This window comes from Melopsittacus undulatus, assembly GCF_012275295.1.
Source record: "Melopsittacus undulatus isolate bMelUnd1 chromosome W unlocalized genomic scaffold, bMelUnd1.mat.Z SUPER_W_unloc_3, whole genome shotgun sequence".
NCBI lineage: Eukaryota > Metazoa > Chordata > Aves > Psittaciformes > Psittaculidae > Melopsittacus > Melopsittacus undulatus.
The window spans coordinates 1072045-1216223 of record NW_022993945.1 but is presented as its reverse complement, the minus strand read 5'-3'; the positions used below and the strand labels follow the sequence as shown (position 1 = coordinate 1216223).

The 144179-nt window shown below is 42.6% G+C and overlaps 1 protein-coding gene and 1 long non-coding RNA gene across 4 annotated transcripts; one reads left to right on the top strand and one right to left on the bottom strand.

The window, feature by feature from the left end:
- Positions 1 to 45170: 45170 nt before the first annotated feature.
- On the top strand, positions 45171 to 49277 carry LOC117438251 (uncharacterized). 3 transcript variants are annotated; one of them, XR_004550677.1, is made up of 4 exons: positions 45171 to 45286; positions 46350 to 47389; positions 47947 to 49113; positions 49205 to 49277. It is a non-coding gene; the product is annotated as an uncharacterized lncRNA (long non-coding RNA). The 3 variants fall into 3 exon arrangements; XR_004550676.1 differs by having other exon boundaries at positions 46350 to 48013; positions 48983 to 49113; XR_004550675.1 differs by having other exon boundaries at positions 46350 to 49113.
- Positions 49278 to 91957: 42680 nt separating this feature from the next.
- Positions 91958 to 143952, bottom strand: LOC117438249 (ubiquitin carboxyl-terminal hydrolase 10-like). The gene is made up of 14 exons (XM_034073768.1): positions 143831 to 143952; positions 134441 to 134509; positions 132859 to 132904; positions 116114 to 117121; positions 109273 to 109364; positions 107588 to 107697; positions 107087 to 107142; positions 105622 to 105725; positions 104762 to 104861; positions 103274 to 103454; positions 99597 to 99762; positions 96396 to 96540; positions 95308 to 95373; positions 91958 to 93037 (listed from the first exon to the last, which is right to left on the bottom strand). The coding sequence occupies exons 1-14, from the start codon at positions 143849 to 143851 to the stop codon at positions 92850 to 92852; spliced, it is 2352 nt and encodes a 783-aa protein (XP_033929659.1). The 5' UTR covers positions 143852 to 143952; the 3' UTR covers positions 91958 to 92849.
- Positions 143953 to 144179: the final 227 nt, after the last annotated feature.

Genomic DNA, 144179 nt, shown 5'->3' with positions numbered 1-144179 from the left:
GAGAGTTAGGAAGGAGAATCCAAAGAATGTAGCCCCCCACGGATTGAGATAAGAACGGTTTAATTGCTAAGGCATAACACAAAACCCCTACTGCTGTTTACTACTACAAATAATAATGATACAGCAAACAGCAAGTGAAAAGAATACAACACCCCACCAGCCACCGACCCATAACTCACTCCACCCTGCCTGGCCGAGCACCATGTGCTCTGAAACAAGGGGAACAGAAAATCACAAAATGGAATTTATAAACCTTTAGAATTAGTTTTAAGCAATGTTAAGTTCAATGGCTTTGTAACAGTAGCAGTGGGAAATTACTGAGGTGCATAATACATAGAAAAAATAGAGTACAGCTAGAGAACATACTGGCACAAGATAAATCGTTATAGTTGATGTGGTCTTAAGAAAAACAGTCTAGAAAAACAGGACACAGGGATAAGGAGTATCTGGGAATAGCAGGTGTCCAGGATAGGCTGTGGGTAAACTAACTGATAAGTAGGAGGATAGGGGGATTATTATGTCTCTGGTGCTAGTGAACCAATTAAACTGGTATGAGCATCTACTGCGCGTGCTTCAAAGGCTGCCAGAAGTGATGAAGATTGTTGGAAGAAGTAAACGACCCTCAGAGACCACCACCACAGTTCTGTACGCATGCGGGGAGCTTTCTGGAAAATGATGTAATCCATACGTAGCCTCATGAATATGTATGTATGCCCAGGGACTATATAAGGATGGCTTGTGTAGTAATAGAGAGACACACGTTAGGAGGAGTTATCCCCCGTGTCTCCCGGCGCCGCAATAAAGAATACCTGCTTGTCAGCTTGAAAACTTTGTTGGCAAGTTTGTTCCTGGAGTTTTCTCCGAATCAATTTGGCACCCCAGATGGGACCCTCTCTGCTCGGCTGCAGGACCCGCTGAGGACAGGGCTCCCTAGGGCCCTCGGGAGTCTTTCCCAGAGGGACCCCTCGACTCATTCGGATCACTGCGGGAGCAGACAAGGACCATCTTCGTAAAAGGTATTCTTTTCTTTTCTATAGTCTGTAAGGTGCAGGGGGCATCTTGCATAAAGACTGCATTGGTAATTGGGTTGGTTTGGTATGCGTACGCAAGGTTTGGAAGCCTTCCGTAAATCGAGATAAGAAATCTCGTAGGTAAAGGCGTATACCCGGCTGCTAGCGTCCGTTTGGTATACACCCACAAGAAGCAGGGGGCTTCTTGTGGTTTGGGTTGTACAAGACGCAGTGGGAGTCTTGTAGAAAAGGTTTTGGATTTTACTGGCATACACCCTCAAGAAGCAGGGGGCTTCTTGTGGTTTGGGTCCTGCAAGATGCAGGGGGTGTCTCGTGGAAATGGTTTTGGATCTTGTTGTGGCTTGTGACATTAAGGATTTTGGTCTTGTGATTTTGGTATTGGTGACAGGATATTATAACTGTGTTATTAACTGTGGTTTGTTTGATAGAATTTTAGTCTCTGTCTGTTTCAAGTGTTGTAACTGTGTGGAGTGTGTCTGTGGGATCCCGTGTGTGTGTGAGTGAGAGATTAATAATGGAAAATCAGCAGAGTGAAGAGATCATGCAAAAGAGTCCTTTAGGGTGCATTTGGCACACTGGAAAGAACTGGGAGGGTCTCCTGGGGGCTCAGTAAATAAGAAAATGTTGTCCAGCTGTTTTGAAAAATTTTGTAACCGATGGTGGCTTTTGTATACTTTGGAAGATCAGGAAAAATGGTCTAAAAATGGAGCCTGAACTATAATACATTGTTACAATTAATGTTGTTTTGAGGCTGCAAGGAAAATGGCATGAAGTAATGTATGCCGATATGTTCTTCACTTTAAGAGACCACGTGGAGTGACAGACGCAATGCAAAATTAATATGGCTCCACCAGATCCCTTAATTTTGGTTTTGGAAAAGGACAGGGAAAAACTGAAAGTTAAGATGGAGAGATGTTGTTCAGCCTGTGATACTGGGGAAAGATGTTTAAAGTTAAAAAACAGTAATCAGGAAGATAGGCTGTAAAATTATCTATCACAGGTACCTCCGAGAGGAGCACCCTCTGCATCTCTCCTCTCTGATATTCATAAGGAGCGAGAGATCACTGTCACTGGCACCAAGCAGCAGATGCACTTTCCGAGTTCAGAAAGGGTTAAACCATCAGTGCTGTTGCAGAGGCATCTGCAGCCCCTGCAGAGCAGGGTGAGCAACTGTAAGGAAAAAAAAAAGGAAAACCAAGGGCAAAAGGAGGGGAGCTCGCGCAGCTCCTGTGTTTGAGCGTGGGATGCTGGGTGCTGGGGTAGGCAAACAAGTGGGAACAGATATGTGCACGGACGGGACTGAGGGGTTGTTGAATAAATGTGGACAGGAGGAAGCATGGAGAGTGTATAGGAATTGGGAACGAGTAGAAAAGAAAAAGCTGGGTCGTGCTATAGCCACGGCTGCGGTGGTTGATTTGAAACTGCGGGGGGAGAGTTCGGACGCTGGAAGCGAGACTGCCCTTGGGGGGGGTAGTGCCATGGTGTGGCTCCAGTGACTGAATTGGAACCAGACTGACAGGGACCTGGGGAATCTACCCTAGCAGATCCACTGGTTAAATTAAAAGTAGAAACTAAAGGAAATAAAGTGGAATTTTAGTGGATAGAGGAGCAACTTATTTGGTGTTAAATCTGAGAGAAAGGAATTTGTTACAGATGTGGGAGCTACTGGCCACCAAGAAAAACAGAGGAAAAAAAACAACTCACAAACAACCCGAGGCATTCTTTCTGAAACCCTTAAAGTACAAATTGGGAAAAAATAGGAATGCATAAATTTTTATGCATGCCAAATTCTCTAAAATATTTCTTAGGGTGAGAAGCAACATTTAAAGAAGGCAGAATGGAATTTAGAGTTAAAATCAAACAGTTAATTGCAGTTTTGAGTTTATCTTTAATTCAACAGAAAAGCAAACACGAGAACCTCCCTGAAATAGAAGAAATCCTTAATCAGGTATATCTGGGAGTATGGGCATCTGAAATTCCAGGTAAGGTGAAAAATGCTTTGCCTGTTAAAGTGGAAATAAAAAGGGGGGCCTGCCCAATTAGAATAAAACAATATCCCTGAAAATTAGAAGATCAAAGGGAATTAAAAAAAAAGTCATTGATAAATTTTAAAATATACATTATTAATTGAATGTGAATTGGAATATAATATTCTGGACAGTAAAGAAATAGGATGATAAAAGTTGTAGATTGATTCAAGATCTCAAAGCAGTCAACAAAACTGCAGAGGATGTTTGTCCAGTAGTAGCTAATTTGTATTAATTATTGACTAAATTGAATAATAATCAGGAATGTTTTGCCATCTTGGATTTAAAGGATGCTTTCTTTTGCTTACCATTGGCCAAAGAAAGCCAAAATTTATTTGCTTTTAAATGGGAAAATACTGACACAGGAAGGGAAACTCAGTTAACTTAGACAGTATTACCTAAAGGATTTAAAACAGTCCAGCAATTTCTGGAAATCAGCACGAGAACTAGGATCATGGAAGCCACCTGCTCAGATGGGGACTCTGTTACAATATGTGGATGACCTATTAATTGCTACAGAAATAAAGGAAGAATGTATCCAGTGGACAGTGGAATTATTAACTTTTCTGGGACTGAATGGTTATTGGGTATCCAGGCAAAAGGCCCAACTAATCCAAACCCTAGTTTCCTACCTAGGATATGAAATAACAGGAGGACAGAGAGAACTTGAAGCTTCTAGAAAAGAAGCCATCTGTCAGACTCCACAACCATCAACTGGCAAGGAGCTCCGGACATTACTGGGAATGACTGGATGGTGCAGACTTTGGATCCATGATTACGGTGTTCTGGTAAGACCACCATATGAACTGTTGAAGGGAAATCCTCCCTCTTTAGAATGAACTAATTCAGCAGAGGGGGATTTTAGAAATTTAAAAACAGAGCTAATGAGAGCTGCAGCTCTGTGACTTCTGGATGTAACTAAATCCTTTTGGCTATATTCCTATGAAGAACAGGGAATAGCTTTGGGGGTCCTTGCTCGAAATTTAGGACCCTACAGAAGGGCAGTGACGTTTTTCAAAACAGCTGGATGAAGCAAGCAAAGGATGGCCCAGGTGCCTAAGGGCTGTGGCAGCAGTTGTCATGAATATTGAAGAAGCTCGCAAATTCACCTTGGGACAAAAATTACTGTGCTAATGTCCCGTGTTGTATCAGCAGTCCTGGAACAGAAAGTAGCCCACTGGTTATCTCCTTCATGTTTTTTTTAAATACCAGGCCACCCTTGTGGAACAAGATGATATAGAAAGTGTGGTCACTAACGTTGTCAATCCAGCATCCTTTTGCAGGAACAATCGACAGAACCACTAACACAAGACTGCTTGGCCACCATAGAGACTGTATATTTGAGCCGACCAGACTTGAAAGAAAAACCTCTGGAAGATGCTGATTCTTGGTTTACTGATGGTAGTAGCTTCATGAAGAATGGTAAACGAAAGGCAGGATATGCCATTACCACCACTTCACAGGTAACAGGGGCTAAACCTTTACCCTCGAACACTTCTGCCCAGAAGGCAGAAAAAAAATAGCATTAATGAGAGCCCTGGAATTGGCTAAAGACAAAAGGATAAATATTTGGACTGATTATGTACATGGTGCTATCTGAAAAGAATGAGGACTTTTGAACAAACATGCTGCAGAAATTCTACAATTACTGGAGGCTGTTCAGCTACCTGAAGAAGTAGCTATTATGTACTGTAAAGGACATCAACAAGGTGACTCTGATCAGGAAATTGGAAATAATTTGGCCAATTCTGAAGCCAAACGAGCAGTTGAACAATCACAAATCATGTCCTTAATCCGTGATGGCAAACTAATAATTGAAAAATCTAAACCTAGGTATTCAAAAGGGGATAAAAATTGATTGAGGATCTAAAAGGACAGGAAAATAAAGAGGATTGGGTTCAGATACCTGATGGGCGAATTGTAATTTCCTATAACCAACTCTGGAAGTTAGTTCAGGGAGAACATAATAAAACTCATTGGGGTAGCAACTCTTTATATAAATATTTAGACAAACAAATTGTAGGAAGAAATCTATACAACACAGTTCAATCAGTGACAAAAGAATGTCAGCTATGTCTTAAGAATAAGCATAAAACTGAAAATAGAAATCAAATTGGGACAATTGTAAGAGGAAGTTTCCTGGGACAGCAGCGGCAAATAGATTTTTCTGAATTATCAAGAAAAGGGGGTTATCAATATTTGTTGGAGTTAACAGATACTTTTTCTGGCTGGCCAGAAGCATTCCCTTGTAGGATAAATGATGCAAGACAACTCATTAAAACATTATTTAATGAGATAATACCTTGCTTTGGAGTACCAGCAGCAATTTCTTCCAACCGAGGTTTGCAGTTTAGTGCAAAATTGTTATGAGAAATTAGCAAAAATTGGAAATTGATTGACAAGTACATGCTCCATACAGGCCTCAGGCCAGTGGGCATGTAGAAAAGATAAACTATCTGATCAAACAACAAATTAGGAAAATATGTCAGGAAATGAAATTATATTGGCACCAAGGTTTACCACTGGCTCTATTAAGATTTCGAACTAAACCTCGGTGGAAAGAAGAGGTTAGCCCGTTTGTAATTTTATATGGAAGACCATAACAGTCCCAAGTTAAAGGAGAAAGTCTGCAGGAAGTGGGGGAAGGTTATCTCTGACAGTTTTTGGTCAATCTGGGAAAAGAATTGGAGGAGATAAATAAGAGAGTAGCAGGGACAAGAGCAAGAGGTTTGGATTATCTGATTCACCCTTTCAGATCTAGAGACTGGGTTTATGTTAAGAATTTTTCAGGAGATCCTCTACAGGACAACTTGAGTGGACTGTACCAGATATTACTGACCACCTTTACAGCAGTGAAGATAAAGGAACAACCTGCTTGGATACATTATTCAAGAATAAAGAAAGCACCAGAACCAGAGAAGACGTGGCAGATGGAACCTTCAGTACTCTTACGTATGAAATTGCGTCGGTGATAATTTGGACTCATATGATAACTGGTGCATAAGCTTGAGACCAGAATTTATACCTGAAATTAATGCAAAATGTTACTGAAGTTTTAATCGTAGTGACTGTCGGGTGTGTGCACAGTTGCCTAAATCAAGAGAAAGCCTGGAACTGCCATTAATTGGAGTTCCAATTCCTAACACTGTTTCATGGACAAATCTGTGGGTGAACACTAGCAATTTGTATTCAAATGAAAGGTTCAAATTTGGAATAGTTAATCCTAATCCAGGCAATAAATATTACACCTGTGCACAAAGATGTATTACACCAGGAACCAGGGTAGGAGACTATACTTTCTTAAATGCCACAGATGTAGGTCACCATTCAAATTGCAATTACACTATTAATATAGATGGTATCGTAGTTCAGTGGTGGCCCGTTCCTAAAGGGAAAGGATGGTATTGGTTATGTGGAGAAAATGCTTATAAAACTTTACCCCAACTGGAAGGGGGCATGCACCTTAGGTGCTATAATACCCAATTTTACTATTATCAACAGGTATCCTTCCGGAACCTGGATTAGAAGTTTTGTTAAACGGATTAAGCAAAGGTTTAACCCTATTATTGAACGGCACACTGCATTTCATAGTTTTGTGAGAGGGCTAATTCCATCTTTGGGAGTAAGTGAATTAGAGAAAGCAATTGTAAATATCTCAGCAACCATAGAGGAAATGGAAAGTAAAGGTATTGATATAATGCAGGCAGAACAACAAAACATAACGAGCCTATCTAAAGTGGTATAAAACCGAATGGCTCCAGACATGTTATTGGCATCAGAAGGAGGAGTTTGTTCCATAATCAATGAAAGCTGTTGTTCCTACATAGACCAAAGTGGCAGAATTGAAACATATCTAGAGGAAATTTGGAAACAAACTAAGATATTTCATGGGACGGCCATGGATGACACCTCCTATGGTTTCGAAGAAATATGGAAAAACTACATGGTTACCTAATCTCTCCTGGTTGAGGCAACTGATTGCAAGAATATGGATGTTAATTATTTTAATATTGTTTACTTGTGGTATGATACAATGTTCCCTCTGGTGTTGTAAACTATCTATGATAAATTATGAAGATTGGAAAAGGAAATCAGGCACCAAGTAGAAATGGGAAATTATTTCAAAGGACTTTGGATGGTAATGGTAATATATAAGATGTTGCAAAAGAATTTGCAAAAGGACAGAAAAAGGGGGGAATTGAAACAAGGGGAACAGAAAATCACAAAATGGAATTTATAAACCTTTAGAATTAGTTTTAAGCAATGTTAAGTTCAATGGCTTTGTAACAGTAGCAGTGGGAAATTACTGAGGTGCATAATACATAGAAAAAATAGAGTACAGCTAGAGAACATACTGGCACAAGATAAATCGTTATAGTTGATGTGGTCTTAAGAAAAACAGTCTAGAAAAACAGGACACAGGGATAAGGAGTATCTGGGAATAGCAGGTGTCCAGGATAGGCTGTGGGTAAACTAACTGATAAGTAGGAGGATAGGGGGATTATTATGTCTCTGGTGCTAGTGAACCAATTAAACTGGTATGAGCATCTACTGCGCGTGCTTCAAAGGCTGCCAGAAGTGATGAAGATTGTTGGAAGAAGTAAACGACCCTCAGAGACCACCACCACAGTTCTGTACGCATGCGGGGAGCTTTCTGGAAAATGATGTAATCCATACGTAGCCTCATGAATATGTATGTATGCCCAGGGACTATATAAGGATGGCTTGTGTAGTAATAGAGAGACACACGTTAGGAGGAGTTATCCCCCGTGTCTCCCGGCGCCGCAATAAAGAATACCTGCTTGTCAGCTTGAAAACTTTGTTGGCAAGTTTGTTCCTGGAGTTTTCTCCGAATCAGCTCCCTCCTCCATTTTCCTCCCCAGCTCCAGCCTCTACCCCTCCAGCCTTCTCTTTCCCAGTATGCATCCTGGGCATCACGTGCTATGGTATGGAATACCTCATTGACTAGCCTGGGTCAGGTGCCCTGTCTCTCCTTCCTCCCGGCCTCCCCTCCTCCACCTGGCTGGAAAAAAACCTTGAACAAAAAACACCCTCAAAACATGCTCAAACCATGACAAGGCCCAAGGAAGCTTAAGCAAGCAAGATAAGAAGAAGCCGTAATTCACTGAGTTATGAGAACTGTGGACTGTTGGCAAGCGTTCGAGGTCAAGTTCTCACACCTGTGCTTAACCAATTATATGTTAGTCACTAAGGGTCTTCTAGACAAGTATCCAATCATGATATGCCAAATTGCTGTAGGTGTGTGTAAGCAATAGTATATAAGGAGTTAATGCTTTGCAATAAATGGCTTTTTGTCTGATCACATTGATCTCTGACTGAGTCCATTCCGCGGCATTAAGCAATATTCTAAAGTTTACAAAAAGTGTTCTAAATTTTTACAATATAATTCTCTCAAATTGTAAGACTAGTTTGATTGAACAGACTCCATTTATCACAGTTTGACATGCCTTTCAAGTGCTGCTGACCTGAAATGTCCTCCTCACTCTTCCTCACAACTACAAAAAACTTCTAGTTTAGTAGAAAGTTGTATTTTGAAAGAAAACAGAAGTAAAGGTTTGCCAAACACACACTATACCACAATTTGTAGGTTCAGATTTAATAAGAATATATCCCACAAGGAGTCTACTTAGCCTAACTAGTTAGAAACCTAACCTCAGATACCTGAATTGTAGTGATTAGGTTACTTGCTTGTTTTTCGCCCCACCTTAGACTTTTTGCAATACTAGCAATTTACTTTTAAAAGTGGCATGAAAGTCAGGACTAACATGTACTGGCAGAAGCTTGGATATTCTTTGCTAACCCACACAGAAATACTATACTATCCTGACAAGGAAAGTCACCACCCTACACATTAGAGGAAGGATGCATACCTTATACATGAAAACAAATTGTTTTCCTTCCAGCAATCTGTAACTTTGTTTTATCCAGATATCTTAGAGGCCTCCGCAAGAGGAAAGATTTTTGCCTTTCATCACTGCTGAAAGCCATCTGACTAAGCCACCTTAAAAGGTCAAGATGTCTTAGGAACTATTATGTCCTTTTTACTCCAGGTTCATTAACAAGGAGTTTGCTTTGGTCTTGGCACTGATCCACTGCCAGCACTGCTGTTATAAAGTCCAGCACACAGTGAAGTGGTGATCATAAAGCTGTTAGAGGGGTTAAAGTAATTCTGTATTTGACCAACTTCATCAGCAAGATACTCACTCATTTTCCATTAATACTGAATACCTGTACTAGCTTTCAATTAATTATACAAACCCAGCAGCAAAAATGTTTCTGTCTTCATTTTTTCACTCTGCTTTACTGGCGATGCATCCAGGGCTGCAACAGATGTTAGTTTATGATTAATGGAACCAGTCCTGAAACTATGCAGCAGATAGACTCAACCCATTAGTGACTCTTTCCAACCAAAACCAATCAAATGATCTAAAGCATCATTCACTCTTGAATGAAACTGCTTTGATCTCCAGATAAGTCATGGGAATCACTGTGTTATCGCTTTCTTATTAACAGTCTCAGCCAACTAAAGCTCATCCTTTATGTCAGATATGGAGCTGAGTGAAAGGACTTTCGCAAGGCAGTGTTTGAAGTTTGATGGGAAGAACAAGTTGTACCTACTTATCCACACATTAGCTAGGCCATGGCAGTTAAACCTCAGGTGTAAAGGATGGGGCCAGTTCTGCCCAAGCTGCGCCTCATCTAAAAAATCCACTGCGCAGGCTGGAAGGGCTTACTCTCACTTGGCAGTATGGACAGGTGAGGGTTGAATCGGTAGATGACAAGGTGCATGGGAAGCTGCAGATCCAACCTTGCATGCGGGTGGACCAGTGGATGGGTAGCTCGAGATTACTCAGGAGATGACAGTCCTGGTCGGACACTCCCTGATTGCCTAAGCACCCTTTTCAAACCAGTTTTGCATGTCCCACTCGCCCTTGGTCATCGTGCTTGTAGTAAGCATGGTTAAAGCCCTTCCCAAAATCTTCGCTTGCAAAGCCAAGACATCAGTACTGTACGTGCCGACACCAAAGGAAAAGATAAATTCATCTATGGTACTAAAGACAGACCAGCCTCTTAAACAAGTCCAAATGAGAAATGTCCTATGCAGAACAAAGGATTAAAGTGAAATTCACATTCAGAAAACACGCAGCATTTCCAAGTAATATTGGGTAAATGCAAATACATGAAAGATTGATTAAAGCCTTTCCAAGTAGCAACATCTCATATTCCGCTTCTTTCTTCACAGCATATAAGGCCCTTTCATTTACCCTCAATTACCCATAAAAAGAACACTAGAAAAGCACACTGAGCAAAGGTAAATATGAAAGTGCAACCATGCTGCAAGCATAAACAGCAGTTGGACAGTCCACAACAGCAGCCCTCTCTGATCCTCAAAGCCAACCCAAACACATTTGGCTTTCTCATGCTTTGTGTTTATTTTCTGGAAATTAATCAAGTCATATCCTCTCTGGCAGTACCTTGCCTGCAGGTTAACATGAGAGAACTCTGGGAAAGAGAAACAAAGCACTAACTAGTTCCTCCAAAGGCATGTGATTTCTGACAAGAGTGAAATGGAAGACCAGCGGCGTGAATGCTCTTGGAGACCAACTGATGGACAGCTGTCCTTCTTTACCATCCTCTGCCCTCCCTTCTCTTTTCCTTTTCCCTATAGTCACAAAAGGCATGATTTTCCATTTTCAGCACTCATTCCAGCACAGTTGGCAAATTATTTTATTACATTTAGTATACTTTTACCCTTTTAAAACATGGCCTTAACAAATCATTAATCATTTAATCTGTCAGCAGGAGAGCACAGTTGAAGTCAGACTAGTTTTGGTCATAACTATGTTTGCACATTGGGAAAAGGTACACAAAATAATTTTATTTGCCTACAGGATTTTCTGGCCCTGCAATATTTTGACAGCATGTCAAAAATAGTTCAAAGTAGGGTCCCTGGCATCAGGTGGAAAAAAAAAAACCCAACAAAAACTATTCATCTGAATTATTGATGGTAAATACATATTTCATACTCATACTTTTAAATTCTCCCACTGAAGTGGGAGAATACACTGAGCAAAACTTTTTGTTTTGGTTTCCTGAACTACATAAAGCCAATAGCACTGACCCATCCACCCATAAAGTCTTTCCAGTTATCTCTAGTGACTGACATTCTCTGTAGATGGAGCCACATTCCTCAAGCCCTGTTTCTCTAAGGTCCTGAGCAGATTCCCAGCAGTAGCATGGATGTTTGGATCACACTGATAACCTCTGGTGATCAGTGTATGACAAAAGGGCAGATACTGCCTCCAGTGTTGGGTGGTAGCTAATGGCAACCCAAAGACCATCAGAAGTTTCTCTGAGCAGATTGTGGTGCCCTGAAAAACCAGTCACAATGGCTTGAAAGCTTTCATAGGGAGAATGTGGGTTAAACACCAGAGAAAAATTGATGCTTTTATGACATTAAAGTAATGGAAGAACCTGATGAGGCAGGCTGTGGAATTGCCATTACTGGAGATGCATCCAGGGCTGGGACAGTTGCTAGTTTATGAATAATGGAACCAGTCCTGAAACTATGCAGCAGATGGACTCAACCCATTAGTGGCCCTTTCCAACCAAAATCAATCCAGTGATCTAAAGCATCATTCACTCTGGAATGAAACTGCTTCAGGAAACCTCTTGAGAAAAACTTACTTTAGAGGAAATTAGACACAACTCTTGCAAGGAAAATTAAAATAAAGCTTAAAAAAATGTTATTATAAAGTTAGGTATCAGGAGCTGGACTCACCATGTATTCTATATTAGAGACCACTGGGTACACCTGACCTTTCAGATTATTGTGGAGCTCTCTTAGATCTCAAGTAAATTTCCCTAATCTGATATTTATTCAGAATGCTCTCAAGGTGACTTGAGTTTGGTAAGATAAAGCATTCAGCTGCCTTTGTCAGGAGAAGTATGCATCCCAGAGGAAGGATCCAAAGCAGGGCAGGATTCATGCCTCCCCCTCTACAGCTAGCAGTAGCAGAAATGAAGATGATGGTAGGTTTTCTTGCAGGGACTCCTGTGGTTCAGCACAGGTCTGGATTTTGGGGAGAAACAAGCAATCAGAGCAGTGCCAGAGAAACTTTTGGTGAATATGACCCCCAGTGATGAACCCACACAACCCATATTTTTGCTTGGAAAAGAGTGGTGCTTACAGTCTAAGCAATTATTGTTCACCCCAGTGACAGGAAGACCTGAATGACACTATAAGTAATGGGAACTCAGTTTATTACATCAGGGGACTCCACTGATGTTGTGTTGGGAGCAAGCATTACACAGGAATGTCGGCAGATGCCTTCTCCACCAAAAACACCAGGAGTGCAGGTGTCAGCCAGCAGTGCCAACAGCTCTGAACAATCCCACCTCCATCCCTTCACAGGTGGGAAGGGGAGGCTTTTGAACCTATTTGCCCAAATAGCTGTTAAAGTGGAGAATTGATATGAACAAAAGGGAAAGTAAAATTCCCAGCAAGCTGGATCACAGGGGTCAGACATCAGCAAGAGATATTTCAGAAGCTCCGTTCTGCCAATAGACTCCAGCAGAGCAGCTGCCAGACTGTGAAAGCGGACATTTATGTGAAATGTCACCATAAGGCTGAACCACCAAAATCCCTGCTGACGCACTAGGGTGTTCTTGCTGATGCATCACTTCATGGCAGGCAGGAGCATGGACAATGAGATGAATTATGGCAGATTAGGAGAGGAGCCAGAGAAGCCATCCAACCCCAGCCAGAAGATCCCATGCACACTCTGTAGCTGTCAGCACCAGAGATGGTCTTGCTTTGGTCATTGCCAGATTTGAACAGCTTCATTTAATCCCCTTCCCTTGCTCCATAGTTCTCCTGCTCCACCTGCCATTTCCAAATGCCTCTTCCTCTCTCCTCACCCTGACTTCTCCATCTAATGAGCCTTGTGTGTCTTGGCTGATTTTATTTAGATCATGAGCTATTTAGGGAAGGAAATGTGCTGCTACATTCCTCTGCAGCACCTAATGCTCTTCAGGTGGGATCTAAGAGCCACTAAAAGAGAATCAGTCAGGACAATAAGTATCCGTACAGAAGGTACAAGCACATCATCTCTCTTCCTAGAGAGAGAAGTTTTGGAAGAAAGCTTCCCCATCCCTGTCTTCAACACTGGGTGAGGATCTGGTTTTGACACCACTGTTACAAAACACACGAAAAACATTCCTACACAAAGACACAAACTCCAGATTAGCAAGAACTATTTGAGAAGTTTCAGCCCAGTGACATGGGATTAGGACACACTGAGACCGGACAAGTCGGAAACCATACAAGGCAGGTAAGAGCCTTCCAGCTCCCAGCTGGAAAAGCTACACTTGAGCATGAAGTCCCAAACCCCTGTTCCCCAGACCCAGCACAACAGCATCTGCAGAGGACACAGTGTCAAACACAAGGTGCTTTACACAGGTGGGGGCACCCAAAAAAACTTCTTGGCTGCTTACATGAAGGAGATAAGTCCCTGTTTGAGGCTTCTTACTGTATTAAGGCAGATGAAAACAAGCTGTCCTCAGTCTCACTCCAGGCAGAGCATTAAGCATTTGTCTGGGTAGAACAATGCAGGAATGTAATTTGCTCAGATTAGGTAACAGCTTCTCATTATTTCCTGCTCTGCAGAGCAAGTCAGACACACATGCTCCAGGCACACTTGAAAGACAGGACATTCAGTGACATCAGGACAAATATTGCTTTAACTTCATGTCGTGGTTTAAACTAAATCTGCACAGTTCCCCTTTGTTTCCCCTCCCCCCCTCACCTTCCCACTCCCGGAGGGATGGGAAGGAGAGCCAGAGGAATACAACTCCCACGGATTGAGGTAAAATCAGTCCAGCAATCAAGGTATAATAGAAACCCTTATTCCATACCATTCACGTCATGCTCAGATCCCACATTTTCAATATACCATCATATAGATATATATATATATACATACACCCAGACAGATAGAAAGAAATCATTTCTTAATACATGGACCAATCCCTATAATGCAATTGAGTCCATTTGGTCCATGATGTTAAGTTTGTAATAGTCTTTTGTAGCAGGAAAGTCTGTGTGCAGTGCTGGATTGTTGCCTGCCGATGTTGATCATCCCTTTACTGCAGAACTCATCTGGTTCTATCAAAGTTCATTCTCTGTTGGGACGATGGTTAGAGGGAAGTCAGGGCCAGTCGCTGGTGACCTGAAGACATCTAGTTGATGGAGTATAAAAATATTACACAGCAAGCAACAACGTATAATTAAGTTCATTGGCTGTTTTCCCCTAAAATCAAATCCCCTTGAGATATACATCGGACTTCCCCATCTTCCTGCATTACCCACCAAGTATATCCGGGTCCTTGAGCAAAAGCAATCCCACGAGTGGGTTTCCCTTGGCCTGAAACAGGAGTAACCCAGACTGTCTTCCCTAGCAAATTTCTCATGTGCACTACAGGAACCTTGTCCCCCTCTACAATATGTAAAAGTTCTGACTGGGCTGGGCCAGCCCTGTTAGCAGATCCTCTGGTGTTGACCAACCAGGTGGCCTTTGGTAAATGTGTATCCCAATGCTTGAAAGTTCCCCCACCCATTGCTCTCAGTGTAGTTTTTAACAGCCCATTGTACCGTTCAATTTTCCCAGAGGCTGGTGCATGGTAGGGGATGTGATATACCCACTCAATGCCATGTTCTTTGGCCCAAGTGCCTATAAGGTTGTTCCGGAAATGAGTCCCATTGTCTGACTCAATTCTCTCTGGGGTGCCATGTCGCCACAAAATCTGTTTCTCAAGGCCCAGGATAGTGTTCCGGGCAGTGGCGTGGGGCACAGCATATGTTTCCACCATGGTAAGCACATAGCGCTTGCCTTGGCGGGTTGGGGGGAGTGTGATATAGTCAATTTGCCAGGCCTCCCCATACTTATACTTCAGCCATCGTCCTCCATACCAAAGAGGTTTTAACCGTTTAGCTTGTTTAATTGCAGCACATGTCTCACACTCATGAATAACCTGGGCGATAGTGTCCATTGTTAAGTCCACCCCTCAATCACAAGCCCATTTGTACGTTGCGTCTCTGCCCTGATGGCCTGAAGTGTCATGGGCCCACCGGGCCAAAAATAATTCGCCTTTATGTTGCCAATCTAAGTCCATCTGAGCTACTTCAATCTTAGCAGCTTTATCCACTTGTTGGTTATTGTGGTGTTCCTCAGTGGCCCGACTCTTAGGTATGTGGGCATCTACATGGCGTACCCTCACCACCAGCTTCTGCACCCGGGCAGCGATATCTTGCCATAATGCAGCAGCCCAGATGGGTTTACCTCTGCGCTGCCAGTTGCTCTGCTTCCATTGCTGCAACCACCCCCACAGGGCATTTGCCACCATCCATGAGTCAGTATAGAGATAGAGTACTGTCCACCTTTCTCGCTCAGCAACGTCCAGGGCCAGCTGGATGGCTTTCACCTCGGCAAACTGACTCGATTCACCCTCTCCTTCAGCAGTTTCAGCAACTTGTCGCTGAGGACTCCATACAGCTGCCTTCCATTTCCGATGCTTTCCCACAATACGGCAGGACCCATCAGTGAACAAGGCATACTGCTTTTCACTTTCTGACAATTTATTATATGGTGGTGCCTCTTCGGCACGCATCACCTCCTTCTCTGGTGACATTCCAAAATCTTTGCCCTCTGGCCAGTCCATGATGACTTCCAGAATGCCTGGACGACTGGGATTTCCTATCCGAGCTCGTTGTGTAATTAGTGCAGCCCATTTATTCCAAGTAGCATCAGTTGCATGATGTGTAGAGGAGACCCTGCCTTTGAACATCCAGCCCAGCACTGGCAAGGGGGGTGCCAAAAGGAGCTGTGCATCAGTGCCAATCACCTCCGAAGCAGCTCGAACCCCTTCATAAGCTGCCAATATCTCTTTCTCCGTTGGGGTATAGCTGGCCTCCAAGCCTTTGTATCCCCGACTCCAAAAACCAAGGGGTCGACCTCGAGTCTCCCCTGGAGTTTTCTGCCAGAGACTCCAGGTAGGACCATTCTCCCCAGTACATTTTTCACATCTGGACCGGTCCGAACTGGTCCAAGGGCCACTGCCTGAACTATCTCGCGTTTAATTTGCTCGAAGGCTTGTTGTTGCTCAGGACCCCATTTGAAATCATTCTTTTTCCGGGTCACATGATAGAGAGGGCTTACGATTGAACTGTAATTTGAAATGTGCATTCTCCAGAACCCCACAGCACCCAAGAAAGCTTGTGTTTCTTTCTTATCAGTTGGTGGAGACATTGCTGTTATCTTATTGATTACTTCTGTAGGGATATGTCTACGTCCATCTTGCCATTTTATTCCCAAAAATTGAATTTCCCGTGCAGGTCCCTTGACTTTATTCCGTTTTATGGCAAAACCGGCTTTCAGCAGGATTTGGATTATTTCCCTCCCTTTCTCAAAAACTTCTTCAGCTGTATCACCCCACACAATAATGTCATCGATGTATTGCAAGTGTTCTGGAGCTTGCCCCTGTTCCAGTGCAGTCTGGATCAGTCCGTGGCAGATGGTGGGGCTGTGTTTCCACCCCTGGGGCAGTCGGTTCCAAGTGAACTGGACACCCCTCCAAGTAAAAGCGAACTGTGGCCTGCACTCTGCCGACAAAGGAATTGAGAAAAATGCATTGGCAATATCAATCGTGGCATACCACTTGGCTGCCTTTGACTCTAATTCATACTGCAGCTCTAACATATCCGGCACGGCAGCACTCAATGGTGGTGTGACTTCATTCAGGCCACGATAGTCTACTGTTAGTCTCCACTCTCCGTTAGACTTTCGCACTGGCCATATGGGGCTATTAAAAGGTGAGTGGGTCCTGCTGATCACTCCCTGCCTTTCCAGTCTACGGATCAGATTATGGATGGGAATCAGGGAGTCTCGATTGGTGCGATATTGCCGCCGGTGCACTGTTGTGGTCGCAATTGGCACTTGTTGTTCTTCGACTTTCAGCAACCCCACAACAGAAGGATCCTCTGAGAGACCAGGCAAGGTGGACAGCTGCTCAATTTCCTCAGTCTCCAAAGCAGCAATACCAAAAGCCCACCGGTACCCTTTTGGGTCTTTGAAGTACCCTCTCCTGAGGTAGTCCATGACGAGGATGCATGGAGCCTCTGGACCAGTCACAATGGGGTGCTTTTGCCATTTCCTCCCAGTCAGGCTAATTTCAGCCTCTAGTACAGTCAACTCTTGGGACCCTCCTGTCACTCCAGAAATATAGATGGGTTCCACCCCTTGACAGTTCGATGGCATCAGGGTACACTGTGCACCGGTGTCAACTAGAGCCTTATACTTCTGTGGGGCTGATGTGCCAGGCCATTTGATCCACACAGTCCAGTAAATACGATTGTCCCCTACCTCCACCTGGCTGGAGGCAGGGCCCCTCTAATAGTCATCGTCGTCACAATCTTGGACACCTAAGTCGTGTTGAAAGGGGTTATTCTTCTTTATCACAGGAGCTGGAGTAAAATCAGCTCTTCCGCTCCATCTGGGAACCTGTTCACCAGAGACTGAAGCTGCAGCTCTCATGGGGCGATCAGTCATGGCCCTTGCTCCTCTCTTCAATTCACTCACACGTTCCTCCAAGGCTGAAGTAGGTTGTCCGTCCCACTTCGTCATGTCTTCTCTGTGATCCCGCAGGTAAAACCATAGGGTGGCCCGTGGTGTGTATCTTATATATTTCCTCTCTCGAGCAATAGGACGCCTTTTGTTAATAGCTGAAACGCGTGTTGGCACACGTGAGGAGCTAGATAAATCAGACAGATCGTCCCTCAACTGTTTGAGATCATGAGACAGTTTTTCCACAGCTGAGATGATGGAAGGGGTAAGATTGTCTTAGAATTCTCGGAGCTTATGAACCATTTCATCCACTGTTAGTGGTGCTATGTCATTCCAGGTTACCGTTGCCAATGGATGGGCATATGACAACGGTGCGTTTCATGTAAGCTTTCGCCACATGGGTCGCGTGCATTCGACTTCATCTGGGTCTATGGGTACATTCCCATTATTCGGCTTGGTGTGGTAGATCATCTCTACGATAGCTGATTCCCTCAGGGACTGGATGCCTTTGTCTATAGTAGTCCACTTGGCCGAACGACTCATAACATCATCCTTGTATGGGAACCTTTCTTTCACAGCTGCCAAAAGCCGCCTCCAAAGACTGAGGGACTTTTTCTCTCTTGCAATTGCTTTGTCAATTCCCCCTTCTCTAGCAAGTGATCCCAGCTGCTTGGCTTCTGTACCTGCTAGTTCGTGACCATCGGCCCCATTATCCCAACATCGGAGCAGCCTAATGTGCTCCCCTGGTTGACGGGTGAAATCTTTTCGCCTATTCCGCAGCTCAGTTGAGGTCCGAGATCGAGAAGTCACCTCTTCTTCGTCGTGTGATGATGACCCCTGATCAGATACTAGACCAGGTAGTGGATGCATAGTTTCTTCATCCTGCCTCTTCCTTCTTGCCTCCTTTCTGGTTTTTCTCTTGTGTACAGGAGCGACCGATATTGGTACGAATTGGTCCTCTAGTTCAGATGCAGTGATTATCACTGTAGTTTGAGTAGCAACTGTACTTGTTGCTGGGGTAGCTGCACTGTCTGTTGCAGTCGAGGGTTGAATAGCCGCTATACTCGTTACTGGGGTAGCTGCACTGTCTGTCACAGCTGAAATTTGGGTAGCAACTGTACTTGCCGCTGGGGATGGTGTAGCTGCTGTACTTGGAGTTGGAACAGCTATGCTAACTTCTGTGTTGCTCTCAGATCCAGGGACATTTTTTTCCTTTTGAAGGTGTTGGATAGTGTCGATCAAGGCCCTATAAGCATAGGCCAAGCCCCAGCACGTTGCCGTAATTTGTCCATCTCTGGTATGGCCAGGACGACAACACACCTCATTTAGTTGTTTTACTAATTCTTCCAGATTCTTCACTTGTTCGGAAGTAAAATTCCAAAGTACTGGAGGGGCCCACTGACCTAGATGCTTGCCCATACTATCCCACACACCCTGCCACTCATGGCTGTCCAGCCTCTGGGAAGATCTCCTGGTCCTCCTATTTCGTCGTTTAACCCCAATACAGGACCAGACCTGACTCCGCTTAACTCTTGAAATCAGATGAAATAACTGTGAGCAAAACACACTCTGTATGCGTGCTACTATGGTGATCCCCATCACAATCAGCATACAAGTCTCAACAGTATTAAAAGGCCATTCAAAAACTTCAAAACCCTCAAATGATGTTGTAGACCATCTGGAGAGAACACTGGGAGGATAGAAGAATGTCTCCTTCACAGGTTGACCACCCGAGAAGGAGAAAAAAAATGTGAAATTCCTAAGCACTTCTATTATATACCTCCCAAAATATAAAGTTGGTGACCATACCGGGAGCATAAACCAGATCAGTTTCATGATCAATGCTTCTATTGTATTACAAGTCATTAACATAAAGTACAATGAGACCAGAACCTTAGCCCAAACCCCATACTTGATAAACACTAACACAGCTAATATATATGAAAAGTAATTGGTAAAATCCTGAAACCGTGAGATCAAGAGAAAAAACTGTGAGAGCCAATAAAACAGCATTGTGACAAATGACTATAAATCCTGTCAGATTTGTTGTTATTTCGTGGGTTTGTGCCCCACGCTGGGCGCCAAAAACTGTCGTGGTTTAAACTAAATCTGCACAGTTCCCCCTTTGTTTCCCCTCCCCCCCTCACCTTCCCACTCCCGGAAGGATGGGAAGGAGAGCCAGAGGAATCCAACTCCCACGGATTGAGGTAAAATCAGTCCAGCAATCAAGGTATAATAGAATCGCTAACGGTACCAATAACAAATCAATGTTAGAGGAGACAAACAGGGAGAGAGAATACGATACCACCCGCCGCCACGAGGCCAGCCCGGAAGAGAGAGAGAGCTCCCCCCTCCCCTCCTGGCCAGCTTCCAGTTGCCTCCCCGAGCCCAGCCCGGAGTGTTAACCCCTTCCCTTCCGGCCAGCTTCCAGTCCCCTCCCCGAGCAGGATGTGCTGTGGTATGGAATACCTCCCCGACTAGCCCAGACCAGGCGCCCTATCTCTCCCTCCTCCCTGGCAGAGCATGAGCTACTGCTGAACCCATGACACTTCATCCTCAGCCCTGTTTGTTCTCATTTGCTTTACCTCACAAGCAGCTTTCTAACCTGGCTACAGGGGATAGGAGAGGCAGGGTGGAGTGAGTTATGGGTCGGTGGCTGGTGGGGTGTTGTATTCTTTTCACTTGCTGTTTGCTGTATCATTATTATTTGTAGTAGTAAATGGCAGTAGGGGTTTTGTGTTATGCCTTAGCAATTAAACCGTTCTTATCTCAATCCGTGGGGGCTACATTCTTTGGATTCTCCTTCCTAACTCTCCGGGAGTTGGGGGACTTGGTTTAAACCACGACAAGGCTGAGGAACAACAAGTGCCAGTGGAGACCACAACAGTGCACCAGTGGCAATATCGCACCAAGACTCCCTGATTCCCATCCATAAGCTGATCTGTTGAGAGAGAGAGAGCCAAGGAGTGATCAGCAGGACCCGCTCACCCTTTAATAGCCCCATGTGGCCAGTGCGAAAGTCTAACAGATAGTGGAGACTAACAGTAGAGGCCTAAATGAAGTCAAACCACTATTAAGTGCTGCCGTACCAGACATGCTAGGACTTCAGTATGAACTGGAGTCAAAGGCAGCCAAGTTGTATGCCACGATTGATATTGCCAGTGCATTTTTCTCAATTCCTTTGGCAGCAGACTGGAGGCCACAGTTTGCTTTTACTTGGAGGGGTGCCCAGTAAACTTGAAATCGACTGCCCCAGGGGTGGAAAACAAGCCCTACCATCTGCCATGGACTGATCCAGACTGCACTGGAACAGGGGCAAGCTCCAGAACACCTGCAATACATTGATGACATTATCATGTGGGGCGATACAGCAGAAGAAGTCTTTGAGAAAGGGAGGAAAATAATCCAAATCCTGCTGAAAGCTGGTTTTCCATAAAATGGAGTAAGGTCAAGGGACCTGCACAGGAGATTCAATTTGGCAAAATGGATGTCGCTATATCCCCACAGAAGTGATCAACAAGATAACAGCAATGTCTCTAACAACAAATAAGAAAAACAAGCTTTCTTAGGTGTTGTGGGGTTCTGGAGAATGCACATCCCAAATTACAGTCTGATTGTAAGCCCTCTCTATCACATGACCCAGAAGAAGAATGGTTTCAAAAGGGGCCCTGAGTAACAACAAGCCTTTGAACAAATTAAATGAGAGGTAGCTCATGCAGTAGCCCTTGGACTAGTCCAGACCAGGCCAGATGTGAAAAATGCACTTTCCACCACAGCCGGGGAGAATGGTCCTACCTGGAGCCTCTGGCAGAAAGTTCCAGGGGAAACTCAAGGTCGACCAATCATATTTTGGAGTTGGGGATACAAAGGATCTGAGGCCAGCTGAAAAAGATTGATTATTATTATATTCCATACCACAGCACGTCATGCTCGGGGAGGTAACTGGAAGTTGGCCGGAAGTGGGGGGAGTTAGCTCTCTTCCGGGTTGGGCTCGTTTCGGCGGGTGGTATAGTATTCTCTCTCCTTGTTTATTTCCTCTATCATTGTTTTTATTAGTGGTAGCAGTAGTGATTTGTGTTATACCTTAATTGCTGGATTGGTTTTTATCTCAACCCGTGGGAGTTATATTCCTTCGGTTCTCCTCCCCATCCCTCCGGGAGTGGGGAGGTGGGGGGGGAAAGGGGTGTGTGGTACTGTGGGAGACTGAGGTGGGGTTTTAAACCACGACAATAACTTTTTTTTTTATTTTGTCCCCTGTAGTACTTGCATTGGATCTTCATCTTTCTTCACTGCATGAGTTGCTCTTTGTGGCTCTCGGGTTTTTTTCCCCTTTTTAATAGAGGCAACTGATATTGGCATGGATTGGTCCTTTGGTTTAACTGCATCGTCTATCACTGTGGTTGTAGTGGCTCCAGTGTATTTCATTGTGGTTGGAGTTGCTGCCGTATCTGTCACTGTGTTTGGTGGGGTATACCTGCAGCATGTATTACCTGTCTGTTCCTGCCTGCTGTACCTACAGGGCAGGCTGCATTTCTAACTTCTTTTGCTAAATGGCCATATTGTAAACTGCTGTGGCAGAGCATCTGTTTTTAAACTCTCAAATAAGTGCCTCAAACTAGGAATTGTTCCCTGAATTTTGTTTAGACAGTCTACAAAAGCAACTGCTCATTTTGCCTCTCCTATCCCCTGTAGCCAGGTTAGAAAGCTGCTTGTGAGGTAAAGCAAATGAGAACAAACAGGGCTGAGGATGAAGTGTCATGGGTTCAGCAGTAGCTCATGCTCTGCCAGGGAGGAGGGAGAGATAGGGCGCCTGGTCTGGGCTAGTCGGGGAGGTATTCCATACCACAGCACATCCTGCTCGGGGAGGGGACTGGAAGCTGGCCGGAAGGGAAGGGGTTAACACTCCGGGCTGGGCTCGGGGAGGCAACTGGAAGCTGGCCAGGAGGGGAGGGGGGAGCTCTCTCTCTCTTCCGGGCTGGCCTCGTGGCGGCGGGTGGTATCGTATTCTCTCTCCCTGTTTGTCTCCTCTAACATTGATTTGTTATTGGTACCGTTAGCGATTCTATTATACCTTGATTGCTGGACTGATTTTACCTCAATCCGTGGGAGTTGGATTCCTCTGGCTCTCCTTCCCATCCTTCCGGGAGTGGGAAGGTGAGGGGGGGAGGGGAAACAAAGGGGGAACTGTGCAGATTTAGTTTAAACCACGACAGTTTTTGGCGCCCAGCGTGGGGCACAAACCCACGAAATAACAACAAATCTGACAGGATTTATAGTCATTTGTCACAATGCTGTTTTATTGGCTCTCACAGTTTTTTCTCTTGATCTCACGGTTTCAGGATTTTACCAATTACTTTTCATATATATTAGCTGTGTTAGTGTTTATCAAGTATGGGGTTTGGGCTAAGGTTCTGGTCTCATTGTACTTTATGTTAATGACTTGTAATACAATAGAAGCATTGATCATGAAACTGATCTGGTTTATGCTCCCGGTATGGTCACCAACTTTATATTTTGGGAGGTATATAATAGAAGTGCTTAGGAATTTCACATTTTTTTTCTCCTTCTCGGGTGGTCAACCTGTGAAGGAGACATTCTTCTATCCTCCCAGTGTTCTCTCCAGATGGTCTACAACATCATTTGAGGGTTTTGAAGTTTTTGAATGGCCTTTTAATACTGTTGAGACTTGTATGCTGATTGTGATGGGGATCACCATAGTAGCACGCATACAGAGTGTGTTTTGCTCACAGTTATTTCATCTGATTTCAAGAGTTAAGCGGAGTCAGGTCTGGTCCTGTATTGGGGTTAAACGACGAAATAGGAGGACCAGGAGATCTTCCCAGAGGCTGGACAGCCATGAGTGGCAGGGTGTGTGGGATAGTATGGGCAAGCATCTAGGTCAGTGGGCCCCTCCAGTACTTTGGAATTTTACTTCCGAACAAGTGAAGAATCTGGAAGAATTAGTAAAACAACTAAATGAGGTGTGTTGTCGTCCTGGCCATACCAGAGATGGACAAATTACGGCAACGTGCTGGGGCTTGGCCTATGCTTATAGGGCCTTGATCGACACTATCCAACACCTTCAAAAGGAAAAAAATGTCCCTGGATCTGAGAGCAACACAGAAGTTAGCATAGCTGTTCCAACTCCAAGTACAGCAGCTACACCATCCCCAGCGGCAAGTACAGTTGCTACCCAAATTTCAGCTGTGACAGACAGTGCAGCTACCCCAGTAACGAGTATAGCGGCTATTCAACCCTCGACTGCAACAGACAGTGCAGCTACCCCAGCAACAAGTACAGTTGCTACTCAAACTACAGTGATAATCACTGCATCTGAACTAGAGGACCAATTCGTACCAATATCGGTCGCTCCTGTACACAAGAGAAAAACCAGAAAGGAGGCAAGAAGGAAGAGGCAGGATGAAGAAACTATGCATCCACTACCTGGTCTAGTATCTGATCAGGGGTCATCATCACACGACGAAGAAGAGGTGACTTCTCGATCTCGGACCTCAACTGAGCTGCGGAATAGGCGAAAAGATTTCACCCGTCAACCAGGGGAGCACATTAGGCTGCTCCGATGTTGGGATAATGGGGCCGATGGTCACGAACTAGCAGGTACAGAAGCCAAGCAGCTGGGATCACTTGCTAGAGAAGGGGGAATTGACAAAGCAATTGCAAGAGAGAAAAAGTCCCTCAGTCTTTGGAGGCGGCTTTTGGCAGCTGTGAAAGAAAGGTTCCCATACAAGGATGATGTTATGAGTCGTTCGGCCAAGTGGACTACTATAGACAAAGGCATCCAGTCCCTGAGGGAATCAGCTATCGTAGAGATGATCTACCACACCAAGCCGAATAATGGGAATGTACCCATAGACCCAGATGAAGTCGAATGCACGCGACCCATGTGGCGAAAGCTTACATGAAACGCACCGTTGTCATATGCCCATCCATTGGCAACGGTAACCTGGAATGACATAGCACCACTAACAGTGGATGAAATGGTTCATAAGCTCCGAGAATTCTAAGACAATCTTACCCCTTCCATCATCTCAGCTGTGGAAAAACTGTCTCATGATCTCAAACAGTTGAGGGACGATCTGTCTGATTTATCTAGCTCCTCACGTGTGCCAACACGCGTTTCAGCTATTAACAAAAGGCGTCCTATTGCTCGAGAGAGGAAATATATAAGATACACACCACGGGCCACCCTATGGTTTTACCTGCGGGATCACAGAGAAGACATGACGAAGTGGGACGGACAACCTACTTCAGCCTTGGAGGAACGTGTGAGTGAATTGAAGAGAGGAGCAAGGGCCATGACTGATCGCCCCATGAGAGCTGCAGCTTCAGTCTCTGGTGAACAGGTTCCCAGATGGAGCGGAAGAGCTGATTTTACTCCAGCTCCTGTGATAAAGAAGAATAACCCCTTTCAACACGACTTAGGTGTCCAAGATTGTGACGACGATGACTATTAGAGGGGCCCTGCCTCCAGCCAGGTGGAGGTAGGGGACAATCGTATTTACTGGACTGTGTGGATCAAATGGCCTGGCACATCAGCCCCACAGAAGTATAAGGCTCTAGTTGACACCGGTGCACAGTGTACCCTGATGCCATCGAACTGTCAAGGGGTGGAACCCATCTATATTTCTGGAGTGACAGGAGGGTCCCAAGAGTTGACTGTACTAGAGGCTGAAATTAGCCTGACTGGGAGGAAATGGCAAAAGCACCCCATTGTGACTGGTCCAGAGGCTCCATGCATCCTCGTCATGGACTACCTCAGGAGAGGGTACTTCAAAGACCCAAAAGGGTACCGGTGGGCTTTTGGTATTGCTGCTTTGGAGACTGAGGAAATTGAGCAGCTGTCCACCTTGCCTGGTCTCTCAGAGGATCCTTCTGTTGTGGGGTTGCTGAAAGTCGAAGAACAACAAGTGCCAATTGCGACCACAACAGTGCACCGGCGGCAATATCGCACCAATCGAGACTCCCTGATTCCCATCCATAATCTGATCCGTAGACTGGAAAGGCAGGGAGTGATCAGCAGGACCCACTCACCTTTTAATAGCCCCATATGGCCAGTGCGAAAGTCTAACGGAGAGTGGAGACTAACAGTAGACTATCGTGGCCTGAATGAAGTCACACCACCATTGAGTGCTGCCGTGCCGGATATGTTAGAGCTGCAGTATGAATTAGAGTCAAAGGCAGCCAAGTGGTATGCCACGATTGATATTGCCAATGCATTTTTCTCAATTCCTTTGTCGGCAGAGTGCAGGCCACAGTTCGCTTTTACTTGGAGGGGTGTCCAGTTCACTTGGAACCGACTGCCCCAGGGGTGGAAACACAGCCCCACCATCTGCCACGGACTGATCCAGACTGCACTGGAACAGGGGCAAGCTCCAGAACACTTGCAATACATCGATGACATTATTGTGTGGGGTGATACAGCTGAAGAAGTTTTTGAGAAAGGGAGGGAAATAATCCAAATCCTGCTGAAAGCCGGTTTTGCCATAAAACGGAATAAAGTCAAGGGACCTGCACGGGAAATTCAATTTTTGGGAATAAAATGGCAAGATGGACGTAGACATATCCCTACAGAAGTAATCAATAAGATAACAGCAATGTCTCCACCAACTGATAAGAAAGAAACACAAGCTTTCTTGGGTGCTGTGGGGTTCTGGAGAATGCACATTTCAAATTACAGTTCAATCGTAAGCCCTCTCTATCATGTGACCCGGAAAAAGAATGATTTCAAATGGGGTCCTGAGCAACAACAAGCCTTCGAGCAAATTAAACGCGAGATAGTTCAGGCAGTGGCCCTTGGACCAGTTCGGACCGGTCCAGATGTGAAAAATGTACTGGGGAGAATGGTCCTACCTGGAGTCTCTGGCAGAAAACTCCAGGGGAGACTCGAGGTCGACCCCTTGGTTTTTGGAGTCGGGGATACAAAGGCTTGGAGGCCAGCTATACCCCAACGGAGAAAGAGATATTGGCAGCTTATGAAGGGGTTCGAGCTGCTTCGGAGGTGATTGGCACTGATGCACAGCTCCTTTTGGCACCCCCCTTGCCAGTGCTGGGCTGGATGTTCAAAGGCAGGGTCTCCTCTACACATCATGCAACTGATGCTACTTGGAATAAATGGGCTGCACTAATTACACAACGAGCTCGGATAGGAAATCCCAGTCGTCCAGGCATTCTGGAAGTCATCATGGACTGGCCAGAGGGCAAAGATTTTGGAATGTCACCAGAGAAGGAGGTGATGCGTGCCGAAGAGGCACCACCATATAATAAATTGTCAGAAAGTGAAAAGCAGTATGCCTTGTTCACTGATGGGTCCTGCCGTATTGTGGGAAAGCATCGGAAATGGAAGGCAGCTGTATGGAGTCCTCAGCGACAAGTTGCTGAAACTGCTGAAGGAGAGGGTGAATCGAGTCAGTTTGCCGAGGTGAAAGCCATCCAGCTGGCCCTGGACGTTGCTGAGCGAGAAAGGTGGACAGTACTCTATCTCTATACTGACTCATGGATGGTGGCAAATGCCCTGTGGGGGTGGTTGCAGCAATGGAAGCAGAGCAACTGGCAGCGCAGAGGTAAACCCATCTGGGCTGCTGCATTATGGCAAGATATCGCTGCCCGGGTGCAGAAGCTGGTGGTGAGGGTACGCCATGTAGATGCCCACATACCTAAGAGTCGGGCCACTGAGGAACACCACAATAACCAACAAGTGGATAAAGCTGCTAAGATTGAAGTAGCTCAGATGGACTTAGATTGGCAACATAAAGGCGAATTATTTTTGGCCCGGTGGGCCCATGACACTTCAGGCCATCAGGGCAGAGACGCAACGTACAAATGGGCTTGTGATTGAGGGGTGGACTTAACAATGGACACTATCGCCCAGGTTATTCATGAGTGTGAGACATGTGCTGCAATTAAACAAGCTAAACGGTTAAAACCTCTTTGGTATGGAGGACGATGGCTGAAGTATAAGTATGGGGAGGCCTGGCAAATTGACTATATCACACTCCCCCCAACCCGCCAAGGCAAGCGCTATGTGCTTACCATGGTGGAAACATATGCTGTGCCCCACGCCACTGCCCGGAACACTATCCTGGGCCTTGAGAAACAGATTTTGTGGCGACATGGCACCCCAGAGAGAATTGAGTCAGACAATGGGACTCATTTCCGGAACAACCTTATAGGCACTTGGGCCAAAGAACATGGCATTGAGTGGGTATATCACATCCCCTACCATGCACCAGCCTCTGGGAAAATTGAACGGTACAATGGGCTGTTAAAAACTACACTGAGAGCAATGGGTGGGGGAACTTTCAAGCATTGGGATACACATTTACCAAAGGCCACCTGGTTGGTCAACACCAGAGGATCTGCTAACAGGGCTGGCCCAGCCCAGTCAGAACTTTTACATATTGTAGAGGGGGACAAGGTTCCTGTAGTGCACATGAGAAATTTGCTAGGGAAGACAGTCTGGGTTACTCCTGTTTCAGGCCAAGGGAAACCCACTCGTGGGATTGCTTTTGCTCAAGGACCCGGATATACTTGGTGGGTAATGCAGGAAGATGGGGAAGTCCGATGTATATCTCAAGGGGATTTGATTTTAGGGGAAAACAGCCAATGAACTTAATTATACGTTGTTGCTTGCTGTGTAATATTTTTATACTCCATCAACTAGATGTCTTCAGGTCACCAGCGACTGGCCCTGACTTCCCTCTAACCATCGTCCCAACAGAGAATGAACTTTGATAGAACCAGATGAGTTCTGCAGTAAAGGGATGATCAACATCGGCAGGCAACAATCCAGCACTGCACACAGACTTTCCTGCTACAAAAGACTATTACAAACTTAACATCATGGACCAAATGGACTCAATTGCATTATAGGGATTGGTCCATGTATTAAGAAATGATTTCTTTCTATCTGTCTGGGTGTATGTATATATATATATATCTATATGATGGTATATTGAAAATGTGGGATCTGAGCATGACGTGAATGGTATGGAATAAGGGTTTCTATTATACCTTGATTGCTGGACTGATTTTACCTCAATCCGTGGGAGTTGTATTCCTCTGGCTCTCCTTCCCATCCCTCCGGGAGTGGGAAGGTGAGGGGGGGAGGGGAAACAAAGGGGGAACTGTGCAGATTTAGTTTAAACCACGACATGAAGTTAAAGCAATATTTGTCCTGATGTCACTGAATGTCCTGTCTTTCAAGTGTGCCTGGAGCATGTGTGTCTGACTTGCTCTGCAGAGCAGGAAATAATGAGAAGCTGTTACCTAATCTGAGCAAATTACATTCCTGCATTGTTCTACCCAGACAAATGCTTAATGCTCTGCCTGGAGTGAGACTGAGGACAGCTTGTTTTCATCTGCCTTAATACAGTAAGAAGCCTCAAACAGGGACTTATCTCCTTCATGTAAGCAGCCAAGAAGTTTTTTTGGGTGCCCCCACCTGTGTAAAGCACCTTGTGTTTGACACTGTGTCCTCTGCAGATGCTGTTGTGCTGGGTCTGGGGAACAGGGGTTTGGGACTTCATGCTCAAGTGTAGCTTTTCCAGCTGGGAGCTGGAAGGCTCTTACCTGCCTTGTATGGTTTCCGACTTGTCCGGTCTCAGTGTGTCCTAATCCCATGTCACTGGGCTGAAACTTCTCAAATAGTTCTTGCTAATCTGGAGTTTGTGTCTTTGTGTAGGAATGTTTTTCGTGTGTTTTGTAACAGTGGTGTCAAAACCAGATCCTCACCCAGTGTTGAAGACAGGGATGGGGAAGCTTTCTTCCAAAACTTCTCTCTCTAGGAAGAGAGATGATGTGCTTGTACCTTCTGTACGGATACTTATTGTCCTGACTGATTCTCTTTTAGTGGCTCTTAGATCCCACCTGAAGAGCATTAGGTGCTGCAGAGGAATGTAGCAGCACATTTCCTTCCCTAAATAGCTCATGATCTAAATAAAATCAGCCAAGACACACAAGGCTCATTAGATGGAGAAGTCAGGGTGAGGAGAGAGGAAGAGGCATTTGGAAATGGCAGGTGGAGCAGGAGAACTATGGAGCAAGGGAAGGGGATTAAATGAAGCTGTTCAAATCTGGCAATGACCAAAGCAAGACCATCTCTGGTGCTGACAGCTACAGAGTGTGCATGGGATCTTCTGGCTGGGGTTGGATGGCTTCTCTGGCTCCTCTCCTAATCTGCCATAATTCATCTCATTGTCCATGCTCCTGCCTGCCATGAAGTGATGCATCAGCAAGAACACCCTAGTGCGTCAGCAGGGATTTTGGTGGTTCAGCCTTATGGTGACATTTCACATAAATGTCCGCTTTCACAGTCTGGCAGCTGCTCTGCTGGAGTCTATTGGCAGAACGGAGCTTCTGAAATATCTCTTGCTGATGTCTGACCCCTGTGATCCAGCTTGCTGGGAATTTTACTTTCCCTTTTGTTCATATCAATTCTCCACTTTAACAGCTATTTGGGCAAATAGGTTCAAAAGCCTCCCCTTCCCACCTGTGAAGGGATGGAGGTGGGATTGTTCAGAGCTGTTGGCACTGCTGGCTGACACCTGCACTCCTGGTGTTTTTGGTGGAGAAGGCATCTGCCGACATTCCTGTGTAATGCTTGCTCCCAACACAACATCAGTGGAGTCCCCTGATGTAATAAACTGAGTTCCCATTACTTATAGTGTCATTCAGGTCTTCCTGTCACTGGGGTGAACAATAATTGCTTAGACTGTAAGCACCACTCTTTTCCAAGCAAAAATATGGGTTGTGTGGGTTCATCACTGGGGGTCATATTCACCAAAAGTTTCTCTGGCACTGCTCTGATTGCTTGTTTCTCCCCAAAATCCAGACCTGTGCTGAACCACAGGAGTCCCTGCAAGAAAACCTACCATCATCTTCATTTCTGCTACTGCTAGCTGTAGAGGGGGAGGCATGAATCCTGCCCTGCTTTGGATCCTTCCTCTGGGATGCATACTTCTCCTGACAAAGGCAGCTGAATGCTTTATCTTACCAAACTCAAGTCACCTTGAGAGCATTCTGAATAAATATCAGATTAGGGAAATTTACTTGAGATCTAAGAGAGCTCCACAATAATCTGAAAGGTCAGGTGTACCCAGTGGTCTCTAATATAGAATACATGGTGAGTCCAGCTCCTGATACCTAACTTTATAATAACATTTTTTAAGCTTTATTTTAATTTTCCTTGCAAGAGTTGTGTCTAATTTCCTCTAAAGTAAGTTTTTCTCAAGAGGTTTCCTGAAGCAGTTTCATTCCAGAGTGAATGATGCTTTAGATCACTGGATTGATTTTGGTTGGAAAGGGCCACTAATGGGTTGAGTCCATCTGCTGCATAGTTTCAGGACTGGTTCCATTATTCATAAACTAGCAACTGTCCCAGCCCTGGATGCATCTCCAGTAATGGCAATTCCACAGCCTGCCTCATCAGGTTCTTCCATTACTTTAATGTCATAAAAGCATCAATTTTTCTCTGGTGTTTAACCCACATTCTCCCTATGAAAGCTTTCAAGCCATTGTGACTGGTTTTTCAGGGCACCACAATCTGCTCAGAGAAACTTCTGATGGTCTTTGGGTTGCCATTAGCTACCACCCAACACTGGAGGCAGTATCTGCCCTTTTGTCATACACTGATCACCAGAGGTTATCAGTGTGATCCAAACATCCATGCTACTGCTGGGAATCTGCTCAGGACCTTAGAGAAACAGGGCTTGAGGAATGTGGCTCCATCTACAGAGAATGTCAGTCACTAGAGATAACTGGAAAGACTTTATGGGTGGATGGGTCAGTGCTATTGGCTTTATGTAGTTCAGGAAACCAAAACAAAAAGTTTTGCTCAGTGTATTCTCCCACTTCAGTGGGAGAATTTAAAAGTATGAGTATGAAATATGTATTTACCATCAATAATTCAGATGAATAGTTTTTGTTGGGTTTTTTTTTTTCCACCTGATGCCAGGGACCCTACTTTGAACTATTTTTGACATGCTGTCAAAATATTGCAGGGCCAGAAAATCCTGTAGGCAAATAAAATTATTTTGTGTACCTTTTCCCAATGTGCAAACATAGTTATGACCAAAACTAGTCTGACTTCAACTGTGCTCTCCTGCTGACAGATTAAATGATTAATGATTTGTTAAGGCCATGTTTAAAAGGGTAAAAGTATACTAAATGTAATAAAATAATTTGCCAACTGTGCTGGAATGAGTGCTGAAAATGGAAAATCATGCCTTTTGTGACTATAGGGAAAAGGAAAAGAGAAGGGAGGGCAGAGGATGGTAAAGAAGGACAGCTGTCCATCAGTTGGTCTCCAAGAGCATTCACGCCGCTGGTCTTCCATTTCACTCTTGTCAGAAATCACATGCCTTTGGAGGAACTAGTTAGTGCTTTGTTTCTCTTTCCCAGAGTTCTCTCATGTTAACCTGCAGGCAAGGTACTGCCAGAGAGGATATGACTTGATTAATTTCCAGAAAATAAACACAAAGCATGAGAAAGCCAAATGTGTTTGGGTTGGCTTTGAGGATCAGAGAGGGCTGCTGTTGTGGACTGTCCAACTGCTGTTTATGCTTGCAGCATGGTTGCACTTTCATATTTACCTTTGCTCAGTGTGCTTTTCTAGTGTTCTTTTTATGGGTAATTGAGGGTAAATGAAAGGGCCTTATATGCTGTGAAGAAAGAAGCGGAATATGAGATGTTGCTACTTGGAAAGGCTTTAATCAATCTTTCATGTATTTGCATTTACCCAATATTACTTGGAAATGCTGCGTGTTTTCTGAATGTGAATTTCACTTTAATCCTTTGTTCTGCATAGGACATTTCTCATTTGGACTTGTTTAAGAGGCTGGTCTGTCTTTAGTACCATAGATGAATTTATCTTTTCCTTTGGTGTCGGCACGTACAGTACTGATGTCTTGGCTTTGCAAGCGAAGATTTTGGGAAGGGCTTTAACCATGCTTACTACAAGCACGATGACCAAGGGCGAGTGGGACATGCAAAACTGGTTTGAAAAGGGTGCTTAGGCAATCAGGGAGTGTCCGACCAGGACTGTCATCTCCTGAGTAATCTCGAGCTACCCATCCACTGGTCCACCCGCATGCAAGGTTGGATCTGCAGCTTCCCATGCACCTTGTCATCTACCGATTCAACCCTCACCTGTCCATACTGCCAAGTGAGAGTAAGCCCTTCCAGCCTGCGCAGTGGATTTTTTAGATGAGGCGCAGCTTGGGCAGAACTGGCCCCATCCTTTACACCTGAGGTTTAACTGCCATGGCCTAGCTAATGTGTGGATAAGTAGGTACAACTTGTTCTTCCCATCAAACTTCAAACACTGCCTTGCGAAAGTCCTTTCACTCAGCTCCATATCTGACATAAAGGATGAGCTTTAGTTGGCTGAGACTGTTAATAAGAAAGCGATAACACAGTGATTCCCATGACTTATCTGGAGATCAAAGCAGTTTCATTCAAGAGTGAATGATGCTTTAGATCATTTGATTGGTTTTGGTTGGAAAGAGTCACTAATGGGTTGAGTCTATCTGCTGCATAGTTTCAGGACTGGTTCCATTAATCATAAACTAACATCTGTTGCAGCCCTGGATGCATCGCCAGTAAAGCAGAGTGAAAAAATGAAGACAGAAACATTTTTGCTGCTGGGTTTGTATAATTAATTGAAAGCTAGTACAGGTATTCAGTATTAATGGAAAATGAGTGAGTATCTTGCTGATGAAGTTGGTCAAATACAGAATTACTTTAACCCCTCTAACAGCTTTATGATCACCACTTCACTGTGTGCTGGACTTTATAACAGCAGTGCTGGCAGTGGATCAGTGCCAAGACCAAAGCAAACTCCTTGTTAATGAACCTGGAGTAAAAAGGACATAATAGTTCCTAAGACATCTTGACCTTTTAAGGTGGCTTAGTCAGATGGCTTTCAGCAGTGATGAAAGGCAAAAATCTTTCCTCTTGCGGAGGCCTCTAAGATATCTGGATAAAACAAAGTTACAGATTGCTGGAAGGAAAACAATTTGTTTTCATGTATAAGGTATGCATCCTTCCTCTAATGTGTAGGGTGGTGACTTTCCTTGTCAGGATAGTATAGTATTTCTGTGTGGGTTAGCAAAGAATATCCAAGCTTCTGCCAGTACATGTTAGTCCTGACTTTCATGCCACTTTTAAAAGTAAATTGCTAGTATTGCAAAAAGTCTAAGGTGGGGCGAAAAACAAGCAAGTAACCTAATCACTACAATTCAGGTATCTGAGGTTAGGTTTCTAACTAGTTAGGCTAAGTAGACTCCTTGTGGGATATATTCTTATTAAATCTGAACCTACAAATTGTGGTATAGTGTGTGTTTGGCAAACCTTTACTTCTGTTTTCTTTCAAAATACAACTTTCTACTAAACTAGAAGTTTTTTGTAGTTGTGAGGAAGAGTGAGGAGGACATTTCAGGTCAGCAGCACTTGAAAGGCATGTCAAACTGTGATAAATGGAGTCTGTTCAATCAAACTAGTCTTACAATTTGAGAGAATTATATTGTAAAAATTTAGAACACTTTTTGTAAACTTTAGAATATTGCTTAATGCCGCGGAATGGACTCAGTCAGAGATCAATGTGATCAGACAAAAAGCCATTTATTGCAAAGCATTAACTCCTTATATACTATTGCTTACACACACCTACAGCAATTTGGCATATCATGATTGGATACTTGTCTAGAAGACCCTTAGTGACTAACATATAATTGGTTAAGCACAGGTGTGAGAACTTGACCTCGAACGCTTGCCAACAGTCCACAGTTCTCATAACTCAGTGAATTACGGCTTCTTCTTATCTTGCTTGCTTAAGCTTCCTTGGGCCTTGTCATGGTTTGAGCATGTTTTGAGGGTGTTTTTTGTTCAAGGTTTTTTTCCAGCCAGGTGGAGGAGGGGAGGCCGGGAGGAAGGAGAGACAGGGCACCTGACCCAGGCTAGTCAATGAGGTATTCCATACCATAGCACGTGATGCCCAGGATGCATACTGGGAAAGAGAAGGCTGGAGGGGTAGAGGCTGGAGCTGGGGAGGAAAATGGAGGAGGGAGCTGATTCGGAGAAAACTCCAGGAACAAACTTGCCAACAAAGTTTTCAAGCTGACAAGCAGGTATTCTTTATTGCGGCGCCGGGAGACACGGGGGATAACTCCTCCTAACGTGTGTCTCTCTATTACTACACAAGCCATCCTTATATAGTCCCTGGGCATACATACATATTCATGAGGCTACGTATGGATTACATCATTTTCCAGAAAGCTCCCCGCATGCGTACAGAACTGTGGTGGTGGTCCTCTGAGGGTCGTTTACTTCTTCCAACAATCTTCATCACTTCTGGCAGCCTTTGAAGCACGCGCAGTAGATGCTCATACCAGTTTAATTGGTTCACTAGCACCAGAGACATAATAATCCCCCTATCCTCCTACTTATCAGTTAGTTTACCCACAGCCTATCCTGGACACCTGCTATTCCCAGATACTCCTTATCCCTGTGTCCTGTTTTTCTAGACTGTTTTTCTTAAGACCACATCAACTATAACGATTTATCTTGTGCCAGTATGTTCTCTAGCTGTACTCTATTTTTTCTATGTATTATGCACCTCAGTAATTTCCCACTGCTACTGTTACAAAGCCATTGAACTTAACATTGCTTAAAACTAATTCTAAAGGTTTATAAATTCCATTTTGTGATTTTCTGTTCCCCTTGTTTCAATTCCCCCCTTTTTCTGTCCTTTTGCAAATTCTTTTGCAACATCTTATATATTACCATTACCATCCAAAGTCCTTTGAAATAATTTCCCATTTCTACTTGGTGCCTGATTTCCTTTTCCAATCTTCATAATTTATCATAGATAGTTTACAACACCAGAGGGAACATTGTATCATACCACAAGTAAACAATATTAAAATAATTAACATCCATATTCTTGCAATCAGTTGCCTCAACCAGGAGAGATTAGGTAACCATGTAGTTTTTCCATATTTCTTCGAAACCATAGGAGGTGTCATCCATGGCCGTCCCATGAAATATCTTAGTTTGTTTCCAAATTTCCTCTAGATATGTTTCAATTCTGCCACTTTGGTCTATGTAGGAACAACAGCTTTCATTGATTATGGAACAAACTCCTCCTTCTGATGCCAATAACATGTCTGGAGCCATTCGGTTTTATACCACTTTAGATAGGCTCGTTATGTTTTGTTGTTCTGCCTGCATTATATCAATACCTTTACTTTCCATTTCCTCTATGGTTGCTGAGATATTTACAATTGCTTTCTCTAATTCACTTACTCCCAAAGATGGAATTAGCCCTCTCACAAAACTATGAAATGCAGTGTGCCGTTCAATAATAGGGTTAAACCTTTGCTTAATCCGTTTAACAAAACTTCTAATCCAGGTTCCGGAAGGATACCTGTTGATAATAGTAAAATTGGGTATTATAGCACCTAAGGTGCATGCCCCCTTCCAGTTGGGGTAAAGTTTTATAAGCATTTTCTCCACATAACCAATACCATCCTTTCCCTTTAGGAACGGGCCACCACTGAACTACGATACCATCTATATTAATAGTGTAATTGCAATTTGAATGGTGACCTACATCTGTGGCATTTAAGAAAGTATAGTCTCCTACCCTGGTTCCTGGTGTAATACATCTTTGTGCACAGGTGTAATATTTATTGCCTGGATTAGGATTAACTATTCCAAATTTGAACCTTTCATTTGAATACAAATTGCTAGTGTTCACCCACAGATTTGTCCATGAAACAGTGTTAGGAATTGGAACTCCAATTAATGGCAGTTCCAGGCTTTCTCTTGATTTAGGCAACTGTGCACACACCCGACAGTCACTACGATTAAAACTTCAGTAACATTTTGCATTAATTTCAGGTATAAATTCTGGTCTCAAGCTTATGCACCAGTTATCATATGAGTCCAAATTATCACCGACGCAATTTCATACGTAAGAGTACTGAAGGTTCCATCTGCCACGTCTTCTCTGGTTCTGGTGCTTTCTTTATTCTTGAATAATGTATCCAAGCAGGTTGTTCCTTTATCTTCACTGCTGTAAAGGTGGTCAGTAATATCTGGTACAGTCCACTCAAGTTGTCCTGTAGAGGATCTCCTGAAAAATTCTTAACATAAACCCAGTCTCTAGATCTGAAAGGGTGAATCAGATAATCCAAACCTCTTGCTCTTGTCCCTGCTACTCTCTTATTTATCTCCTCCAATTCTTTTCCCAGATTGACCAAAAACTGTCAGAGATAACCTTCCCCCACTTCCTGCAGACTTTCTCCTTTAACTTGGGACTGTTATGGTCTTCCATATAAAATTACAAACGGGCTAACCTCTTCTTTCCACCGAGGTTTAGTTCGAAATCTTAATAGAGCCAGTGGTAAACCTTGGTGCCAATATAATTTCATTTCCTGACATATTTTCCTAATTTGTTGTTTGATCAGATAGTTTATCTTTTCTACATGCCCACTGGCCTGAGGCCTGTATGGAGCATGTACTTGTCAATCAATTTCCAATTTTTGCTAATTTCTCATAACAATTTTGCACTAAACTGCAAACCTCGGTTGGAAGAAATTGCTGCTGGTACTCCAAAGCAAGGTATTATCTCATTAAATAATGTTTTAATGAGTTGTCTTGCATCATTTATCCTACAAGGGAATGCTTCTGGCCAGCCAGAAAAAGTATCTGTTAACTCCAACAAATATTGATAACCCCCTTTTCTTGATAATTCAGAAAAATCTATTTGCCGCTGCTGTCCCAGGAAACTTCCTCTTACAATTGTCCCAATTTGATTTCTATTTTCAGTTTTATGCTTATTCTTAAGACATAGCTGACATTGTTTTGTCACTGATTGAACTGTGTTGTATAGATTTCTTCCTACAATTTGTTTGTCTAAATATTTATATAAAGAGTTGCTACCCCAATGAGTTTTATTATGTTCTCCCTGAACTAACTTCCAGAGTTGGTTATAGGAAATTACAATTCGCCCATCAGGTATCTGAACCCAATCCTCTTTATTTTCCTGTCCTTTTAGATCCTCAATCAATTTTTATCCCCTTTTGAATACCTAGGTTTAGATTTTTCAATTATTAGTTTGCCATCACGGATTAAGGACATGATTTGTGATTGTTCAACTGCTCGTTTGGCTTCAGAATTGGCCAAATTATTTCCAATTTCCTGATCAGAGTCACCTTGTTGATGTCCTTTACAGTACATAATAGCTACTTCTTCAGGTAGCTGAACAGCCTCCAGTAATTGTAGAATTTCTGCAGCATGTTTGTTCAAAAGTCCTCATTCTTTTCAGATAGCACCATGTACATAATCAGTCCAAATATTTATCCTTTTGTCTTTAGCCAATTCCAGGGCTCTCATTAATGCTATTTTTTTTCTGCCTTCTGGGCAGAAGTGTTCGAGGGTAAAGGTTTAGCCCCTGTTACCTGTGAAGTGGTGGTAATGGCATATCCTGCCTTTCGTTTACCATTCTTCATGAAGCTACTACCATCAGTAAACCAAGAATCAGCATCTTCCAGAGGTTTTTCTTTCAAGTCTGGTCGGCTCAAATATACAGTCTCTATGGTGGCCAAGCAGTCTTGTGTTAGTGGTTCTGTCGATTGTTCCTGCAAAAGGATGCTGGATTGACAACGTTAGTGACCACACTTTCTATATCATCTTGTTCCACAAGGGTGGCCTGGTATTTAAAAAAAACATGAAGGAGATAACCAGTGGGCTACTTTCTGTTCCAGGACTGCTGATACAACACGGGACATTAGCACAGTAATTTTTGTCCCAAGGTGAATTTGCGAGCTTCTTCAATATTCATGACAACTGCTGCCACAGCCCTTAGGCACCTGGGCCATCCTTTGCTTGCTTCATCCAGCTGTTTTGAAAAACGTCACTGCCCTTCTGTAGGGTCCTAAATTTCGAGCAAGGACCCCCAAAGCTATTCCCTGTTCTTCATAGGAATATAGCCAAAAGGATTTAGTTACATCCAGAAGTCACAGAGCTGCAGCTCTCATTAGCTCTGTTTTTAAATTTCTAAAATCCCCCTCTGCTGAATTAGTTCATTCTAAAGAGGGAGGATTTCCCTTCAACAGTTCATATGGTGGTCTTACCAGAACACCGTAATCATGGATCCAAAGTCTGCACCATCCAGTCATTCCCAGTAATGTCCGGAGCTCCTTGCCAGTTGATGGTTGTGGAGTCTGACAGATGGCTTCTTTTCTAGAAGCTTCAAGTTCTCTCTGTCCTCCTGTTATTTCATATCCTAGGTAGGAAACTAGGGTTTGGATTAGTTGGGCCTTTTGCCTGGATACCCAATAACCATTCAGTCCCAGAAAAGTTAATAATTCCACTGTCCACTGGATACATTCTTCCTTTATTTCTGTAGCAATTAATAGGTCATCCACATATTGTAACAGAGTCCCCATCTGAGCAGGTGGCTTCCATGATCCTAGTTCTCGTGCTGATTTCCAGAAATTGCTGGACTGTTTTAAATCCTTTAGGTAATACTGTCTAAGTTAACTGAGTTTCCCTTCCTGTGTCAGTATTTTCCCATTTAAAAGCAAATAAATTTTGGCTTTCTTTGGCCAATGGTAAGCAAAAGAAAGCATCCTTTAAATCCAAGATGGCAAAACATTCCTGATTATTATTCAATTTAGTCAATAATTAATACAAATTAGCTACTACTGGACAAACATCCTCTGCAGTTTTGTTGACTGCTTTGAGATCTTGAATCAATCTACAACTTTTATCATCCTATTTCTTTACTGTCCAGAATATTATATTCCAATTCACATTCAATTAATAATGTATATTTTAAAATTTATCAATGACTTTTTTTTTAATTCCCTTTGATCTTCTAATTTTCAGGGATATTGTTTTATTCTAATTGGGCAGGCCCCCCTTTTTATTTCCACTTTAACAGGCAAAGCATTTTTCACCTTACCTGGAATTTCAGATGCCCATACTCCCAGATATACCTGATTAAGGATTTCTTCTATTTCAGGGAGGTTCTCGTGTTTGCTTTTCTGTTGAATTAAAGATAAACTCAAAACTGCAATTAACTGTTTGATTTTAACTCTAAATTCCATTCTGCCTTCTTTAAATGTTGCTTCTCACCCTAAGAAATATTTTAGAGAATTTGGCATGCATAAAAATTTATGCATTCCTATTTTTTCCCAATTTGTACTTTAAGGGTTTCAGAAAGAATGCCTCGGGTTGTTTGTGAGTTGTTTTTTTTCCTCTGTTTTTCTTGGTGGCCAGTAGCTCCCACATCTGTAACAAATTCCTTTCTCTCAGATTTAACACCAAATAAGTTGCTCCTCTATCCACTAAAATTCCACTTTATTTCCTTTAGTTTCTACTTTTAATTTAACCAGTGGATCTGCTAGGGTAGATTCCCCAGGTCCCTGTCAGTCTGGTTCCAATTCAGTCACTGGAGCCACACCATGGCACTACCCCCCCCAAGGGCAGTCTCGCTTCCAGCGTCCGAACTCTCCCCCCGCAGTTTCAAATCAACCACCGCAGCCGTGGCTATAGCACGACCCAGCTTTTTCTTTTCTACTCGTTCCCAATTCCTATACACTCTCCATGCTTCCTCCTGTCCACATTTATTCAACAACCCCTCAGTCCCGTCCGTGCACATATCTGTTCCCACTTGTTTGCCTACCCCAGCACCCAGCATCCCACGCTCAAACACAGGAGCTGCGCGAGCTCCCCTCCTTTTGCCCTTGGTTTTCCTTTTTTTTTTCCTTACAGTTGCTCACCCTGCTCTGCAGGGGCTGCAGATGCCTCTGCAACAGCACTGATGGTTTAACCCTTTCTGAACTCGGAAAGTGCATCTGCTGCTTGGTGCCAGTGACAGTGATCTCTCGCTCCTTATGAATATCAGAGAGGAGAGATGCAGAGGGTGCTCCTCTCGGAGGTACCTGTGATAGATAATTTTACAGCCTATCTTCCTGATTACTGTTTTTTAACTTTAAACATCTTTCCCCAGTATCACAGGCTGAACAACATCTCTCCATCTTAACTTTCAGTTTTTCCCTGTCCTTTTCCAAAACCAAAATTAAGGGATCTGGTGGAGCCATATTAATTTTGCATTGCGTCTGTCACTCCACGTGGTCTCTTAAAGTGAAGAACATATCGGCATACATTACTTCATGCCATTTTCCTTGCAGCCTCAAAACAACATTAATTGTAACAATGTATTATAGTTCAGGCTCCATTTTTAGACCATTTTTCCTGATCTTCCAAAGTATACAAAAGCCACCATCGGTTACAAAATTTTTCAAAACAGCTGGACAACATTTTCTTATTTACTGAGCCCCCAGGAGACCCTCCCAGTTCTTTCCAGTGTGCCAAAATGCACCCTAAAGGACTCTTTTGCATGATCTCTTCACTCTGCTGATTTTCCATTATTAATCTCTCACTCACACACACACGGGATCCCACAGACACACTCCACACAGTTACAACACTTGAAACAGACAGAGACTAAAATTCTATCAAACAAACCACAGTTAATAACACAGTTATAATATCCTGTCACCAATACCAAAATCACAAGACCAAAATCCTTAATGTCACAAGCCACAACAAGATCCAAAACCATTTCCACGAGACACCCCCTGCATCTTGCAGGACCCAAACCACAAGAAGCCCCCTGCTTCTTGAGGGTGTATGCCAGTAAAATCCAAAACCTTTTCTACAAGACTCCCACTGCGTCTTGTACAACCCAAACCACAAGAAGCCCCCTGCTTCTTGTGGGTGTATACCAAACGGACGCTAGCAGCCGGGTATACGCCTTTACCTACGAGATTTCTTATCTCGATTTACGGAAGGCTTCCAAACCTTGCGTACGCATACCAAACCAACCCAATTACCAATGCAGTCTTTATGCAAGATGCCCCCTGCACCTTACAGACTATAGAAAAGAAAAGAATACCTTTTACGAAGATGGTCCTTGTCTGCTCCCGCAGTGATCCGAATGAGTCGAGGGGTCCCTCTGGGAAAGACTCCCGAGGGCCCTAGGGAGCCCTGTCCTCAGCGGGTCCTGCAGCCGAGCAGAGAGGGTCCCATCTGGGGTGCCAAATTGATTCGGAGAAAACTCCAGGAACAAACTTGCCAACAAAGTTTTCAAGCTGACAAGCAGGTATTCTTTATTGCGGCGCCGGGAGACACGGGGGATAACTCCTCCTAACGTGTGTCTCTCTATTACTACACAAGCCATCCTTATATAGTCCCTGGGCATACATACATATTCATGAGGCTACGTATGGATTACATCATTTTCCAGAAAGCTCCCCGCATGCGTACAGAACTGTGGTGGTGGTCTCTGAGGGTCGTTTACTTCTTCCAACAATCTTCATCACTTCTGGCAGCCTTTGAAGCACGCGCAGTAGATGCTCATACCAGTTTAATTGGTTCACTAGCACCAGAGACATAATAATCCCCCTATCCTCCTACTTATCAGTTAGTTTACCCACAGCCTATCCTGGACACCTGCTATTCCCAGATACTCCTTATCCCTGTGTCCTGTTTTTCTAGACTGTTTTTCTTAAGACCACATCAACTATAACGATTTATCTTGTGCCAGTATGTTCTCTAGCTGTACTCTATTTTTTCTATGTATTATGCACCTCAGTAATTTCCCACTGCTACTGTTACAAAGCCATTGAACTTAACATTGCTTAAAACTAATTCTAAAGGTTTATAAATTCCATTTTGTGATTTTCTGTTCCCCTTGTTTCAGAGCACATGGTGCTCGGCCAGGCAGGGTGGAGTGAGTTATGGGTCGGTGGCTGGTGGGGTGTTGTATTCTTTTCACTTGCTGTTTGCTGTATCATTATTATTTGTAGTAGTAAACGGCAGTAGGGGTTTTGTGTTATGCCTTAGCAATTAAACCGTTCTTATCTCAATCCGTGGGGGCTACATTCTTTGGATTCTCCTTCCTAACTCTCCGGGAGTTGGGGGACTTGGTTTAAACCACGACAGGCCTCCCACGGCCTTGCTGTATCCCGCAGAGTTATTCAGAGCTCATGTACCAAATATCCATTCTCCTGTGAGAACACTATCTCCACAGCTTAAAGAAAACCAACTGAAACAAGATTGTAACCGTAGGCATCTGGTGTTTAAACAAGATATCCCAAAGCCAGGATGTCGACCTTAAACAGATAAGGAATAGGCCTTGTATTAGCACAGACATCTGGTAATGTAAACAAACCATATGTTGGCCTTGGATAGATAAGGAATAGGCCTTGTATTAGCCACAGACATCCATTAATGTAAAGAATACTTGTGCAAGCTCTGTATTTTTGCAAGACATGATGAATTACCATTTGTTAAGCGAAGGTCACAAGACAATTACAAGAGAAAGACTTGGGGCCTTCATCCCAGCGACCACCGGAAGGCAGAAAAAAAACCCTACCAACAGACTGGCACAGATGCAGAGTACACCACGGAAGGACACGTATATCGGAATTAAAGGACTATAAGAACCACAACCTCAAGGAAGGGGAGCACGCGCCGTTGGCGGAGCGGAGACTCCCCGGCCGCCCAGCGCTGTTTTGCTTACTATTGCTTGCTTAATAAATTGATTCATTTCAAATAGCCAGTCTCTGCCCCTTATTGAGACTCACTTATAACAAATTTGGTGCCGTGACTCGGATCAAGGCAATTCTGAGGAAGGCTCCTTTCAGGGGTGGCGCCCCACTAATTAGTAGCCCTTGTTTGGAAACCTGCCCTCCGGAACCTTGACCGACGAATTCGAGATTCACTAGTAAGCAAAAGAAAGCTGGCAACCCTGTAATCTTTGTGCACAAAGATCCGAACGAAGATGCGTGGGATGCGTAAGTATAGGCTGGTATTCTGTTCGGTTGGGGTTGGGTTCCCCGGAGTGTGATTGTGTGAGACGTCCTTCTGGACGAAGTGAGTGCAGACCCCTTAGTAGTGCGCTTCCCGTCTCCCGCGAGGGACTGGGCCACGAACAGGGGGCAAAAGACTGTGTGTGAGAAGGCACTCCGGAAGATGGGACAGAAGAAAAGCAAGCCTTCTGATTCCATGGGGGGGTCGAAGATACCCCAAATACCATCCGATAGTCCATTGGGATTGATGATTAAATGTTGGGATGATTACCCCTTCTAGGCGGGGTAAGGACAAAAGTAAAAATGATACATTATTCTATGGAAGTTTGGGGAGGTAAGCAAATTAGAGGTGATCGTTTATATTGGCCTGTATTTGGATCCTTTGAGGACTGGATCTGCCAGGCTTTAAATATTTATGTTAATTAAAAGGAACCATTTAGTGTGGAAAAAAGTGAGTATGCACGTTTATAGATAGGATCAGGGACTAAGGTCAATCTATACCCCTTAAAAGAAAAAGGGGGATGGAAAAAGACTAGGACAGAGGAGGAGGCTCCTATGTCGCCCCCACTGTGTATACCTCCTCCTCCTTGCAAGCAAAGGACTCTTTGACCGATAGAGCAGCTGCTAGCAATCCTGGGAGCGGATCGGGTGAGTCCGGGCTTTTGCTGCATCCCAGGTTTTGGGAGCCAGGACGGAACTGCTAAGGGAAGCAGGAGGAGGGTAAGCGGAACCATAGTGTGAGTGTGTGGGATCCCACGTGTAAGTTTGTGTTTCTGTGTAACTGAGACGTAGCAGAGCCACGAAGCGAGTGTGGAGTCCCAATCCACGGTTCCGTATGTGAAATACGAATCCACTTCTCTAAACAAGATAACAAGGTTTTATTAAGGGACAAAGTCAATAAAGCAAAAGCAAACAGTGCTGGGCGTGTGACCGTAGCCAGAGGCGCAAATGATTAGTATTTGTTACAGGTTTATATACTTTCACAATTCCATTAGTCACATACTCCACAAGCTCCATTACCGCCTCTTCATCTTTGGATAGCGAGTGCCCCATCTCCTCCCCGGCCGCTCACCTGATCAGGGCGAGATCCCAACTTTGCAGCTAGCTGACTTCCGCAGCGCCGGGGCAGCGCTGATTTCGGCCGGCTCCTACACCCTCGTTCCTGATTGGACTTCAAACCATCTGCGAAGGTTACCGATCTGAGGGTCCCTGTTCGGGCGCCACTTGTCGACACAGGAGTCCCGGACAACGCAGAGAAGATCAATGTGATCAAGCGATTGCCAAACTTTATTAGATACAGTGCTCTTCTTATACCCCTACTCCCCTATGCAACAGCCTTGGATACTGAGCTCTAATTGGTTAGTCTAGAGGTTACTATTGTTTACAAAGCTAATGTTTATAACTTGTTATAATTGTGATTAAATACTTTACTCTAAAAATACAATGGGAAACTACAGCCTTGGCAGAGATCATTCTCTGCACGTTTTCAGTGGAAAATTAGAGGCCTAACAAGACAATTGACCTTGCTTATGCCTGCCAAGAATCTTCTTACTTTACAGTAACAAGGCTCAGGGTATCGGGATCGCTCACTATGTGGCCTTGACTCTTTAAGAATTCCCACACCTGCTCCAAGTACCCGCCGAGCTATGGAGGAGGCTGCCACAACAACCTCTGCTACAAAGGTATGTGCTGTGGGCTTGGGGCACCTCCTGACTGGGGGAAAAGGTTGGAGCAAACTTAGGTCTGGAAACTTCTAATTAGAAGCCATCACAGGTTTGTGCACCTTTTAATTAGCCATCTTTAATATTTTGATATCACAACACATGGTAAACTGGTGGCTGCTGCTGAAACCAAAAAGCCCTGAACTGCTTAAAATTTGGACCTCAGATTCAGTGTGCTTTCCCTGTGAAAATGAGAGCAAGTGCTTGGATGGGGGAAAGCTGCTCTGAGTTTACATGGGTTTGGCTCAGGAGTTCTGGTGGGATTTTGAGCACTGGCAGGCTATGGGTAGGACTGTGTCCTTGCAGGGTTTGTTTGGGAAGGGGATGTTCTCCAGTGCTTACCAGAGGCAACTTGGGTGGGCAGAGCTTGGATGCCTCCCTTGCTCCTTTCTGGGGCCTCCCTCTCTCCCCACCTTTGTTTTCATGCTGTAAAATGAATACAGCAATTTCTGTCTCTTGGAGGAGAGGAGGGGATCGTGATCTGTTTTTCCTGACCTGTGGAGTTTTCTCAAAATAGAGGTCAATAGAGTGAAAAATATTATTAACTCTGAAATCTCTAGTGAAGCAGTGCTATCCCCTCAGCATGCAGAATTTTCTGGGGTCATGCACTGAGGGCAATATTCTTCTCCCATGTGTTTTGCTTCAAAAACAACTGGTCTCTTGGAAACAGGCAGGATCCCTTGAGACTTGCCCAAATCAGAGGCTTATTTTTCTGCAATGTTAATTTATTATTTTTAGCCTGTGGGGTTTGGAGAGAGAATCCCAGGGTCCAGGAGGGCTGCAGTGGGGAAAGGGGAGGGGGTGCCCTGGTGGTACAGCAAGAGGGAGAAAGCCCTCTTGGAGCCTCCATCCATGATCCTTTCATTTGCTATGGTCCTCTCTATCGCCGAGAATGGGGCAGGGTTTTGAGTAGGACTGGCCGAGCAGAATGAATTTTGCTGGCACTGTTTCCCACTTCCTCCCTCAAAATAGGAACCTGTCAGACTTCCCCATCAATGCTAATACACTGTAATTTTTATTTTAGTCCCCTCTTCTCACCAGATTACCATTACGAAGATCCCATCATCACTAAAACGGATGAGATGAATGAAGTGGAGATTTCACAGGTTGCAGAGCAGAAGCTGGTGTGGTTCTACCCTCTGGAAAGCAAGGCCAGCAAACCCATCAAGCCCAAGAAAGTCGTCCCAGAGTCCTACATGAGCAAGACAGCCTCTTTTTTCCTTAACTCCTATAAATTTCTATGGGAAGAGGTGTAGAAAGTGATGAGGAGGCTCAGGGAAAAAGTAACAGGGAGGATGTTTGAGTGGAGGGGGAGGAAATCTGTGTGAAAATTCATTGTTCATTAGAGCAGAAGCCTACCAGAAGTGGAAAGAAAAGCTTTCAAAAGCCACTCGTGCCTTCTGCATATAATCTGCTATAGTTATTTGTTCTTTTAAGCCATCTCAAGGAGGTATCAATGAACCAAAGGTCCTCTGATCAGTAATCAATTTAAGATATATTGGTTTTATTTTCCATTCACAATGCTTCACACTCAGCAGTTTACCCTTGGCAGGTTTTCTGGGTTTTTTAGTTTGCTTCTTTCTTATTTCTTGCTTGGGGAAGATTTTTGAAGATATTTGTGGAGCTGGTAGTACTTCCTCAGTTGTTTTCTGCCTGTTGTTAATTAAAAGAGACTTATTGTGAAAACAAGGTGAGGGAAGCCAATGCATCCTTTTCAAGTTTATCTTCCAGCATCTCAAGAGTCTGTAATTAAATAGAGTATGAGAGCTCCGGCTTGCAGACATCAGGCTGTACATCAAAGCCTTCAACTGTCAGATGTTTCTTCCTTGCTAATATTTCCGAAGACACCTGTCTCAGGTGAAGGACTAAAGAAGCACAAACTGCTCCAGGCTAAGATTTTATCATGCTGCACCAAAGACCTCCAGGAAAGATGCATGGTGGCTGCTCATTTTCATATCTCAAGAGCAATCTCTTTCCTTTTTAAAATACTTCTTTATTTTTTCTCCTCAGCACAAGTCATAACATGTGAAACCAAGATAAATGCAGAAGCTCAACATGCAACAGGTAGGGTTTGATTGATACTTCTTGGAGCGCTGCAGGAAAAAGCGGCTTAAAAATATCTAGTTTTTGAAAATATATGACATGGAGCTTTTTTGATTTTTTTTTGTGATTATCTAGGTAGATCTCTTTAAAAATATAGCCTTCAGCCAAGTCTAGCAGTAAGGTGACTCAGTTTATTCAGCCATGAGGACCCACAGTTTCAGGTGTCCAAAATAATTTAAAAAATTTTGGCAGTGTCCCTTTTTGAGCCTTTTTCATGCATTCCACCACTGTCCAAGCCAGACATGGTTTGTCCCCTCCCAGTCAGTCAAGAATTTCTGGTTAAGGTTTCTGCAAAGAACAGGACAGTTTATCACTTGGAGAAAACCCAAATCCACAGAATCTAAGTATTGGTTGGGGTTTTAAGGAAGGTAGAGAAACTGTTTTAAAAAGTAGCTATTTTGCAATCTTGTTTTAAAATGGAAGAGTTACATGAAATGAATGGAATGACTACTAAGAGTCAAAGTCTGTTTTTCTTAAATTGTTTTTTTGCTACCCTCAAAGATATATATCTTTACTAGGTATTTGTGCCCAGCTGGCTACTTGTACAGTAAGGGAAAGATCTTTGGAACATTTTATTATGAAAGTGTGAGTACATTGTCATAGCTCATAGATGTAATTTGTGGGGAGTTAGTGGTAATAACAGAAATGGGAAATGCCAACAAGTCCAGTGTAATTTGGCTTTTTGTATTCTCCAGTTGTGGTGCTGTAAAAAGGTGCTAATAAAGATTATCTGTATTTTTCTCATCTTGACAATGGAAAAAAGAGGCAGTCTGGAAAGCCAAAGTGATTCCAGACTTGATTTTATGCCCTTAATTTGCTATGAAACTCATGGAAAATGAGGGATGGGGATCAATAGACAGCTCTTACAAAGATCTCTTCTTTAGTGTGGGCAACTGTCATGCTGAAAAGAAACTTTATATGAAAAACACCACTAAATGTTGCAACTAAATAATATTTGGGGAAGATTTGTTGGATCTTGAATTAGCAGGATAATTTATAAATAATTCATGGCATTCTTTTCCCATCAGAACTACTTTTGGGGTGAAGGAAGGTTGAAGATAAAAGGGGGTTTGTCTAAAAAGCATGTTTGCTTTCCCCATTCTCACTGTTGGTGCATGACTGCATCACCCATGATACATCTTTGCCCTGCAACTTATGTGATTGCAGACAGCCACCTCATCCAAGTGGTTTCAGCAGAAGTATTTTGGATTTGGATGTTTTCTTGAGAGCTGGAAATATTTCATGCTGGTCACTTATTTCCGATGCTGCTTTTCTGCTAAATTGTATCTAAATGTCAGGGGTTTTTTATAAAAAAAAAAAAAAAAAGCTTGCCATTCAACCAGGCAGCACTTAAAATACTAACAGCAATAATAAAGCTATTTTGGGAGAGTAAGATTTAACAACCAAATTCCAAAGGAATGTACTCAGATTATTTTCCATTTGGCACTTTGGTGGTGGTTTCATTTTTTCTTAATTTTTTTCACAGAGGTTGGTCAGTATTGCTGTGTGAATGAGATTTATTTTGCATACTATTTGTATTTGTGCTCTTGTCAGTCATCAAGCATATGCTGTGCTGCAATTCATTATGGCATCCTAGATAATAAAGGAGGACTGGTTGATATCACGAGGAAGGGAAGGATACTGGCTTTTGTGAAGTCTACCTGGAATGGTGTGGAGTCTTTTAGGTACTACCTTAATGAAAAAAATTTTGTATTAGCTTTAAATATAAGCAGATGCTCAGCTGTCCTTGTTACTCATATGTAGATTTATATTTAGATATGACTTGCTGAGGGGGTTGGCTTGAGAAAGGACGCCTGTGGCACCGGAGCGGAGCCGGGGGAGATCAGTGTCCAGAAGCCTCACCACAGAGTGACAAGAGCCACTGAGGAGGGAGCCTCAAGTCCTCAACAGGACTTGCAAAGAGCTCAGCTACTGCGAGGAGGTGACTCACGGGGGGCAGAGACAGAAGGAGGGGCACCAACTGTGAGTGGTTAAAAATCTACCCAGGGAGCACGGCGACCAGGAGCGCGGCGAACAGAGCGGGCAAACAGAGCGGGTCGAGGCAGTTTGCGCGGCAATTTGCGTGGGCAGGTGAGCGGGATGGTGAGCACTCGCCGTACGACCAGGGTCCGGTCTGGGAGCTCTGCCCCGGCCGCCCCGGTGGTGGCCAGCGTAGGCACCCAGACAGAGCTGGTAAGTGGGGAGGTTGCGGTGCAGAGCTTGGAGTGTAGAGAGTGCCTGCACTGTTCTTGTGAGGGAAAGGTGCAAAATGGGCAAGGTTGCGCTCGCTGCTCCCTGATGGAGGTCCTCCTCCAGCAGGTGGCTGAGCTGCGGGATGCTGTCAGTAAGGTGCAAGATGTCAGAGAAGCTGAGAGGAAGCAGGACTGCTTGCTCCAGGCCCAAACAGCACAGGGGCCTCAAGCTTCCCCTCTAACTCATGGAGGAAAGAAGGGGGCTGTTGATCGGGGAAGCTGGGAGTTAGTAACAAAAAAAAACAACAAAAGGAGGAAGAGAGCAATTAAAAGCAAGGAGCTTCCTCCTAAATCTGCTGTACCCACCCAGAACCGCTTTGCTGTCCTGCAGGGGGCCAATGAGGAAATGCACTTGCATCGGAAACAGTCGGTTGGTGCACTGGTACAGAAGATCTCTACTGGTGCCGCCAGGAAAAAGCGGCGGGTTGTAGTAGTAGGGGACTCTGCCTTGAAAGGGACAGAAGCGCTCATCTGTCGTCCTGACCCGGTCGCAAGGGAGGTGTGTTGCCTACCTGGGGCACGGATCAGGGATGTTGCGGAGAGGCTGCCTGCTCTAGTAAGTCGCATGGACTATTACGTGCTTCTAGGATACATGTGGGTGCTAGGGATATAGATAGTAGTAGCCTGAGGAGTATAAAGAAGGACTACAGAGCTCTGGGAGAGGTGGTCAGGGGTTCTGGAGCTCAGATAGTTTCTTCGACAATTCTCCAAGACGCAGGGGAGGACCTTCCAAAGGCAAGGAGGATTGGACAGGTTAATAGATGGTTAAAAGGGTGGTGTCATAGTCAAGGGTTTGGGTGTCTTGGACATGGGGCCCACATTTGTAGGCTAGGCCTACTGGGGACTTGTGGAGCTGCTCTGATAAAGAAGGGGAAGAGTGGCTTTGGTAGGAGGCTTGCCAGACTTGTCAAGGGTGCTTTAAACTAGATGTATTGGGGGAGGGGAGCATCATTCCATCCCAACACACCCAGTCAGTTGCCAGCACCTATAATAAATGCTCGGAGCAATGTAGTGATATTCCAGCCGCTCCAGGCAATGAGCCAGCTTCATTTGGAGCTCGGCTCAGATGCCTCTATACAAATGCCCATAGCATGGGGAACAAACAAGAGGAATTAGAGATGTGGGCACATCTACGTGGCTATGATATAATAGGCATCACAGAAACATGGTGGGAAGGCTCCTTTGACTCCGGTGTTGGAATGGAAGGTTACAGGCTTTTTAGAAAAGACAGGCGAGGTAGGAGGGGAGGGGGAGGTGCCCTTTATGTTAGGGATAGGCTGGAGAGTATGGAACTCTGTCTGGGGACAGGTGATCAGTTAACAGAAAGTTTGTGGGTCAGGGTTAAGGGGAAATCGGTGATGGGACACATTACTGTGGGGATATGTTACAGACCGCCTGATCAAGAGGAACCTGTGGATGAAGAACTCTACAGACAGATAGGAAAAGCCTCATGTTCGCAGGCCCTTGTTCTCATGGGGGACTTCAACCACCCTGATATCTGTTGAGGTGACGGTATGGCCCAGCACAAGCAATCCAGGAGGTTTCTCTATTGTGTGGAAGAGAACTTCCTTCTGCAAGCAATGGAGGAGCTGACAAGGAGAGGTGCCGTGCTTGACCTCGTGCTCACCAACAGGGAAGGGCTCGTTGTAAGTGTGACTCTCCAGGGAAGTCTTGGATGCAGTGATCACGAGATGGTCAAATTTGAGGTCCTCAAGACAGTGAGATGAGCGTGCAGGAAGCTCACTGCCCCGGACTTCAAGAGAGCAGACTTTGGGCTCTTCAGGAACCTGCTTAGCAGGGTTCCATGGGATATAGCCCTAGAGGGCAAGGGGGCCCAAGACTCTTGGTTAATATTCAAGGATCACCTGCTACAAGCTCAGGAGTGTTGCATCCCGACTAGAAGGAAGTGCAGCAGGAGGGCCAGGAGACCTCCTTGGATGGATAAGGAGCTGCTGAGAAAAATTCACAGGAAAAAAGAGGTTTATAAAATGTGGAAGCAAGGACAGGTGGCCTGGGATGAATACAGGGATGTTGTTTGGGAAGCTAGGGACCAGGTTAGGAAAGCTAAGGCCCAATTGGAGCTAAACTTGGCAAGGGATGTTAAAGATAACAGGAAGGGATTTTATAGGTATGTAGCAGCTAAAAAACAGACTAGGGACAATTTAGGCCCCCTCTGGAAGCTATCGGGAGAACTGGCTACACAGGATTTGGAGAAGGCTGAGGTTCTCAATGGCTTCTTTGCCACGGTCTTCACTAGCAAAGGTTCTGACCGTACCACCCAAGTCTTGGAAGGCGGACGCAGGGACTGTGAAAACCTAGACCTTGGGCCCACTGTATGAGAAGATCTGGTTTGAGACCATCTTAAGAACCTGAATGTACACAAGTCCACGGGCCCTGATGAAATCCATCCGCAGGTCCTGAAGTAGCTCACGAATGAAGTTGCAAAGCCACTGGCCATCACGTTAGCATAAGAATGCACACATAACCACCGGAATGGTTATATGAGGTGCTTTATTGCAGCGCTGGGAAACCAGGGGCACTCGCCCAAATCTGGCTTCAACCTCGTCACATCGCGCTCGCAATTTATACATCAAAAGTTTCGCAATTACTGCATATTCAACCTAAATTGCTACCTTAACTAATACATATGCATCAGGGATTGCCTCATCAGTCTATTATGACATCAGCCTCTTCTGCGCTTGCGCAGCCCCCCTCTGGTGGTCGTTTCAGCAATGGAAGCAGAGCAACTGGCAGTGCAGAGGTAAACCCATCTGGGCTGCTGCACTGGGGTACGTCACTACCCAGGTGCAGAACCTGGTCTTGAAGGTATGCCATGTAGATGCTCACGTACCCAAGAGTTGGGCCACAGAGCAGCAGCAGAATAACCAACAGGTGGATCAAGCTGCTAAAACTGAAATGGCTCAGATGGACTTAAATTTGCAACATAAGGGTGAATTATTTTTGGCCTGGTGGGCCCATGACACTTCAGGCCATCAATGCAGAGATGAAACATATAGATGGGCTCATAATGGAGGGGTGGACTTAACAATGGACACTATTGCCCAGGTTATTCACAAAAGTGAAACATACTTTAATTAAGCAAGCCAAGCAGTTACAACCTCTCTGGTATTGCGGACAGTGGCTGAAGTACAAATATGGGTAAGTCTGGCAGATTGACTATATCACAATCCCACCTGAGACAAGAAAGTACAAATGAAATATAATCTTTTGTAAATAAGTAAACTCAGTTCTGCTTTGTGGCTATGGAGCTTGGTGTGTTTGTTACAACAGCAGTGTGGAAGTACCTTGGGTACATGTTTCACCACAAACAGCCAGAACCAGACTAGTGGTTGCTAACATGACTATCATGACTATCAGGACTTTCCAAACCTAAAGTTCAGCCAGAGGATGAAGTGATGAAGATAAAGATGATGAATAAATGACCACCAGGGGTTCCAAAGACCACTACCACATTCTTGTGCGCATGCGGAAATGGGAATGGAATTATGTAAAATGGTTCTCGGAAATATAATGAATATGTATGACATTTACTGGAAATGTAAGGAGTATGTATGTTGAGCAACAATATAAACACAGTCTGTCTGATGCTTGAAAGAGACATATTAAGAAGAGATATCCCCCATGTCCCCCAGCGCTGCACTAAAGAATACCTTAACTTAAAGTTTGTTGGTGAGTACTTCAAATCACACTGACCCGCCAAGGCAAGAGCAATGTGTTTACCATTGTTGCATATTAAAGATGGACTCCTTTATTGTGTGTCTCACATCCCTTTTATAGTCCACTAATTTCTAAGCAGTAACTTTCTACTCTCTTACTTCCTTGTCATCCTGATTCAGCAAAATCACTAAGGGTTACAAATATTTACATAGTTTGGTCTGTCTCTGAGCTGTACATCCTGTTTTATGTTGCAAACTGCCTGCTTTGTTTTGCTACCTGATCTTAACACTTCATTGTTCTCTCTACAGTTCCCAAGGCTTAAGCCAATGCTTGGATCCATTTCAATAACCATTTCTGTACCATCACCCACATACCATGGTGGAAGCAACCACCGCATGGCTGGAAACATGCGCTGTGCCCCACGTCACTGTCCAGAACACTATCCTGGGCCTTGAAAAACAAATCTTGTGGTGACATGGCATGCCAGAAAACATTGAGAGAGACAATGGGACTCATTTCTGGAACAAGTTTATAGACAATTGGGCCAAAGAGCATGGCATCAAGTGGATATATCACATCCCCTACCATGCACCAGCCTCTGGGAAAATCAAATAGTACAACGGGCTGTTAAAAACTACACTGAGAACAATGGGTGGTGGGACTTTCAAACACTGTGACACACATTTAGCAAAAGCCACCTGGTTGGTCAACACTAGGGATCTGCTAACAGGGCTGGCCCAGCCCAATCAGAACTTTTACGTACTGTAGAAGGGGACAAAGTTCCTGTGGAGCACATAAAGAATTTTCTGGGGAAGACAGTCTGGGTTATTCCTGCTTCAGCTAAAGGCAAACCCACTCATGGGATTCCTTTTGCTCAGGGACCCAGATATACTTGGTGGGTAATGCAGGAAGATGGGGAAGTCCAGTTTGTACATCAAGGGGATTTAATTTTGGGGGAAAACAGCCAATGAACTCAAATATATGCTGTTGCTTGCGATAGAACACTTTTATATCCCATCAGTTAGATGCCCATCTCCACTGCTCTGGGCTTTGGAAAGATATGTGCTGTCATCATCATCAGCGGAGCATAAGGTCATGGGAAAAGCTGGCAGCAGCAAGCAGAACTGTCCTCAGGTCACCATCAACTGACCCTGACTTCCTTCCAGTCATCATCCCAACAAAGAATGAACTTTAATGAAACCAGACAAGCTCAGCAGTGACCTGACAAGTTCAGTGATGTCATCAGCAGGCAACAATCCAATACTACACACCATCTCTCCTGCCCTACCTGTTAGAAGAGATGGAGCCTGACATCACAGACTGTATGAATTCAGCAACTTTATAGGGATTGGTTCATGGACTAAGGAATTATATCTCTCTCTTTTTTTGTGTGTGTATATATACACATGTATATATACATATGAGACAAATGCTATGGCATATTGAGAAATGTGGTATCTGAGCATGATGTGAATGGTATGGAATAAGGGGTGGGTACTGTCTGGTTTCAGCTATAACAGTTGTTTTTCTCCTTCTTAGTAGCTGGTGAAGTGCTGTGTTTTCAACTTTATTCTGGGAACAACACTGATAACACACCAATGTGTTTAGTTGTTGCTAAGTAATGTTTACTCCAATCAAGGACTTTTCATTTTCATGCTCTGCCAGTGAGGAGGGGCATGGGAAGCCAGGAGGAAGCAGACACCTGACCCAAACTATCCAAAGGGGTATTCCATACCACAGCATGTCATGCCCAGTATAGAAACTGGGGAGAGTTACCTGGAAGGCCCAGATTGCTACTTGAGTCAGGCTGGATATTGGTCGGCGGGTGGTGAGCAATTGTATTCTCTCCCTTTTTTATTTCCCTTATGTGTGGTGGTAGAAGGAGTGGTTCTGTATTATACCTTAGTTACTTGGCTGTTCTTATCTCAACACGTGGATTTACATTCTTTCAGTTCTCCTCCCCATCCCTCCAGGAGATGGGGAGAAAGAAGTGGGGGGAGTGAGCGAGCAGCTTCGTGGCTCTGAATTGCCGTTTGGGCTTAAACCACGACAGACTGTAACAGGAGATGGAGCCTGACATCATGGACTGGATGAATTCAGCAAACTTTATAGGGATGGTCCATGGACTAAGGAATTATTTCTCTGTTTGTATATATATATATGTGTATATATATATATGTATGTGACAAAAAGTGATGGTATATTGAAAAATATGGGTTCTGAGAATGATGTGAATGGTATGGAATAAGGGGTGGATACTCTCCTGGGTTCATCTATAACAGCTGTTTTTCTCCTTCTTAGTAGCTGGTGCAGTACTGTGTTTTCGACTTTAGTCTGAGAACAATGCTGATAACACACCAATGTTTTAGTTGTTGCTAAGTAATGCTTACACTGATCAAGTACTTTTTCAGTCTCATGCTCTGCCAGTGAGGAGAGGCACAAGAAGCCGGGAGGAAGCAGAGGCAGGACACCTGACCAAACTATCCAAAGGGGTATTCCATATCACAGCATGTCATGCCCCGTATATAAACTGGGGGGAGTTACCCAGAAGGCCCGGATCGCTACCTGGGTTGGGCGGGTGGTGAGAAATTTGCATTACACATCACTTGTGTTTATTATTTTCTTTTCCTTTTCCCCTTTTAGTTTTATATTCTCTCCCCTTGTTATTTCCCTTATCATTGTTATTATTAGTGGTAGTAGTAGTGGTTTTCTATTATACCTTAGTTACTGGACTGTTCTTATCTCAACCTATGCATCCCATTTGTGATACTAGCATCTCTCTAAAATTAGGTCACTTTGGCACTACCTTCTTTTCACTTGGGGAGTGCAGGTCCCTTTCTCTGCTTTGGCTCAAGGTGGGGAGTGCTGAACAGATAAATGAAGGATGAAGTGATCAGAGAGGGCCGGGGAGCAAAGAGTTCCCTGGCCAGACTAATTGAAAGCAGCAGAAAGATACTCACATTTCAGAAAGCTCTCATTGATTTCAGATGTCCATACATTTGCCTCCTTTAATATCCTCATACCTAGGTGCAACAAAACACTTGGACATCTGTTAAAGCTCAGCCACCCCAAGTACTCTGCAGAGCTGGGGCCATTCCTCCAGGATGCATCAGGAACTCCTCATGGGGGAAGATGGAAATTATGTTGCCTTTGAGTTGGGATTTGGCATTATTCAGAGAAAATTATCATCTGACAGTCAGCTGAGGAAGTCTCTGCTTTTGTTTCCAAGGGTTCAGGAAGAGCATTAGCACAGCCTCCCTTTAAACACATCAGCCCCTTCTTAGAAAGGGGCTTACTTACAGAAGTAAACTTCTGGTAGCAATCAGAAAAGAGTGAGTAAGCGGAAATGAGCTCCATGATGTGCTGTAAAGCCTGTCCAAGCTGGGGACAAAGGGAAGGCCTTCTTCTGGGGTCTGAGGAAGTTAAAAAGCAGCACCAGACTTTGGAAAAGATTATTTTTAGAAAGCTATTTCCCCAGCTAATGAATGGCGACTGCACTTCACCAAAAACAGAGGAGCTGGTAGCATTTGAAGGCTGGCATGCAGCTCTGCCTGCTAAAGCCACATGCAGGCTGACTTCTGTACTTCATTATATCCTCAATTCATCTTATTCCTCATGGTTATTGATCTTTAACTGCATTCCTTTTAAAGCATATGGGTGGGTATCTACTCCTTGGTTATAGATGACATTTGCAGTTAAAATCTCCTGAGACTTGCAGAGTTATACATGGAACAAGCCTACAAGGCAGGAAAAGGCAGAAGTTAGCTCAGGATGTATCCTTAAATCTTAAACTAACAATAGTGTGTGTGTGGAGATAGTGTTCTCACAGGAGAATGGATATTTGGCACATGAACTCTGAATAACCCTGCGGGATACAGCAAGGCCATGAGAGGCCCAAGGAAGCTTAAGCAAGCAAGATAAGAAGAAGCTGGAATTCACTGAGTGATGAGAACTGTGGACTGTTGACAAGCTTTTGAGATCAAGTTCTCACACCTGTGCTTAACCAATTATATGTTAGTCACTAAGGGTCTTCAAGACATGTATCCAATCATGATATGCCAAATCATTGTAGGTGTGTGTAAGCAATAGTACATAAGGAGTTAATGCTTTGCAATAAATGGCTTTTTTTCTGATCATATTGATCTCTGACTGAGTCCATTCCACAGCAAACGGCGCCCGAACAGGGACCCTCTATATTTTCACATTGAAACATGGGGAAATTGGCTAGATTCGATCCAGCAGGACCAGGATCGGGAGGTAGACACCTCAGAGGTACATGCCTTGGAATGGAGCCTTGTGAGCCCGGAAGACACTGTGCAGTGAAAATAAGGTAAGAGCCGACGCAGGTGGAAGAGGGAAAAAAAAAACACAAAACAAACAAACAAAGCAAAACAAAAAAAGAAACAACAACAAAAAAACCTTAAACTCTTCCAGCATATCCTTTCTGTGAGAGGGATAGAGTATGATGAAGCTATGCTAAAAAGATTGTTGCTCTGGAGTAAGGAGAATAAGCTAATTGTGGGCGTCAGTGAAGCTTTTAATCTCGAGACTTGGGAAAAAATTGCTAAGGAAGAAGCCTACATTTCATGGATGTTTTCAGTCCTTCTTAAGGTGAAGGGAAAAACCTTTAAAGAGACAGACTTAAAGTTAATGTTGAAATGGTTGAAGACACGTTACTGACTGTAACATTACCCAGAGACTGATGAGTCTACCGTATTTGAGATCTCTTTGTGGAATGGGGCAGGAGTTAACTGATAACTGTGGGACGCAGCCACAAAAGGCAATGACACTGTGAAAAATTTGTTAGTCATTTGGAGAACTATTTTAGAGATGTTAAAGTAAAAAAATGAGATTGTGAAACCCAGTGCCCCCCTGCCCTCCCTCCGAACCTTCACCGGTTGCTGCCGCAGCTGTTAAGATTGAGGACAGGGATGAAGACAATCCTTTTGACGAAGGCCCTATTGACCCCGACAAGGAGCCTGCACACATTCATCAGTCTGCTTTTGCTGATCCTGAGATTCTGATGCCTGACAATTCCGATGCTGACCTGGATAGTCCTTTTGACCTGGAGCCTATTCATCCAGAAAAGAAGCCTGATTTATATCCCCCAGATCCTCATGATAAATGGGCAGCTGTAAAGGGAGAAGTGAGATCGATAGGGGATGCAGATGCATTGTGTGCTTTCCCTGTGGTGTATGTGCTGGATCAAGATTTGCAGTCTCTTGTATGCTCTTATCAGGGGTATCAGGCGGACTGTAGCAGACCGTGGACTTGGGACCGCATATACAACTCCTTTGATACTGTCTCTCTATGATACTCATGTACTAGATGTTGGTAAATATAAGTATGCCCATGTTTCTATTGACCCTTGGAGACCTTTATAGATATTGCTGGCAACTTCTTCAGACGTAGGCTGGCCACCTGTGTTGGAATGAGTGTACATTTTGGCCAGTATAAAAGCCCAAGCGTCATGCCATGACGGGGAGGCAGAGCCTCTGCGGGGACATCCGCTAAGGTTGAGCCTGCCACCTCGCACTGCGATGCTGCTTCTTGGAGCTGGTTTCCTGATAGTCTTCACAGGGTCCTTGTGCCATGTTCTGTATGTGAGACCGTGTAGTGGGAGTCATGATTGTCTGTATTTTGTGTTTCAAATACTGTAGTTGTGTGGAGTGTGCTTGTGGGATCCCGTGTGTGTGTGTGTGTGTGTGTTGAGGGCAGATGGTGTTCTGTGTATTTTTTGTTGTCAGATTCATGTAAAAGTTTTTAATGGGTAGCAGTTTAACATTTCAGGCAAGAAGGGGTTAATGCAAAAGTGTGGTTGCTGGCGAGCGGGCAGGCATTTATAGAGGCTGCTGAGCAGGCCGGCATTTGTAGCCGTGGAAAGCAGGGTGAGGGACTTTGGAAAAAAAAAAATGGGTAATGACACAGCAAACTCTTTGACTGTTAACACTGTGCAGTTTACTTCTGCAGCTGCTTCACATTCCTTTTGCATCAGAATGCTTTTGCTTTAAGGAATCACTTAATGATTTGCAATAAATGGCTTTTGATCTGATCATATTGATCTCTGACTGAGTCCATTCCTGTTGGGGGTCGAGCATGGGCGCTTGAACAGGCCTACAGCAAGCTGTGAGAAAGTGAACTTATGACCCCAGGTTAAAAGAAGAAGAAGTGTCAAGATCAGCAAAACAGGAATGCAATAACAGGATGCCAGTAATTGCAGAAGCATGATGTAACGCCAAGCTGAAGCGAAGGTGTGAAACCAATCAGGAGAGGTAAAGGGGAGCATTTTGTGAATCTACATCGTATCGGTGTTTTCTCCCCTCCACCTGGCCGCGGCATTCTGGTGACCCCGACGTGATACCAGGAGAGAGAGAGACCGCGGACGAGAGAAGGTGGAGATCCCGGCTGCCTGAGAGAGGCAGGCTGCCCGAGAGAGGCAGGAAAAGAGCTCAAATTACGTGGCCACGGCTGACCGGTGAGTCAGGCAGACTGCGGTCTGGTTCGGGATGGGTTTCGCTGTATCAGCGATAGAGAAGGCTACGATAGAAGCGTAGCGAAGAAAACAGGGTACTCGATACCCCGACAGGAACTTGTGGACTTTTTATTTTGGTGCCGACGAAGGGGGTTGTTAGAAAATACGGGACAGTTATTCTCCAAAGATCAATGGCGTAAGATAGGGGAAGAATTGTGGGAGTCGGTGAAGCTTTTAATCTCGAGACTTGGGAGAAAATTACTAAGGAAGAAGCCCCTGATTTATGGATGTTTTCAGTCCTTCCTAAGGTGAAGGGAGCAACCCTTAAAGAGAAAGACCTAAAGTTAATGTTGAAATGGTCGAAGACACGTTACCCAGAGATTTATGAGTCTACTGGATTTGAGATATCTTTGTGGAATGGGGCAGGAGTTAAGCTGTGGAATGCAGCCACGAAAGGCAATGAAGCTGTGAAAAGTTTGTTAGTCATTTGGAGAACTGTTTTAGAGATGTTAAAGTCAAAAAATGAGATCATGGAGACCAGCGTGCCCCCCCCCCCCGAACCTCCGCTGGTTGCCGCTGCAGCAGCGAAGACTGAGGACAGGGATGAAGACGATCCTTTCGACCTGAGCCCTATTGACCCCGAGAAGGAGCCTGTGCACGTTCATCAGTTTGCTGTTGCTGCTCCTGAGATTCTGATGCCTGATAATGCCGATGCTGACCTGGATGGTGCTCTTGACCTGGAGCCTATTCATCCGGAAAAGAAGCCTGATTTATATCCCCCAGATCCTCGTGATAAATGGGCAGCTGTAAAGGGAGAAGCGAGATGGGTGGGGGATGCAGATGTATTGCACGGTTTCCTTGTGGTGTATATGCTGGTTCAAAACCCGCAGTGGGAAAGTCTCTTGTATGCTCTTATCAGGGGTATCGGGCAGAATGTGTCAGACCGTGGAGTTGGGACCCCATATACAACTCCTTTGATACACTCTCTCTGTGATACTTATGTACTAGAAGTTGGTAAATATAAGTATGTCCATGTTTCTATCGACCCTTGGAAACCTTTAGAGGTATTGTTGGCAACTTCTTCTGATATAGGCTGGCCACCTGTGTCGGAACGAGTGTGCATTTTGGTCAGTAAAAAAACCTAAGCCTCATGCGATGTGAGGGAGGTAGAGTCTCTGCGGGGACACCCACTAAGGTTGAGCCTGCCACCCCACACTGTGATGATGCTTCTCGGAGCTGGTTTCCTGATAGTCTTTACAGGGTCCTTGTGCCACGTCCTGTATGTGGGACTGTGCAGTGGGAGCAATGATTGTCTGGATTTTGTGTTTCAAATATTGTAGTTGTGTGCAGTGTGCTTGTGGGATCCCATATGTGTGTGTGTCTGTGTGTGTGTGTGATGAGGGCAGACAGTGTTCTGTATATTTTTTGTTGTCAGGTTCATGTAAAAGTTTTAACAGGTAGCAGTTTAACCTTTCGGGCAGGAAAAGGTTAATGCAAAAGTGCAGTTGCCGATAAGCCGGTGGTTTTAGCTGTGCAAAGCAGGGTGAGCAACTTTGGAAAAAAAAAAAAAAAAAAAAAAATGAGTGGAAGAACGTGATGCATCAGCTACAGGAGCTGACCATGAAACCCCAAGCAGAATGAGATAGAGAGAAACAAATGATTGTAAAACATCACTTGAGGGCAACTGAAAATTAACACCTTGAATATGCCTGCCTGTAAAGTAGCTATTATTAGAGGTTGTGATTTTGTGTATAAAACCACCTGTATTTACTAGCCAGTTGCTAATAAGAAACTATACCTTGTATTGTATGGATTTGTCACTTGTAAAAGAGATGTTAGAGCATGCAAATTTGCAGCAGCTGCTAGAAAATCCTAAGGCAAAAGGCAAAAGATTCTAATATGATGGTAGTGTTATAAAGCAAGTAATGGAACAAATTAAGAGGGTGGGAGAACTCCACTGGTAAGAAGTTTCTTTGGTTAGTCACCCACTGCCATCAGCATCTTCAACATGCTGATGCACTCTGTGATAGTTACTCTGCTAATGTAAATCTGTGTGTGCTTTGCTGTAGTAGTGACTTGTTACTGGGTGAAGCAGGTGAAACTCTGCATTGACAACAAGGTGCAAGGACTGAGATTGACCAAATGCCTGCTATCACAGTCAAGGGCAAGACTGGGTTGGCCTCTGTGTCTGCCACCAAGAAGAACCTTTAGCTCTGCTGTTGGCTGCAACCAGCAGGTGTAGAGCAGTGGAGACACATGCCATGCCAGACCTTGATGTGAGGGATGGCCTCCGCTGTTATCAGAGAGCCATACAGGAGAAAAAGGGTAGGCCCAGCTGTGTACAGCTATCAACAGGACCATACTGGCTGCCAGCGAAACATATAAAGCCGCAGAACTCAACAACATAAAGAAACAGCAATGACAGAAATCTCTGTAATATCTATTCTATTATGTGTGACCATGGGTAATGGACAAGTATACTGAGCACATCTGTTAAATCCCCATTAGTCCATCCTGTTACATGGTGTGTAAGATTCACTGGTATGCCACATGTTATAAAGGTTCAAGTGACTTCAAATCAGACTAATCTTACTGAAATAATGCTGCCTAGAGTAGTGGGTTGTTATGTTACACAAGTCAAGCAGTGATAGAGCAGACATACCAAATTGTAAAAAACTTTTAGTAAAACTAAAAAGGGGGATATGTGGAGACAGTGTTCTCACAGGAAAATGGATATTTGGTACATGAGCTCTGAATAACTCCAAGGGATACAGCAAGGCCGTGGGAGGCCCGAGGAAGCCTAAGCAAGCAAGATAAGAAGAAGCTGGAATTCACTGAGTGATGAGAACTGTGGACTGTTGGCAAGCGTTTGAGGTCAAGTTCTCACACCTGTGCTTAACCAATTATGTGTTAGTCACTAAGGGTCTTCAAGACAAGTATCCAATATGCCAAATTGCTGTAGGTGTGTATAAGCAGTAGCATATAAGGAGTTAATGCTTTGTAATAAATGGCTTTTTGTCTGATCAAAAAAAAAAAGGGGGAGTTAACACTGTACAGTTTACTTCTGCAGCTGCTTCACATCCCCTTTGCATTAGAATGCTTCTGGGCATGTGTTGTATGAATCTTTCTGATCATTATGAATCTATTCACAATGAAAAAACTTACTGTAGAAACAAATCCTATAGACTCTTGGTTAAAATCGTTAGAAATAAGTAGTTGGTTAAGGAGTTTAATCATGAGGTTTAGCGGACCAATAATGATTATGTTGTTAATTTTGTTTTTTGGACCTTGTTTGTTACAATGTATTATGCAACGCGTGCAGCAGATGACGAACGCCTTATTTGAAAAAAGAGGGGGAGATGTTGGGGGTCGAGCATGGGCGCTTGAACAGGCCTACAGCAAGCTGTGAGAAAGTGAACTTCTGACCCCAGGTTAAAAGAGGAAGAAGTGTCAAGATCAGCAAAACAGGAATGCAATAACAGGATGCCAGTAATTGCAGAAGCATGATGTAATGCTAAGCTGAAGCGAAGGTGTGAAACCAATCAGGAGAGGTAAAGGGGAGCGTGTATCCCTCGTGGGCAAAGTGAAGCAGCCAATCAAGTAATGTGTGATCACGTGTAAGACAGTATATTAAGAGCAGCCTTGTAATCAATAAACGGAGCATTTTGTGAACCTACATCGTATCGGTGTTTTCTCCCCTCCACCTGGCCGCAGCACATTCCGTGGCAGTGTTTGTGCCTTTAACATAGTAGAATAGACCAAACTGTTCTAACTTACTAACACACAGAGAGAAAGGAATGTTTGGCTGACAGGGGAAGGAACATCACAGGACTGATATCAACTAAGGAGACAGAAAATTAGATCAAGCATGCCAGCCTTCAAGATAGCAGAGTGGTGCTCAGCATGGAGCAAGACTGGAACAGAAGCAAGGACATACCAACTACTAACTCAGCACTAGGACCTTGCAAGAGTGTGCAAGCTCTGAGGTCATTCAGTAAACACAGTGAGGAAGACTGTCAATGACCACCAAAGACACCCACTCAGCAAGAAAGCACAGGCATAATTAGGATTCAAATATTATAAGTAGTTCCTGGAAATCTAATGAATATGTAAATAGTTTCCCCCCCCCTGGAAAGGCTATGAATATGCATGAGTATGCTAAATACATAGCCCCTGTAGGCAAGTATCAGGGTCGCTCACCTTTGGAAATTGTTTCATGTGTGTGCCCAGCGCTGCAATCAATAATGCTGCTTTCTAAAACTCCAAATTGTGTCTTAGAGAGTTTCTCCGACTGACCTTTATAGTAACAGGGATTCCAACAAAGCATCTAAACCAGCAAAGCAGAGGGGAGTCAGGCCCTCATTTAGCCTGACTTCACTTGGTATCAGCTTCTACCCTGTGCAAAGAAATCCATCAATAAAGCCACAGCATACTTAAAGCATTAAACCTCAGGTCTGTTTAACTGAGAAGCACATATCTCAAGCTTTGAAGAAATGAATTGGCTTCAAAAGAAAAGCAGAATGAGAAGTCCCTTGACATAGGACATAAAGCTGTCTGTGCAGAACACACTAGAGATTCAGCATCTTCAAAGCCACAGGCCAAAACATCTGGATCTTCCATTACAGTCCACTCCCACAGAACTGAAGTGGGTGAGTTTCTACACAAAGACACATGGAAAACCCACTAGTAACAGACACAACATGTAGCGAGACACAGTGAAATTTGTTTTAGACAGGACTTTAGAGCATAGTTGAATAAATACAGGTTTCCTGGAGCAGGGTACGTGTGCCCATGTGTAGTCAGCTATTAGAGACTGCTACAACATCCCTTAGATGTTTTCTATTTGTGTAGAAATCCACTCCTGTACTTGCAAACTCCTCCCATTCATTCAAGATTAATGCATATAAATCTTGCAGTAACCTCTGCAAAGCATACATAAGGGAAGCTCAGACAATATTGTGCTATTTTACACCATGCAGGCAACTTTTTGGAGGAGTTATAAAACTGTGCTTTCTGAAGAGAGACATTTCTTGCACACATGCTCCCCAAACCACATTTCAGAAGCAGGGACCAAAGCTTACGCTTACCTTGCCAAGTATTTCCAAGTCCCCAGTAAACTGTAGCTCCTTCAGGCTTGCTTGTGGAAAATAAATTATATATCTGAATATTTAAACTAGGAGGAGGGGGAAAAGGATTAAATCAGTCTGAGGTGGCGCGAGATGTGCAAGGTCTCAGCTCAGCAGCTCGTACCAACTGCAGTCTTACAGAGCTCCCCAGTGGTATTTATGTTCTTCAGGCAAAGAGGACAACCCTGGATCATCCTGTTTGACAATAGGCCTGTAGTAATAAAGAAAAAAAGAAGGACAAAAAAAAAGTGTGGAACCACAAAAGGAGTCAGGAGCAAAGAGCAGAGGGGTGTCACTTGGGATCTCAGCAATATGAGGATCATCGTTGGGGCTCAGCAAATTAGGACCATCCTCCCAAGGGCTGTAACACCACACACAGGGAGGGGGAGAGGAGGAGAGGGGGAGGAATGCAGCCAGATGATATAAAAGGGTTTGCTTTGCTTTCTCCTGCAATCAGCTCTCAGGCACAGCTCGCAGCCCAACCCTCTCCTCTTGGCTGCCAGGTCAGCCATTTCCTGCTCCCCACAGGGAAGTCCCACAGCAGATCCTGCTGCTCCAGGGCTGAGACAGCTCTTCTGGACTCCACGGCGAAGTGGGATCCCAGCTCTGGCAGCAAGGCTGAGCTGGAGTCCAGCCCTCAGGCACACCTCACGGAATCCCCCTTCTTCCCAGAGCTGGGCACTTGGCTGGGAAACAGGAGATTTATCACCCTCTGCAGTTGGTTCCCAAAGCTCTCCCAGCACCGGCATTCCCTGCGCACACCAGTGGTTCAGTCCTGCTGTGGGAGTTACAGGGAATGGAGAAAATAAAAAGTTAGTGAAATATCTAGGCAATTCTCACTTCTTCTGCTGCACAGCTGATGCTCACAAAGCCCCAGCTTTTGCATCAATCTCCATGACCATGTCCACTGTTGAAACGTGGTTTTACTCACTGTGAAAGGAAATGATTGAGCAAAAGATAAGCTGAAAGGTTTGTTGTTTTGTTGTTTTTTTTTAAGTGGAAACCAGGAAAAAATAAACCAGTATCATAAGTAACAACATAAGTATATTACAGCACCCTCTTCTGCAGCAGCCCACAGCAGGATGCTGCAGTGCCAAGTGCCCAGAGTGGGCAGGTCCAGGCATCACCTCTCCTAGGGTCCATTGGGGTCCCCATCCAGCCCCAGCCGCAGCCCAGGTGTCCCCCTGCAACGGCCCAGCATGGAGGCAGAGGAGTACCCACCTCCTGGACTTGGGATATCCAAGCAAAGCAGCTATGATATTTCTGAATCCACTGTCCAGTCCTCTCTCCAAAGTTCTTAGGGGAAAGAAGTCCTTCCATTCTTTGAAAGAGTAAATATTTAATTCTTTGAACAAAACCCCAACCACTTATTTACTATTTACAAGAAAGGAATTTACAAGATATCCTGCCTCTGGGAGGCTTGTTTAAACCCAGCAGTGCTCAAAAGCAGAATGACATCTATCACATTTGTTCAATAGTGTGTGGGCAAAGCAGCAAATATTGGCAGCTGGGAGCAACTTGAGTAAAGAAAATAACCCCTCTGAAGTCAGCTCTGAGACATAACTGCTGATTTAATCTCTTATACTATCCTCTTGAGAACTTCTGAAGAAAATTTCTGGAGAAAAATCCTAAAGGAGCCAACAAGAAATCTGGAGAGGGACTTTTTACAAGGGCCAGGACAAGGGGGAATGGGTTTAAACTGACAGAGGAGAGATTTAGATATTAGGAAGAAGTTCTTCCCTGTGAGGGTGGTAAGGCACTGGCACAGGTTGCCTAGAGAAGCTGTGGCTGCCCCATTCTCAGCAGTGTTCAAGGCCTGGTTGTACAGGGCTTGGAGCAACCTGGTTTAGTGGAAGGTGTCCCTGCTGATGATAGGGGGTTGGAACTAGATGAGCTTTAAGGTTCCTTCCAACCCAAACCATCCTATGATTCTAAATATCAGATTCTCAGCACTTAGGGTGTATCTTCAGCGCTGTTTCAGGTCTCACTAGTCACTCCCAGTCTTGCAGCCTGGTACAGCCATGAAATCCTCACTGGCTGCTCTTCCCCACCAGCCACATTCTCCCAGATATACTGATAAAGAGTTCCTATTTACTTCAAAACAAGTTGTGTATGATGGTACACAAAACCAGCAACATATGGTCCATCACTGGGACCTGTCACTTCTACTCAGCTAAAAGCAATTCAGTGTGATATGGACAGCATGCCAAGAGAGGCAATCCAGAGACCACAGGGAACTGGGCTGACAGAAGGTTCTGCACTGCTTCACCTTAAAAATCATTGCATCCTTTATCTTTTTTTTTCTCTTTCTTCTGTGCTCCTCTGATTCATTCTAGATCAATGAGTTTGCTCTATCTGCAGGCAGCTTATATCATCAGCTGCAGCAAGATGCTGCAGCCCCCAATTTCCTAACGCCACTGAATAACGAGGGTAGAAGTGGTAAACCATCATACTTCTGCACTAGCACCACCCCAAAACCACTCAGCTCCACAGCCCTGATTCACGGCCCTCAGAAGGTGCCATTCACTCCAATTACCAGACAGTTGAATTAACTAATTTTAAACCGCATGTACCAACACGCAAATGATTTCCAGACTTCAGAGAAACTCAGTATTTTGTAATCTCCACAAATGTTCCTACTGGAAATTAATCCCTGTAGGATGGTTTGGGCTAACTTCTCCATCAACCCTGCTGCTTAACAAAGATTTTACTTTAATTTATTTTTTTAATATACACCAGTATGGTTTCACTGTACAAGTCATACATGGTTGTACTTTGGGATGAGCACAGCCTTGAATGAGACATTTTATCCACCTCATTTTGTCTCAAGTCAGCAGTTTCATGTCATACATTTGACCAAAGCCAAAACAATCAGAAGTTACATTTAATCATTAAGCATTATTACTGCCCTGATTAGAATGTCTCCATTTCATATGTGGTAAAGCCACATAAAGCAGGCTACATATATAAGTATATATTAGGAGAGAAGGCTTTTAATGTAATAGCCAATGAATAGGAAGAAACAGAGATTTCGCTATGTCCTCCTAATCGAACATGCAGACAGCACATCTTGATTTTCAACTACAGCTAAATTCCCCTTTATTTCCTATTCAAATAGTGGCTCAGGAATAACGACACCAAACCTGGGCAGGGGCGGAGCAAAGAGCAGAGTGAGAGGCCCAAAGCCATAGTGCTAATTCCTGTTGTATCTGGTTCTGCTATCTGCTCCAGATGGCTCATTGCATCCATACACAAAATGAGGATGCCCCAGCATCTCAACTATATGGCGTGATATTGCCTTGACATTATCCAGAGGCTGCTCCAGCAGATTATATGACAGCATGGGGATCCTGTATCTCTGGAGTGAAAGGCAGGCATTTATAGACTGACTCCCAAACACAACTAATGTTTGGCACAGTGAATTCCTATTTATTCTTTCACACTGCTCTCTTGTTCTGGGACAGACTAGACTGTGACCACCTGGGTTCATCCACAGCTTCTTTTCCTCCTCATAATAAAGAGCATCTCCCCAAATGTTTAATCTGCTGCTGATATGCAAGAAAACTACTCACAAAACTTCCCAAAGCCTGTGCTGTTTCCTCAGTGCCCAGGTAAAAACTGAAGTAAGACAAGGAAATCGGAACACAAACACAGCAGCAATTCCAGACAATTTTGGAGGCACTGCTAACCATGGCAATTACAAGCAAAACATGAACTAAAAACTCACCTCACCTTGTTATTGCAACTTGCCATGGTTTAAGGCCAGCCGGCAACACAGACCCACACAGCAAATAACTCAGTCCCCCCCCTTCCTCCCCCCACTCCTGGAGGGATGGGGAAGAGAATAGAAAGAATGTAACTCCCATGGGTAGAGATAAGAACACTCCAGTAACTAAGATATAACACAAAACCACTACTGCTACCACCAATAATAACAATGATAAGGGAAATAACAAGGGAAGAGAATACAATCACTGCCTGCCAAACGAAACCCAGACTGACCTGAGCAGCGATCTAACCCTTTCGGGTAACTGCCCCCAGTTTATATACTGGGCATGACGTGCTGTGGTATGGAATACCTCTTTGGATGGCTTGGGTCAGGTGACCTGTCTCTTCCTCCTCCCGACTTCCCCTCCTCCCTGCAGAGCATGAGACTCAGAAAGTCCTTGGTCACAGTAAACAATACTTACCAACAACTAAAACCACCCCATTAGACTTCTGCACTGGCTATATGGGGCTATTAAAGGGTGAGCATGCCCTATTGATCACTCCTTGGCTCTCCAGTCTATGGATCAGCTTTTGGATGGGAATCAGGGAGACTCAGTGCAATATTGCTACCAGTGCACTGCTGAGGTCGCCATTGGCACTTGTTGTTCTTCAGCCTTCAGCAACCCAACAACAGAAGGATCCTCTGAGAGACCAGGCAAGGTGGACAGCTGCTTCATTTCCTCTGTCTCCAAAGCAGCAATACCAAAAGCCCATCGGCATCCTTTTGGGTCTTTGAAGTACCCTCTCCTGAGGTAGTCTATGCCGAGGATGCATGGAGCCTCTGGACCAGTCACAATGGGGTGCTTTTGCCATTTCCTCCCAGTCAGGCTTATTTCAGCCTCAAGTACAGTCAACTCCTGGGATCCTCCTGTCACTCTAGAAATAGAAATGGGTTCCATCCCTTGACAGATTGGTGTCATCAGGGTACACTGTGCACCGGTATCTACTAGAGCCTTATACTTCTGTGGGACTGATGTGCCAGGCCATCTGATCCACACAGTCCAGTAAAACCGAGTGTCTCCTACCTTCTGGCTGGAGGCAGGGCCCCTCTAATAGTGATCACAACATTGGACACTTAGGTCTTGTAGGCAGGGATTAATCTTCTTTATCACAGGAGCTGGAGTAAAATCACCTCTTCCACTCCATCTGGGAACCTGTGGAGACAGTGTTCTCACAGGAAAATGGATATTTGGTACATGAGCTCTGAATAACTCCGAGGGATACAACAAGGCCGTGGGAGGCCCGAGGAAGCTTAAGCAAGCAAGATAAGAAGAAGCTGTAATTCACTGAGTGATGAGAACTGTGGACTGTTGGCAAGCGTTTGAGGTCAAGTTCTCACACCTGTGCTTAACCAATTATATTTTAGTCACTAAGGGTCTTCTAGACAAGTATCCAAATTGCTGTAGGTGTGTGTAAGCAATAGGATATAAGGAGTTAATGTTTTGCAATAAATGGCTTTTTGTCTGATCACATTGATCTCTGACTGAGTCCTTTCTGCAGCAAATGGCACCCAAACAGGGACCCTCTATAAGTTCACATTGAAACAGAAGAGGGTGTGAATCGCTGGGCCGTGAAGAAATCGGCTGGAATCGATCTGGCTGGACCAAGATCGGGAGGCAGAAGCCTCGGAGGAGGGAATCCTCGGATCGGAGCCTTGTGAGCCCGGAAGACACTGCGCAGTGCAAATAAGGTAAGCAGACGGACAGTTGGAAGGGAGCTTAAGGATGGGAAACCAGTTAAGTAAAGAAGATGAAGTAATGCTTAAGCCCTTCCAACATATCCTCTCTGAGAGAGGGATAAAGTATGATGATGAAACTCTGAAGAGGCTTTTACTCTGGTGTAAAGAGAAAAAGCTAATTGTGGAGGTTGGTGAAGCTTTTAAGACTGAGACTTGGGAGAAAGTTGTTTTTGTGTTTGTTTGTGTTTGTTGTGTTTGGTTTTTTTTGTTTGTGTTTTTTTTGTTTGTGTTTGTGTGTGTTGTGTTTGTTGTGTTTGTGGGAGATATTTCCCAAGGGTCAAAGGAGGCAAGGCCCCTTGCCACATTGTGGCGACTGTTAAAAGAGACATTAACTGCTATGAAAGCTGAGAAGGAAGTAGCCATGTCTGCCTTTCCGATGTTTTCGGACTCGCCTGAGCAACAGCCGGCTGCTGCTGGCGCGCCAGTAGCAGCCGGAGTGTTGGTTTCGGGTGAGGCGGCTCCAGCTCGAAAGCCCGTGCGTCAGAAAGTATGGATGTTTGAGGACCCAGTGCCCCCCTCCTACCCCGCAATATGCGATGAGGGGGCTTGGGAGAGGGAGGGTGCGTGACCACAACCACCTGTGGTTAATCCTTTTCGTGATGCTACTGCCCCAGAGGCAGACAGTATCTCTCCCCCGGCCCCCCACCCCCTACGGACGGGGAGAGAGAACCTTTTGAGGAGGATAATAAAACTCCCACTTTACAACACCCCCCTTCGCCTTTGACACCAGCACTTGCATCGCTCCCGTCGGAGCCGCAAAATAGCCAGGAATGGCATCGCTGGTTAAAGCTGTTAGATCAAAAGCTACAAGATTTACGAGACCACCTGGAGGAGCTGGGGCCTAAAGATAAGGAGCAAGCTCTCGAGCAATCCACAGAAGTTAACCCTTGTGAGGTGCCGCTACCGCCAACTCCGGCACTCTCTCAGCAAGCTGCTCCCAGTGCCCTGAGATGGCGTGGTCTTATTCAAGATGCGATTATAGATGGCACTATTTTACCGATTGATGTCCCCTCTGCATTTTCAGTTATTGTGAATGCCCAAGGGCAACCTCTCTGGACTCCTATGGATTGGAAGGCTATGAAAGAACTTAAAGGAGCAATTGCTCAGTATGGGTTGTCTTCCTCATATACTCAACAGATGCTAACTGCCTTATTTTCTAGTATGCTGTTAACTCCTAGTGATTGTTATCGAATAGCTGCAATTTTATTAACCCCCTCCCAGGTCTTACACTTTAAGAGTGGGTTTGAAGAGTTAGCTGCAAGAGCTGCTGATGACAACTTAGCTCGCAATCCCACTGACCCTTTACATGGTATCACATCTGACATGTTACTAGGGAGGGGCCAATTTCATCCTGATGCAGTACAGACTCATATGAGGGTTGAGGTTTTACGGCAAGCACAGCAATTGGCATTAGCTGGTTAAAAGCTGTGCCAGAGGCAGGAAAACCTAATCCCTCTTATACATCGGTAAAACAGGGAGCTACTGAGCCTTACATGCAATTTATCAATAGATTAACAGATGCTATTGGAAAAAATATTGATTTGGCATCTAATGCTAAAGAGTCTGTGCTTATGTCCTTAGCTATGGAAAATGCTAACCCGATTTGTAAGCGTATTTTACAGGCTTTGCCAAAATCTGCTGGATTACAAGAAATTATGGATGCATGCTCTAAGGTGGGCACAACAGAGGAAAAGGCGGAATATATGGCACATGCCTTTGCCGCTGCTCTCAGACCTCTTCTACAACAAGTTCAGGATGATCGAGGGGGCATGAAGGGTGTAAAATGTCATAATTGTGGACGGCTGGGACATGTTAAAAAACAATGCACTGCAAAGAAATGTTGCCCCCCCCAGGGCAGCAGCTCAAGCGTTTGTGCTAGATGTGACAGACGTGGTCACACAGCAGCAGCATGTCATTCTAGGTTTAAGAAAGATGGAACCCTGTTGGGAAACTTGGTGGTGAGCGCGACACCACCCCGCGCGATGACACAAAATCAGGGTGTCTGGACTGCGTCCCCTCCGCCACAGCAGGGAGTGCTGGAGTGGATGTGGCAACAGCAATAGATTTTACCATTACTGATACTTCTGTCCATTGCGTTCCATCTACATTAAGTGGGCCCCTTGGTCATGGGTTATGTGCTTTGCTATTAGGACGCTCATCAACATCCAGGACAGGAGTCTTTGTATTACCAGGCGTAGTTGATGCTGATTATACTGGAAACATTGGGATCATGGTGCAGACACATGCACCCCCAGTACACATCCCCAAGGATTCTAAAATAGCTCAATTAGTCCCATTTGAAGCAAAAGTTCCCCAGATGGGGCAAAAAATCAGAGGAAATCAGGCATGGGGTTCCACAGGAATCCCACACATTTTGTTTGCGTTGGATATTGCAAAGCACAAACCTGAGGACCAGGTCTCTATACAGGGCCATAATAATCAAATAATTAAATTGCCTACGGGGGCTGATGTTACTACCTCTTACCAAAATATGGTTGGATTTGGCATGGCAATCTTGCACTGCCTTTCAAATTGCCTTAATTGATTTATTTGGCCAAATTAGTGTACATTTTCCACCTCATAAATTGTTCACAGTACTAAAGAACAACCGATATGCAGATGCTACCTTTTATACCAGCAAGCCTGTTTCAGGTATAACTGTGTTTACAGATGCTAGCAAAAACATGGCTGGATATGTTTGGCAAGCAGAGGATGGTTGGAAGGAACAGAAAATACCGGGCCAATCCACCAATTCACTACAAACGTTGGAACTAAGTGCCATCGTTGCGGTGTTCCAACGATGGCCTGATACACCACTTAATATCATCTGTGACTCCTTATATGTTGTAGGAATTGTTCAGCGTCTAGAAAGGGCGATTTTAGAAGAGGTTACTAACCGCAGATTGTGGACCCTGTTGAAAACTCTGTTACATCTTGTAAATAGTCGTAAATGTGAATATTTTATTATTCATATTCGCAGCCACTCAGGCCTTTCCGGAAGCCTTTACGACGGGAATGATAAGGCAGATAAATTAGTTGCTCCGGCATGGGCAGGGCCACCAGTAGATATTTTTCAACAAGCCCGGACATCTCATGCCTTCTTCCACCAATCGGCAAAAACGTTGGTTCGACAGTTTGGCCTGTCCTTGACAGATGCCCGAGGTATTGTACAGTCTTGTCCTGACTGTCAGGGCCAAGCAGTGGGCATAGGCCTTGGGGTTAATCCTCGAGGCCTTCAACCTCTTCAGCTTTGGCAAATGGATGTGACCCATGTGACTTCTTTTGGAAAATTGAAGTGTGTCCATGTTACTATTGACACCTTTTCTCACTTCATGTCTGCCACTTCCCTGGCTGGCGAAACAGCACACCATGTAATTGTGCATCTACGTGGCTGCTTCGCAGCCACGGGAGTACCTTTACAGCTCAAAACAGACAATGCACCTAGCTATTCTTCTTCAACACTTTCTAAATTTTTGAGCAATTGGGGCGTTTCTCATGTTACTGGTATTCCTCATTCTCCTACAGGACAAGCTATCATTGAACGAACACATCAAACACTGAAACAGTTATTGGAAAAACAAAAAAAGGGGGAAGAAGGGCTTACGCCGGTAGCAAGAATACAGAAAGCTGTATATGTTATGAATTTCTTGCGACTAACAGGAGACTTTAATGACCCTCCTGCTGTAATACATGGCCAGGCACTAGGCTCAGGTTATATGAATAAGACTCAGGGTATCCTGGTCCAATACAAGGACATGGAAACTGGCGTTTGGAAGGGTCCTGTGGAAGTAAAATTAAGTGGTCGAGGATATATGTGTGTAATTACAGACTCCGGCCTGCGGTGGGTGCCAGCTCGGTGGGTGAAGCCCTGGAAAGAGCCAGCAGCACCAAAGGAGAACCAGGATATCCCCCTTGTCAACAGCTGAATGAGTTAACTGGATGAACTCTGAACTTCTTTACTGTAAGAGTGACAGAGCACTGGAACAGGTTGCCCAGGGGGGTTGTGAAGTCTCCTACGTTGGAGATATTCAAGGTCCACCTGCACAAGTTCCTGTGTGACGTACTCCAGGTTACCCTGCTCTTGCAGGGGGTTGGACTGAATCTTTCAAGGTCCCTTCCAACCCTTGGGATTCTGTGATTCTGTAATTTATCCAATACATGGGTCTTGTGAACTGTGGGTCTCTCATGAGTGTTTAAAATATAAATTACGATTATGGGATAGGTTACCCTTTTGTACGAAGTCGGTCTGTGATGCTTATGAGCTAGAAGTTAGTGAATATAAGTATATCCATGTTTCCAGTGACCTTTGGAGACCTTTATAGATATGGCTGACCACTTCTTCCAACATAGGCTGGCCACCTGTGTCGGAATGAGTGTGCTTTTTGGTCAATATAAAAGCCCAAACCTCATGCGATGTGAGGGAGGCAGAGCCTCTGCGGGGACGCCCGCTAAGGTTGAGCCTGCCACCTCGCACTGCAATGATGCTTCTCGGAGCTGATTTCCTGATACTCTTCACAAGGTCCTTGTGCCATGCTCTCTATGTGGGACTGTGTAGAGGGAGTAATGATTGTATGGATTTTGTGTTTCAAATATTGCAGTTGGGTGAAGTGTGCTTGTGGGATCCCAAGCGTGTGTGTGTGTGTGATGAGGGCAGACAGTGTTTTGTTTTGTTGTTGGGTTCATGTAATAGTTTTTACACCTATTGGGTAAGAATTTTATGCATGCTAAATAATTAACTCACTCTAGCTGTTATTAATGACTGCAGTTTTGATGTATATTGCTTCAAGCTTGTTTTCCAGACAATATGCATGTCTGATCAAAAAAAAATAAAAGGGTAATGCTATGGCAAACTTGACTGTTAACACTGTACAGTTTACTTCTGCAGCTGCTTCACATCCCCTTTGCATTAGAATGCTTCTGCTTTAAGGAGTCACTTTAACCTGTCTACTTCTCAAGAACTGATAACCCGGAGGAAGGGGTATATTTCTGTCCTACTACCTACAGGTCCACGGTGGCTGCCTGCAAAGTTTGTCAAGCCTTGCCATGAGCTGGACAGATGAGTGGAAGAATTTGATGCATCAGCTACAGGAGCTGACTGTGAAAACCCCAAGCAGAGAGAGAAATGAATGATTGTAAAACATCACTTGGAGGCAACTGAAAAGTAACAGCTTGAATATGTGTGCTTGTAAAGTAGCTATTATTAGAGGTTGTGATTTTGCATATATAACCACCTGTATTTACTAGCCAGTTGCTAACAAGAAACAGTACCTTGTATGGACTTGTCACTTGTAAAAGAGATGTTAGAGCATGCAAATTTGCAACAGCTGCTAGAAAATGCTAAGGCAAAAGCTAGAAAGATTTTAATATGATAGTACTCTTACAAAGCAGGTAATGGAACAAATTAAGAGGGTGGTAGAACTTCACTAGTAAGAAGTTTCTTTGGTTAGTCCCTTGCTGTCATCAGCATCTTCAACATGCTGATGCACTCTGTAATAGTTACTCTGCTAATGTAAATATGTGTGTGCTTTGCTGTAGTAGTGACTTGTTATTGGGTGAAGCAGGTGAAACTCTGCATTGACAACAAGGTGCAAGGACTGAGATTGACCAAATGCCTGCTATCACAGTCAAGGGCAAGACTGGGTTGGCCTCTGTGTCTGCCACCAAGAAGAACCTTTAGCTCCGCTGCTGGCTGCAACCCAGCAGGCGTAGAGCGGTGGAGACACATGCCATGCCAGACCTTGATGTGAGGGATGGCCTTCGCTGTTATCAGAGAGCCATCCAGGAGAAAAAGGGTAGGCCCAGCTGTGTACAGCTATCAACAGGACCATACTGACTGCCAGAGAAATATACAAAGCCCCAGAACTCAACAACATAAAGAAACAGCAATGACAGAAATCTTTGTACTATCTGTTCTATTATGTGTGACCATGGGTAATGGACAAGTATACTGAGCACATCTGTTAAATCCCCATTAGTCCATCCTGTTACATGGTGTGTAGGATTCACTGGTATGCCACATGTTATAAAGGTGACTTCAAGTGACTTCAAATCAGACTAATCTTACTGAAATAATGCTACCTAGAGTAGTGGGTTGTTATGTTACAGAAGTCCAGCAGTGATAGAGCAGACATACGAAATTGTAAAAAACTTTTAGTAAAACTAAAAAGGGGGATATGTGGAGACAGTGTTCTCACAGGAAAATGGATATTTGGTACATGAGCTCTGAATAACTCCGAGGGATACAGCAAGGCCGTGGGAGGCCCGAGGAAGCTTAAGCAAGCAAGATAAGAAGAAGCTGGAATTCACTGAGTGATGAGAATTGTGGACTGTTGGCAAGCGTTTGAGGTCAAGTTCTCACATCTGTGCTTAACCTGTTGGGGGTCGAGCATGGGCGCTTGAACAGGCCTACAGCAAGCTGTGAGAAAGTGAACTTCTGACCCCAGGTTAAAAGAGGAAGAAGTGTCAAGATCAGCAAAACAGAAATGCAATAACAAGATGCCAGTAATTGCAAAAGCATGATGTAACGCTAAGCTGAAGCGAAGGTGTGAAACCAATCAGGAGAGGTAAAGGGGAGCGTGTATCCCTCGTGGGCAAAGTGAAGCAGCCAATCAAGTAATGCGTGATCGCATGTAAGACAGTATATTAAGAGCAGCCTTGTAATCAATAAACGGAGCATTTTGTGAACCTACATCGTATCGGTGTTTTCTCCCCTCCACCTGGCCGCGGCATTAACCAATTATATTTTAGTCACTAAGGGTCTTCTAGACAAGTATCCAATCATGATATGCCAAATTGCTGTAGGTGTGTGTAAGCAATAGGATATAAGGAGTTAATGTTTTGCAATAAATGGCTTTTTGTCTGATCACATTGATCTCTGACTGAGTCCGTTCCGCGGCAGGAACCTGCTCACCAGAGACTGAAGCAGCAGCTTTCATGGGATGATCATTATTGACCTTTGTTCTCATTTTCAATTCACACACCCCTTCCTCCAGAACTGAGGTAGGTTTTCCATCCCACTTCCTCATGTCTTCCCTGTGATCCCGCAGGTAAAACCATAGGTGGCCCATCTCTCTCGAGCAGAAGGACACCTTTTGTTAATAGATGACATATGGGTTGGTACACGTGGGTAGCTGGACAGATTGGATAGATCATCTCTTAATTGTTTGAACTCCTGAGACAGTTTTTCCACAGCTGAAATGATGGAAGGGGTGAGATTTCCTTTGAACACTTGGAGCTAACGAATCAGTTCATCCACTGTTGGTGGTGCTATGTCATTCCAGGTTATTGCTGCCAACGAGTGGGCATATGATGATGGTGCATTCCCTTTAAGTTTTTGCCACAGGGGTTGTGTACATTCGACTTCATCTGTTTCTATGGGTGCATTACCGGCATCCTGCTAGCCATAGATCATCTGTACAATGGCTGATTCCCTCAGCGAGTGGATGCCTTTCTCAAGAGTAGTCCACTTGGCCGCATGACTTATCATCCTTGTATGAAAACCTTTCCTTTACAGCTGCCAAGAGCTGCCTCCAAAGGCTGAGGGTCTGCTTCTCTTTTGCAATTGCTTTGTCAATTCCCCCTTCCCTAGCAAGTGACCCCAGCTGGATAGCTTCCCTACCCTCTAGTTCATGACTGTCAGACCCATTGTCCCAGCATCGGAGCAACCAGCTGATGATGTGCTTCCCTGGTTGATGGGTAAAATCTTTTTGCATATTCCGTAGCTCAGTTGAGGTCTGGGTTTGAGAAGTCACCTATTTGTCCTGGGTTCAGCAGTAGCAGTCATTTTTTCTCCTTTCTAGTAGCTGGTCCAGTGCTGTGTTTTTGACTTTCAGCCTGGGAACAGCGCTGATAACTCCGATGTTTTTAGTTACTGCTCAAATGCTTAGTCTGGCCAAAGACTTTCTGAACCTCATGCTCTGCCAGGAAGGAGGAGAAGCCGAGAGGAAGCAGAGACAGGATACCTGACCCAAACTAGGCTAAGAGGTATTCCATACTACAACACATCATGCCAAGATATAACAGATAGTTACCCGGAAGGGCTAGTTCACTATGGGGTTGGACTAGGTATCAGTCGGTGCTCGGTCAGGCTGGGTATTATCGGTCGGCGGGTGGTATTGTATTCTCTTCCCTTGTTACATCGTTTATCATTATTATTACTGGTGGTAGCAGTAGTGATTTGTGTTATACCTTAGTTACTAAACTGTTCTTATCTCAACTCACTGGAGATGCATTCTTTTGATTCTCCTCCCCAAACCTCCAGGAGCTGAGTTGCAGCAAGAAGGGGGGGGGGGGGTGAGAGAGAGACTGAGTGGCTGACTGCGTTTAAACCATGGCAGTCTTACTCTTCTTCCTCGTCCTTTGATTCATGTAATAATAACTCCTGATCAGATGCTGTCCCTTGTAGTAAGTGCATTGTTTCTTATTCTTTCTTGCCTCTTTTTTTATTTTCCCCTTCCGTACAGGGGCAACCAATATTGGCACGAATTGGTCTTCTGGTTTAGCTGCAGTTATTGTCACTGTGCTTGGACTGGCTGCAGTATCTGTTGTCAGGGTTTGGGTAGTTGCTCTATTTGTCGCTGGGGTTGGTGAAGCTGCTGTGCTTAGAACTGGAGTAGCTGCACCGTCTGTTGCTGTTGGAGTTTGGTAGCTGCTGTACTTGTCACTAGCGTTGGTGTAGCTGCTGTATTTGGAGTTGGAGTAGCTGCATTGTCTGTTGCTTTGCCATCAGATCCAGGGACATTTTTTTTCACTTTGAAGGTGCTGGATAGTGTTGAACAGGGCTCTGTAAGCATAGGCCAAGCCACAGCACTTCGCCATGATTTGTCCCTCTCTGGTATGACCAGGATGACAGCACACCTCAGTTAAGTGTTTTACTATTTTTTCTGGATTTTGCACTTGTTCAGTGGTGAAGTTTCAAAGCACTGGAAGGGCCCACCAGCCTAGATACTTGCCCATACCATACTGTCCCATACAACCTGCCACTCATAAATGTCCAGCCTTGGGGAAAATCTCTTGGTCTTCCTATATCGTTGCCTAACCCTAGACCAGACCCAAACCCAACTCTGCTTAACTTTCAAGACGAGACGAAAAAAATGGTGGTGGATAATACACACTCTGTATGCGTGCCATCATGGTGATCCAGATCATAAGCAGCAGTCAGGTCTCAAGGGTGCCCAAAGGCCATTCAAAACCTTCAGAATTCTCAAATGATGCTGTAAAGAGTCTGGTGGAGTGGCTGGGATGGTAAGGGAATGTCTCCTTCATAAGTTGACCACCCGAGGAGGGGAAAAAAGATGTGTAATTGCTAAACACTTCCATTATATACCTCCTAATGTATAGAGATGATGACCACACTGGGAACACAAGCCAGATCAGTTTCATGATCAATGAGTCTATTGAATTACTAGTCATTACCATAAAGTACAGGGAAAGAAGAACCTTAGCCCAGGCCCCCCAGCCGATAAACACTAAAACAGCAAATACTGACTGTAATTAAGGTAGGACATGCTGAAATTTGGAGATCAAGAGCAAAAACTTTGAGAGCCAACAAATCAGCATTGTGACAAGTGACTATTAATCCAAAACAATGAATTTGTACCACAAATACGATTAAACACAGTCCAGTCAGATCTGTCATAATCTCAGCCCTTTGGGACCCACGTTGGGCACCAAAAAGAACTGTCGTGGTTTAAGCCCAGCCAGCAACCCAGAACCATGAAGTTGCTTGCTCACCCCCCCCCCCTCCTTCCCCCTCTCCCAGAGGTATGGGGAGGAGAATCGAAAGAATGTAACTCCCACGGGTTGAAATAAGAACAGTCCAGTAACTAAGGTATAACACAAACCCACTACTGCTACCACCAATAATAATAATGATAAACGATATAACAAGGGAAGACAGTACAACTGCTCACCACCTGCCAACCGATACCCAGCCCTACCTGAGCAGTGATGAAACCCTTCTGGGTAACTGCCCCACTTTATATACTGGGCATGACCTGGTGTGATATGGAATACCTCTTTGGCTAGTTTGGGTCAGGTGTCCTTTCTCTGCTTCCTCCTGGCTTCCCCTCCTCCCTGGCAGAGCATGAGACTCACAAAGTCCTTGGTCAGACTAAACATCGGAGCAGTAACTATAAACTTTGGTGTTATCAGTGCTGTTCCCAGGCCGAAAGTCAAAAAACACAGCACTGCACCAGCTACTAAGAAGGAGAAAAATGACTACTACTGCTGAACCCAGGACACTGTTAAATAAAATGCAGGACTGAATATACAGGCTCAGGGTGAATTGCATCTTTGCAGCAGGAGCTCTTATCGTCACCTTCCCTGGTTGTGACAGCTTTACAAGATTTCTACAAATGTCTTCTACAAAGAAGAAAGGTCTCAGTTGTATATCAGAACCAAGTTGTGATATAAATTCATTTCCTATTTTTACCCCAGGGGATTATGCACAGGACATTGGAAAAGCCCCAGGAGCTCCCACAGCTGCAAAGGAACGCAGCACTGTTCAACACCAAAAAATTCCTGAGAGAGAAAAAAAAAGCAAATAAGATGTTCTTAGGACTCAGCCTACATAAGGTAAAATCGTATTAGGTGATCAAATTGTAATTTAAAAACTGTAATGATAATCCATTGCATCTGTAGCAAGTATAAGCAAACCCAAGTAGAAATGCAAGCACAGCTAAATTAAACAATACTAAAATCTCATTGGATGTACACCAGTTCTTTATTTTGCTTCCTACTCTTCATTTCTTCCTCTTTTTCACTTTACCCTTTTAAAGCTATTTCTGTCGTGCTGGACTCCACTCAAAACTGCTCCTCACAGAGCTATCAGCTCCAGGTGGAACACTGTTGTTTCTGAGGCTGATATGTTACCTACAACCAAGACTTATTTTATTCACAGCAAGACTGAGATGAACACATTCCCTTTCCAACTGGTGGAGGAAGAGAAGACTTCTGATAGCAGAAAGCTGAACTTCATTGCACATTCCCACATCCTGGGAAAGCCTCACAGGGCAGTAACCATCCCCAAAATAAAAAGTATTTTATTACACTTTTATTTTTAAAGTGCCTGTATTGCAAATCCATCCACAACTGGTTAAGACATCTGTAAACAGTAGAAGCCTTTTGCTAGAAACCCTCTCACCTGTAAAAGTAGACCAACAATGTAAGGTCCAATTTTTTCTACTAAATATACCTGACATCTGACCCACAAACGTGAAGCTGGAATTTCTGATTAACATCAGTCAAAATTCAGCAGCCAAACATCTTGTCCAGTCAAAACCAACATTAACTGCAAGGACCTGATATCAAGTAATATATTGAGTGCTGTTCACATGCAATTTTATCTGGGCTGCTCTGTGTCCTGGATTCAGCTGTAGCAGTTATTTTTCTCCTTCTTAGTAGCTGGTGCAGTGCTGTGTTTTCAACTTTATTCTGAGAACAATGCTGATAACACACCGATGTTTTTAGTTGCTGCTAAGTAATTTTCACTCTGATCAAGGACTTTTCAGTCTCATGCTCTGCCAGTGAGGAGGGGCACAAGAAGCCAAGAGGAAGCAGGGGCAGGACACCTGACCCAAACTAGCCAAAGGGGTATTCCATACCACAGTAACTCATGCCCAGTATATACACTGGGGGGAGTTACACAGAAGGCCCAGATCACTGCTCAGGTCAGGCTGGGTATTGGTTGCTCGGTGGTGAGCAATTGTATTGTGCATCACTTGTGTTTATTGTTGAATTTTCCTTTTCCCATTTTAGTTTTATATTCTCTCCCCTTGTTATTTCCCTTATCAATATTATTACTGGGGCTCTTTCGCGGACACCCCCTTGTCATGGGGAAAGAGCTTGCGTGCCCTTGTGAAGTTGGGAGCTATGCTGGTGGTGGCATATGCCTCCAGTAGGGTCTCCCATGCCAGACAGGTCTCAAATGAAGGGTCAGACAAAGTGTGTCCATGGGCAGGATGGGCTCACTAGCCTTTGGGCAGCCATCCTAGGAGAAGGAAAACTCTAGCTTCAAACCCAGGCAGATGGAGCTTGTCTAGCCTTGTAAGGCCATCCATCTAAGAGGAGGATACTCTAAACAAACCTACAACCTGAGGACTTTGCTGTTACCGTCCAAGCTCGCTAGGCCCTGGCAGATAAACCTCAGGTGTAAAGGGTGGGGCCAGTTCTGCGTACGCTGTGCCTCGCCTAAAAAATCCACTGCACAGGCCCAAAGGGTTTACCCACACTTGCAAAGCCCTGTAGCAACAGGCAAGGGATGAAACGGCAGGTGATAAGGTGCACTGGAAGTCACAGACCCAACCCTGCATGCAGGCAGTTCAGGACATTGGTCACTCGAGACTGACCCAGAAGATGACAGTCTTGTTAGGCAACATCCTGAATGACCAAGCAGCCTTTTTTTCAAGGAGAGCACTGCTTGCTCCATATGGAGAGAGGTCTAGAAAAGGTGGCCTAACAAAAGCTCATCTCCCCCTCCACCTGGTTGGCTAGCCGCAGCCAACAGGCATCTTCTGTTGCAGTCGATTAAAGACAAAGAGACAAAGGCCTCCAAAGGTGTGTCCAGATTGACACTCGCATGATGGAACATCAGAACTATGCTTGATATGGCAAACAGTGGGTGTCCTGAGTGCTGTTCTGCGCTAATTGCCCACGAACTGTCCCAACTCAACATTGATATTGCTGCTCTCAGTGAAGTTTGCCTTCATGAGGAAGGTAGCCTTAAGGAACATGGTGCTCTCAGTGAAGTTTGCCTTCATGAGGAAGGTAGCCTTAAGGAACATGGTGCTGGCTATACACTCTACTGTTCAGGCAAATCCAAACCTGAAAGTAATCTTTCTGGAGTTGGCTTCATGATTAAAAACTCCATCATCTCTAAACTTGAAAAATTACCAATAGGTCATTCCAATCATATCATCTCCTTAAGTCTTCCACTACACAATAAGCAACATGTTGTTCTTTTCAGCATATACACTCCAACTCTGCAAGCTGACCCTGCAGAAAAAGACAAATTCTACTCCGATCTGCATTGCCTCACTCAAAAGGTTCCTATAGATGATAAGATCATAATCCTTGATGACTTCAATGCCTGAGTAGGTAAAAACTTTGTAGCCTGGAAAGGAGTACTAGGCAAGCACGGTGTTGGTAGCTGCAATGATAACGGTCGCCTCTTGCTAGAGCTTTGTGCAGGGCAGCAGCTTACCATCACCAACAGAATTTTCCAGCAGAAAGACAGACTGAAGACAACCTGGATGCATCCTTGATCAAAACATTGGAACCTTATTATGTCTTAGTGTGCCAGAGGAATGTTTGCGATGTCTGTCACACCTGAGTGATGCCTAGTGCAGAATGTCAAACAGACCACCACATTGTATGTTGCAAATGTAACTTCCACTTCAAGCCCAAACCTAAGAGGGGCGGCATTCCGAGGAGGAGGCTCAATGTTAATAATCTTCAAATAGCTGCAGTGAGGGACAGATTTCAGTCTAACCTTCAAATTAGGCATGAAGACCATCTTATAGATTCTTTTCCTGAAGCGCTTTGGCAACATAATAAAAATAGCATCCTGCAGTCCTCCGTAGAATCTTTTGGGTTCTCCTTAAAGAAAAACAAAGACTGGTTTGGTGATGACAATCAGGAGGTCCAGGAATTGCTGACAAAGATGAGATCTGCCCATCAAGCACACCTCACTCAGCCATTTTGCCATGTAAGAAAAGCTGCCTTTCGTCTTGCATGCAGTAAACTCCAACAGAAACTTTGAGACATCCAGAACAAGTGGCGGCTCAGCCTAGCAGAAAAGATTCAATTATGTGCAGATTTGGGTGACCACAGAGAATTCTATGAGGCCCTGAAAGCAGTGTATGGACCCACATACTAGGTTCAAAATCCCTTACTTAGTGCAGATGGCCAAACGCTTCTTGCAGACAAAATCTCCATCCTGAATTGTTGGTCTGAATATTTTCAAACACTCTTTAGTGCTAATCGTGTAGTCCAAGACAAAGGAATCCAGCACATTTTACAACATCGGGTGAAAAATGAACTGGATATAGCCCCTACCATGGGAGAGAATCTTAAGGCTATACAGCAGGTGAAAACAGGCAAGGCAGCTGGGGTCAACCGAATCCCACCCGAAATCTGGAAGTACGGAGGCCAAGCACTTCATGCTAAATTTCACGAGCTAGTTGTGCGCTGTTGGGAACAAGGTAACCTACCATCAGATTTTTGTGATGCAATCACCATCACTCTGTATAAGAGAAAAGGTGTAACGTCAGACTGGTCAGGTTACCGAGGTATAACTTTGCTCTTCATTGCTGGAAAAATTCTTGCAAGAATAGAATCAAAGAATCATAGAATAGTTAGGGTTGGAAAGGACCTTAAGATCATCTAGTTCCAATCCCACCGACATGGGCAGGGACACCTCACACTAAACCATATCACCCAAGGCTTCATCCAACACAGCCTTGAACACTGCCAGGAGATGGAGCATTCACTACCTCCCTGGGAAAACCATTCCAGGACCTCACCACCCTAACGGTAAAGAATTTCTTCCTTATATCCAATTTAAACCTCTGCTGTTTAAGTTTCAACCCGTTACCCCTTGTCCTCTCACTACAGTCCCTAATGAAGAGTCCCTCTCCAGCATCCCTGTAGGCCCCCTTCAGATACTGGAAGGCTGCTATGAGGTCTCCACGCAGCCTTCCCTTCTCCAGGCTGAACAGCCCCAACTTTCTCAGTCTGTCTTCATATGGGACTTGCTCCAGTCCCCTGATCATCCTCGTGGCCCTCCTCTGGACTTGTTTTAACAGTACCATGTCCTTTTTATGTTGAGGACACCAAAACTGCATACAATACTCCAAGGGAGGTCTCAAAAGAGCAGAGTACAGGGGTAGGATCACCTGCTTTGACCTGCTGGTCACGCTTCTTTTGATGCAGCACAGAATACGGTTGGCTTTCCGGGCTGCAAGCTCACACTGCCGGCTCATGTGCACTTTCTCATTGACCAACACCCCCTAGTCGTTCTCCGCAGGGCTGCACTGAATTTCCTTTTTGTCCAACCTGTAGCTGTGCCTGGGATTGCTCCCACCCAGGTGTAGGACCTTGCACTTGGCATGGTTAAACTTCATGAGGTTGGCATCAGCCCACCTCACAAGCATGTCAAGGTCCCTCTGGATAGCATTCCTTCCCTCTAGCGTATCAATCGAACCATGTAGCTTGGTGTCAATGGCAAATTTGCTGAGGGCACACTCAATCCAACTGCCCATGTCACCGACAAAGATATTAAACAAGACCGGTCCCAACACCGATCCCTGAGGGACACCACTTGTTACTGGTTTCCAGCCGGACATTGAGCCATTGACCACAACTCTTCGCGTGTGGCCATCCAGCCAGTTCTTTATCCACCAAGTGGTCCACCTATCAAATTGATGTCTCTCCAATTTAGAGACAAGGATGTCATGTAGGACAGTGTTGAAAGCTTTGCACAAGTCCAGGTAGATGACATCAACTGCTCCACCCCTTTTCATCATTTCTGTAGCCCCGTCAGAGAAGGCCACCAAATTGGTCAGGCAGGATTTCCCCTTAGTGCAGCCATGTTGCTGTCACCAAGCACCTTGTTGTTTTTCATGTGCCCTAGCATGCCTTCCAAGAGAATCTGCTGCAAGATTTTGCCAGGCACAGAGGTGAGACTGACTGGTCTGTAGTTCCATGGATCATCCATTTTCCCCTTCTTGAGAATGGGGGTTATATTTCCCTTTTTCCAGTCATCGGGAACTTCACCTGTCTGCCATGATTTTCCAAATATGATGGCCAGTGGCTTTGCAACTTCGTTCACCAGCTCCTTCAGGACCGAGGGTGGATTTCATCAGGTCCCATGGACATGTTGATGTTCAGGTTCTTAAGATGGTCTCAATCCAGATCCTCTCGTACAGTGGGCCCAAGGTCTTCATTCTCACAGTCCCTGCTTCTGCATTCCAAGACTTGGGTGGTGCTGTCAGAGCCTTTGCCAGGGAAGACTGAGGCAAAGAAGTCATTCAGAACCTCAGCCTTCTCCAAATCCTGTGTAGCCAGATCTCCCGATAGCTTCCGGAGGGGGCCTACGTTGTCACTAGTCTGTTTTTTATTCAACACATACCTATAAGAATCTCTTCCTTTTATCTTTAACATCCCTACCCAAGTTTAACTGAGTCTTAGCTTTCCTAACCTGGTCCGTAGCTTCCTGGACAACATCACTGTATTAATTCCAGGCCACCTGTCCTTGCTTCCACATTGTATAAGCCTCTTTTTTCCTTTGAATTTTTCTCAGCAGCTCCTTATCCATCCAAGGAGGTCTCCTGGCCCTCCTGCTGCACTTCCTTCTAGTCGGGATGCAACACTCCTGAGCTTGTAGCAGGTGATCCTTGAATATTAACCAAGAGTCTTGGGCCCTCCTGCCCTCTAGAGCTAAATCCCAAGAATACTATTGAACAGATTAGTACCCACTATCACAGAAGAACTTCTACCTGAATGTCAGTGTGGTTTCAGGTCTAACAGAAGTACCACAGACATGGTATTTGTTCTCAGACAACTGTAAGAAAAGTGTAGAGATCAGAATAAGGGGCTCTATGTAACTTTCGTTGACCTCACCAAAGTTTTTTACACTATGAGTAGAAAAGGCCTGTGGCTGATCTTGGAATGATTAGGTTGTATGCCCAAGTTCCTCAAAATGATTATTCTGTTACATGAGGATCAGCAAGGCCAAGTCAGATATGGCGATGCACTCTGAACCCTTCCCAATAACCGAGAGTGTGAAATAAGGTTGTATTCTCACACCAACTTTATTCACAATCTTTTTCAGCATGATGCTTCAAAGGTCTATGGTAGACCTTGACAAACAAAACGGCATTTATATTTGATATCGTACTGATGGTAGCCTGTTCAATCTAAGGCGACTGAAGGCCCACACTAAGACCTTAAATCATTTTGTCCGTGAATGCTTTTTGCTGATGATGCCGCCCTTGTTGCCCACACAGAAGCTCTGCAGTGTTTAACATCTTGCTTTGTGGAGGTGGCTGAGCTTTTTGGGCTGGATGTCAGCTTGAAGAAGACAGTAGTTCTTCACCAACCTGCACCACAAGAAGTTTATCATCATCCTCACATTACCATTGGCGAGTTGGAGCTTAAGTCAGTTCAGCAGTTCAGCTACGTGGGAAGCATTATTTCCTCGGATGCCACTGATTCGGAGAAAACTCCAGGAACAAACTTGCCAACAAAGTTTTCAAGCTGACAAGCAGGTATTCTTTATTGCAGCGCCGGGAGACACGGGGGATAACTCTTCCTAACGTGTGTCTCCCTATTGCTACACAAGCCATCCTTATACAGTCCCTGGGAATGCATACATATTCATGAGGCTACGTATGGATTACATTATTTTCCAGAAACTTCCCTGCATGCGTACAAAAATGTGGTGGTGGTCTCTGAGGTTCGTTTACTTCTTCCAACAATCTTTATCACTTCTGGCAGCCTCTGAAGCATGCGCAGTAGGTGCTTATACCAGTTTAATTGGTTTGTTAGCACTGGAGACATAATAATCCTCCTATCCTCCTACTTATCAGTTAGTTTGTAGCCCATCCTGGACACCTGCTATTCCCAGATACTCCTTATCCCTGCATCCTGTTTTTCTAGACTGTTTTTCTTAAAACTACATCAACTATAATGATTTATCTTGTGCCAGTATGTTCTCTAGCTGTACTCTATTTTTTCTATATATTATGCACCTCAGTAATTTTCCATTGCTACTGTTACAAAGCCATCAAACTTAACATCGCTTAAAACTAATTCTAAAGGTTTATATATTCCATTTTGTGATTTTGTGTTCCCCTTGTTTCAATCCCCCCTTTTTCTGCCCTTTTGCAAATTCTTTTGCAACATTTTATATATTACCATTACCATCAAAAGTCCTTTTGAAATAATTTCCCATTTCTACTCGGTGCTTAATTTCATTCCTTTTCCAGTCTTCATAATTTATCATAGATAGTTTACAACACCAGAGGGAAAATTGTACCATATCACAAGTAATCAGTATTAAAATAATTAACATCAATATTCTTGCAACCAGTTGCCTAAACCAGGAGAGATTAGGTAACCATGAAGTTAACTTTTTCCATATGTCTTCAAAACCGCAGGAGGTGTCATCCATGGCCATCTCATGAAATATCTTTGTTTGTTTCCAAATTTCCTCCATATCTGTTTCAATTCTGCCACTTTGGTCTATGTAAGAACAACAACTTTCATTGCTTATGGAACAAACTCCTCCTTGTGATGCCAATAACATGTCTAGGGCCATTTGGTTTTGTAATACCACCTTAGATAGGCTGGTTATGTCTTGTTGTTCTGCCTGGACTATATCAATGTCTTTACTTTCCATTTCCTCTATGGTTGCTGAGATATTTACAATTGCTTTCTCTAATTCACTTACTCCCAAAGATGGAATTAGCCCTCTCACAAAACTATGAAATGCAGTATGCCGTTCAATAATAGGGTTAAACCCTTGCTTAATCCCTTTAATGAAACTTCAAATCCAGGTTTTGGAAGGATACCTGTCGATAATAGTAAAATTGGGTATTACAGCACCTGAGGTGCATGCCCCCTTCCAGTTGGGGGGGTTAGAGTCTTATAAGCATTTTCTCCACATAATTAGTACCATCCTTTCCCTTTAGGAATGGGCCACCACCGAACTAGGATACCATCTATATTAATAGTATGATTGCAATTTGAATGGTGATAAGCTTTATCATGCACCTCAGTAATTTTCCATTACTACTGTTAGAAAGCCATCAAACTTAACATTGCTTAAAACTAATTCTAAAGGTTTATATATTCCATTTTGTGGTTTTGTGTCCCCCTTGTTTCACCACAATCGACAAAGAGATAGACAACAGAATAGCAGAGGCTTATATAGCCTTCGGAAAACTCCATAAAAGAGTCAGGTGCAATAAACGCCTGAAGAAAAGTACAAAGATTAGTGTCTATAGAGCCATTGTACTGTCTACTCTTTTATATGGGTCTGAATCATGGGTTATCTACTGCCATCACCTGCGACTCCTCGAACACTTCCATCAGCACTACCTCCGTACAATTCTAAACATCCATTGAATTAACTATGTGTCAGACATTACTGTCCTTAAACAGGCAGGGGTCACCAGTATCAAGGCCATAGTGCTGAAATCGCAGCTGCTCTGGGCAGGGCACATATCTAGGATGAAGGATCATCACCTCCCTAAGATTGTGTTTTACGGTGAACGTGCCACTGATTGCCACAAGAGAAGTGCCCCAAAGAAGAGATATAAGGACTCCCTGAAACAATACCTTGGCCTTGGCCATATTGACTATCATCAGTGGTCCACCTTGGCCTCCAATCGGGAGACTTGGAGACACACTATACATAATGCCATTGTCTCCTTTGAGAACACATGCAAATCTAGTCTCGAAGAGAAAAGGAAACATAGAAAGAAATGTGCCCTGCCTATACCACCCAAGGAGACCTTTCATTGTCCTGTTTGCAACTGGATTTGCCTATCCCACATTGGTCTTTTAATCATCAGCGCGCTTGTAAGCATGGGTAAAACCCTTCCCAAATCTTCATTCGTGAAGTCAAGCCATGATGATGATGATTATTGGTGGTAATAGTAGTAGTATTTGTGCATTATACCTGAAGTTACTGGACTGTTCTTATCTCAATCCATAGGATTTACGTTCTTTCGATTCTCCTCTTCATCCCTCCAGGAGTGGGGGGAGGAAAAGTGGGGGAGTGAGCGAGCAGCTGCATGGTTTTGAGTTACCGGCTGGGCTTAAACCACCACAGTCTACGCTATCAGAAAGGGACCTTTCCACAGTTCACTGGAGGTACAGGTCAATACTCTATGCAGCTTCGGGGCGGGGGGGGGGGGGGGTTGGGGATGGAAAATAAAGGAATTTCTGTATTACAGGGAACTACTTCAACCAGGGTGCAGACACAGGGTATGAATAACAACAGAATAATTTCAACATCTGTTTTTTTTTCCTGTTTGGAATAATCCCCCACTCCCCACAGATGTCACTGCCCTATGAGCAGCCAGGAGCTGAGGTTTCCCTTGAGACCACCCAAAATCAAACCAAAGTTTGGACAGAAAATTGTTTTTGAATTGGTGGAATGTCACCAAAATCAAGAACAGTGTGAGTCACAATTTTCAGTTCAGAAAATACTAATAAAATTTGCTTAATAAATACAACAAAAAATACCTATACATTTGGGTATCAAAACAACTGACAAAATACCATACAATTTTCTCAGCATCAGGATTGTCATAGTGATTTAAAGTTAACAGTGTCCAATTATTCAAGAAAGAAACAGAAAATCATCTTTCTGAAGACCACGCAGCTTTGAGCAGGGAGAACAGGACCATCCTGGACAGCCTGGCCCCATGCAGGAGAGAATCTCCAGGGGTGAATCAGAAGCAGGCAAGTCCCCAGCTCTCCACCACCCCATGGTAGGGTAGAAAAGTCAGAGGGCAAATCAGGAGAGCTTCCTTCAGCAGGTCTCACTGCTCACCCAGCACCAGGGCAAGTGGCAGTTTTGTTTCCACTACAGGAGTTGTACATCCACAACAGTCCCACACAACACATCATGCAAACCACAGCTGTGATTTAACATCCCCTTATCTCCAACTCCATTCCCCCCCCCCAGAAGGAGCCATGAAAAACCTTCAGTGCTGTATAATGTGGGCAGAACACCTGAGAGGGAAGGGAAGCCCATGACAAAGGGCACATGCTGAAATCTGAGGCGCATGCGGGGCTGTTTCATTCTCCTGAAAAAAGCCAACACTACTTTGAAGACCAGCACCCATCTACTGGACAAAGTGAACCATATTTGATCAGAGTATATGCAGCTTAACCTTTAATTAACAAGTTGTGTTCAAATCAGCCCCATTTTCACTGGCAACAATTGTAATACCTCTCCAATAAGCACAGAACACCACTAGCATCAAATTCAGACTTAAATCATGTCTAGACTTTTATCATCATCTTCAGCAGCAGGGAAAGCAACAGGAGCTGGTCAAGGAAATACTTTTACCAAAGTTTTCAACGAAAATGTCAACGAGCAAAAGAAGGGAATACTTCAGTCAAACCGAACAACAACAGCCGTCTTGAGAGCAATTATGCAGGGCTTTCATGGGGATTCAATTCATTTTCGGGCCAATGGGTGTTCAGCCCTGGGACCATCACAACCCGGGTGTGGGCCCACCTTGGACCTGGAGTTGTTGTGGGATGACTAACAGCCTCTCCCTTTCCCTCTCCCCTCAAAGTTCAATTCCATCTCAATGACGAATGGGAACATTTCCAAAGTCTCAAGAAGTTCAAAAAGAAATCCATGTTAATTTGGGGAACACTATCTACAGCCTGTACAAGTGCTACGGAGCAATTTTTTGAGCTTCCAAGGGTAGAATTTACCCTTGAGGAAAAACAAAACCCCACACACACACCTTAAACCAACTTTGTGACTTTTATTGATGGGCAACAACTTTATACTTCTAGATATCACTAAACTGTGTACAATTAGGAACTCAATATTATAGAAGAGCAGACAGCAAAATTAAACAAAGCAGACTTAAATATAAATCTTAATTATTTTGCCCATTTTGTTTTAATTTCATGTACACAGAAGCATAAATGCAGTTTGAAATTTCTTAATAGCAATAAAGTTACAATCACCCATCTACATAGACTAACATCTTAACTCCAAATATTTGAGCTGCAATGTGTACTGAAACAGTTTCTCATCACACAATTATTAAATTATGTCTTCCTATTAGGAACCAGCAACTTTGCATTTTGTATGTTTGTACATGTTTTGAAGCACGTAGGACCATTTCCATCTCATACACATTGGCTCATTGGGGAAGTAAAGAGTGCTTTTCAGTTTGTTATTTTGTTGTGTTTTTTTTGTTTTTTTTTTACTTAAGAGAAAATATTTCTACAGAAATCTACAAGTTCTGTTGCTAATGCAGGGTTTTCTACTATGCAATTAGGAAGTGGGAATCAAATGCAAATCCCTTTTTATTATCTTATGATTCATCATTAGCTCAGATTAATTATTATTTTTTTATATTTTTCTGATTCATGAGACCGAGTCTTTCAACCAAGTGACTTCATTCTGCAAAGTCAAAAGTCAACATAAACTATGTTGTGCACAAACCCATGGCAGTTTCCTTCATCACTCTATCTCACAGTTGCAAGGAAAAAAAAAAAAAGAAAAAAAACTAACCCCCCCCAAACCCCATTCACTCAAAAGAGCATTTACAAGAGAAAAAAGTTAGTGATAGCTGGTGTTCTACAAAGCAGGTATCTTGCACACACAGCGTAGAAGGGCAAGGTTTCACAGCAGGTCAACTCGGCGGTAGTACAGGAGGTAGGCTGTGCGTTCTGCAGACGGCTTCACTACCTGGTTCTGACTGATCACTTTGACTGCCTGGTCATCAATGCGTAACCAGCCATTTAGACCAATTTGGAAGACGTCTGTAGTGTAATGGCCACCAGTTGCACTGTTTCCGTGATGATAGACAACTGCAAAGAGAAATTCATGATGTACATATGCACTATACACCAATAAATAGCCACTGAAAAAGTACATAAAGAAAATGTCACATATTGCTTTATCCATAGCATACTCATGGTTTAGCCAGATGATATCTGGCTTAAGCAAGAATGTGGGCTTGTTCAGCCTAGAGAAAAGAAGGCTCAGGGGAGACCTTATCACCATGTTCCAGTATTTAAAGGATGGCTACAAAGTAGATGAAGGCTCCCTTTTTACAAATAGTCACATGGAAAAGACAAGGAGTAATGGCCACAAGTTACTCCTGGGGAGATCCTGAATGGGCACAAGGGGAAAATTTTTCACGAGAGCAACCAGCCACTGGAATATAATCTCTCCAGGGAAGTGGTGGACTCCCCAACCTTGGACACTTAAGATTCAGCTGGACAGGATGCTGGAACATCTAGTCGAGGTCATGTTTTGCCAAGGAAAGTTGGACCAGATGATCCTTGAGGTCCCTTCCAACCTGGTATTCTATAATTGAATCTTTTAAGTGTTAGTGCTTGCTTGCTTATGTTTGATGCTATGTAGTATCAACATTTCTCCACCATACTAGGTCTCATAATTCTAAGTAAATTAAGAATCAAAAGCATCAAACTGCTTTTTATAACTTCCTAAAGGATTTTCTGGGAAGGATGTGCCTCACAAAGGTCATCCAAAACAGTGCAGCGCACCCTTCAGAACTTCCAACAGGAATTGTTATTGTTAGTGAGATACTCTAAGCTACACATTGGCTTTGCCTGCAGAAGACAACAGTATGTTGTTGCAACTATTTGTAAAAAAAAATAAAAAAATAAAAAATTTTTAGGTAAAACTATGTCATAGTCAAAAGGGAAGAGACCTTTTAAGTATATAATTCTAGGGATGTATAAGGGAAATTGCATGCAACTCCTAGGAACATGTGAGGCCTAACCATATACTGAACGAGAACAAATAAAAAAAGGAATTGCCCTATTTTACATAAGAGCAGAGGTATATAATGATGAAATTGTTTACACTCATTCAAGACTAGAGTCACGCTTCAAACTTACTCAGATTTTCTTAAAGAAAATAAACATTTTAGAATAACTGGAGTTAAGCAAAAGGAAAGGGTATACTATATCTATAGGTAAGGGGAGTTTCAGTAAATCATTTTGTTGCAGTAGCTTAAACTTGAATTACTGATTTCCTAAAATTCAGTGTTAGATAATTAGGCAAATCCTGGATGACAGCTGAAACTTAATTCTTCAAAAGTTAATTTTGGTAATATAAAATTCATCTAACAAGCTCAGTTTCTGTAGATAAGAACTCCTATGCTGACTGAAAAATTAACTATTTTCCACAGGACTTAGAAAAAAAATTACAGTGACACATTCTCTTCAAGCCACCTTAAATACACTGTCTAAACTTGTCCCATAAAAAAAAATACTACGCATAAAAAAATATTACACTGGCAGAAACACTCCTGAATTTCCAGAAGGGACAAGTATGTTATTTCCCTCTGTAACCTCAGCAGTCACAAAACTGAATCCAAACCACCAAGTCACACAAGGCCACTAATAACTGGCACAAATTTGGTGATATAGAAATGAAGACCTCTGGTTCTCCACTTTATTATGTTCTCTTGATGCTAACACAGATAAGCAGGTGCAAACTGAGTAAGAGTTTTAAACTTCAGGAAATTCATTACTTCCCAGAGACTTTTGTTCAATATTCAAATGCTGTTTCTGAATTTTTACATAAGCTTTCAATCTTAACTAACAATTTAGGTATTGTGAACCTCATAGACACTCTAAAAAACATTGATTCCTCACACAAAAATCATCATCTCCAAGTTCAACTTTTCCACCTACAGTACACTATTCATACCCTGCCAGCAACACTCATCTTGATGGTTCAAAAGGATGCAAAGCCAGCATTAAAATAGCCATTTCAAAAGACATCTGAAAGATTATTCTGAGAATATGTGATGTATTTTAGGCACAGTTATATTACAGCTGATATTTTTCAGGGTGGATCTGTTATGGAACTCTGTTTTTGCACAATGCTGGATCAGCGAGAGATATAAATACAGATATAACACTGTATGTGTATATGCACATATGCAAAAAACTCCACTAAATAAAAAATTTTGACACCCACTAGCTACTTCCATCTAATTTAAAAGTATTTTATAAAATCCAGGAAGCTCCAATGTTTGTAGAATTCTTTACGTAGAATTTATATTTGTGTTACAGGGACTAGAAGCATATAGATAATATACCTGCAAAGAGCCGGTAGGTTCTTTGGCCTTTAAAAATTTTACTTTTCACACCAGGAGATAGTAGCTCTGGAAGAAAAAGTCACAAAGGCAATAGTTAGCAAGTTTAGAAATGTAATTTCAAAAGGATCAATTAATTCCCAGAGAAACCAACGCTACCATAAAGAAGAAAGTTTAATTAAAATGCCTTCTGTGGCCACTAAAGAATGGGAGAAGATGAGGATGGATCTGCCTTGTCAGTCAAGGCAAAGTTCAACAAGTTTATATTAAGAATTTAAAAAAAATTAAATATTAAGTAATATTAAGTACTGTCTGACAATGTACATCTCTCACTTGAGATATGAGTAACCATTTGTCCAATTTCCCCCCACCCCCCATCTGAGCTACTGGATGGCTAACAGTCAATTTGTCATATCAAAACAAAGTGCATTTAATTTGGCAAGCATCAGGTGCTGGATTATATGCAAACTCTGACACTTTTTAAACCCAGTATCTCTCAAGATATTTGTTAAATGAAAGAAATGGGCTATTTAACCTCTGAACTACAGCTTATCTACCTTCAGGCTCCATTTTTTATAAAACACCAGTTTCCTTTCATCAGCCACTGTATATTACAATAATTTGCCACTTCTCTGAATGAAATCTGAGATAAAAGTAGCAACAGCCCTCATTCAGCAGGATTATCTCCAATATTTGTCCTCAGCAGTCTACAACCTTACTCCTTAAATCTGCAGGGACCTCTTATTTTGCCAACCCAATGTCTAGGACATGCCAAGGGTGTTAAAATCTTTTGCCACACTGTTCTTTGCAAAATGGATGCCCAAACTCATACACAGGAAACATCAGGTTCAGAAAGACTGAACCCCGAAACCCAAATATATTCTTTCTATGAAGGAGGAGAAAAAAAAAAACACCACCAAAAAAAACCCAAAACCCAGCATACAAGATTATTATTAATACAAATAATACTAATATATTAATTATCCAAATTACTAACTCTCCACACAACAATGGAGAAAAAAACTTCTGCACAAGACAGGAGAAAACTGAAACACAGATACCCCTAAGAAATTGTGTTAAAATATCTTTACCTTTACTAATTTCCAGATCAACAAGATACTCAATATTCTTGATAAGCTTCTGACATCCGCCAGTTTTCTCATATACAAACCGCTTGAGGTGTAAAACAAGAACAGGGGGAAGTCCTTCTAGTGTCACTCTTCGACTGATCTCCACCTAACACATACATAGGACAAACATGAAGAAAACCTGTAATTTTTTGTTAATTGCTAAAAGTTACTCTTTTAAATGAGGAACAAGTATTTAATTTTAAATATACTATCAGAAAAAATACAGATTTACTATTATAATATTAATTTAAGGTAAACACTGCAGTTTATGAATAAAGGGCACTGAATCTTCAACCAAAGCATTGTCTTAAAGAACACACTTTCAGCAAAATGTAATGCTATAGAATGAGCACAGATATTTAGGTTCTGCAGTAATAAAAACACCTTGCCAAAGAACCCCCAGGACCACCTCATGATGGTTTAGTGATTAATAATTCTCAAGAAGCTATTATACTGTAACTGAAGGCCAATAACATGTAACACATGCTTCTGATTTCAGAAAACTCTGAACTACATCAGGCAACAGCACTACATATCAGCACCTGATGCAAAAGCTTATGAAAAGCAATTTTCTTAAAGCTGATACATTTTTACAAAAAGCTGAATAGAAATAAAAGTTAAATACAATCCAGATTAAAGCATTCAGAAGACATTAATAATTTTAAGAAAATAATATTATTTTTAGCTTTATCAGTAGTCACAGAATCACAGAAGAGTTCGGGTTGGAAAGGACCTTAAGATCATCTAGTTCCAACCCCCCTGCAATAGGCAGGGACACCTCACACTAAACCATGTCACCCAAGGCTTCATCCAACCTGGCCCTGAACACTACCAAGGATGGAGCATTCACAACTTCCCTGGGCAACCCATTCCAGTGCCCCACCACCCTAACAGTAAAGAATTTCTTCCTTATATCCAACCTAAACTTCCCTGTATCACTACAGTCCCTAAGGAACAGTCCCTCACCAGCACCCTCATAGGCCCCCTTCAGATACTGGAAGGCTGCTATGAGGTCTCCATGCAGCCCTCTCTTCCCCAGGCTGAACAGCCCCAACTTTCTCAGCCTATCTTCATATGGGAGGTGCTCCAGTCCCCTGATCATCCGCAAAGCCCTCCTCTGGACTTGTTCCAACAGTTCCATGTCTTTTTCATGTTGAGGACATCAGAACTGCACACAATACTCCAAGTGAGGTCTCACAAGAGCAGAGGGGCAGGATCACGTCCTTCCACCTGCTGGTCACACTCCTTTTGATGCACCCCAGAAAACATTTGGCTTTCGGGACTGTGAGTGCACACAGCCAGCTCATGTTCATTTTCTCATCAACCAACACCCCCAAGTCCTTCTCGGCAGGGCTGCTCTGAATCTCTTCTCTGCCTAACCCATAGCTGTGCCTGGGATTGCTCAGACTCATGTGTAGGACATTGCACCTGGCATGGTTAAACTTCATAAGGCTGGCATCAGCCCACCTCACAAGTGTGTCAAGGTCCCTCTGGATGGCCTTCCTTCCCTCCAGCATATCAACCAAACCACACAGCTTGGTGTCATTGGCAAACTTGCTGAGGGCTCACTCAATCCCACTGTCCAAGTCTGTGACAAAGATGTTGAACAACACCAGAGCCAACATCAGTCCCTGGGGAACACCACTCGTTACTGGTCTCCAGCTGAACATTGATCCATTGACCACAACTGCTTGAATGTGGCCATCCAGACAGTTCTTTATCAGGCAGGATTTCCCCTTAGTGAAGCCATATCAGCTGTCACCAACCACCTCGTTTTTCGTGTGCCTTCTAGGAGAATCTGCTCCAAGATTTTCCAGGCAGAGGTGAAACTGACTGGTCTGTAATATGAACAGTATGCAAAAATTCTAAGTAATCCATGCACACCAGAGATGTTCTTCACTAATGCGCACTACAGGAAGCAATACCTCAGTGAGGAAAAAGCTTAATTTATTTCCTTATATCATATGTTGTCAAATTGCAATGCCAAAAGCATGCTTTTCTTCCTTTAAAGAAATTTTCTATTACTATTATGTATCGCATTATTTGAAAACTAAGAAAAATGTTTGCAGAGCTGCATGAGAGTACTGAATAAAATGTCTTGGTTTTGGGAAGTGACAGCAAATCACAGGGCTTGGAGATCTTAAGATTCTCCACTCCATCCCCTCTGTATCAATTACAACAATTTGTGTATATTCTACTGGTGTTTCTCCAACCTTCTCTTAAAGCAGTGAAGACAACTCTACAAGCACCACAGGTAACACCTAGTCTAGGTCCTATTCCTATTTACTGTCCAAGAATCACTGCAAAAGATCAGCCTTTTCCTTTTTAGAGCAGCCATGACTTACAAAGTTTTACATTTGTTTCCATCTCTCTACTTCCACATTTTTTCTTTTTAAGGCTATGTACAGCAAGCCAGTCAACTACACAGTGCCAAGAACACTACTGAATGGAGGTGTTACTGGTTATTAGAAAAATTTCAGATTATTAATCCAAAGAGCAAGATCATCAGATGTTTTAGTGAGTTTCTACCAAGCCTACCACTAATGAATATTTTCATTTTTGATTTGTGAAATGTGTAAATCAAAACCCCTCAAGAAGAGCCACAAAGACAGTAATGCAAGTGTTCTGCTACAGGAGTTTTCTTCTTAAAGCTAGAGTATGCTTTCAAATGATATTCTGAAGAGCTGCTCCTTTACTAAGAACATCTGGCAATCCCCAGGAGTCAGAATGTTAAGATCAGCTAAAAGGTATTTAACTCATAATAGTATGTATTATTAACACAGTTCACTCTGTTAACACACACTCCAGTAATATCTCCAACCAATTACTACACCAACTCAGAAAAAATGCCTACTTACAGGCTTGGTTTTGATAGTTCTCTTCCTTTCAGTGCACATAGTATCATAGAATAGTTAGGGTTGGAAAGGACCTTAAGATCAACTAGTTCCAACTCCCCTGCCATGGGCAGGGACACCTCACACTAAACCATGTCACCCAGGACTCCATCCAACTTGGCTTTGAACACTGCAGGACACCTTGAAGAGGTCAGTACCTCTTTTGTTAACATAATAGTGTTTAAGTAACTATTTGTAAAGCAAGAGTTGTATAAAAAACCTTTAAAATTTTAATATTTGACTATAAAGAGGGGTCAACAGAGCACACCTCTTGCTTGTTTTTTGTGGTATAACCCTGGACAGACTCTCTCGCCACCAAACTTTCCAACGCATCCTGAACTGTGCGTATCTTGTCTGACTGGATATCCAGTTGCAGGGTGAAGAAAGGTTGCAGTGTAGCAGACTCCTTAGAACTTTGCTGGTAAACAACAGACCTATGGAAACAAAAAAGAGAAAATGTAACAGTAATTTTCAACAATATAGAACCTTCAAGTAAGAATGGACTGAAGTCTGCTTTAGCAATTTGATTTATAGTTAATTTAAAGCAACACAAAGGTTAAGCTTAAGTATCAATAACCTGAATCCACTTTACTGCAATTTAAATAATTTTCACATCCACTTAGAGCATGAGTGGGGTCATATTTGTTTTATTTATGCAAGAATTAAACCACTTATTGGATTAGCATCAAAAGTTTAAAGAAAAATACTGACATTTTTGATAATGCAGTTAAAAAGATGTGCCTCTGGATTTTTTGTGTTAAAGAGTTTTAAAATTACGTTTTCCAACAGATCCTTGGAACTGCAAAACACTAGTGGTCATCTAATTATCTGTTCTATTGTAAAAATCACAATTGATTTAGATTCTCCTATAAAAACACACAATGTTTTTAGTAATTTCCCAAAGACCAATTTCACAGCAATTTTAAAATGTTTGCTTTAATCTTGCCATAGGAATATGTAAACCATGCTCCCTCAGGGATTGGCATTTCCCCCCACCCCTTCCTGTGTCCAGACTGTGTCTGTGTATTCCTTTGTACGTAAACTGGAGTCTTTCAGATAACTGGCAGAGTACCTAGGCCATGAGAACATGTTTCCCATTTGGTTTTGATTTTGGTTTGAAGCATGTTCAGTTGCGGTTTTCAAGTGGCCTGGCTTGGTAATCACTGTTTTGTACAATGAGCAGTACACTCCTCAGCCATGTCATTGCACTAAATGGACTCTCCCTGATTTTAATTTTTCTTAACCATCCAATATGGATGAAGAATTTTTTTTTTTCAAAGTAGTGCTTACATTAAAAAGCTCCAGCTGCTACAAAAAAGTGGTTTTATGCAGCCAAAGAAATCATGAATTTCTTATATTGTTATGCTTGTTACAGTGCGTTACAAAGCTTGGTAGTAGCAAGGTGATTAACACAGCTTTCTAATCCATGTAGCCAGGTCATGTATGAAATGTTAACATACAGGTTTAATGCTGTACTGCAAACTCCTATCAAGAGCCCCTTGGACTCAGGCAAAGCCCTGAAGCACCAACAGAAAGGCAACACATCTTTATAGAATCATAGAATCCTTTAGAGGAAAGAGAGCTTATGAAAAACAGTAGCATATTTATTTCAGTTTAACACTTCCTTCTTGGCTATATTTAAGGACAAAAACTTCCACACATGACAAGGACAGTGTTTCAACAAACCAACCTTTCACTGTGTTAAGTCTTGCTGCTTTTAGATATATTTCCAAAACCCTTTTTAAGCTAACCATTATTTAGTGCAATAATCAACAGAAAACAGCTGGAGTTGTTAACATTTTTCAAGTTCATGTATTAAAGATTAAGAATACCAGTAATACTCTAAAAATACAATGTTAAGGAAAAGTTTCATAAAACCCTAAAAAAAATTAGAAATTAAATTGTAACATCTATGCAGAAATTGATTTGATAGCAAAATCTTTGCAGGACTATGACTTTCTAGAACAACATCATTTATTAGAACAATTACAAATTTCAATTGGTCAAGGGAAAAGTCTTCATTTTCAGATGAATAATTACTCTTTGGGTACTGTAAGAACTCTACAGTGAGAATTTCTCAGGAAAACAGGCACTGCCCATTGCTACCCTGCTTCAACGACAACAATGTAATTGAGGTATTTTCTTTTAAAATAACAGTGCATTTGAAGGGAGAAGTTGGTACTACTCATGGAAATATTTAGCAGACTTCTAACTGGCCTGTGAACTAGCTTGCATTTGAAATTCACACAAGCTGAAAGTCAGAGGGATTCCTGCAGGTGGACAAACCAAATCCTGATAGAACTGTGTAATTTCGTGCTTAAAGCATTTAAGTCTCACTTTGCTCAAAGAAGACTTTTTTGCGTTGTTTCAGTTTTGGTTGTTGTTTTTATTTTTTTTTTTAAGTTATCATGCCTAAATAGGCATTTAACAGACAATTAAAGACTCGAGAGGACAGCCTAAAATTTCCCAAGCCAAAAGATGCCAATTCAAATAATTTTCCCTAGCGGCTTTTCCCATTTGATTTTTCCAATTTCAGATGTTTTTGTTTAGTGGAATTCTACCATATTCAATCCTTCCTATCTCCACCCTCAGCCTCCAAGGATGAAGCTTTCCAACATGACATGGGATACTGTTTCTGTGGTAAATTGTGTGACCTGGTTTGGAGGCTAAATAAAGTGGATGTGCTAACAGAAGCCAACAGATGTTAGATTGGACCCTATGGTTATGTTGCTTGCTGCAAGTTTTTGCCTTTTTTCAGTATTACCTTTGCTTTATGTAATTTTCAGTGGACTTCTACAGAAGACAGCATTCTCTTGGTATTAAATTAAAAACTAATGGAATCATGTAGAGATCTAATCAATTCAGACCATGATAAATATACTAAGGGTATTAACAATACCTTGGATATGTTAACATATCAATGTGGAAATTCATCAATACATACAGACATCTTTAGGCAAATTTTTATAGAAAATATCATTTTCCAGCTGTCTGACTCAAATCCCAGAAGAATAATTTCAGTGCACTTCATAGGCAGAAAGCATTAGCCCCATTATTCACACCTCTAGACTGAATACCTAACAAAGGGAGTCAAACACTTAATTGTCTGCCTCCAATTTAAAAATAATTCTTCAAGTCTAGCATTCATGTTTTTGAGTATGTTTTTTGCAAGTGTTTACTTGCTTTCATTTTAAATTACACATTTCTCCAAACAAGTCATAAGGCTTCCTTTACAGAAAATATTCTTTCAGTATCTACTTTCTGCCTTCCTCTGGTATCAGACCTGAACATAAATAATGTCACACATTCTTTTCATTCCTGTAACATTTTGTAGTAATTTCTATTTTTCCAAATTTCTTTGGCCTTTGATATTTATTAACTATTATGCATAACTTTCCTACCTCTGGGAAGCATAACTGTTTAAAACCCCAAAAGTTTACAATTTCTTTATTTTATTTAATTCTTTTACTGACCAGATTTAACATTTAGCAAATCTCATTATGCCTTCATATCCTTATTTACAAAATGAGTCAAGACTCCTCAGAGGTCATAAAAATTAGGCTGTAAAGTTCTTTGGAATTCTTAATACATAAATATACAAAGCACACATATTTCAAACTCCTCTACATATAATTCAGGGTTTTTGTTATGTAAACAGTCTATTCTTTTAAGATACTTTAAAAGATTCAGACTTTACAGTAAGTCACAGAATCATCTGATCACTGATCAATCCTTTGATCATTCTGGTCCATCTTCTGAACTCTCTCTTGTATAACAAATGCTTCATGGTAGAATGTTCATCTTTCCTGGCCTGAACAAACTGCATAACAGTTTCTTCCATCCAACTATCCAATGGTGAAAACTACAGACAGCAAAGCAGAGGAAAAAGTTACCTGTAAAGGCAAAGCAGTCTGTAGTCTCAACTTTTACAGAAAAGTACTATACCTTATATGACCACCAAAAATATCAGTAATTGGAGTCTGAACAAAATCAGCCTGTCGAGTAACTGATGATTTGTTGCGAGGTCCCACTTGCTCCCATTCATCCTCGCTGCCTTCCCCTTGTTCATCTTGCTCCTCTTCTTCATGAACAGTCTGAGCCTCAGAGCCATTGGAAACCAAGAGTTCTTAAAGTGAAGAAGAAAAAAAAGCTGATTTTTGTACAAATAAAACACATACACAGATAAAGAACTTAAAAGGCAAAAAGCCCCAATACAAGTAATTTTCAGAGGATAAAATATTTTCATAGACCATAGATTTGAGAAAGTAAATGAAAACAAGTATATTCCAGGCTCACTCACAGCTGGACACATCCATGTATTAACAGAACGTAGCTCACTGTATGTAAACAGATATAGTTTTCTAGGAAAGTTTGGTATATTTTTAGTAGTAAATTCATGGAGTAGAAAATTAGAAAGTTAAGTGTTATTCTGGAAACATAACTATGCCATTATTAAATACAACTCCTTTTCTGCACAGATATTTTACAGAGAACTCAAGGCTTAGCAAATATCTTCTTTGCAAGTGCCAGAGTCAAGAGGCTATAAACTGTACACAGCTAAAGAACAAAATATGGAATGATCATTTTATATCATAAAAAATTTACCCTACTAAAGAGAAATTGGATAACTAGCAATCTTAATTCTATACTTGGTTAAGACTAATAGTATTTTGTTTAATTTTTAATAGTGGACCCAGATGTAAAGCCACTGTAAAATAAAATGGCATTTTACTCTGCATACAAATTTTAACACTACTTTAAAGAATTTTTTTCTCCAGTTTCATCAAGAAGAATTTTAAAACAATTTCATGTGTTTTATTTTACATTAGATATAAACTAGTCATGATTCCAGAATTTTCCACTTCAAAAAAAGATCTTAACAGTGGTTTTAAAGATCAGTGGAAAAAACACTAATAAATTTTTGAACTACCATGGAGAAAGCTAAAACCCCAGTAAATAACTGACATGGCAGGTATTATAAACGGCAGACAAACGTACCCATGCTTAAGACAAGACTAGTCAACTTAAGTTGCTTAGTTGAGCTCAGTAAAAATTTGTAATACTGAAATGTGTTATTTAGGAACACCAGGTAAATAATTAATTATTATTGTAATTCAGAACATTTACAGAATGATTATGCTTTTCCAAGTACCCAGTAACATTTGAGGTCACTTGCAAATTAGACAGAATGGACTCATTTTACCCTTTGGATAGATTTTAGCAAAAGATTATTTGTTAATGTCCAATTCCCTAAAACACGGCATTCTACCCCTATCTGAACACCTACACAAAACATTACTCTATTACAGAATCACTGCAAAAAGGGAAAATATTTGAAAGAAATTGTTTGCTAAAAAAAAACCCAAAAAATAACCCCACCCCCCCAAAAAAAACCCACCAAAACCAACCAAACAAACAAAAAAACCCACTAACTTTCATTATGTGGAGAAAGAAGTTTCTTTAGGGTCAGCATTTCTTCATGTAGTCCATTGAGGATAAATCCCAAGTACTCTTCAGCATCCTCTTGTCTGCCCTGAATAATTTTTTATTTTCCAATTATTATGACATTTTCATGTTTTCATTTCAACAGTAGGTTCATGACATTGAACATCTACCTTTATCCTATTAATTTAGCTAATTAACTAACTAGTCAGTCCAAGTTGCAAGGTCAAATAATAACCACCCCTCATTTTTAGCCAGGTCAAGAAGAACCAACACATTAACTGGTAACCTTACACAAGCAGTAAGTACACACATAAGCTTGACCTGCATACCAACGTTACCATATTCTTCTTGATACAAATTCAATTTAACATGCGAGTTAGGTGGGGGTTTTTGCTATTCCTTTTCAAAGTAATATTAGAAATTGCTGTCAAACCAAAAGCCAAATCAAAAGATAGCTTGGATTATTAATCTCCTCTTTAAATTGAACTAAATTTGAAATAGTATTTTGAGGTCTCTGTATACTTTCAACCATTCCAAGATGAATCCCAATCAGAAATGAACAACTGTCTGTTTCTTAAATATAAATCCATCGGCATCTTCTTTATAAAGAGATGTTCCATTCCAATAGTTGCTTTTTCATTATTCTGACATATTAAACTGGCAAACTTGTAATTAACATATTCCTATAATTTAAGTCTCAAGACAGTCTAACTTCATTATAATGAACTATCAACCAGCTGATCTTCACAGTATTTAGACAGAGAACCTGACATATGGCTTTACATTTTTTTAAAAACAGTGACTTCCTTACAATGCAATTATAGAAGTCAAAGATTTGGAGGTCACACCTTTTCTGACAGACTTGATTTTATAACTGTCAAAAGTCTATAAACGTATGCAGGTTCAAAGGCAGCTCCTGGTCGGATATCTCTCACAATTTTATCGCCTAAAGCTGCAAGGCAAAAGAGAAGTACATATAAATAACAAGACAAAGGCATAATGTAGAAAATAGTCTACATGTTTCCCTTCACACATCACTAGATTTCTGGAATCCAAAATTATTTTTTACTAAGAGTTTTATAACAATTTTAGCGACTCAAGCTCAGAATTCATAAGATACAACTCTCTTACCTGTAAACTTTTCTTAATTGAAATACATCTTACATCACACTACATAATTAGTCTAGAGTATTAACTCTCTTTTTTTTTTTTACACTCGGCACTCTGAAGATTAACAAGAATATCCCCAGCCACATAAAAGAACTATAGTTCTAATTTTTTTGTATGTTTGTATTCAAAAAACACTTCCTTAAATCTTTTATATCTTTCTAATTCTAATAGATCATTTTTCCTCACTGCAGAAAAAAAACAGCAAAAACCCAGACAAGAAACAGTTTGACAGCATGTTCAACTTAATGGCAATACAAGGCCTCAGAAACTAAATTTGAAAACTACACAAGACAATCAAATGACCTGGAATCATAATGAGTTGCATCAGACAGTAAGATTTGTTTTACAGAAACAAAACCTAAGCAGCAAACCACAGAAATGTCTGAACTGTTTGGAAATCTCTGGAACAACCAGCTCCTTGTGATATTTTCTTATAATGCTACATAGATACATTAAGTCTGTAATACAAGAAATTTGGTTTAGATATTGAAAAAAATGAAACCTACAAGATAAAATTATTTGCATTAAAAAAAAAGTTATATTCCTCACTACATAATCATCATTGATCCTAAATACATATTATCAAGGACTGTACACTTCTAGGGTTTAACACTGAAATAGTGCACAGGATGGAGAGGAATTAAGAGTTATGATAACATGCCCAAAGGCAATCTTTATCTGCTAAAGAGACATATTATGGCCCTATTTAGTTTTAAATAAATACAAGTGTTTAGCATTTAGGAATAATGATAGAATTGAGCAAGTTGATAAGCTAAACAGATAGAAATATGTAAAGAAGGAAGCAAAGTAAAATCCAGTGAATATCAAATGATTTTGTTAGAAAGGGCATGTTCTTAGAAGCTATCCTCACAATTAAGCTAACCTTCAACAAAAAATTATTCTTATTGCACTTGTACATTTTATCTACCAAATAGAAGAAAAAAATAAGGTGCAACATTTATAACTCCTTGACATGATTCACCAGTAAGAAAAAACCTTAACACTGGCAGAAATACAACAGCAAACTTCTCAAGATATGAAGAAACCCCAAAAGTCCAAAGAGCCATGAAGAGGATCAAACACCAGTATTTAAAGGTCTTAATAACATGATTTTAAGACTTTTCTCCCCCTATTCCCACTCACCTTGTTTTGCTTTAGGAGGTACAGGCATATTAGTGAATTCATTCATTAAACGAACACTGAAACAGAATGTAAGGAACAACTAGACATGAGCAGCAAGTTAAGACTAAGAAGTACAAATAATGAAACTAGATCACTGCCAAAAAATAAAATCAAAGAATATCATTATAAAGTCTGAGTAAAGTTCATACATAAAAATTAACCTGATCACTGCTTATGAATCCAAGGTGCTCAATTAGTTATTGCAGCTCTCACTGTTCATTTTTGCATATTAAACACCATTTAAAACTGATATTACTCAGGCAACAGGATCATCCTTGACTAGGCAAGCAATCATAAAATACCAAGGTCACTATAAAAAGAAATGCATCACCAAAACACACACAACAAAAAAGACTTCTGGATACATATCACCTTTCAAGAACTGCAGTAAACAATCATTCATTAGATATTGCTGAATGAGCTTAGATCACAGATTCATTCTATTTTTAACAAGCTACTTACAAACTGTCTATCATTGGTGTTGAGGTACATGGCCGCTGCGATTTTGAAAACATTGGAATGGACTTCATTAAATGATACATTGGAGGACAAGCAACCAAGGCTTGCAGGGTCTATGCAGTAGCATTAAGGAAATATTCAGAGAATGTAATCTGCATATTAACCAAATATTTAATTATATTTAAAATCATATGCAAAGCAAAGCTAGCTCTATTATGTAGACCGATCCAATAACTAAACTGGAACAGATGGATGGACTTTTATCATAATGTTAACTATTAAGAAATTATACTAAAAAACCCCAGCAGTCTTGTAACATGCAGTAATTTCACTGACACTTAATGTCAGAACTTTAAGGGGAAGGAAAAATTTAACCTAGGTGCAGGAGAGGAAAAAATTTTTCATAGGGAAGATTTGATAATAACAAACAATTTGAAAATTGGCAAGTGATAACCTGTAACATGTTTTCTGAAAAGAATGTCAGCAGCCAGCTAACAGGCTTCAAAAATTAAAAGGTGATGACTCCCCCTGTAACCAAAGCAAAGCAAAAATATCCACTGTGATGTGAAACATTCTGCAGTGTAAAGAAGTTTGAAGTAACCAGTAAAACTACAGTGTAAGTTGGGAGGAAATACTTTAAAACCATAAAAATCCATGCTACTTGGTGAGAACAGTGAATACAAGAAATGTATTAGAAAACCTGAGAAGAGAAGAAATTACAAAAAAATACAGCAATCTCAATAGCTAGAGACATATATTAACTTGATCCCTACAGCATGCAAAAATTGAGTTACAAATTCCCATGTAACATTTTAAGACTGAAAAAATGGGAGCTAATACACGAGTGCAGAAATTGGTTATGTAAGATAAAAGCTGAAGTTTAAAGCACAGTTGCTGGTCTGGAAATAGGTTATTAAGTTCTGCAACAATCGGTCTTGAAACTGGTTTTAATATTTTTCTCTAGCAGTACTAGAAATTAAAGTATCCTGTCACCTGCAGTGAGCCACTGCTAACATAGGAGATATAGATATATTAATAAAAAATATTAAAGTATCATAATACAGCACTGAAGAAGGCAGATTTCTGTTACCCAAGGTAAAAGTTATTTTTGCAGGGGAGTACAATTCTAATACATTACGAGTGAGCTAATCTTCCATCCTGCTGCAAAATTATTATTTTAGACACTGCATTTACAGTGATACAATCATGACTGCCTGCTCAACAGAAAAAAAAAGTGATCCACTCACCAAATAGTCAAAACAAAGCATAAGGGTAAAAATAGTTACTTCAAGTACAAAAGAGAAACAACCATGTAAGTTGATGCATAAAGAGCCATGAAATTACTAGAAATTACAAGAAGGATTTCAGTCATGAGAAAGTTCTGAAATATTTTGACAGAGGGAACAAAGTGCAAACAGGATTGTGCAACCAAATGCAAGGGGACTCTGAACACAAGGTTCAGTGATCCAAAACACCCCTGAATTTCTAGACACTACCCTTAAACTCTTTAACCACAGTAGTAGGATACAGAAAGACAAACATTTTATAAAATAACACAGCATTGTGCCAGCTACTAAGAAGGAGAAAAATACCTGTTACAGCTGAACCCAGGACAATAATCCAGAAAAATTATGACAGATACAATATACTAATTTTAAGTGTATTAATTTTTCCCAAGATAAGGATACAGCATTGATGTAGCACCAGTTTCCTTTGTTGATCAGCCCTCGCGGTTGCAAAGACACTGGTTTATGTATTAGTCTTACATTTTCCAGTATTTCTGCAGAATGAGAAACAGTAAAATGAACCTCAACAAAATACACATGCTAGCCATCAAAACAAGTATCTGCTGCTACATTACAAAATAATTCAAATAAATCAACAAGATTCCCAGAAAATTCAGCAAGTAATTTTTACTCCATTTAAACACTGCTCATATTTCAAATCAGACATATTTCTTCAACCAAAGACAGACTGGAATTTAGGTCAGGAGGATGCTGATACAAAAACTAACCATCATAATTTCAGAACTGAGAAAACCTATTTGTTTCTATTTTTCTAAAATCAGATACTTATATTAATATAGATACATATATAGATATAAAATCCAATTAACTGTAATCCCTTGCCACCACTTCTATGTATTCCCCAAATCGCTTTGCTTTGAAGAAAGATGAAGCTGACTCAGCAGTCTGTTTACAAGTTTCAACATACACTATCTTACACCAAAAATATCTTAGTGCAAACAGAACAGGCAGATGTTAACGTTGTCTTCAAAACAGCATGTTTTATTTACCAGTTTAAGATTTCTAAAATCTCTAAGATAACAGACTTACATAATACAATGCCTACTGCTTTCAAAAACTTCAGCAATGGCCCAAGTTTAAAAATTAGAAACCATTGCACATAAATAAGTCTGTCTCAGTTATGAAATGAAGAGCAACAGGGGGAGTTTTTCCAGGAAGTCTGACCTGTTATATAGGTACCTAAATAAAAACTGTTTAAGGAAAATAATGGATCTGGTATGTTTTAAATTTGCAAACTAAGGATAAGAGGCATACAAGACAAAATAAAACCTGCAAATAAACATAGCAATTGTCTACCAATGGCATTATTTATTTTTATAATAAACATGAGGGCCTCTAAAGCCCTTATATGCTATGCTGCACAAACTTAAAAGAGTTTGAGCTGTTCACTAGAAGGACTATCTAAACAGACAAGATAACATGACATAGGTGGAAGAGGCATTAAGCCATAACTAAGCAGAGGAGGCGGCAGAATTGCAAGCAAAATCCATGTCCTTCTACTTCCGAACTCTCTCTTTACCTATAAGATCCCATTTCCTGCTGACACCACCAGTTCTAACCAAATAAAACCATAAAGAAGTTTAAAGCAGTCTTCTATTACATAAAGAACCTGCCACCTGAAAGGGCGGACAGCAAAATGATGTAAAACAGATGTTAGCACCTAGTGCTGATGTAGATAAAAATTCTTGAGTATTCATATAGATGTTACAAATTATAGCTCAAGTATTTCAGAACTTACTGTTAAAGCAGCAGTTTGAAACATGATGTGCACAGACACAATCTTTCTGTTAGTATAACTAAGCACAGTTGAAAATTAGGATTAAAATAATGAAAAAGGTATTTAGTGATATGTCTATTAATAACTTCATGTGAATCACAGAATCCCAAGGGTTGGAAAGGACCTCAAAAGATCATCTAGTCCAACCCCCTTGCAAGAGCAGGGTAACCTAGAGTACATCACACAAGAACTTGTCCAGGCGGGCCTTGAATATCTCCAATGTAGGAGACTCCACAACCACCCTGGGCAACCTGTTCCAGTGCTCTGTCACTCTTACAGTAAAGAAGTTCTTCCTGATGTTCACATGGAACCTCCTATGCTCCAGTTTACACCCATTGCCCCTTGTCCTATCACTGGATATCACTGAAAAAAACCTAACTCCATCATCCTGACACCCACCCTTTACATATTTGTAAACACTGATGAGGTCACCCCTCAGTCTCCTCTTCTCCAAGCTAGAGACCCAGCTCCCTCAGCCTCTCCTCATAAGGGAGGTGTTCCACTCCTTTAATCATCTTTGTGGCTCTGCGCTGGACTCTTTCAAGCAATTCCCTGTCCTTCTTGAACTGAGGGGCCCAGAACTGGACGTAGTATTCCAGATGCAGCCTCACCAAGGCAGAGTGGAGGGGTAGGAGAACCTCTCTTGCCCTACTAACCACACCCTTTCTAATGCACCCTAGGATGCCATTTGCCTTCTTGGCCAAAAGGGCACATTGCTGGCTCATGGTCATCCTTCTATCCACCAGGACCCCCAGGTCCCTTTCCCCTTTCAGCAGGTCAACCCCCAACCTGTACAGGTACATGAGGTTGTTCTTCCCCAGATGCAAGACTCTCCACTAGCCCTTGTTGAATTTCATTAAGTTTCTCCCCACCCAACTCTGCAGCCTGTCCAGGTCTCGCTGAATGGCAACACAGCCTTCTGGTGTGTACTGTATTTTTCCCATTTTTTGTTATAATATTATTAGGACCTTTAGCATCCTCTTGTGGCCATAAACCTGCTTTATAAACAATGTTTATAGCAATTATTAAGTTTTATTTCCTTTAACATAAAGAAATTTTGCTACTTCAGCTATTTCAGCACTGCTACTGCTAAACCCAGGACAGTACAGCAACTTCATTCAATACCACATTTTAATTTCACACCTAACATTTACACAATAACTAAAAATTCTTACAAGCTATCAGAAGAAAAATACACTTAGAACTATGAGAAAATCTACTTAAAATGTGAAAACCTGTTGGAAAGCACACATCACTTATTACAATGAATTGACATTCCCTTTGGTGGATATTGACCGTGGCCTTGATTTGAAAACATCTGAAACAGTATTACCATGTTTAGAAATTTCTGTTGACAAATAGAAAATGTTTTGCCAAGGTTCATTCACAGGGTGATGGTGTTATAAATACCAGTCAAATTAAAAAACAAACCAGAAGGTCATTCCCTAATCAAGTCCAAAGTTTTTTTAACCATTTTAAGACAAACAATGTGGATATGGTCTCCATGCTGAAGAGATACATGTTACAAATTGGTAACTTAACACAGCTTGAGACCATTATTTGGCAAATATTATGTACATTGCTGGGATCTCTCTTCAAACCTGGACAATGCCAGGACAACATTGCTGGATACAAATCTTTTTGATACAAATTAAATTAAGTAAGTTTTGTCTTGTTCACTGCAGTCTTGGGAGAGCAATGAATCACCATCTTCTTTATGAATTTATGTTACTCCAGGAATCTCATCTGACACAAAGTAAATCCAAATTTTCAATGTTTTCCCAAAGAGTATGGATTTCATATCTTACTTCTCTTTTCACTGCCGCACTGTTGCATCTTCCTTGGGAAGTAATGTCTAAAGATGGCATTTCCATCAAGTCCTCAACAGCAACAACAGAATTATATTTATCTTCCATATTTTCCATGTGATTGATGGCTTAGCTTCACGAGTGAAGATTTGGGAAGGGCTTTACCCACACTTACTACAAGCATGATGACCAAGGGCATGTGGGATATGCGAATCTGGTTGAAAAAAGCAGCTTAGGCAATCAGGAAGTGTCCGACCAGGACTGTCATCTCCTGGGGCAATCTTGAGCGACCCATGCCCTAGTCCACCCACATGCAAGGTTGGATCTGCAGCTTCCCATGCGCCTTGTCACCTGCCGTTTCGACCCTCACCTGTCCATACAGACAAGGAAAACTCCTATCTTCAAACCCAGGCAGATGGAGCTCGTCTAGCCTTGTAAGTTCTTCCATCTAAGAGAAGGATTTCCCATGTAAATTGGTATTAACACACACTGGAAAAAAAATTTGCCTTCTTCAGCTTTACTAAGGACACTTATCAATTCCCTAGAACTTCCAGATCCTTTTAATTCTCTAATACTATCACCAAGCAACCATTTGTTCCTTGTACTGTATGCTTCCATTTGATTTCTGTTCTGGTGTATCCTTCCATACTTGCATTTACTGGCTTCCCCTCTAATTTAAAAACATTCCAGATTAGTCAGACCTTAAGTGTTTGTTTTCTTCATCTGAAATTCTGCCTGCTGTAAACAAGCTTTACATGCACTGTTAATTCCATCATCCACAACAAAAACACTGCAAGAAAACATGATTCGGAAAAATCATTTTAGCTTTTCCCACGGAAATTTTTCCTGAAGTTACAAAGAACAGTTAAAAGAATAGCTAGATTTTCTAACCACTTATTTCCCAAGCTTACTTAGAACATTATATAGGGCATTATTAACTATCATAAGGTTAAGCATCAGAGGGTAGTAACTGTGAAATGTGGCAAGTGAAATCAGGTTTTTTGGTTTTATTTTTTTGGGTTTTTTTTTTGTTTTTTTTTTTTTCACAAATACAGACCATTTATAACCTTACTACCCCTCAGAAACAAATTATTATGTTTGTCCTAGCATCTAAAGTAGGCTAAGGTGAATAATTACTATAGTTGTCCCTTTCTAAATGTGCAAGTGTTATATGTGTACTTCTCTACCATTCTGATGTTATCTGCCTTGACTTTTGCCACATAAACATCAATGGTTCATAGTTTGCTTCAGAAGTTGTTTTAACTTGCTCACTGGTGTTGCCAGTGAAGCTTCTTACCAAAGACCTTAGCCACCTGTTAAAATTAACTCTTCAGTTGTTTGGGGTTTTTTTTTGTCAGTAATATTAACATGGAATTTGTCCGGTTTATTTATTTTCTAGTCCTGATCATCTCCTTATCTTGTACAGCTTTTGTTTAAGAAACCACAGATGCTTGCAGGTTGAATCAAGCAATATTAAACTATCATCAAGGTGCCTGTGAATCTTTAATCTACCTTGTAATAGCTGCTGAAATTAAGACACAAAGCAGCAATGTATCTCCTTGTGTCCTGAGCACCCGATCTAAATGAAAACTGTACATAAGAGCCTCAGAGCTCCAACATTAAGTCAGAAGATTTGCTAGCTTTGCTTGTTAAAATCAAGATACTTTAGGTCTGGATTTTACCTGTGTTTAGCACCCTATGGCACTTGTGGTCAAAAATTCTTTCCCATTGGCATGAGTTGAAACTGGTGAATTCCCAGCAAATCCAGTAACAGGATCTCAACTCAGTCACACAGAAAACAAAGAACACAATCAGCAGCTACCTACACAGTGGTGTTAACCTAGGTAGAAGATTTTATATTAAATATGTACAGAACAAAGCAAATGATCTGCCTGGAAATCATAAATTGAAACATAACATTTTTAAGTGTGGGTATATGAACAAAGCACTGATGCACCTACTTTCCAAACAACTGAGAATATTAAAAAAAGAACAGACCATGAAGCCAGTCACCTTTTTCCACAGAGCAAAGCATCTATTACATGGCATTCAAATCTCTAAGTGAACATTTTAGACCATAATCAGTAGCATCTGAATTACAGCAACTGCAGTAATATAACTCCTATCTAAATCTGTGAAAATGAGAAGATTAATTCTTTTTCACTGGTAAAGGATCTACATTCAGATTATTCCTCTGCAAAACCAGCTAGCTAATAGTGAAGGCACAGAAGAAAACTGTCTAAAAATTACACCACTATTTAAATACATTAAAGAGAAAATAAAAAGCTCTGCTCCCACCTGGTGGCAAAAAACAGTACAAAACCAGTAGAAATCTAGAAAATAGAAAGTTGACTTAAATCTGAAGCAACTTGGACAAGATTAAAAAAAATCCAACTTTTTCTTCTATGGCAAGCAATTCTAGCTTTACAGTTGTCATAAAATAGTTTTAACTTAAAATTCATTACCAAATGATTACTTAATATTTTAAGAGAACAACATGCTCTACATGCATTGATTCATACAAACCATAATCACCTGCTTATACATATTTTTTAATAGTCCACTGCGTTTGTGATAACTAAGTGAAAAATACACAAATATAAATTTATTCTGACAGCTTTCCTCTTAAGTAGTGAAACTGTTACTGAGTAAGGAGGGAATGAGAGGCAAGCATATACTTCTGGGTATTCTCTACAGAAATATCCAGGTCAGCTTCTGGTTAGAATAGAAACCTTGAAGCTGTCACACACAAAAGGCCATTGTACTCATACATTAGCTTGTAGCATGACCAGCAGGACTTTGCACAAGCCTTTTCACGTGCAGACTATTTCACACATTTAAAACAATTATTTTTGTTCCAACACTCATGGGTCAGTGACACAAAATGCAACCAACTGGATATTTTTCTTTATGTTTTCTGACTAAATCTGCAAAACATGATCTCACGCACATTCCAGCATTTCTCATTAGAACCACAAATACGACAGGAGCAATTGTCAAAGCCTTTGCATCATGCACTGCCTTCCCTGATGCACCCTCTGAACAGTTCCTTATGGTCCTTAAACAGGCAACAGTTAGCACTGTTTCTAAATAAAATAATATTGTATATAATAGTAAAGGATAATTCTTCAAAATTTGACAGACATGCACCTCAAACAGCATGTTAATAAATAAATAAAATATTTCCTGAATTAGAATTTCCAAAGCAAAACCTATTTAAGCTACTGTACGTGTCCAGGAATTTCAGCTACTTTGGCATAAATACATTAATACTCTTCCCTTCTTGTAATGGAATGCATTAAAAGATTGTAAATACTGGATAATATAATGCACCATTTTCAGAACAAACTTTTCAAATGTATTCTCCACCAGCCTATTTAAAACTCACAGATCACTTAAACAGTTTGACATGTAGCAATAACTTTACAGTATCCAGAATGATGACATGGTAATGTCTCTTTGGGATGTTTACTTGGGGATACAAAACTAGCTTTAAATTACATCTTTCATGCAGTGTTTGAACAGACATCTTACTAAGAACATTAACAGAGGAATTTTCTCTATTGATATTATACACTCCTGCTTACAGAGTTAATACCCTTCTACTGTAACATCCATTCGTGTGCATTAACTATACCTGCAATCTTTACGGCTACAGGATCCTCCGAGACTGGAATAGGTCCCTCTTTGACTTCAACCTGTTTTTCAGGGACCAAAGTAGATGTGGCAGGAGGGGTATACTTAGTCTCAACATAGACCACAGATGTGGAAGCAGAGGGCTTGGAACTGTGAAAAAGACTAGCCCACGATTTTGCAGGCGGATTAATAGGGACTGATCCTGCAACCAGGACTGTTGCCTCAGTAGTAGGTGAAGCTTCCTCAGGCTTAGCTTGGTCTGAGTCAGTGTTTTCCACAGCATGCAATTCTACCCCACTGGCAGCTGTGCCCTCAACAGAGGATTCAAGTGTTTGTCCATTAGTAACACCAAGATTTTCAGTAGTATCTGCACCAGCATAAGACTGTACAATAACTGTCCTTAAAGGGCTATTGCTGCCAGTCTCTGAGGGGATGCAAAACTGTTCAGAATTAGTAACACAGCATATCTCAGGCTGCCCTGCAGTTCTGGTATTGTCTAGTGCACTAGAAACAGAATTATCAGAGATAGCTTCATTAATGAAGTCCACAGAGTTGTCTGGGCTGTTGAAAGTCCTTGGTGTGGCCAGTGAAGGTATGTCTCCCATCAGTTCTGTATCCTCTGTGCTTATACTGTTTAGTCCTGAGGAATTTGCATGGCCATTTACAAGAGCTTCTGTGGGAGTAATGCCATCACTGACATCTTCCAAGTAACTGTAATATCCAGGTGGTCTTTTTTTCTTCTTTTTACGCTCCCTTTGTCCAAGACCATCACTTTCAGTGTTAGAACCACTGTCCAAAGCAAGGTTTGGATCAGTGAACTGGCAGTCAATGGAGTTGTAGTTTGTTTCATCATCATCAGGGGTTTTCTGAGCAGGTGCACAACCGAGAATGAATTCTGGAGCCTGAGGATTCAGAGTACTTGAAATACTGTAATCTATGTTATTTAGTACAGATGACTGTGTCTCAATAACCTCATTAACACCAAATTCAATTCTCTGGTACTCTTTCCCTGGACAAGAGAAAGGAAAACTGAATTAATGAATGACACCTAATAAAAAAAAACCTACAAAAATCAAGAAAACAACCCCATATTTTCCTATATCTCAGAAAACAAACTACATTCCCTCAAATTAAAATAATTCTTACTCTCTATCTCAATCCTGAAGACTATTTCAAAACATAATTTTGTTAAAGATAACAGAGTATGATTCAGATTTTCTTAAACAGGGTATGCAATTTCCCAAACCACTGCACAATTCCTGCATATAACTAACACCTATTAAATTCACCCACAAAGAAAAACTATTAAGGCCCAATGACTCTAGCAATAATCTGTATTAATTACTGGATAACTGTGTATAAAATGCGGTGCAATGCTGTAACTTCCCACTTTTTTTAAAGCCAGTCTTTTCCACTGACAATTACAAAATCCAAGCCTTAACCTGTTAAACTTTTAAAAATAATTTCCACATGTGGAGTTTGGTGTTGGGGTGGTGCGGTTTGGTTTTCTTGGTGTATAAAGATTCATCATAATCCTTAATAACTGAAAAAGTTTTCATTAATTGTATGGAAACAAGGCAATTACATCTTTTGAAACTCTAGGCTAAAAAAAAAATATGAACAGGTTTGGGATTTTTTTTGTTTGGTTTTTTGGTTTTTTTTCTTATTTATTTATCTACCTTGGAACTTTGATATGCTCTTTACAGAAAGGCTAAGAAATATCCTCCTGGCAGGCTACAGTACCACAAAATACTGTCAGTCACAAAGTACTGCAATTTCATGGAACTTAGTTTCATAATGCATGTGTGGTAACTAACAACACTGAATACTTCAGTTACAGAAATTTTCATAGCTATCAAATAAAGAGAGAAAATTGGTGAAACTGAGTCTCAGAATGTTAAAGGTAAGCTCATGTTTTAGTGTTAGAAAAGGGTGAAATTTTATGTTAAAAATAATTATATTTGAAAGTTTGTAAATCAATAGAAGGCCTTTATATATTGTAATTTTGCTGTTCTGTACCTTAGTTAATTGTTTTGTACCTTAGTTGTAACTTTGCTGTTCTGTACCTTAGTTGTAATTTAGGCATGGGTGGATTTAAGAAAGTATTGTAAAACCTTATCCAAGCAGAACATGCAGACTGACCAGAGGCAGCCAAGTGAAAACAAGAGAATACTAGCATCCACATAATGGTTGGGGCCTGTCCAAAGAACGGACAGGTGAAAAGGACAAAGAGCGCGATGTGACGAGGTCAAAGCCAGATTTGGGCAAGTGCCCCTGGTTTCCCAGCACTGCAATAAAGCACCTCATATAACCATTCCAGTGATTATGTGTACATTCTCATGCTAACATTTTGACGACCCAGATGGGACCTTGCGGGCATTGCTGAGGCGGATCACGTCTTGAACCAGCTCCAGCCGGTACCAAGAGATTCTCGGGGAGTTATCAGCCGCAACCGACCTCCACTGCTCACAACGGACCTCTGACACAGTAAGAAAGGTGCTTTTAAGTTGTTTAATTTAGTAATGGTACCAATTGTAGTAATGTATGGTATACCGACTTCTGGTGAAGTCTGGTCTGGTAAAGCCTGCCAGTTAGACGTGGCGAAAGCTGCGCCTGGTTGGGCTAGGGAGCTCCCGGGGAAAAGCCTAGGCACCGTCCGTTAGACAGTGGCGAAAGCCCTGCAGGTTTGGCAAATCTGGTCTGGTAATGCTGCAGAGACAGCATTTGGGTGCCATCTGTTAGACAGTGGCGTAAGCCCTGCAGGTTCAGCGAAGTAACTTAGTAAAGGAACTTGTTTCTGTAGAAATTAATTTGTAGTGTAAAGGAACCCGTTTCCTTAGGAATTAACTTGTGGTGTAAAGGAACTTGTTTCCTTAGGAATTTCTTTGTACTCACAAAATGCTGTCAATTCCCAAATCATCTCCGTTAGGCTGTCTTTTAAGCCATTGGAAGGAAGGGCGGTTTGGGCAAACTATGGGGAAAAGTAAGTTGATTGATTATTGTAATATTTGGTGGACACAATATGAATTGGAAGATCAAGAAAAATGGCCTGAAAATGGAACTCTACATTATAATACCATATTGCAACTAATATTGTTTTGTAAAGAGAAGGAAAATGGGATGAAGTGCCATATGTAGATCTTTTCAAGTTAAGAAATAATGAGAAGTGGCAAAAATCCTGTGGAATCAAGGTTGTTAAAACTAATACAAATGAACAATGTAAGGGATGTGTTACTGAGAAAAAGCGTATTGGGTGTTTTGCTTTAGAAAACAGTTTGCAGCACCAGAAGGATGACGAAAACCTTGATTTGACAGTGGCTCCGTCAGCCCACCGGTAACAAATGAAGAAAGGGGGGAGGAGGACAATAGCAATAGTGATCTCAAGAGTGAGAGTGGTCACGGATGTAAGGGTGGACAGAATGCAGATCTCCCTGCCACTCCAGTCTCGCACCAAACTCGTCAAAGGGGAGGACGAGAGAGAAATGGTATTGCAGACTGCAAAGGGTTAATGCAAAACTGCAGTTACCGGCAGGTATTTGTTGCTGCTGCTGAGCAGGCCAGCGTTTGTAGCTGCATAAAGCAGGGTGAGCGACTTTGGGAAGGGAAAAAAAAAAAGAAAAAACAGAGACAGAATTATGAGTTCGGTAGCCATGTTCAGAAGAAGTCGCCCTCCAATTCGACTCCCAGTGCTCCACTGGTGGAACTGCCAGGATGGACTCTGCAGCCGAAGATTGGAAAACAAAACAAAACAAAAACAAACCTCTCAATTTATTGAAGTATTGGGGCAGTTTATAACCTGGGGGTGAATCCAAGACTTGGAGGAACAGATCGGTTGAAACAAGAACTGCTAGCTGAAAAAACGAGAGGGGAAATGCTACCACAAGCTTTATCAGCCGTCACCTAAGCTGCATCAGGGTGGCAGAGAAAGGAAAAAAAGGTGGGTAATTGTACAGCAAAACCCTTTGACTGTTAAAAGTGTGCAGCTTACTTCTGCAGCTGCTTCACATTCTTTTCGCATCAGAATGCTTCTGCTTTAAGGAATCACTTTAACCTGTCTATTTCTCAAGAACTGATAACCTTGGGAGAGGGGGTATATTTGTGTCTTCCTACCCACAGGTCCATGGTGGCTGCCTGCAAAGTTTGTCAAGCCTTGCCATGAGCTGGACAGATGAGTGGAAGAACTCGATGCCTCAGCTACAGGAGCTGGCTGTGAATACCCCAAGCAAAATGAGATAGAGGAAGAGAAAAACGAATGATTGCAAACATCACTTGGGGGTAACTGAAAAGTAACAACTTGAATATGTGTGCTTGTAAATTATTAGAGGTTGTGATTTTGTATAAAACCACCTATATTTACTAGCCAGTTGCTAATAAGAAACTATACTTTCTATAGTATGGATTTATCACTTGTAAAAGAGATGTTAGAGCATGCAAATTTGCAGCAGCTGCTAGAAAATGGTAAAGCAAAAGCTAGAAAGATTCTAATACGTGGTAGTGTTATAAAGCAGGTGATGGAACAAATTAAGAGGGTGGGAGTACTCCACTGGTAAGAAATTTCTTTGGCTATTCACTCACTGCCATCAGCATCTTCAACATGGTGATGCACTCTGTAATAGTTACTCTGCTAATGTAAATCTGTGTGTTCTTTGCTGTAGTAGTGACTTGTTACTGGATAAAGCAGGTGAAGGGCTGCATTGACAACAGGGTGCAAGGACTGAGGTTCATCAAACGCCTGCTACCACAGTCAAGGGCAAGATTGGGTTGGCCCCTGTGTTTGCCAAGAAGAACCTTTAGCTCTGCTGCTGGCTGCAACCCAGCAGGCATGGAGCGGTGGGGACACATGCTATGCCAGACCTTGATGTGAGGGATGGCCTCCCCTGTTATCAGAGAGCCATCCACGAGAAAAAGGGCAGGCCCAGCAGCCTGTACTTGGCATATGTAGGAAATAGGACCTACTAAATTTTTTTAAATTTGTCTAGTTTGGATTCTCTTTCCGCAATATAGCAATTGTGACATCTGAGAATAATAACGTTTTCACTTCCAGAAATTAACAAAACAATTGCTTGTCAGGAAAAAGATAAAAATATAACGGTGACAGAATATCAAAAAGAAGGTCTTCTCGGGGACCCTGCACTTTTGGTATCAAAGTCATTATGCAAAAAAATTAAATTCTCAGTTTACCTCTATAAGAGGAGAATTTGAACGATGTATTTATGATAAAGAAATTAAGGTAAACAGACAAGTAAAAAATTCAAAACAAAATTGGGACACAGTTTAGTCAATGAGTATTCTGCAGAAATTCCAGTATATTAGAAACACACCTTGGTGTTTTAAATGGACAGGGAAACAAAATGCAACAGGAGACATAAATACCTTGCTGTCCATGGATAAGGTTAGTCGAGATATTATCAGAAATATGCCCTGGTAGAATTGTACAAAATTTTGGATTGTGATACTGACCCTGAAAAGATTACAATACTCACAGTTAAGATTGCTTTAATGTCCGGCTGTGCATGTTGGGGACTAAAAATCGGAGGAGAAACAACTAACATCCCAGATAATTATATAGGCTGTAGGTATTCAGCAGTGCATAGTATGGGACATTTTGTCTGGGCAGCTAGTGATGGAACCTGGACTACCCATCTATCCATGGAAGGTCCAGCTAAAGAAATTACTCTGGGACTACCTACTCTTTGTCCAATTTGGAAGAAATTACCATTTAAAGGCAAATTGGAAACCCTGAAAATTAGAACAAGAAGAGATATAAATGATGATGAAGACACTTGGCAGGAACCCTCCACGGGTGTTAAAGTAGGATGGGCTTTAGAATCCCTATTTGCCCAAGTGGCAGCATATCGAAACAGAGAAATGATTGACAAGTTGATTGGTCAAACGGAAAGATTAGCTAGAATAACGAAGAAGGGATTCAGAGATTTAAATTTGCAAATACAGGCGACAACCAAAATGACCTTGCAGAACAGCATGGCATTAGACATGTTGTTACTTAAAGAGCATGGTGTCTGTGGATATTAAAAGACAGAGTGGACCATTGCTGCGTTCACATTCCCAATGTGACTGCAGGTACAGAGCATGATATTTCCCAGCTGACCAAAATTGAACAAGAAGCACAAAAGGAAAAGGAAAATAGTGAAGAAAATTGGATTGGAGCATTATTTGACAGTTTGGGCCTTCATCTTACTGGATGGGTTCGTTCCCTCATACAAACTGTAATCATGATATTAATTGTGTTTTTGATTATATATCTGATGTATTTCTGTATCCGAAGGAAAATAGCCCGCAGCAGTGCATGAACCCATCGAATTATAGAAACAGTAACGAGAGAGTATCCAAAATACCCAACACCCTCGCCTACCTATAAGGAGACAGCTACATAAGTTCAAAGAAGTGAAAATACTTGCTGAAGATGAAGTATTTTCAAAGGGGGGAAATGTTAGAAAATGATGAAATTTTATGTTAAAAATAATTATATTTGAAAGTTTGTAAATCAATAGAAGGCCTTTATATATTGTAATTTTGCTGTTCTGTACCTTAGTTAATAGTTTTATACCTTAGTTGTAACTTTGCTGTTCTGTACCTTAGTTGTAATTTAGGCATGGGTGGATTTAAGAAAGTATTGTAAAACCTTATCCAAGCAGAACATGCAGACTGACCAGAGGCAGCCAAGTGAAAACAAGAGAATGCTGGCATCCACATAATGGTTGGGGCCTGTCCAAAGAACGGACAGGTGAAAAGGACAAAGCGAGGAAGACTTCTTACTTCATCTGAGGAAGACTCCTTACTTCATCAGGACGACCACCAGAGGGCGGCTGTGCAAGCGCAAAAGAGGCTGATGTCGTAATAGATTGATGAGGCAATCAATCCCTGATGTATACGTATTAGTTAAGGTAGCAATTTAGGTTGAATATGCATTAATTGCGAAACTTTTGATGTATAAATTGCGAGCGCGATGTGACGAGGTCAAAGCCAGATTTGGGAGAGCGCCCCTGGTTTCCCAGGGCTGCAATAAAGCACCTCATATAACCATTCCAGTGGTTATGTGTATATTCTTATGCTAACATTAGTACTTATAAGTTTTGTAGGTCTTTCAAGGATATGTATGTTACTGTCTCAAAAGACACTAATTTTAGTATTTTCTGTTTCTTCAAAGACAAGGGAGCTAAAAAAAAACATTTCAGAGTTAAAACTCTGACTAGACTGTTACTAGAGAACCAAACAACACAAAATACTATTTCCAAAAGCAGTGTAAGTTCATGCACTGCTAAACTGTAAGGATTTTGTGCAGCTTACATTATGTATGACACATCAGTACATGCATACTTCCAAGTATACCACTATATTTTGGCTTGTTTAAAAAAAAAAAAAAAAAAAAACCAAAACCAAACAAACAGAAAAAAAACCAAACAAAAAAAAACCACCACCACCACAACAACAAAAAAAGCAAGCAACAGAGTTCAGGGGGGGCTGGGGGAGAAGGTTATTTGCACACCTAAGGAAATAATCACATGGGAGCACAGAGGCTAGTGGAGAATGTTCTGACAGATAACTGTCAATGTAAGTATTTTGAAACACTCCAGATACTTTCTAGGAAAGTCTGCTGATGAAAATTTTAGCTTTAGGAAAAAAAAAAACCAACAAAAAACCAATCTACAGAATACATATTTAACAAACATTGCGTGTTGAGGCCTGACTTACACATGCAATACCAACGTATTATGAATTAATAAACAAAGATATACATATAATACAGTGTTAATTACTTTTCTGTTTTGATCTTTTAACTGAGTAGTAAACACATTTCACTTATCAATTTCAATTCTGCTGCCAGTCAGGCTGAAGGAAACAAACAAAAAGGATGAAGAAAAACTCTCCATACCCATCTGATTTCTCTAAATCATGTTAACAAGAGCCTAAATTTCAAGTTTTCTTCACCTCTCCACTACACTCATCAGAAATCATTCTATAACACCGTGCCTGTCAATCCACCATTCAGCAAGTACTTCTACAGTCAGTGACTTGCTATCACCAACCAGAAAAGAGGGCTTAAATTTCTTTTCATAAAGATCAGCAGCCTAGAGGCAGGGAGGTGGAAAGCTACTGCCTGATACCCACTGAAGAGGGAAGGTCTGGGAGATCTCAGGCATCACCTAGCTGGTTAGCAGCAGCACTAACTGGCTATCAGCCCTGTCAGCACACACAACTCAAAACCAACCACAGCTTCATCTGCTTGCAAATGCAGTGCACAGGGTTTTAAGAGATATAGGACACAAGTCCACAACAAAACTACTCCTCATTAGTTCTTCTGCCTATGGACCAACTTATTAGTTCAAGCATGAATCAAAAGCTAGTTCTTTACCCTTTGTTACAATAGTACAAAGCACAAGGACAACTCGCAACTCCTGGTATTCCTCCAGGCATGATAAGAATGAACTATTAGGCACATTTCAAATCTCTACCAGTTAAAAAAAAATCTGTGATTTCTGCTTCTTTTCCAAAACCGCAGTTAAAAAAAAATGCTTTGAAACAAAAACCGCGGTAAGTCTACCACAGCCAAAAGTCAAAGTGTTCACTTCTGCACTCCTCTCCTGCTCCTCTCCAGCAACCTTCCAGCTCTTGTGGCACCAAAAGCTAAGATAGCAAAAGCAAAAATAATCCAAGCAGTGTTATGTACACTAGACAATCACAAAAGCCAACTCGGGACAAGTGAGGAGCAGAAAACAAAACACATCCCTTACAATTACAGCACACTGGTAATTTAGCTGAATGTGCAACACGAACATGGTAGGCTAAAATCTTGCTAAGAGCATAACCAATATTAAACAGCAGGATTAGAATAATAAATACCAGTAGCTACTGTACAGTTAGTCTATGGAATGATTGGCAGAAGCTCATTTGCCATAAGATTGTGTCAGGTTCACTTAAATAAAAAGAGAGGTAATTTTTTCTATTTGTTTTGACTTTCCACTTTGCTTCTGGGCATCTTTGTTTCAATCTACTTCACAGTGCTGTTCCTGAATGGACTGAAACAGATATATCTGTCCCGAACAAAATGACACACACATTAAAACAAGTATCAACAGATGCTCCAAGGACAAATTCTATGCACTATAGTGCCCTAGGTACAGCTGTAAGAGTTATTTTTCACCTTCTTAGTAGGTGGTGCACTGCTGTGTTTGAGCTTTAGTCCAAGAAAAACGCTGATAACACATCAATGTTTTAGTTGTCACTAAGTAGTGCTTACCCTGATCAAAGACTTTTCAGCCTTTTATGCTCTGCCAGTGAGGAGGGACACAGGAAGCCCAGAGGAAACAGACAGGACACCAGACCCAAATTAGCCAAAGGGGTATTCCATACCACAGTAACTCATGCCCAGTATATACACTGGGGGGAGTCACACAGAAGGCCCAGATCGCTGCTCAGGTCAGCGGGTGGTGAGGAACTGCATTGTGCATCACTTGTGTTTATTGTTTTCCTTTCCCCTTTTAATTTTATATTCTCTCCCCTTGTTATTTCTCTTATCATCATAATTACTGGTAGTAGAAGTACTTTTGTATTTGTTGTGGTTTAAGCCCAGCCAGTAACTCAGAACTATGCAGCTCACTCCCCCACGTCTTCCTCCCCCCACCCCCAGAGGGATGGGGAGGAGAATCGAAAGAACTCCCACAGGTTGAGATAAGAGCAGTTTAGTAACTAAGGTATAACACAAAACTAGTACTTCTGCAACCTACAATAATAACAAAAAGGGAAATAACAAGGGAAGAGAATATAACTGCTCACTACCTGCCAACCAATACCCAGCCTGAACCAAGCAATGAGCTTGCCCTTCTGGGTAACTGCCCCCACTTTTATACTGGGCATGACATGCATGGTATGGAATACCTCTTTGGCTAGTTTGGGTCAGGTGTCCTGTCTCTGCTTCCTCCTGGCTTCCCCTCCTCCCTGGCAGAACATGAGACTCACAAAGTCCTTGGTCAGAGTAAACATTTCTTAGCAACAACTAAAAATATCGGTGTTATCAGTGCTGTTCCCAGGCCAAAAGTCAAAAACACAGTGCTGCACCAGCTACTGAGAGAAATGGTTGCTACTGCTGAACCCAGGACAGTACTATACTTTAGTAATTGGAGTGTTCTTATCTCAACCCATGGGATTTATGTTCTTTCGATTCTCCTCCCCATCCCTCTGGGAGTGGAGGGAAGGGAAAAAGGTGGGGAGCAATTGAGCAGCTGCATGGTTCTGAGTTACAGGCTAAGCTTAAACCATGACATATACCAAAAACTGTGAATACATATACTAATTAGTCTGAACAGAGTTTTGCATATTAGAGCTTCATCTGTGATATAATTATTCCTAGTAAGTATTAACAGATCTAATTCCATAATAAAGTTAAATACTGAAGTACATATTAAAAAATTTTATGGGGAGTAATACAGTCAGTGTGCACCATATTATTGTAATTGTAATTACTCCTCATAAGCATAGCATTCTATTTTCATTTCTGTAGCTTCATATGCAGCCATTACAGTGATAATATGCATGCACAGTACAGTGCAAGCTTGTTAAAGATATTTTTCAGGCAAAACTTCATTTGCTGTCATTACCTAATCTCAAGGCTGGGAGGGGTTCTCTCAGGGTCTAGGAATGATCTGAAAAACATTTGTACAAACCAACTTTCTGTATGGCTAGTGAACATTAAAATCTCAGTCTTAAAGAACAGAACTTAAACCAATAGTTAGACAAAGCAATATATGACTGGACACCCCTATCATCAATGAGGACAATTCATACCATATGGTTCTTTTAATGAACTTTTCAAACTCCTATTAAAAATACTCAGGGTGTTAAACCTGGACTTGTACTGGAGCTCCTCAATTTTCAAAAATGTTGTGTATCTGCTTTCACCTGTTGTCCTGCTTTATGACTGGCTCTTATTTTCCTTTATATGCAAGGCCAAAGCTGCTAAGCATAATGATCGTGTTTTCTTAAACATTAATATGTGCATTTTGGTCCTCTTAAGTACTTTTTAGAACTGTCCAGTCTGACACTTGAATTATTTTGAAGGAGATCTGGATGTCATTTGTATCACTCATATACATCTGGGTAAGTCTCAGCTTCCTTGTTCTACCCTGGTTCAGGGAAAGGAAAAAAATAAAAAAGCAAGCACATACCAATTTACCTGCTGCTTAAAATAATGTTGAATTTTGGTTTAAACTATGCAGAGTGATGATCACATAACTCCTACTCAACTGTCAACTTCATATAGCTATGAAGTAAGGCCAGGTTGTAAGATATATGGGTGAGGACAAGAATAGACGTATGACTGATACAGTTTTAAAACTAGAGCTCTGTAAGGTATTCTTACATCAAGAGTCATATCTTCACCAAAAAAAAGGGGAAAAAAGAAAGGTTTTCCATGAAAATGGCTAAGCCGGACAAAAACAAGAATCAAAGGGAACACTGAACAGAGCACTGCTTGCAGAACTCTCTTTAGGTTGCAACTGCCAGAAAATACTCATGCTAAATGCCACACTAGTTACTTGTTTCTTCAGTACAAGTTCACTAGCAAGCTTCAGCCCCCTGCGTTTTTACAGCTACATCCCACAATATTTCAAGCAAGGCACTAAGATCGTATGGTAGCACAATCAAAGAGTAATCACATCTACCCTAATTAGCTGAAGTTCAATGTACTATATTCACTTGCTGAGGGGGTTGGCTTGAGAAAGGACGCCTGTGGCACCGGAGCAGAGCCGGGGGAGATCAGCATCCAGAAGCCTCACCACAGAGTGATAAGAGCCACTGAGGAGGGAGCCTCAAGTCCTCAACAGGACTTGCAAAGAGCTCAGCTACTGCGAGGAGGTGACTCACAGGGGGCAGAGACAGAAGGAGGGGCACCAACTGTGAGTGGTTAAAAATCTACCCAGGGAGCACGGCGACCAGGAGCGCGGCGAACAGAGCGGGCAAACAGAGCGGGTCGAGGCAGTTTGCGCTTCAGTTTGCGTGGGCAGGCGAGCGGGATGGTGAGCACTCGCTGTACGACCAGGGTCCGGTCTGGGATCTCTGCCCCGGCCGCCCCGGTGGTGGCCAGTGTAGGCACCCAGACAAGAGCTGGTAAGTGGGGAGGTTGCGGTGCAGAGCATGGAGTGTAGAGAGTGCCTGCACTGGTCTTGTGAGGGAAAGGTGCAGAATGGGCAAGGTTGCGCTCGCTGCTCCCTGATGGAGGTCCTCCTCCAGCAGGTGGCTGAGCTATGGGATGCTGTCAGTAAGGTGCAAGATGTCAGGGAAGCTGAGAGGAAGCAGGACTGCTTGCTCCAGGACCAAACAGCACAGGGGCCTCAAGATTCCCCTCTAACTCATATACGAAAGAAGGGGGCTGTTGATCAGGGAAGCTGGGAGTTAGTAACAAAAAAAAACAACAAAAGGAGAAAGAGAGCAATTAAAAGCAAGGAGCTTCCTCCTAAAACTGCTGTACCCACCCAGAACCGCTTTGCTGTCCTGCAGGGGGCTGATGAGGAAATGCACTTGCATCAGAAACAGTTGGCTGATGCACTGGTACAGAAGATCTCTACTGGTGCCGCCAGGAAAAAGCGGTGGGTTGTAGTAGTAGGGGACTCTGCCTTGAAAGGGACAGAAGCGCTCATCTGTCAGCCTGACCCGGTCGCAAGTGTTGCCTACCTGGGGCACGGATCAGGGATGTTGCGGAGAGGCTGCCTGCTCTAGTAAGTCCCACGGACTATTACCTGCTTCTAGTGATACATGTGGGTGCTAGGGATATAGACAGTAGTAGCCTGAGGAGTATAAAGAAGGACTACAGAGCTCTGGGAGAGGTGGTCAGGGGTTCTGGAGCTCAGATATTCTTTTTGACAATTCTCCAAGATGCACGGGAGGACCTTCCAAAGGCAAGGAGGATTGGACAGGTTAATAAATGGTTAAAAGGGTGGTGTCATAGTCAAGGGTTTGGGTGTCTTGGACATGGGGCCCACATTTGTAGGCTAGGCCTACTGGGGTCTGGTGGAACTGCTCTGATAAAGAAGGGGAAGAGTGGCTTTGCTGGGAGGCTTGCCAGACTTGTCAAGGATGCTTTAAACTAGTTGTGTTGGGGGAGGGGAGCATCATTCCATCCCAACACACCCAGTCAGTTGCCAGCACCTATAATAAATACTCTGAGCAATGTAGTAATATTCTAGCCGCTCCAGCCAATGAGATGGCTTCTTTTGGAGCTCAGCTCAGATGCCTCTATAAAAATGCATGTAGCATGGGGAACAAACAAGAGGAATCAGAGATGTGGGCACATCTACAGGGCTATAATATAACAGGCATCACTGAAACATGGTGGGATGGCTCCTTTGACTGGAGTGTTGGAATGGAGGGTTATAGGCTTTTTAGAAAAGACAGGCCCAGTAGGAGTGGAGGGGGAGTTGCCCTTTATGTTAGGGATAGGCTGGAGAGTATGGAACTCTGTCTGGGGACAGGTGATCAGTTAACAGAAAGTTTGTGGGTCAGGGTTAAGGGGTAATCAGTGATGGGAGACATTACTGTGGGGATATGTTACAGACCGCCTGATCAAGAGGAACCTGTGGATGAAGACCTCTACAGACAGATAGGAAAAGCCTCACACTCGCAGGCCCTTGTTCTCATGGGGGACTTCAACCACCCTGACATCTGTTGGGGCAACGGTACGGCCTTGCACAAGCAATCCAGAAGGTTTCTCGATTGTGTGGAAGACAACTTCCTTCTGCAAGCAATAAAGGAGCCGACGAGAAGAGGTGCCGTGCTTGACCTTGTGCTCACCAACAGGGAAGGGCTTGTTGGAAATGTTACTCTCCAGGGAAGTCTTGGATGCAGTGATCACGAGATGGTCGAATTTGAGGTCCTCAAGACAGTGAGAAGAGCGTGCAGCAAGCTCACTGCCATGGACTTCAAGAGAGTAGACTTTGGCCTCTTCAGGAACCTGCTTAGTAAGGTTCCATGGGATATAGCCCTAGAAGGCAGGGGGGCTCAAGACTCTTGGTTAATATTCTAGGATCACCTGCTACAAGCTCAGAAGTGTTGCATCCCGACTAGAAGGAAGTGCAGCAGGAGGGCCAGGAGACCTCCTTGGATGGATAAGGAGATGCTGAGAAAAGTTCACAAGAAAAAAGAGGCTTATAAAAGGTGGAAACATAGACAGGTGGCCTGGGATGAATACAGGGATGTTGTCAGGGTAGTTAGGGACCAAGTTAGGAAAGCTAAGGCCCAACTGGAGCTAAACTTGGCAAGGGATTTGTCGTGGGTTAAACTAAATCTGCACAGTTCCCCCTTTGTTTCCCCTCCCCCCCTCACCTTCCCACTCCCGGAGGGATGGGAAGGAGAGCCAGAGGAATACAACTCCCACGGATTGAGGTAAAATCAGTCCAGCAATCAAGGTATAACAGAAATCACTAACAGTACCAATAATGAATCAATGTTAGAGGAAACAAACAGAGAGAGAGGATACCACCCGCTGCCAGGAGGCCAGCCCTGAAGAGAGAGAGCTCCCCCCTCCCCTCCTGGCCAGCTTCCAGTTGCCTACCCGAGCCCAGCCGGGAGTGTTAACCCCTTCCCTTCCAGCCACCTTCCAGTCCCCTCCCCGAGCAGGATGTGCCGTGGTATGGAACACCTCCCCAACCAGCCCAGACCAGGCGCCCTATCTCTCCCTCCTCCCTGGCAGAGCATGAGCTACTGCTGAACCCATGACAGGATGTTAAAGATAATAGGAAGGGATTTTATAGGTATGTAGCGGCTAAAAAACAGACTAAGGACAATGTAGGCCCCTTCAGGAAAATTTCGGGAGAACTGGCTACACAGGACTTGGAGAAGGCTGAGGTTCTGAATGACTTCTTTGTCTCGGTCTTCACTGGCAAAGGCTCTGACCGCAGCACCTGAGTCTTGGAAGGCGGACGCAGGGTCTGTGAAAACCTAGACCTTGGGCCCACTGTAGTAGATGATCTGGTTCGAGACCATCTTAAGAACCTGAATGTACACAAGTCCATGGGACCTGATGAAATCCATCTGCGGGTCCTGAAGGAGCTGGCGAATGAAGTTGCAAAGCCACTGGCCATCATATTTGAAAAATCATAGCACTCAGGTGAAGTTCCTGATGACTGGAAAAAGGGAAATATAACCCCCATTTTCAAGAAGGGGAAAATGGATGACCCGGGGAATTACAGACCAGTCAGTCTCACCTCTGTGCCTGGCAAAATCTGGGAGCAGATTCTCCTGGAAGGCATGCTAGGGCACATGAAAAACAACAAGGTGCTTGGTGACAGCCAGCATGGCTTCACTAAGGGGAAATCCTGCCTGACCAATTTGGTGGCCTTCTATGACGGGGCTACAAAAGTGATGGACAGGGGTGGAGCAGCTGACGTCATCTACCTGGACTTGTGCAAAGCGTTCGACACTGTCCCACATGACATCCTTGTCTCTAAATTGGAGTGACATCAATTTAATAGGTGGACCACTCGGTGGATAAAGAACTGGCTGGATGGTTGCACTCAAAGAGTTGTGGTCAACGGTTCAATGTCCAGCTGGAGACCAGTAACGAGTGGTGTCCCTCAGGGATCGGTGTTGGGACTGGTCTTGTTTAACATCTTTGTCGCTGACATGGACAGTGGGATTTTGTGTGCCCTCAGCAAGTTTGCCGATGACACCGAGCTGTGTGGTTCGGTTGATACGCGAGAGGGAAGGAATGCCATTCAGAGGGACCTTGACACACTTGTGAGGTGGGCTGATGCCAACCTCATGAAGTTTAACCATGCCAAGTGCAAGGTCCTACACCTGGGTGGGAGCAATCCCAGGCACTGCTACAGGTTGGGCAAAAAGGAAATTCATGGTAGTCCTGTGGAGAAGGACTTGGGGGTGTTAGTCAATGAGAAAATGAACATGAGCCAGCAGTGTGCACTCACAGCTCAGAAAGCCATCTGTATTCTGGGCTGCATCAAGAGGAGTGTGACCAGCAGGTGTAAGGAGGTGATCCTGCCCCTCTACTCTGCTCTCATGAGACCTCACTTGGAGTATTGTGTGCAGTTCTGGTATCCTCAACATAAAAAGGACATGGTACTGTTAGAACAAGTCCAGAGGAGGGCCACGAGGATGATCAGGGGACTGGAGCACCTCCCATATGAAGACAGGCTGATGGGGTTGGGGCTGTTCAGCCTGAAGAAGAGAAGGCTGCGTGGAGACCTCATAGCAGCCTTCCGGCATCTGAAGGGTGCCTACAGGGATGCTGGTGAGGGACTCTTCATTAGGGACTGTAGTGATAGGACAAGGGGTAACGGGTTGAAATTTAAACAGCAGAGGTTTAGACTTGATATAAGGAAGAAAATCTTTACTGTTAGGGTGGTGAGGTACTGGAATGGGTTGCCCAGGGAGGTAATGAATGCTCCATCCCTGGCAGTGTTCAAGAGCAGGTTGGATGAAGCCTTGGGTGATATGGTTTAGTGTGAGATGTCCCTGCCTATGGCAGGGGGGTTGGAACTAGATGATCTTGAGGTCCTTTCCAATCCTAACTATTCTATGATTCTATTTTCAAATACTTTCACGGATCTCATTCAATAAAGGTGTTTAAAAAAAAACCCACCTGCCAAACATATGCATATATACTTGCTGAATGAATTCTGAAGATTAAAGAAAAGCTGTAGTGAATCTAAGGGAAGTGTCACAACCTTGAAGTTTAAAAAAAAATGGATACCGATTTCTTACCATCATGAAACTTACCTGTGGGCTTAATACCACATGAAAGTGTTTCATTGTATGGGGGGAGCTGTACAAAAAAGAAATGGAAGACAAAGCAAGTCTTAACATTTTATACTAGTTTCATTTGAAACATCTGAATCCTTTAAAAATAACATCATTGGTAAGGTCTGATTTTCTGAGAGTATGTCTTGAACACATTTCTATATTTCTCAAATCCCACACTGTAGCTTCAAGTGTCCTTTCAGATTACCACAGTTACTGAAAGATAAAGATTATCTTGGTTACACACCATAGGCTCGTCAATTTCTCAAGCAATTTACCTCACAGCATCAGAATCTTCCTTCATCAACAGTAACACAGCATGATTTCAAAATGAGGAACATATCCTCTTTTTAGACAGAAACTAATGTTGAACAAATGACCTGTGAAAGGATGAAACAAAGTTTTGCAGACAATACTCACACCTAAATTTTTCAACTCTCATTAACACAGCTGATGTAGGACACTTGAGGTGACGCTAGACAGGATGCAAACGTCACACTGCTGCTACTGTATTTAATGGTGGGAAAACAGCAATATAGGCAGAAGAAACAAGTATTACCTGAAAATCTATTCTGGATTTACTTCCCACCTACCAGAGAAGATACAAAGCTATCCCTAAAGGCAAGTAGAAGGTCTCTTTTTCTTTCTAAACTTCCCCACCCCATTCCCTTCATGCACCTTTACTGTTTAGCAGTATACTATGCTAATTATACTTAGAAAATTAACTTGCAGGAAAGTAAGTCATATTAACAATGGTCATCAGATTTGTAAAATGCGACAAAAGGATTTCCCCTTTTATAGTTGTAAGTGTTCATTTCCTTTATGTTGAGGGGGGAGGATGGAAGCATGACTTAAATGTTAGGAGGATAAACATGGAACCTGACCTAGAGAAATATTATTTTCCAAGCCTAGAGATTAGGACAATGGCATAATACTCTTCCCTACAAAGTAAAATGGTTTATTCATTCTTTACCAAGAACTACAAAGAATAAGAATCCACAACACTATCTGTAGTATGTTATGAACTCAAACACACAAAGGCAACTGCTTCCACTCTGTAGTTCCCACTGCCACTGTAACTATTTCAATATTGATCCATTTCTCAGAGCTCATGCACAGCCTTCCTTTTACGCATAGCTTTGATGGTTAGCAGTGCTCCACCTGCCAAAAAAATACTAAGAATCCCTGGGCTTCTAAAGGCTCACAAGACTTAGAAGCCCACCTTACAACTAAGAACACCACTGAAAGTTTTCTCTACATGCACTTCAAAGCTGAGGTACCAGGGTGGGACAACTCACTTTCCACATCCTATCACTACAGTGTCAGCTATTCCAGATCTGGAAGACGACAAGGAGAAGGTGGAATAATTAATTTCTTATTTCTAAAAAATGACTTAACATCCACACAGACAGAAAGAAGACTCCTGTTCAGTATCTGCAGTTCATAAATTAGCAAGCTAAAAGAATGATAAAGAAATAACTGTAGTTTTATATTTCAAATATATACAAAGAGATGGAGCTTTAAAATGTAATTTCTAAAAGAAGTTTAAAATAGATCTTACCTCAACAGAGCATCGTGGAGTCACAAAGAACTGATTAAATTCATCAGGACTGAACTCCCCAAAAATGTACTACAAATAAAAGAGAAGCATCTTTGTTACAGAAGGATTTATATGCAATACAAATAATAAATTCATTATGAATTCTATTAAGATACTAGCATTCCAAAAGACCTGTGTGTTGGGAGCCAGAAACTCATCTGTTTCCATCCCAACTCTCATATTAATTCCTTCCCAAGCCTTTAGCAAAGTACTTCAGGCTCTAAAACTGTATACAATGCATTTTCCTTAAAACTCCCACTACAGATAATCACAACATAAACTGCACTTCATCCTTTGACCAGTCTTAAACCAACATGTAGGGCGAGAAATTGCATCAGTTCATGTACCACCTAAGCACACACTGGTTTACTTTCTAAAACATACATATTTAACCTTCAATCAGGAAAAGAAACCAAACAGGAATTACTTTTCCAGACTTCTGCTAAACTAATGAGTTACACAGGACTAATGCTACCACTTACCTGAGTGCACAAGCACAGAACTCAAACTGCCTAGGTACAGAAAAATACACAAGATCTAAATATCAGTTTTGGCACAGCTACTCTTACGATTCTGTTATCCCTGTGCTGAAACTATATAAAATGAACCTAAGATAATAAGATGAAATGCCTTTTCCCAGTATTATCTTCCTGTACCATTCTAGATAATTTGCATCTATATTTTTACTTAAAATAAAGACCACCAAAAAAAACCCCAACCAAAAACCCCAAATCACCAACAAAATGGGAGTTTATCTTTAGTTTCCAGAAAATGAAACATTCCCAATAAGAAGGCGTCACATGCTGGCATTTCATAGCACCCAGAAGCTTCTATAAATTTCCGGTCCAGTTTTAATTCACTGACTAGCTTCTGAACAGCCAGGACAGCAGAGGGATAGTGAGACAGAAAGGAGTCAAACAAGAAGTTGAATAAACAGACAAAACACACAAATCCACGGGACCTGACGAAATCCAGCCGCTGCTCCTGAAGGAGCTGGCAAATTAAGTTACTAAGCCACTGGCCATCATATTTGAAAAATCATGGCAGTCAGATAGTTCCCGATGACTGGAAAAAGCCAAATACAACCCCCATTTTCAAGAAGGGGAAAATGGATGACCCGGGGAATTACAGACCAGTCAGTCTCACCTCTGTGCCTGGCAAAATCTGGGAGCAGATTCTCCTGGAAGGCATGCTAGGGCACATGAAACACAACAAGGTGCTTGGTGACAGCCAGCATGGCTTCACTACGGGGAAATCCTGCCTGACCAATTTGGTGGCCTTCTATGACGGGGCTACAAAAGTGATGGACAGGGGTGGAGCAGTTGACGTCATCTACCTGGACTTGTGCAAAGCGTTCGACACTGTCCCACATGACATCCTTGTCTCTAAATTGGAGAGACATCAATTTGATAGATGGACCACTCGGTGGATAAAGAACTGGCTGGATAGCCACACGCAAGCAGTTGTGGTTAATGGCTGAATATCCAACTGGAAACCTGTGGTGTCCCTCAGAGACTGGTGTTGGGACCAGTCTTGTTTAACAACTTCATTGGTGACAAGGACAGTGGGATTGAATGAGCTCTCAGCAAGTTTGCCAATGACATCAAGCTGTGTGGTTTGGTTGATACACTGGAGGGAACGAATGCTATCCAGAGGGACCTTGACACATTTGGAAGGTGGGCTGATGCCAACCTCATGAAGTTTAACCATGACAAGTGCAAGGTCCCACAATTGGGTCAGGGCAATCCCAGGCACAGCTACAGGTTGGGCAACAAAGAGATTCAGAGCAGCCCTGCTGAGAAGGACTTGGGGGTGTTGGTCGATGAGAAAATGAACATTAGCTGGCTTCAGTGTGCACTCGCAGCCTAGAAAGCCAACTGTATCCTGGGCTGTATCAAAAGTAGCGTGACAAGCAGGTCAAGGGAAGTGATCCTGCCCCTCTACCCTGCTCTTGTGAGACCTCCCTTGGAGTACTCTGTACAGTTCTGGTGTCCTCAACATAAAAAGGACATGGAACTGTTAGAACAAGTCCAGAGGAGGGCCACGAGGATGATCAGGGGCCTGAAGTACCATCCGTATGAAGACAGGCTGAGAAAGTTAGGGCTGTTCAGCCTGGAGAAGGCTGTATGGAGACCTCATAGAAGCCTTCCAGTACCTGAAGGGGGAATATGAGGATGCTGGAGATGGACTCTTCACTAGGGACTTTAGTGAACAAGGCAAGGGGTAATGGGTTATAACTTAAACAGGGCAAGTTTAGATTGAATATAAGGAAGAAATTCTTTACTGTTAGGGTGGTGAGGCACTGAAATGAGTTGCCCAAGGAAGTTGTGAATGCTCCATCCCTGGTGGTGTTCAAGACCAGGTTGGACAGAGTCTTGGGTGACATGTTTTAGTATGAGGCATCCCTGCCCATGGCAGGGGGTTTGGAACTTGATGATCTTAAGGTCCTTTCCAACTGTAACTATTCCATGATTCTATGATAAAATAAACAAAGACAACTGCATTCTTGGCATGTGGAAGGATATTCACATTAAGAGTCACTAGTCACAAGTATTATGGATATGGATAAAAAGCAGGTCAGTTTGGTCCAGTACATTACAGTTTACCACTCCTTCAGGGAACCCTACTGGTCATTTCAGACAATTCTTTGCTATCCTCCACTCTTCCAGCAGAAAAGCTTTCAGCTGTGTCAAGTCTCTTTCATAGTAAATCCTCAGCTTGGCTGCTTTTCAGACTTTAGGTGGTTTATTCCAATAAAACTCACGTACTATATGTTTGTGTGACTCACAGCCACCTACATTCATAGATTTCAATGGTTATGTTTAACCTAAACTCCACAGCAATTATAAAATTTCATTTTCTTATGCAAAAATTTATACATATATCACCGAGTTTAACCTTCAGTGGTTTAGTCAATAAACAATTCTAACAGTCAAAATAAACTGGAACACCTGTGACACAAATGTTTGAAGCACTATGACACTGAGACAGTACAACAGTACACCACCTAAGCAGAACAGGATGCCTAAAGTTTACCAGAGAGAAAGGTACAGTTTTTTGTACAGGACTTAAACTTGGCTTATGCTCTTGATATAATCAAGTAATTTTTATTCATTAACTTAACAGCTAGAATTTATCATATTCCAAAAGACATGTCTAAGAAAAACACTTGCTGAATCATAACTAAATTATGTTTATAGGAGGTATTTTTGATGCAGTCATGCAGCAAAACAAAATAATCTCAACTACAAACTATTAAAACTTATATGAATCCAACCCCAATTCCTCCATAATGTCATCGCATTTATCAACATTTTTAACCCAGGTTTCTGAGAAACAGAAAGTGTTTCATTTCTAATCAGTGAACACAAGGCGAAAGTTACACAAAGTGATCATTAATACTATCTTATGACAGTAATCAGACTTGGAATACAATTGAATCACTGATCATGAAACTGGTCTGGTATGCATTGTCAGTGTGGTCATCAACTCTACACTTTCAAAGGCATATAATGGCAATTTTTAGCAACTGTACATCATGCAATTGATGCTACATGGAATAAGTGGGCTGCACTAATTGCACAATGAGCTTGAATAAAAAATCCCAGTCATGCAGGCGCTCTAGAAGTCATCCGGGACTGGCCAGAGGACAAAGATTTTGGAATGTCACCAGAGGAGGAGGTGATGCATGCTGAAGAGGCCCCACCATATAATAAACTGTCAGAAAGTGAAAAGCAGTATGCCTTGTTTACTGATGGGTCCTGCCATATTGTGGGAGAGCATAGGAGACAGAAGGCAGCTGTACGGAGTCCCCTACAACAAGTTGCAGAAACTGCTGAAGGAGAGGATGAATCGAGTCAGTCTGCTGAGGTGAAAGCCATCCAGCTGACCTTGCACATTACTGAACAAGAAAAGTGGCCAGTACTTTATCTCTACACTGACCCATGAATGGTGGCAAATGCCCTGTGGGGGTGGTTGCAGCAATGGAAGCAGAACAACTGGCAACACAGAGGTAAACCCATCTGGGCTGCTGCACTGTGGCAAGATATCTCTGCCCAGGTGCAGAACCTGGTGGTGAAGGTACACCACATACATGCTCATGTGCCCAAGAGTCAGGACACTGAGGAACATCAGAACAACCAAGTGGCTCAAGCTGCTAAGACTGAAGTGGCTCAGATGGATTTAGATTGGCAACATAAGGGTGAATTATTTTTAGCCTCATGGGCCCATGACACTTCAGGCCATCAGGGCAGAGATGTAACATACAGATGGGCTTGTGATCGAGGGGTGGACTTAACAATGGACACTATTGCTCAGGTTATTCACAAATATGAAACATGCTGCAAGTAAGTAAGCCAAGCTGTTACAGCCTCTTTGGTATGGAGGACAACGCTGAAGAACAAATATGGGGAGGCCTGGCAGATTGACTAAATCACACTCCCACGAACCCACCAAGGCAAGTGCCATGTGCTTACCATGGTGGAAGGAAACACCAGATGGCTGAAAAAATATGCTGTGCCTCACAACACTGCCCAGAACAACTAAAACATTGGTATTTTATCAGCATTATTCTCAGACTAAAGCCAAAACACAGCACTGACACCAGCTACTAGGAAGGCGAAAAATAATTGTTACAGCTGAACCCAGGACATAACTGCAGCTGCAAGTTGTGGAAAAATAAAAATCTCTCCCCAAGAGCACCATGGCTAGGTCAGTCACCCACAAAATGCTTTTCACAAGCTATTTGTCAGGGCAGGATTTAAGATGACAAAGATTAAGTGAGGTAAAAAATTAGTTATCTGGACTCCATCCTGACAAGGAATACAGATTAGGATCCTCAGAAGGCAGTTGAGTCCACCTACGCAGGACTGATGTGCCTCTTTTGAAGGCTTATCTTCCTATCTCAACCCCAAATTTCAGAAGTGCTGAATGCTTAGAACCACATGTGAGTGAGATTTAACCTAGAAAGCTTAATATTAATCTCAATGCAGTGCAAAGTCCTATCAGAACCACTTTGGCCACCAAGAAAGGATAAAAAAAAGACAATGCAAGACACTACACATTTAACAGCGACAGTAAGAGAAAGCACCACCTGCTCCTTTCACCAAGACCAGGCAGATTTTATTTGGCTTCTTGTTTTGCTGGATTTACAATCCCACCTCTTGTGCTGCCCCAGTTCTGGCACACAATGATCAGCACAGTGATTATACTCTACCTGAGAGGCAATGATCCAATGATTTTTTTATTTGTTTTCTTCACTGGGGGAAGGAGGGTTAAGAGAGGGTGAAGAACCAGCATAAAGCAAAAGATGCAAGTGGCCAGGAGTGACAGCAGAGGACTCATTTTACTAGCTGAGACTAACCAAGTTAAAATTTAGCTAAACAAAACCATACGTATCTCAAGAAGAAACAAGACAAAAGGTAAAGAATATTCTTTAGCTATCCAGCTCACTGTGTTACTATAAAAGTCAATCAGAGAAACTCTCTAAGACTCAATTTGGAGTTTTAGAAAGCAGGCATTCTTTACTGCAGCACTGGGCGCACACATGAATCATTTTCCAAAGGTAAGTGCACCCAATACTTGCTGACAGAAGCTATATATTTAGCTTACCCTGCATATTCACAGCTTTTTCTAGGAACTAATTATAATGTTTGCATCCTAATTACGCATGTGCTTTCTTGCTGAGTGGTGGTCATCGATAGTTTTCCTCACTGTTTACTGAATGACCTCAGTGCTTCCAAGGTCCTAGTGCTGAGCTAGCAGCTGGCATGTCTTTGCTTCTGTTCTCTTCCAGTCTCCACTCTGCTATCTTGAAGGCAGGCATCCATGGTCGTGTTTACTGTCTTCCTAGTTGTTTTCAGTCCCATGGTATTCCTTCCCCCATCAGCCAAACATTCCTTTCTCTCTACATGTTAGTAAGTTAAAACAGTTTAGCATATTCTACTATGTTAAAGGTGCACACACTACTGTTAAAGATTTAAGGTTACAACTGAACTGGGAACCATTCCTCACAAAGGCAGAAGAGAGGTCAACCTAAGACCATAAAAGGAAGATAAGGAGAGAAGTTCACCAAAAGGTCAACAAAGATATGGCCACCAGGAGTTCCAAAGATGCTTGGGACCCTCACTCAAAATAAACTGCCTACACTCCAGTGGGTAGTAACCTATGAAGTTCTGGGAAGAAATTATAATATTTATAAGATTTCTGGGAATTATAATGTATATGTATGAGATGAATGCTTATAAGCAAGAAACCTGCATGCACATTTGCCAACCTTATTAAGTTGAACCAAGCCAAGTGCAAGATCCTACACCTGGGTGGGAGCAATCCCAGGCACAGGTTGGGCAGAGAAGAGATTCAGAGCAGCCCTGCAGAGAAGGACTTGGGGGTGTTAGTCAATGAGAAAATGAACATAAGCCAGCAGCATGCACTCACAGCCCAGAAAGCCAACTGTGTCCTGGGCTGCATCAAAAGGAGTGTGACCAGCAGGTCAAAGGAGGTGATCCTGCCCCTCTACTCTGCTCTTGTGAAACCTCACTTTGTGCAGTTCTGGTGTCCTCAAAATAAAAAGCACATGGAACTGTTGGAACAAGTCCAGAGGAGGCCACGAGGACAATCAGGGGGCTGGAGCACCTCCTGTATGAAGACAGGCTGAGAAAGTTGGGGCTGTTCAGCCTGGAGAAGAGAAGGCTGCGTGGAGACCTCATAGCAGCCTTCCAGTATCTGAAGGGGGCCTATAAGAATGCTGAGGAAGGACTCTTCATTAGGGACTGTAGTGATAGGACAAGGGGTAACAGGTTCAAACTTTGGAATACTTAAAACTCAGTCTTAAATGCATATGTTACAATTTCATAAAGTAAAGTTAGGGTTTAGAATCCCAAATTTAAAATATCAGACACACAAAATTTTTCACCATGAAGAATAACCATTTGTTCCATAATTCCCAGTTGCATGTTTAATTAACACGTAAAACACATAAAAAAGAAAAACCATAGTTCTAGCATGTTTAATTCTTTGGAAATTATCATCTTCCATTGCTGAAACAGCATTAGTAACAAATAACTATAATCCAATGGCCCAAGGCCAGCAACCTCTATTACAAAAGATTTGTCTGTTTTGTATGACACAGCATGTGTATCACTAAACAGAAATGAGACTGCTTAGTTTACTTATAAACAAAAGTCCACTTAACTGTACAAGTATTTTAACAGCTACATGAATGGAAAAATCAGTGTATGTAAGCAACTGCCTACAAAAATGATTTATAGGTAAATGGTTGTATCTATTCTAAGAAGTTCCCCAATCAGTGCTATAGTCTAGAATGCACAGAATAGCAGCAACTCACAGAACCTGTGGATTTTATTCTAGTATTTGCATGCTACCATTTAGTTCCAAATTCGAGTTCTATGTCATCTTTCTCAGATTTCCTTTGTTAACCAATCCACATTCTCCCACTGTACTCTGCATGGATTCACCATTCACATTTTAGAAAGGCAAATGATACCTTCTGGCTATCTAAACTTACAGCTTCAGCCTGAATTCCAGAGACCACAGCAGCCTACGATGACTACTCCCTCCACTGGCAAAAGTTTTAGCAAAAGGATGAACCCAGGCCTTCAGAACAATGAAAGCAGGACTTGGAAATGAAGGGAGACAAATCCAGCTTCTTCACCCCTTTAAAACAAAGAACAGCAACTGTTCTTTGGACAGGAGAGAAGCAGCAGCTACAGCAAGATGATGAACTCCAACACCTCTGTCCAAAACCACCACTGGCAGCCCTTGCCCAGGGCCACCTTTCATTTTGTGTTCAGGGTGTCACCCCCCCTAGTTTCAGCTTGTTTCATAAACCTGACAAACAAAATCTACATTGCCCTCTTTCCAAACACTTCTTTTTGTCTGTAAGGACCCTGTAACATTAGACACATCTACACGGATGCAAGCAAGCTAGCACTCACCCAGCAAGAAACTTATGCAGCTGCAGAATACCTTTTTAAGATTATTTTGAAAACAGACCGATTTCCTAATCAAGGTCACCCATAAACATCAGGCAAAGACAGCACAGAACAAATGTCTACAGACTGAAGGCTTTTTTTTTTTTTCCATCCAGAAACAGTGCTGGCTTGAGGGAACATCAAACTACACCCTGTCGGGGAGCAACACTCCAAGGGGCCATAAAAGAGGCAGTTTGCAGTGCAGTATTTCCGGGAGTCAAATTGCATGCAATGTTCTGAGTTCTAGTTATTCTGGTTGCCAGGCCAAACAGACTTGGGTGAGGATAAGCAGCAACTGCCCTCAGAACAGCCACATTTAACAAAATAACATCCCTCTTTCTTCCAAACATAAATAAATTAAGCTGGATAAGAAACATCATAATAGTTTTCATTACTTGCAGACTTTTGTTTATGGAAAAATTGTTGTCAGTGCCACTAATGCACAACTTTATTAGATGTATACCTTAACTGCCATTCAGGAAAGCAGAACACAAAATAAAGCATAACCTTGTTTCAAACACTTAAATTGTATGGAAGATATTTTCTACCACAAAAGACACAGTTTCTTAATAAACTCATCTTTAACATGATCAAATCTTTCTAAACTTTATTATTTGCTAAAAACAAAATTGTATGAAGTCTTGCAAGTAAACACCTCAGTGCACCACACACATGGCCTGACATTTTCGATTTAAAGCTTTTGGGGTTAAAATTTTACAAGAAAGAAATAGTGAAGTTATTCCATTCAATCATTTGCTCTAAGCACACACTAGATTAGACCAGGAATTGAGACGCATTCCCATGCACAGTGATCTTACAACACTCAGCCCTTTGCACTCCCATGCACAGAAGTTTATTGTTTGGGCAAGAGTGTGTGTGAAAGGATTAATCTACAAAGCTCCTTATTCCCTTCTTATTATAGAATCGCTTCTCTCTTCCTCCCTCCAAAAATAAAAAAAGCCCAAACTATCGATTTTCTCCCCCCATCATCTCTTTGCAGTGACTCAAATAGGGGCACAACACCGACTTCACCCCGTGAAGGCTCCGCAGGCCGCCTCCGCCTCTCCGCTCCTTTCCCTCACTGAGACGCGGTGACACCGGCGAGGCGAGGGGGCGAGCCACAACACGCTGGCTCCCTCTGCGGAGCCGGGAGCGCAAGAGGCCGCAGTCCCAGCGAGCAGCGAGGCCGCTCCACCGCTCTGAGAAGATCCAATGAAACTGCAGAATCACCCTAGGCCTTGTCCTGGCCACCACGCTCTCCCAATTAGCGAATCGCACAGTAGAAGCCCGGCCGCCCCTCACAGCCCTTCAAAGGAACCCCCGCGACGCCCCAGGCCGGCAGCTCGAGAGCCGGCAGTACCTGTGCGCTGTTGACAGCCATGGCAGCCCCCACCCGTGAGATATTCAGTGTCTCCCAAACAACTCAGGCCGCCGCCATCTTCTCTCTCACACGCAAAGGGCAATCGGCGTGCACTGCGCTTGTGCACGGAGGGGCGGGGTAGGTGCGGGTCTGCGCCTGCGCGTTAGCCGAGTGGCGATAGCTGACGGTAGCTGTGTAGGTGTGGCGGTGGTGGTGCTTGGGATAGTTCTGTGGAAGGTGGGGTTGTTTAGAGATGAGAGGATAGGTGAGGTGGGTCTAGGCTAAGGTGAGTCGGCGGTGGGAGCCTGGCTTTTCATTGTTGGGGCTGCGGGCAGCTGAGTAATCTGGG

Excerpts from the sequence above, each read along its gene's own strand:
- LOC117438249 (XM_034073768.1), bottom strand. The coding sequence starts at position 143,851 with ATGGCTGTCAACAGCGCACAG. Across the intron at positions 107,698-109,272 it reads ACTGGTGCTACATCAATGCT|ACCCTGCAAGCCTTGGTTGC; the intron begins GTATCCTTATCT and ends GCTACTGCATAG. Across the intron at positions 105,726-107,086 it reads ACCTCCTAAAGCAAAACAAG|CTTTAGGCGATAAAATTGTG; the intron begins GTGAGTGGGAAT and ends TTTGCCTTGCAG.